At 34.5% G+C, this 126112-nt stretch overlaps 2 protein-coding genes and 1 long non-coding RNA gene across 7 annotated transcripts; all 3 read right to left on the bottom strand.

Moving 5' to 3' along the window:
• Positions 1-8762: 8762 nt before the first annotated feature.
• LOC111505501 (uncharacterized) lies at positions 8763-67241 on the bottom strand. Of its 2 annotated transcripts, none has more exons than XM_023160326.2 (3): positions 67058-67241; positions 19101-19173; positions 8763-9737 (listed from the first exon to the last, which is right to left on the bottom strand). In XM_023160326.2, the coding sequence occupies exons 1-3, from the start codon at positions 67149-67151 to the stop codon at positions 9575-9577; spliced, it is 330 nt and encodes a 109-aa protein (XP_023016094.2). In that variant the 5' UTR covers positions 67152-67241; the 3' UTR covers positions 8763-9574. The 2 variants fall into 2 exon arrangements, with proteins under 2 accessions (XP_023016094.2, XP_023016095.2); XM_023160327.2 differs by having other exon boundaries at positions 8763-9710; positions 67058-67240.
• Positions 38836-41067, bottom strand: LOC141480091 (uncharacterized). Its single transcript, XR_012464156.1, has 2 exons — positions 39733-41067; positions 38836-39505 (listed from the first exon to the last, which is right to left on the bottom strand). It is a non-coding gene; the product is annotated as an uncharacterized lncRNA (long non-coding RNA).
• Positions 67242-98765: 31524 nt separating the features above from the next.
• LOC111505502 (beta-1,4-glucuronyltransferase 1) lies at positions 98766-123325 on the bottom strand. Of its 4 annotated transcripts, none has more exons than XM_074169881.1 (6): positions 123119-123325; positions 113574-114042; positions 110076-110297; positions 103051-103408; positions 102668-102793; positions 98766-99147 (listed from the first exon to the last, which is right to left on the bottom strand). In XM_074169881.1, exons 2-6 carry the CDS (start codon positions 113990-113992, stop codon positions 98941-98943), a joined length of 1332 nt encoding a protein of 443 aa, XP_074025982.1. In that variant the 5' UTR covers positions 113993-114042; positions 123119-123325; the 3' UTR covers positions 98766-98940. The 4 variants fall into 4 exon arrangements, with proteins under 4 accessions (XP_074025982.1, XP_074025985.1, XP_074025986.1 ...); XM_074169884.1 differs by lacking the exon at positions 123119-123325 and adding an exon at positions 122284-122420; XM_074169885.1 differs by lacking the exon at positions 123119-123325 and adding an exon at positions 119879-119903.
• Positions 123326-126112: the final 2787 nt, after the last annotated feature.

The raw sequence follows: 126112 nt of genomic DNA on the forward strand, positions 1-126112 counted from the left end.
GCTCAACGAGTGAGAAAATTACATCAAATCATGATTTCAATGGGGTGATCCTATTTTTTCACTGAATTTTTTTAGAATTTGAAAAAAAATACTTCAAATTTATTTAAATTCGGTAAAAATCAATATTTGTGATGCAACGAAATGCCTTATTTCGATTTTCTACATGTAGCAAGGTCATGATGTAATGTCAAAAAATATTTTGGAGTTGCTCTAAGTCAAATATGCCACCTTCACTAATTTTGTTGGTCTTCCTGTTTGGTGTGGAAACTACAAGGATTGTGGTGTTTTGGTTCACAAATGATATTTGCAGTCATGACTTCTAACTATGTTACCAACTCAATATTCCATATCATATAACCGAGTGAAACAAATAGAATGAATAGGTGAAACAGGGCTGAAAATCTGGTTGTCCTTCAGTGAAAGATTAACTGGTGTGATCATATTTTAAACTTGTATCTACAGTTGAGTTTTCACTTACATTACAGTGTCAGAGCTCTCAATTCATTTGCAAAAGTTTTTCTATGCCCTGGGAAGAGAAGGTGTAAATCGAAATTTTATCACAAATTCTTGAAAATAATTGACAAAATAGTTAAGGCATTCGCGGTTTCGCTGACACGAATAGCTAGCTTCTTCAGAGGTTTATACATTTTGGATTACTATCCGAGACTAATCCAGAATATATAAACCTCTGGAGCAGTTTCGCGCCAGCGAAACGACAGAAAGAAATTCCAAACATCCACTGCCTTCGAACCCGAAATGACACAAATTTGTTACGTCAAGCAGAATTAGAGAAGGAAAACTTCAGTAGCAATTTTGATTGTTGTGACTATATTTCTCATTTCTATATAAAACTGTTTCCAATTTCTTCAGCTGATCAGTTCGGCTGAAGACCCATTTACGACCATTCAAAAAGTTTTTCGATAAATTTTCAACAACCGTTTCAACTCTTGTTGTAATGTAAAACGAATGGTTAGTTGAGTTTCACTTACCTCATACTACCGGGTGATTCTCTAAGGTGGCTCACCCCTATAACTTTTTCATTATTGGAGATAGAAAAACGAAATTTAGAAGTTGTGTATTATAGTTCAATTTACATTTTTTGACACATTTTTTTTCTTTACCGTACTTCCGGTTTGACCGAAAAAAAACCCAACTTTCGATTTTTAAATGGGACATCCTATATATTTCTACTCATTTCGATCGAGAATGACATTCTGAATGCAACAGTACTTCATTTGTCAATATTTGACAAACAAAATCATTTTTATTCCAATTTTTATTTTTTGATCTAGAATGCCATGGCTCGTGTAAATCGCTTCATTATTGATCAAGTAACATGGGAAAACTACGACTTTGAGGCTCATGACTTCACAGTCGTGTTAAGAATTATTTCACAGTCGCAAATATGCATTTTTCCAGTTAACTTGATTTACAAATGGAAAGTGGGTGGCTCGTTGGCTTTTTGTGAAAGATAATTTTCTTAGGAATAATTTGATGCCACACACTTTCACTTTATCTTCTCTATTTTTTTGAATAACTGCAAGAAACGATCCTATCTAATAACAAATAATACTTATTTGGTAGATATACTTATACAGTATATCTCTTGTAACAAGTTTCAATAAGATATTCGAGAAAGCACTGAATTCGAGGATAACTTCATACATTGATGAATATAGGCTTATTTCTTGCAAACAATATGGATTTAGAAAAGGTCTCTCAACTAATGATGCAATTGCTGCACTAACAGGGGAAAAAAACGGACACATAGATCAGAAACGGCTGGCATTATGTTTATTTTTAGACTTAGCAAAAGCTTTCGACACTGTTGACCACGATCAGTTGTTGGAGGTATTGAATAAATCAGGAATACGAGGCAAAACACAACTACTTTTCAGAAGTTATTTGAACAGCAGAAGGCAAATAGTGAAAGTAAACAATACTCTCAGTTCTGAAAGAGAAATTACTCATGGTATATCACAGGGTACTGTGATTGGACCTACATTATTTTCATTATATATCAACAGCCTACTTACCATGAAGATAGATGGTTCCATTTACAGTTTTGCAGATGATACGGCCATAATATATACTGATGATAATTGGGAAAAATTGAAAATGAAAGTTGAAACCCAAATTAATGTATTGAAAGACTGGTTTGATCATAAGTCATCCACAATCAATTTTGAAAAAACAAAATTTCTACCCTTTGCAAGTTGCGAAAATCAACTACCCAACTGTAATGAATTAATAATAAATAACCGCGGTCCTAAGAACATACCATATTAAATACCTGGGAGTCACAATTGATTCACATATCAGATGGAATGAACATATCAAAGAAATAACTAAATCATTGAGATGTTTATTGTATAAATTCAAGTACTTGAGATCCGTTCTCGATATCAATCACCTCAAAATGATATACTACGCATTGGTACAATCTAGGCTCCAATATGCCATACTCAGTTGGGGTGGCATATTAGATATCCACCTGAAAAAAGCTGAGGTATTAAAAAAAAAAATAATTAAAATTATGTACAATAGAAAGAATGACTACCCCTCTAATTATATTTTTAGAGATTCAAAGCTACTTGGTGTACGACACTTATATATGTATAATATAATATTGTATATCTTCAAGAATAAAACATCTCTTCAGCAAATCGGTCATAATTATAATACTCGCACTAAAACAAAAGGTAATGTACAGCTAAACGCAACAAAAAAGTCAATTGGGCAACACTCTTACAAATACTACAGTGCAAAATTCTTTAATTACTTTGTTACGTAATATTTTTTTCTTATTACTTATTTATTCAATCATTAGTTCATATGTGGGGTATTTTAGATATAAACAGGATAGGGTTATTTGCTCACAGCTAGCTTTTAGACAGCGAGAGGGGGGGTGAGTTATACAAATGATTTATGTTCCAAGGGCGCCAACAGATTTACTATTAACCCTATATAATGTAATAGCAAGCAGATCCAAATCTATAAATTATCCACGATACAGTAATGCCCCAATAAAACTCAAAATTTGGCAAATGGATATATTGACATATTTTCACACAGGGTTTGGCAATGTGCAAGGAAAACCGTAACTAGTAAATAATAGCCAACCATGGAGGGGGGTCGTGCACGACAGAGAAAACTGGACAGGGTGTTTGGGAAAAAGAAAACTACCCTTCCAATCTCCTGCACAACGAGGGGGAAAACTTATTTTCTAGTTAGAAATTTCTGAAGAGAAATTTGACCGGAAGACATGATATTGGTATTGTGAAATGTGAAGGTATTAATAGAAAAAATAATATATATATATTAAATTTTCACTCAAAAGGAAAGTCCTTAATGCCGCTATGCGGTACTTAGCCTCGATTCCAAAGGGCCAGCTGTAATACGGCACTATTACGCTGCTCCATCAAGGAAGAGAATGAAATCTCATGTGTCATTTCCTCATTTCCTTGTCCCCAAATGAGTGTTGTTATAATAATATCTGGTTTTTCTGGGTGGTACAAAAAGTTATTGAAAAAAAAACGCCTCCGATTATCGAACCCTAATAATTCAAAGATGTTTTCATATACAGTTGGAAAAAAACTGATATAAATATCCTCCGAAGAGATAAGAAAACGGAATTCTCAACCTTCCAAATCAGCACTATTACGAATCCGTTTCTGTGAACATGTGATTTACAACCGCTTATAGCGTTTACGAAAATCCCTAAGTTAAATTCACAGTTCAAGTATCATTGTCGATTTCCAACTGAAAATGATTAAAATACCTTGGTCAAGGACCAACAAAGTTTCTAATTTTTCCGTTAGTGGCAGCAGCTATCGGGTGGTTGTTTATGATCTTGATATGAGCTACTAGTACGTGGGCAAGCGACAATAAATAGGTACCTTTTACGGATAACGTAACAACTTACCTGATCTGTACAAAACATACATTCATAAAATAAATAATATTAACCTGATGAAAACCATCTTCAAAAAGTATGTATATAATACTAATAGAGATATTGTTCATGATATACTCATGAATAAATAAATAATCCTCGTTTGTACTGTAAAATAAAATACCTACGTTGTCATTGTTCGTTCATACTCGTTTACTGCTAAATGTATTTTCATTTATATATAACATACCTTTCTTTTTAAAAAATTAATCATTCATTTGTGTTCTTCACTCTTAGTTTAATATTAAATTTTTGGCATCGCCTTACTTAAATGTAAAATCAATTCTGCACATCAGCTATGCATTGCGCAACTAAAGAATTCCCACGCACAATTTCGGTTTTAATGGGTTTCTCTCTGTTTGTTTGTATTGCTTTGTGTACATGTGCTGTTATATATTTACAAATACACATTATCATTATTATTATTATTATACACTAAGTCCTGTTATTCTAGTTATCCGTGACAAACAATTGAAGTTGTTGCTAGGACTACCTAAACAAATAGGCTAATGAATATGCTGTCACTTTTAAAAATTTATTTGTTATGTAGTTTATAATTATATATGGCAAATTAAACTAGAAACGAAAAAATTGACATGTTGCTAATTTACGGAGAACCAAAAAAGAATGCAACTGATGCAGTTCGAATTTATGCTCAGAGGTTCCCTAATCGTCGCTATCCCACTCGGCATTATTTTCCAAAACTGGAAAGAAAAATGCGAATTGAACCAGAAGAAAATGCCAATAACTTCATCGTTAGTTAAGAAAAATAAGTGTACATGTTGGCCTATGAAGAAGTGAATTGTACGCCGTCAATTCGCAAAATTGTTTCTGAGTGTGATATAAGTTATTCGTCTCTTTGGAGAATTCTTCACAAATATAATTATCGATCATTCAAGTACCAACTACACCAACATCTTCACGATAACGATCACAACCGAAGATTTTTGACTAAATACAGAGAAAATGTACGTTTTTCATTTAAAATTATTTATTCAGATGAAACCCGAATCACCAACTTGAGTATGTTCAATAGGAATACTAAAAGGTACTGGTCTCAAACAAATTTACATCTGAAGAAGGAAATCTTCAAGAGCGATTTGGTTTCCATTGCTGGATGGGTATTATCGGAGGAAAACTTTTGGGGCCAATAATTTTCGACGGACAACTGACTGCGAAAAGATATCTACAGTTCCTTAGAAATCACAATAATGATTTCCTTGAAGATTTGCCATTGGCTAACCAAGTTGATATCTATTTTCAACAAGATGGATCGCCACCTCACAATTCTCAAGTCGTAAGAGAACATCTGAATGACACCTTCCCAGAAAAGTGGATTGGTACTTATGGACCTATTCAGTGGCCTGCGAGGTATATTCTTGAGTTGTCATATTTTTACATAAATGTATTTTTCATATTCTAGATCACCAGATCTTACTCCGCTAGATTTTTCCTCTGGGGAAAAATTAAAAATTAGGTTTATAATACAACATCAGCTACTCGTGAAGAACTAGAGCATGAAGTAAGGGTGACATTTCAGAACATCACTGAGGAACAGCTAATCAATGTAATGCGCACAACAGCTGTAAAAGTTGAACTTTGCCGTGATCAAGGAGGAGGCCATTTTGAAAACGTATAACCTTAATGGACTAATTTGCAACTTTCTTGCAATTATTCAGAATAGAATTATTCAGAAGAATAGAAAAAAATAAAGTGAAAGTGTGTGACATCAAATTGGTAAGAAAATGATCTTTTCCATTAGAGAAAATCAAGTTAACTGGAAAAATTCATATTTGGGACTTTGAAATAATTCTTTGAACGACTGTGAAGTCATAAGCCTCAAAGTCGTAGTTTTCCCATGTTACTTGATCAAGAATCAAGCGATTTACATGATCCATGGCATTCTAGATCAAAATATAAAAATTGGAATAAACATGATTTTATTTGTCAAATATTGACAAGTGAAGTATTGTTGGATTTGAAATGTCATTCTCGATCCAAATAAGTGAAAATATATAGGATGTCCCATTCAAAAATCGAAATTTGGGGTCATTTCTGGTCAAACCGGAAGTACGGCGAAGCAAGTAAATATGTCAAAAAATGTAAATTGAACTATGATATATAACCCCCAAATTTCGTTTTTCTATCTCCAATTATAGGGGTGAGCCACCGTAGACAATCACCCGGTATATACTTTAACTCAGAAGATGAAAGTATAGTCGAATAATTATCAGACTATAATACTATAAAAACTAGCGTCATATTTTTCAATGCTTCAATGACTTGGCAGCAAATCCCAATGCCACCTGTAGCAGAATATACATATCGAACAGTTTCGCAAAGTTCTACTATTGGGCTATTGTTATTTAGTATGTATACATTCTATCAATAACTGAGATCTGAGTCAGTGGAAAAATGTGTTGAAAAAGAGTTATCTACAGATTGAAATTTTTTAGGAAATAAAAATAAATCAAATTTATGATGTAATTCAATCTTAAAGATGATTTTTTTAATTATAATAATATATTTCCATTAACATGATTGTGTAATACAATAAATATATAAATAAATAAATGAATAAATATATGGTAAATATAACAGTTAACCCACAAAAGGATATATCCTTGTGCGTGGGCACATCGAAGGTAAGTTAAAAATTCCGGCTTGGATCTGGGTACGTACAATTCAAAAAGCACATTAGCCATTGCGTTCAAATAGTATTCTGTTTGTTCATTGACATTTCTCTATCCACGAAAGCATTTGTTAGCATCACGCGAAATGAAGATGAGCTATTTGAGATTATTTTCTGTGATGTCGTGTATGTTTGGATCACATTGATTTGAATCACATAGAAAAAATCAGAAGAATTTTTCATCAAATGGAAATTTCACTTTCATTCATCACCTAATAAAATCATTATTTTCAAGCAAGGTTTATCCTAGCTCATGAAATGAAATGTGGAGATCACTTTAATGATTTGAACCTTAATTTTTTTTTCCAAAAGATACACATGAGTTTTTTGGGAAAGAAAGTTTTTGGCTTTCTACTACTCCATCTGATACAAAAAAATGGATGAGAGAATCTTCCAAAGAAAGGAAGGATTAATCAATTTGAAAATAAGTAACTCTATACATGGATGTGTAGATCATGCAAAGAAGTAACTTTCAGACACAAACTGAAAGAAAGTCCTCCTGAAACAGCTACTTTCATATAAACATTGAATTACACGAAAGAAAAAATTCTTTCGAAACAAATACTTCTATATGAACACTGAATTATACAGAAGATACTTTTCTCTATTCAGTTTGTATATCAAACATTCGTGGAGGAATAAGAATCAGATATCATTCACATGAGTTCTACTTTGAATGAATGGTAATAAATTGTACTCACATGGAACACTGTCACCCTAACTGGTATACACGTGTTTCGCCTTAAGACACTTGCCCTAAGGCTCTTCAGTACCAAATTGGATATCATTATAGAAAATACACACACTTCATTCATGAATTACGATTTTGAATGTCACGGAATAAGCTTGATCTGCTTATGTCATCTATGACATCGTAATGACATTCATTCACCTATTTGATTTAATCCCAGCCATGAGGAATCTTATTTGATTTGAAAGGGTTATATTTTTAGGAGTGATTAATTTTTTGGGAAAGAAAGTTTTTGGCTTTCTACTACTTTCTTTCCCAAAAAATCAATCACTCCTAAAAATATAACCCTTTCAAATCAAATAAGATTCCTCATGGCTGGGATTAAATCAAATAGGTGAATGAATGTCATTACGATGTCATCGATGACATAAGCAGATCAAGCTTATTCCGTGACATTCAAAATCGTAATTCACGAATGAAGTGTGTGTATTTTCTATAATGTTATCCAATTTGGTACTGAAGAGCCTTAGGGCAAGTGTCTTAAGGCGAAACACGTGTATACCAGTTAGGGTGACAGTGTTCCATGTGAGTACAATTTATTACCATTCATTCAAAGTAGAACTCATGTGAATGATATCTGATTCTTATTCCTCCACGAATGTTTGATATACAAACTGAATAGAGAAAAGTATCTTCTGTATAATTCAGTGTTCATATAGAAGTATTTGTTTCGAAAGAATTTTTTCTTTCGTGTAATTCAATGTTTATATGAAAGTAGCTGTTTCAGGAGGACTTTCTTTCAGTTTGTGTCTGAAAGTTACTTCTTTGCATGATCTACACATCCATGTATAGAGTTACTTATTTTCAAATTGATTGATCCTTCCTTTCTTTGGAAGATTCTCTCATCCATTTTTTTGTATCAGATGGAGTAGTAGAAAGCCAAAAACTTTCTTTCCCAAAAAATTAATCACTCCTAAAAATATAACCCTTTCAAATCATACACATGAGTGTACTAACATTGTTTTTATTTTGTATGAGTGTAGGTACTTGGGGCAGAACAACATTATTTTGGACTGTTTTCAGCTTTTGTTCGTATTATTTTCAATTTGTAAACTACCCTTAACGAAGATCAATATATATCACTTTTCAATAATGTCAAAACAGATATTGACTATTAAACTATAAATGAGTAATTTTATCGCTATGATCCACCGCTATGAATCTTTATTAATCTCTCGAAATATATTCACGCTTGTTGTCACATTGCCGTTATACATTATTTCTAATGTCCCTATAATGTTCACTCATAAAACTACCATGGTGCATTATCATGAAATGTCTGCCTGTATTTCAGAATATTTCTGATCTATATTGAAATTTATCTGAGGGTGAATTCACAATGGTCTGGAAATGAAACACATTCAATAGGCCAATTAATATAATTAATATTGACAGAATTGTGAATGTTGTACCCTCTTCACATATACGTACATATAGAAACGTTAAATATACATATTTCAACTACTAGTATTCTATAGGTTATCCAGTACATATCCACTTTTATCCGAAACAGTACCTCCTTCATGGCGTTACATCTATACATAGATACATAATTACAATATGATATATAAGAATAATCTGGTTCGAGCCGGACATGCAAACACACTGAGGATGTGGCTGGATAAACCCTCAGTAAGTATGCAGCTGGCATTGGGCATACAAGAAATACCGAAAAATTTCGATTAGTCATCACGCAGATTTCTGTCTACTTTTTGTATGCCCCTCGTGATATAATTCAACCATTTCTCAATAATCCGGAATCGTTGTCTTGAATGCAAGTACTGAAAAGGGGTTTAGAACTGAAAAATCAATTACCGGGTTTTCTTCTTTTTTTAATTTTTATCTGTTGTTAGAATTGCAATGTGATAGAAAATAATTCAAAAATTTTGCCAATATCGTCAGCCAAGATCATGCAGTGGTCTGCTTCGTGAGCGTCAAGCCTACCCCCAAAAAGCACAGTACAAAAATCAGTCCTTTAGGGGAAACCTAGGAAGGAAATGGGCGGCAGGTTTGACACCCCTGACGCTTTTCTTATAATTCAGTGATAACAATGGGAGTGTTCAGTATCGATTTGTTTTTTGAGAAAACATAAGAAAATAATCAAATAACCTTTAAGTGGGTTGTGATACCGTACTCTCCAATCGTCACCCCAATCTGCCGAGGCATCGTTCAGATTTTAACCCCATTTCTGGAAAAGTCCCATCCTTTGACACCTGCAGTTGGATCCCCATAGGTTGCACCTACAGGAGCTGTTGTAGCAGCAGTCATTCGGTCTGTGGTCGCAGTTTCCTCCTCTCCTGACGCATGCTCTTCTGAAAAGGTAAATTAAGGAGGAACGTCTGTAATGAAAATTAGAAATCACTTTACAACCACTTCTCAAAGGCTCTACACTGATCTAGGTCGTTCAAGCATCTCAGATGAAAGCTTCGTGGTTACATTCAGAGCACGTGACAAATTTTTCATGGTGTCTCCTACTTTCTGACAAAGACATATATATGCCTCAAAATTCCATGAAATTATCTGCTGGCGGAATTATTTCCATGAGGTTGAAAGCAGTATCATTAGTATTTTCGCAGTATCATTGGTCTATTTTTGTCAATGTCATGGAATGTCTTTTTATTTCAATAAAGAGAAACAAATTAAGTCAGAAATGGGCAACTTTTTCCTAATTTAACGATTTTGTATTTCTCATAGATTCCGACTTTTCTATGCTGGCCCTTCTAACTCCTTCTGAGAAGTAGCCCTCCATTAATCCAAATATTACTCCCATTGAATATGTTTCAGTTCCTCACAGCAAACATTTCACTCCTGAACTATTCAAGCTATGAATCCAATTTTTCTGAAGTAATCTCAATAATGTGTCAATCTGAGATAGTATACTTATATTGGTCAAACATGCAAGATACTAATAAGCCGTAATACTCTTCATTAGAGTGAATGCAGGTTAGCTTACGGAGATGAGCCTTGAGTTAGCATATAAATGGGACAAGACACTGAAGGAATATCAATAATACTACAATTTCAACTGAGGAACATGATACTGCGAAACGGTTGTTTTTCGAAATGGTCTTTATCTCTCAGTCGGGACATTGTTTGAATGAAAAACTGATTCGAATCACTTGAGTGGAATCTAGTCATTTCTCTTGTCATAAAATGAAAATCCTCACATTGTGCATAACTTTTTAGCAGATTACATCCTATAATTTTGAGGTATTTTCCTTTCCAGTAACTTTAGTGTGATTTTTCAAGTAGGATATTTCTTCTTTGAAACAAATAATTTTCAAATATCACATCGTTTTCTCTAATCTCAATGATGAAGATTGCAATAGTGGTTGCAAAACGTAAATAACTCTCATGTATCAAGAATTTTGAATTTTTGTAATGCTTCACACAAAAACTCTTGTTGTCAGATCCTCAAAGACGCCACTGATGGTGCATCCAATTAACCCTAGCACTCTGAATATGCTTAAAGATTACTTCCGCATAGTGATTTTCTGTAATTGCTGAAATGCTTGAACGACTGGTAAGGAACAACAACTTTCAACTCTACTCTGGCATGTGTCTAATTGTGCCGGACGGAAATCTGCCTGTGATGGGATAGTGTACAAGTTTGCGTTCCGTGGGAAAATTACTGTTTACTCTAATTGTGAAAATTGTCTGGAATCGGGAAAACACAGTTGTTTCATCAGGATTAATTCAAACGTATTGTATTGACACCATAATTTGATCATTCATTCAGTAGGGTGGGTGACCTTTCATATATGAATGTTCCTAATAATATAATGTTGATTATAATAAAAGGTAAAAGTGGAACCTCTGGCGTAGAATAAATCCAAAACACTTTTTCCCCAATCATCATTCATACAATACTTTTCTCGATGCGCGTTTAACCAACCAAGTTGACGACTTCAGGAAAAAAAAATCATCTGAAGACGCCAACTTGGTTGGTGAAACGAACGTCGAGACGAGTACTAAATTTCTAGTGATTGAGAAAAGTGCTTGATAATAATAATGAATAATCTTGCCACTGCCATCTTTCAATGGTCCACCCCTGAAGGGTGGACCGTTCTTATCCCCAAGAACAGAGATTTGTTGGTTCAGTATAGACTGATAACATGTTTGAAGGCTGGCTATAAGGAGAACCTGTTCGACCTGGATCGATTACCGTAAGACATTTGATGCAACATCCCATGAACCTATTCTACATTTGCTTAGATGCCTTGCGGTACACGACAAAATGGTGAGATGCCTTGAACAACTGATACCACTCTGAAAGACTCGCTTCACCATAACGTCCGGTCAAGCTAGGGTCTGAACAAAGTGGGCCACTTTGGGTGGGCATTTTAGGGTTATTTTCTGTCTTCTGCTTTTCTGCATTATCCTTTGCACTCAGAAATACTCGAGGGTACAACTATGGCATCCCCGGAAACCGCAGGCATAAGGACATCCATTTGCTTCATACGAAAGATCTTGAAGTTCATGTGTCTGGAATAAAAGGATCTCCATCAATCCTCAAGGGTGGTGAACGGTTCATCTCAAAAGAGGATGATGCGGGGATTACAAAGAAGATGTACAGCTTGTAGACGGCAGCATCCTGCACCATCTGGATTAAGGATATACGATTACTCATCTTGGGAGGGGGCAAGTTTGGAACGACTTTTGATGGTTTGCTTAGTTTGACCTATATTTTTTATCACAGTTTCCACAACTCATTTCATATACCCCTGACTTTCCATCAATGTATCGGTCAGACTAAGCAAGCCATTGAAACTCGTTTGAAAGAACATATCGCACATATCCGTTTTCGGAGACAAAAACAATTTAGTGTAGCCCAATATGCCTTGTAGAATGGTTTGTCTCTGCCATCTGACCTGACCTCACCGTGTTAAGCAATCGGTTTCGTTTCAGATCGGGATTTATTTGGACGAATTTGAATAGTTCTGAGCTACAACGGAACCTTTCGGGTTGATTTCAATCGTATTCTGAGAGTAGTATGTTTTGATGATTAAGTTGTTATATACATTCTTTGTTTCGAAAACCAATTTTATATATGAAGCGAAAGCGAATTTTAATAGGTGTGATCTCTCATTTGACTAGTTGTGAAGTTACAATGATCTTCTGTATTCCAAGATTCAACAATTTGGTGCAGAATACCTAATTCAGATTAAAAGATGGTCAAAACTTTTCATTGAAAGAATTTTTGATAACTAAGGGCGATGATATCTCTCCTTACGAAGACACCTTCTATGAGATTGACAAGAATTCAACCCACGAATATCAACAATGAACGAGCCTCCACAAGGCGTTTAGTTACAGAGACGAGCAACGACACTGACCACCGACAAGACTCGTCTTCTGTTTTTACTGCAGCACTGCAAGGCAACTAGTTGATGACCAGACACCAAACACAACACATTCATGAGTAAACACCAGACAGTGTTGTTTTTTCGACCACGAATGCATTGCTGGATTCAACTGTCCTTAAAATGCAACACTACTGATGAAACCTACGACGGGTCGAAACAGCGATGTCGGGTGTTGAATCACAAATGCGTTGTGTTACGGCTCTGTTTTCAACCAATTTTTGTTTTCGTAGTTTTTCAGAAAAAAATTAGTCAATGATTCCTTGTAATAGTTATTGACAGTCGTTTGTTTAATGGAATCCGTTCTTCTTAAGAATCACTTTCAATCATCAGTTCATCAGTAACAAACAGCCCAACAGCAACTCCGGAACTGAAATACCATTCGGAGATATAAAACCACCTCTTACCGCTCAGGAAACAAGACAGTGTTGATTCAATACTAATCATGGTCACCGCCAATCCCCAGGAATTCTAATGTTCTACTGTCGGTTCCCGTCTCCACAATACTTGATTCGCATGAAAACGGCATTCTGCGCGACGAAACCTGAATAATTTTGTTAAGTGGGAATTCATGGAAGTTCGACCGACTGAGCAAAATAACATCATCATATAAATGAACGAACACTTATTTAATTTTATTGGGATATCAACATTGGTGTTTCTGACAAACAGAGTTTCCGTTGAATGTCACGATAAAATTTCATTTCAGCTTCAGGAACAAGAACTAAGCCGATTAATAATAAGATAGAGAGTTTTGAAGATCTCATTAACAAAGCAACTATTATCCTGGCTGAACAGTAGTAGACAATGCCTGATATTGTATTTTCACATTGTTGAATAAAACGATTGCTGAAGTAGTTAAACACAAACACGAAGATATCTTTTGATTCTGACACAAAGAAAACGGGATTTTTCTCTTTGTTGGAAGACTATTCTTGTTCAACCTATAACTAAAAAGGATTAGCAGGTGATTTACCAGATTTGTCGAAAAAAGCTGAAGGAAGGTATGAATCCACATATGTTTACCCAAGATTACTTCAAGTTTACTTCAGGGATTTCTGACTGTCCAAAAAAGTTTAACTCGAGGCATGTTGAAAAATATAGACGTGTTCAAAGTGAGGCGGGTTAGCCACAGAAAGGTGGCTATACTGAATATTTGACAGTCTCGGATTTTTGAAGTCGATATAACTTTGATAAATATCACTTTCACATTTTTTTTACCTACACATTTTATTTACTTACACAACTTCTTGAATTTTTTTCAGCTGTATTCATGCATCTTCATGAGAAATATATTTTCTCATGTGATGATTCAATGCAACTGCAATAATATCAAAGAGATGATTTGGACTCAAATGTCTTGAACATATACAGTAGCCCCATTTCATATTCAAAAATAATACCAACATTTAAGAGAAAATTTAATTTGAGAAGGAATGTATAAAGGAATAAATCTAACAATGTAATGAGTTGTTTAACTAATTCCTATTTAAGCCTTAGTAGTGGTGTAACTGAAGGGACTTTTTATTGAACTTCATTTACTTTCATGTTTTTTGTGAAGTTACTATTGATTCCTTCTGTATCTGGATTTTATTACCAATTTTATCGTGATTTGATAAATTCATTGCCTATTTCTGCTAGTGATACCACTTCAATTGGAGAAACCTGCATTGAAAATATTTTTCACTAGTTCTGGCGAGAGCAAACAATAATTGAAATAGATATAAACCTAGCGGTGAAAGTTTCATATAAAATGAATGGAAAATGCTTCTTCTCTTACACTTCAATTTGTACTTTTTCTTTGTTTATAACCGTCGAATGAGCTACACTATAACATTTTTTTTTGATTTGATGAAACAACTGTACTTTTTCATAAGCACACTTCTAATCACTTTCATTCAGATTTCCGTTTCATCTCGATGATTAGTGGAGTAACAATTAGGTTACTTTGACATAGTGGTTATAGAGCGATATCTAATGTTCCTAGGACGTATGCATGTTCTATTTTTCCACAAGCAACTAACTAAACACATAAAACAAAGAAGCGTATAACGGAAATGAAAATGCTCTTCGTTTCTCTAAAAGCACAGACCTCAAGAAAATGACATTCATTTATTTCCACTCCATTGGCAATAATTTTCCTTCTAAGAAGTGGACGACAAATTTTTATGCATGATGGACAGTAGTCTGTCTTTGAGAGGGTGAATGAAAAAAATATACTGTATCAGAGTTCGAAATGCCTAGAATGTGAATACATTTTCTTGAAGTCTGTCGAAAGTTACAAAATAGGCATGGCTTTTCGGTTGAATTTCAATTTCTGCAAGATTTTGTATGTCAGTTACTTACTTAACAAGTTCGAGAAAAATATATATTCAATAAATATCAAGAAATCTCACAACTTGAAAGTTTATTGCAAATGATTGTCAAAAAACAACTCTATTCTAATCTAATAACATAACAGATATTGCCTTACTTCCTGCGAAAACGGCAGTTATGATTCATCAAATTAAGTGACTATCACAATTTTCAAATCGGGTTGGGAGAATGAACAAAGACAGTGTTGAAACTTGGACAATCTGATGTTTCCTTTGACTTTTAGAATAATTACACAGAATTTCGATTTCAATATGATGCTTCTTTCTTTTTGTTATTTTTTCACTATTTGGGACACAAAAACGATAGTTTCCTGGTCGCTAATGAATAATTTACTCCACCATATGGTTGTGTTTTTTGTCTAATCTGCCTTGTCTTATGCCAAAACACTCTGGAACCAGTCATTAGGTGATCCAATAAAATGATTGTGACCGTGCTGCTCCACAACAAGAACCAATAGATATGTTATCTTGTAGGAAACCTTACAGATATGCCTATAGAATATAACAGCGAGTAGTGGATAACTGTTTTCTCCCAGATACTTGAAAGTGTATTCTTTTTCTTTTTGGAAAACCGATGCTTGCAGATATTTCTCTTTATTTCATTCATGAATACATATACCAGGAAAAACATTGTATGACATTTTTGGAATTGCTCAAAGTAGATAATTCAAAGAAATATGTTTTTCTAAAAAATTGACATTGATTTTTCAAATACGTTGATAATACATATTTTACATGACTAATTAATGGTATTCCAACTACATGACGTGACATATAAAATATAAGCCTCAAATATTACTTTCGATTCACGCTTTCTCACGAGAGTGATCGTGAACAAATTCTCGATAAAGATGGTGTACCCAACATAGTTTTTGATAATATCGTGGTATAAACCCACCAATAACTGCTCATTACTAGATAATTTGTATTCAAATGAATCATAGAGTCCAGCAATGCATTTGTAGTTCAGCCTAGCACCATAAATACCAGGGCTATCTGATATTGGATCATGAAGTCATTGTATTTCAGCTCTGGTTTTCTCAGCAAGTAGGCTTGCAGTGAAAGTTGCAGTGACAGACAAATCTCGTCTGCAGTCGATATCGAAGCTTGGCTCTGCAACTGACCTACTTGGGAAGCTTAGTTTGTCTTTTATATTCGCGACTTGAGTTCTCTGTCAATCCCATAGATGGCGTCTTCATAAGGGTAGATTTCATCGCTCTAGCTCTCTCAGGCTTGTCCTCAAAAGAGAATTGAGATCAGCAATGCATTTGTGGTTCAGTGTAGCACCACTGATGAGACCTATGGTTATACTGATTTTATGATTATTTCATGGATGCCAGATTTAATAATAATAATAATAATAATAATACGTCTTTATTCACCATAAAAATACAAATGGAATAGACAAAAACAAAATGAAACAGAATACAGGAACAATAACAAAAACAAAGAAAAAAAAACTTCCAGTATATGGTGAATAGGCGGAGTATCAGCCAAGGCTGTTTTTCAACTCAACCTGGGAGAAACTATAGATAAATAATATGAACACAAGTCGAGTTAACAATATCGAAAAATTTTATTAATTGCTTTACTTTAGAAAATTCATTTTAGAAATGCCAAGGTCGGGAACGGACAAGAGGCTAATGAGATAAATAAGTCATCAGTCTTTTTTTAAAGTTTACGATGGTGTATGATCGAAATTCGTAGGGTAGTTTATTATAATATTTGGGTGCATTATACGAGAAGCAGCGGATGAAGATGGAAGATTTGTGTTTGGGGATGACTAGAACTGAACTGTTCCTTGTAGTAAAGCTGTTAATCGTAGATAATGTTTTAAGCTTCTTCAGTAAGTAATCAGGTTGTCGAGTAATCAAAACTTTATGTGTGTTGGTAAGAAGGTGTAGAGTTCTAAGTTTCTCAACATTTAACCATCCTGATTTTTGCATTGCTGGAGATATATGGTCATATTTCCGAATACCAAACGAGAAACGTAGACAGCTATTCTGAATACGCTGTAGTCGGAGAGCATCCGATTGTTTCAAAGCAGGTCCATAAATACTGTCGCAATAGGAAATTTTTGACATAATCAGAGACTCGCATAGTCATAGTTTCAAGTTTGTGTTGAGCAAATCACGATTAGGAAAAAGCTGTCTGAGAACCTTATAAGAAGATTGGTTCAGATAGCTGACATGTTTAGTAAAGCGAAGATCCAGATCAAATCACAATCCTAAATTTTTTATCTCGTCCACTGCTATCCGAGAAAAACCGAAGCGGACAAGTTTGTCACACAATATCTCATGATCTAGAGTGTCAAATGCCTTGCTGTAATCTAGAAGTATTAAACAGGTCAAATTTTGTTCATCTGCGGCTTGAAAAATATCGTCAGTAATTGACAGAAGAGCCGTGGTGGTACTATGCTGAGGTCTGAATCCTGATTGTACAGATGTTATAATATGATTTTCATTGACGTACTCATTAATCTGATTTTTCAGAATCGATTCTACTACTTTAGAGAGATACGGTAGAATTGTAATTGGTCTTAGGTCAGAAAGGACAGTAGATGAGTTACACTTAGCCAGAGGGATAACCAATCCATCCTTCCAACATTTTGAAAATTGGCAACTGGTAATGATAAAGTTTATGAGAAAGGTAAAGTGATTTATCAAAGAAGAGTCTATGAGATTGATCATTTTGAGGGATATCCCGTCAGAACCCAAAGCGTTGCTCTCGATGCGTCTCAGGGAACTTCGCACAATCTCACAGGTGACTGAGGTGAAGTGAAAGGAGTTTTCAGTTTCTTTCAAATTAACATATCGATCTAATAAGGACAATTGGTGAGCAGATCTCTTAGGTTGAGGTATGGAATTGAAGTACTGGTTAATCAGATTGACGTATTTTAATTCATCAGGGATATCTGATTTTTTGTTGTTCCTCAGGATAACAAGCGTTCTTAAGGTATTCCAAATTGCTTTGGAATTTTTATTTCTTATAACAAAGTCCAGATATGCTTTTTTCTCACGTCGTATCGCACTACATGTATAATTTCTGAGGTCCTTATTGCTATTCCAATCGGCGATAGATGAAGATATCTTGTATTTACTCAGAGCTCGGTTTTTGAGTGCAATCATCATTTTTATATTGTAAGTTATCCAAGGTGCTGGGGGTTTAGTTACTCTCTTCGTTTGAGAATGGGGCGTGTTTTTCGAAAAGATTAATAATGTTGTCTTTCAGGAAGGAGACCATACAATCCACGTTATTGAATTGATAGATGAGATCCCACTGAATATTCAGGACGTCTAAACGGAATAGATCGAATTCGAAGTTACGCTAATCGCGAAAAGAAACCATTTTAACTCTTCTAGAAGAAACAGAAGCATTAATTTTACACATCACTGACATATGGTCTGCAATTCCCTGGATATCATATACATCCACATCTAATATTCTTTCCTTATCAGAGACAAGGACGATGTCAATAAGGGATTGAGAGTGAGCAGTTATTCGGGTAGGCTTCTCTATAAGCTGATAAAGATCGAACGAATTTATAAAATCTGTAAGGAGTTGAGAACGCCGGTCATGAGTTAACAGGTTGAAAATAATATGAACAATTTTTTTTATTGTTTATATATGCCAGAATATGCCATATTGATCGGAAGCAAGAATTTGTCTTTTTCCCCTATTATAGACATAGATAATGTGCAGTATGAAATTCAACAGAAAAAGCTCCTCTCATAAAAGGAGAACCAACAAAAATATGCTTACACCAAAACTCATATCACTCAATAGGGTCTAATGGTGCATCAATCTGCACTACTATCCAACATTCATAAAGTAATTATTTGTCGTTTCATCCTGCTTATTCAGTCGCAAATTGAATTCTAAATTACCCATCACAGCCCTTTCAAGGGAACAAAGAAGCGTTAACTCAGACCCCATTAAATGAAAATAAAACCAGTGCACTTACTTCTGAGCTGACTGAAGTAGACGGTCAATAGCATTTTCCTGGTAGTCGTCCTCCCCTGGTAAGTAATTTTCATCTGAAACAAAAATTCAACTCCTCAGACTCAACTATATGTAATGTGAATCAAGATTTTCATAGACTTGCTTTCGAGTGATATTTATAGTGATTGTGGGTGGGCATGAGGGAAGTTCAAAGAAATTTGAAAAGATTGAATATTCTCAACAAAACAAATACAAAACTATAGTAGTGAAGTGACGTAATATGTTTATATTGAATGGAATATTTTTTATAAAATGATCCCTATAATAGTTATGAATATATCTATTTGAATATCTTAAATGCATTCGCAAATTTTTGTAATATTCCACGTATGAGGGACTTCACTTGCAATGACACGGTCGCGACTTCCCATCTAGCTGAAAATTCGAACTCTGCAGGAACTACAGCATTGTCTGGCAAAAAATTAAAACGAAAAACATACCAATATCTCAACTTTTGGTGTTTAGGGCCCGGAGTCTCTGTTATTCGTTTAAGAACTCGGGAAAAGAATATGCCAAGCAACGAAAGATTACCGTTCTACTACTTTTTTTGATAGAAAGAATCAGTATTGCTATTCAACGAGGTAATGCTTCTTCGGCCTTTGGAACCATTCCTCCTTCACATGATTTTGATGAGATCATGCATTACCTTCAATTCAGTATGGAACTAAAATCTCTTCGAAACAAGCCGAAATATGTGTATATTCATCAGTCTCCTATCGAAGTTAACTCGCAAGTGAATGATCCACCTTCTTCTTTTTCAGTGCGGTCAATGGACCTAGGTCATTCCGGCTCCCCAAATATGAGCTGCAGTCCTCGTGGTTCTGGTTACCTTTCAGTGGGAGAGCAAGAAAGATCCCTCTACGAAACCCTTCTCATCACTTGGAAGGATCGATTGCATCTTGAGAAATGGTTCTCATACAGATTCTGTGAAACATGTTCTTCCTTACGAATCAGTAGACAGTTGTCCTAAATATCTTGAGAAGAAAATTGGATTAGATAATTTAGGAAACACTTGCTACATGGTTAACATTTCACAAGTGTTGTTCTTGACGAAAAATTTCAAGAACAAGGTGTTAACGATGAACGAGAACGAGAATGTTTCCTACTTATTCACCAAACTCAAACAATTGTTCATGCAGTTGCAGTTTCGTAAGAATGTATCATCTTTCCCACCAATTGATTTCCTGGAGTCTTTGAAGTCCACTAGATACTCGTTAGGACAACAAGAGGATTGCTTCGAATTCTTGGGGTTCTTCTTGAATACTTTTCGTGAGCAAAAAAATAGCAGAATCAATACTCCTGACCGCTCTGGATTGAATGATTTCGTACAGTCTATCTTGTCTTGTCTTTGTAGATCTTTTGCTGGAAAAATCTTCACTTGTTTACTTTCTGGTAAATGTTCAAGAGGTAGCAAAAACGTATGTGGTTTTCTGAAACTTCAACTAGCGTTTCCTAATATTACTGATAACCAGTCCGTGCAAATCTTGTTGAACCATCTGAAAATGTAACTTTTAACGGGTGATGATCAACTGTATTGCCAAACATGCGCCAAACTAACTGACTATTATAAAAAAAATAAGTATAGCTGAGGCTCCAGTCAACCTAATATTAACACTGATGATCTTTAAAAATGACTCAACCTCTGACGGAAGCACCAAACTCTTACGAAGGTTTGAAACAGATGAACACTTCAATCTAGCAGATCACTATTATAATCTTCATGTATCCATTGTTCCTGTGGTTCTGGCGTTGAATCTGGTCATTATTACGCATTGGTCAAAGACGAAACGGACTGGTTTAAGTTTGACGATAGTCGTGTCACTAAGTATTCTGGCGATGTCTTGAATTTATTGGAGCCTCTAGAGATACCCTACATTTTGTTTTATGAAAGAGTGGACATTGGCAGATCAAGATCTTCAGATGATGTGGTACTGCAGGTTTTTCCGAGTTTTCTTCCAGCTGAAAAAGCAAATGCGCCACTGGAATCAATGAAGTCGCCCCGGAGCGCCAATTAATTTTTGTTGTTTCATTTTTTATTGATTTGTATTACTTTCTTCTTTAATATACTATTTGTTGATTGAAAAAAAATAATTGTATAATATTCAGAAATAGAATTTTAAATTTTTTTCGAAAGTATTTGTTTCAGTATCGAAAGATCCACCAGCTTGTTGATAATGAAACTCCCTTTCTCTTAGAATTTTGGTACCAGCTCTTGAAGAAATATAAATGAAAATTCACGGAACTGGTAAAGTAATGTGACCAATTATCCAAAAGTCTGAAGTCAGGCTCACAATCCATTTTGACTGTAATTTATCTAAAGGAAATAGTCGATACTTGATGAAATACCATAAAGAACGTATTTTAGAACAATTTATAGAGAAACTTTCACAAAACGATTATTGACACCGCAAAAGATTTTTCAAAAATTTAAGAAAATAAATTGAACAAATAGTATGTTTAGTTATTGACCAGAATTTACATAGTCTTGGATCTATTGATCTCTTCTCATCATAATTGTGATTGAACTCATGTTCCTTTACTAAAAGATGATTTGTAAATGTTGAATTCGTTTTCTCATTCTCATAGAATAAATTAAAGTGTAAGCAAATTCATTACTTTTCATTGTAAAATTGTCATTTTAGCATTGTCAAAAATTGACTCAACTCTCAAAATTGCCAAATAATTCCAGTAAGTATCGGGCAGCCAATGAAAGCAAGATGACAGAAACTCAAAAATATGGAAATTATGAAGTGAGCTATGACGACTGCCACGTAAAATATATTGGTAAGACTAAGTGAGCCACTGAAACTCGTTTCAAAGTTCACATTTTTCATATTGAATTTCTGACAGCAGAAATTCGGTATGAAATGTTGAGGCCGCTTCAACACCAGACTTCTGGATGCTCTCGCAGCATAAAAAAAATGAATATGGCAAAACTTGAACAGTTTACAAATTTAGGTTTCAGTTAAGTTTGTAAGAGATGATATTAGGTGATATCTCTTTCTCTTTTTCCTTAAATTAGTTTCTTCATCGAAGAATTTGTTGGAGACAAAGAATATAAAAAATAATGAAGTTTTTTTGGTGATAACTCGAAAATGAAATGAGCTCCCAAGCCTCCCTCGACTCTTTGTACTTTGAATTCTATAAAGGGGAATCGAAAAAATCTGTTTTTCAATTGGAAAAAAATATATATGACCTTTTTGTCATGAAAATGGCAAGATATGGTCGCTCACCAGATCCTTTTATGGTGTTATCAACTAAGAAATAGATTATCATATCAGTGATAATTTTCTTGAAGGAAATTTTTACGGTGCGCGCGCACACCGTCACAAAAAACCGATACCCTGAAGTTAGCTTCTTCTTCTTTAATTCATACAGCTGTTGCTTCCCAGTCAAGCGCATTTGGCCAGGCTCTTCCTGTCCATAATGAACCAAAGCTTCGTCCGGGGGAGCCGCTGTCTTGGTCGAGGCAATGCTGCCACCCTGAGTTTTGTCATTCACGTTCTCTTTCATAAAATCTCTTCATTTTTTTACTAGGGACCGCCAGTCCACAAATAACACATCTTCAATCGCACTGAGACCTCGTCGAATCCGTCGACATCCAGCCCGGTTACTGGTGTAGGGGGCCGCAAGTCCTCTCAAAATGTCTTTCACGCCAACATTTTCTTGGAACTTTACTTTATTTTCTAGAAAACCCCTCACTTTTGGACTCCACTCCGATCACGACATCCACGTGCAATCTTTGAGGACGGTCGTTATCGGCACAAACGTCCTCGCGATCAGAGAGGAAGTTCTTGAAGTTAGCTAGTCAACATTTCAGTTTTTCAAAAAAGTCACCAACAGAGTAAAAGTAAAGACAACCTACGTATGTTTGCGTGAGAACTGGCAACTGTATTTACGATATTTTTTCAAGTGATTTTGAACCCACAAACATCTACATAAACATACATTTTTCAATAATATATTGTGGTGACTAATATTAATCAACAATTTATTGATTCAAGCTAATTTACTCTGATTTATAAGTGATAAAAGTGGTTTTAACCTATAACTTAAAGTATGTTTGTAGAATTTGATGTTAGTTAACGGTGTATATTATTTATTCACATCATAAACTAAAATGAATTTTCACATTATTATTCAATATGTAATAAGCGTACAAATGAATTAATAAAAATATCAATAAATGAAAATAATAATTACTAATGTCCGGAAAAATCAAATTAACGTCAATTGGGATGACTTTGTCCTCTGGGGTATCTTTGCCTAGTTTTGAAAAAACAGTTTCGCGCCTCCATAGTAAATAGCTGAAAGGTCGTTAGAGGCGCTGCAGGCAATGAAACATACCTACTCAATGACATCGAGATATTCTATAGTTTTTAGGTCGTTCCAGATAAGTGCTATCACCAATTAACTGTTTTATTTGTAATGTGTGTTATCTATGAACATTTGATCTCCTCAAAATAACATATACACAGCTGCTACGAAAACAAGGCGAGTTTCATCACATATTATTATTATTAGTAAATGTAATGAAGAATTTAATCCACTTGCAATTTCGTTCCTGCACCCAACCTCTTGATTGATATTCGAGTAGGCAATGTCACCCCACGTTTTGCACGAAAATGGGGGTCACTTTGCCCACCTTTCATTAAAAGGGTTACATTGTAATTTTAGTTTTTTTTACTTCATATAGAGAGAGCATTGAAATCACCAAAAAATACGACTTATTTTGTCCACAATTTTTTTTTAACTTTTATGTCGTTCATAAAATTTCTGTTGACAGTCATGGCAACTGTACTAGTTATTTTCGATTTTTTGAGCAATTTTTGTCTTTACTGTGGCTCTTGTAACACTCTGAGGAGGTGGCTTTGCCCATCTTTTATTTATAGCTTTTTTATGCAAAGAAAACATATGTTGGGCATAGTGACCCCACTTCACGAGGTGACTTTGCCCACTCATATTTGATTTTTTATTTAAGAAGGGAAATAATATTAAAAAAAATAACTACATAAATCACATCTATAAACCATTTTCCAAAGGTACAAATTTTATCTAGGATATCGAAAAATGGGTTATGTGAAAATTATTAACTTAAATTTTAAAATTGGGCAATGTCACCCCAATTGACCGGTATTCCGAATAATAAATTAAATTAAATAATTCTTCATAAAAGTAATCTTTAAATTTCAAATAGTGAAATTTGTCGTCAGGTTGTTCCACACACACTACAACATGACGGTAGTATCAAAATAAATTTCAGTAAATATTTGGAATACATCAATAAACCCAAACGAATTATCAAAAAATCACAGCGAGAAATAATTAAAAAAAAAGGAAGTATAACTCCTTAAGTGCGTACACACACTCCTTTTTTTTACCAAATGTACGTGTCCAATTTTTCTGCTTCCTCAAGAGATTCTTCAATAAAAAACCTGAAATGTTCGAATGCATTAACTTTATTTTGGGAATGTTAGTCATTAACCATTTTGTTCGTACATAAATTCTGATATTGGTGTGCTGCAACATATTCATACTGTAAATTTCCCTTTTCGTTTTCCTCTCGAATTTGCTGCTCCAACCTTATCTCGTTTAATGAGTCCAGACAAAATGCAAATGGCCTACTGTCGGGGTGAATACGGGTGTTTTCCTTATCTTTTGCTGACATATTTACACCGAGATTGAATATTTTTCAGAAACAATTTGATAAGGTTCACCTTGTAATTTGCAATTATTCTTCGACGTTTGTGGCTATCAGAAAAACTTGATCCAGTAAAGATAGAATAATAATAGTAATGATATGAACATTTAAACTTGGATTTATTTATGAAACATTGAATAAAGTATATTCCGCATTCAATACATTGGTACCATCCTTTTGTTCACTTCATTTCAGGTTGCAATATTATAGGGTGAGGGAGAGCTGCTGATGTTTTAAAGGGGGTTTATTTCGAAAAATGTATAATAGTTCAATTTTTCATTTGAAATACTAACAAACTTCTATAGAGACTTCCATGGGTAACAACATAAATATCACCACTAACTTGTGAGCATGTCCAAAATGTATTAATTTACTCCCAAATATTATTTATTATCAGTAAATTAATAAAAAATAAAAATGTTTATAAATACCCTAAAAGTTGTTGTGGTAATCTTTTAACGAAAAATACAGTCTATCCATCCGAAATTCTTGATGAAAATCCATAAGGTATTCAAAAAACACTTCATTGTGAGATTTTTGTGCAGCGAAGGACTAATAATGGGTAACTTGCTGAGTGCTTTGCTGGCTGAAATATCCATGGATAACAGAGAATGACATCCATAATAATCAGTTAACTATCATTTTCTTGCAATGGTACAGATACGTAGATGATATCCCAGTCGGTTTAACTGGTACAGCAAAGCAATTAGGTAACTTTGTCGAATATAGCAATTCCATTCGCCACTCAATAAAATTCACCAGTGAAAGAGACGTAAATGATTCAATAAATCACTTGATTATAGACTATTACAAAAATTTTGAATGAACATGATTTTGCAATTCTCCGCAAACCATCTTATATAGACATCGTTATACATAATTCCTCCACACAACCTCACCAGCATAAAATAGCTGCATTCCATGATATGCTTCACATACTAATAAATACTGTCGAAAAGTAATTTCCAGAGAGAACTGAGTTCCATCGAACAAAATATAACAACGTTTATGAGGTAGATATTATCAATTCCATCTATGCCAAAAGCTACAAGAACTAGCCACGGACCAGGTCCATCCAAATCAAAAAAACCATAACGTTCGCTGATTAACGAAAAAACAGATTTAAAACAGAGATGGGACGTGAACCCACCAATAATATCGCTCGTTTTTTGAAAAACGACTGCTTGGACTTGGCTTACAGAACGGATAATAGTTTAAGTAAATTCATTGAAAATAATGAAAATAAATAATACAGTTTATTGTACGATTTTCACTATAAAGGGTTTTACAAAAACCGCAACACGTGTTTCGCTTTCACAAACGTAAACTAAAAGTTACTTCTAAATTACAATTATTTTATGCTCTAACATATTACCTACTAGTTTGCCTACTTCCTAATGAATGAATCTACCTGAAAAGGGCAGGTATGAATTCATTAACCATATGAATAAATTAAATTTGTCGAAAGTACCGTACATATACTTAACTTCTTTTACCTGGAAATGAGTTGTCAATAATGGCGAATTATTCAGTTCAGTTTGATCGTTCATAAGATATTGAATTTGTTTTTCTTCAACAGGTTAAGTTTCAAACCTTCCTTCTGGAAGTGGAGGGGCTTGAAATCATGGTTGAACTTATGTCCCTCTGTGATTAAATGAGTGGCATACGTATAATTTATTTTTCCATTCTGTGTTCTTTAACGCGGGCTTTGAACGTTCTTCTAGTTTGACCCACATAAAACATTGGACTTTACCCACATCATAATTTATACATTTCCAATTTTTCTGGAACTGAACTTTCATCTTTGTTATTCTCAATGTGCATGCCTAAATTGTGGTTGGTTTCAATATTTACACCTGTGTCGTGCAGAAAATCTACAAACAAATATTTCAGTTTTTGTAAAACCCTTTATAGTGAAAATCATACAATGAACTGTATTAATTAGTTTTAATATCGATTTTCATCAAGTATCAGCCAATTCTATTCAATTGAAAATAATAAAGACAAAACTTCAGTGTCAGATAGATCAGGAGTATATGAGTTGACTTGTGGCCCTTGCCCAAAACTTTATATTGGCCAAAGAGGGAGAACTTTACACCAAATAATCAAAAACCATAGAAGTGTTGTCTTGAAAAGAAAGACCAGTTGCACAATCACAAACCATTTATCAGCAGATGGACATGAGTTCAATCATGTGTATGACGTGTTGCATTTAGAAGGGAAAGTTTGCTCTTCAAATTTGGTAGGCATCATTGTTTCAATATCTGAGATATGGGGGTGATTTCATGGAGATCGGAACACACTCATGGAAAAGCATCAAACCAAAAAAATTAATACCAAGTGCTCAAATAAATTTTTATAGGCATATCACGAACAAAAACCAATTTTTCCACATATAGCCAGTGGGCATACTTGAAGATTGACTATAAATTCGAGAAATGATACTCTGAAGGAATTCGATTTTCAGTTATTGAAAATCATTGACTTTATGTTGATGATAGACACTACCTTGCACGGACAAGTGGCCAAACAGCCCGAAACCGGTCTGCAAGTGTGTTCCAGTAATTGAAAATATATTGCGGCAATTGTATAGCCAACAGCATATGCAAGATCAACTTCAGTGAAGAATCCTGCACTGACACCGGTCGGATATAATCCAACACCCTTGGTGGTATTAGCCAGGAGAGTAGTTGTTTTCTGATATGCGTCTGTCCATTTACCTACAGTGTAGGGAGTTGAGACTGGTCTGAAAGAAATGTTTTTTCAGATGATTCGAGAAACCAATTTTCTTCAACCACTTATTTCAATGTCAATAAGGTAGGAAATCAATATTGCTAGTGAAAGCAAGGAATTACCCTAGCAGCATATTCATTTATTTTGTTTCCTGGTGATAAACAAGATAATTTCGTTCGAAATCAAACGAAAGAAAATCCTATTTTACACTTGCCCGCAACTCGTCGCTTTGCTTATGCAAATCCCATCTCAGCTGTTGTGGATGATAAGTCAACAGCTTTTTCTATACGCTCAAGCTTATTTGAAATCCGAGCAAATCGCTTTGAGACGAAGATTGCTTTCTCGTTTTTCATTTTTTAAGAACATCAAGGTGAGATTGAAGCATTTTTTTCATCATAAAGGTAAGTATGTTCCAATGGTCCGTTGAGTTTATTCGGAACAAGTGGCGGAAATATTTATCAATTGAAGGCTTCGCTGCAAACAGTTTTTCTTCTGAATACCTAATTTTCAGTGTTGTCTGAACGTAAAATGACCTTAGTCATAGTTGAATTTCCAAAAGAACGTTTGAGATATGATGGAAATTTTGAGTATGTTGAACAGCGTCATAATAATATATAAAAATTACATTGAAAGGGTATCATGTATTTCATCAAGCTTAGCTTTTTCGGGGTTATTTGATATTTATTGAAAATGTATGAGAAAAAAGCGAGTTTTAGTCCTGTACTGTGACTTGTACTTAGGGCAAATATGGGGAGGGGAATTCATTCTTGTTTGGCGTTCATAAATTCAGATACTCCAGTGACCATCAAACATTCAAGAAATGTTACAATGTCAAGGTTGTCTCGAGTTTTTGTACCATTCTCAAGTTGCTTTTCATGTTTCTATCAAACTACGCATCGAAACATATGCAACCATCAATGTCGTAAACGTTACCAATGTGAAGTAGTAGAATAGCCTAAATGGCAACGACGAGTGTTCAGTGACTTTTGTGTAGTTCTCAGGAAGTGAGTTTGATTCAATATTCAAAAGTGTTTAACGTCTTCAAATCTGGGCTTGTCACCTTTTAGAGCGAAGATAAATCCACCTAAATTGAATTATAAATAATCAATTAACTGAACATTACTGGAGTTTTTCCCCAACACAAAACTGATCCTCCTCTTGAAGATGATCACTTGGTGATCGAAACACGTGTCGAGGTGTTACAATAACGGTTTGGTGTTGGAAAAAACTCCAGTAATATTCATTACAACACCAAAGGTTCCAAACAATGCACTTAATTGATATGTGAATCAATTAAGTGGTTTACTGATCCAATAATTTTTTCAAAAAGGGTTGGTCGGGAAACAGGATCAATTAAAAAAAAACAGTTGTTTTCTTGTCAACATTTAGAATTTATTTGAATTCTTTTTCAGGACTCGAAAAGAAGTTTGTTCGTGATCAAAATATAACTATTTTGAAATACTCAGACATATAAGATACATGATAGAAATAAAAAACGTTAAAATATTATTATTTCCGAGGCAACAACACTACATGGAATGAACGAATAGCAAGAAAACAATTGCTTCCTGAAGAAAAATTGATCCTATTACCTAATGGACCCTTCTCGAATGAAATATTGGAGAAGCCGTAAGTACGAAAAATGGAGCGAAAACGTATCTTCAAAAGTGAAAGACAGATTTGAAGACTTATGAAACATCAGATTCATATTAACAAGTAATCTTCGAAAAAGTAACTACGGTTATAAGCGAAACTGACTTGATTGATTCCATCTCTGAAAATGCATTCAAATGTACTTCGCCATTGATACAAAGTAGGAAATTGAAGAACTATAATTACTGTTGATGAATTTCAAAATTATAATAACAGATGATAGAATTTATTGAATCTGGTTAAATATTTTTCCACCGTTTTATGTCTCAATTGTATCAAAACTCAATTGCTTATCAGTTCTGTGTCAATTTGAAACGATGTCCTCAGTAACAGAGGTTAATATATTGTGTATAAAGTACGTTAAGACCTAATTTTCGAGGCTTACCATAATTGTTATTCATCGATTTATAGTTTTTTCATATAACAATTTTTTGAGGAAAATGAGAACCTACATTATCATTATAGAGTTAGAAAACCTCAACAATCAAGCCTATAAATCGGTTTTCAAAATTTTCTGGAAACTTCTTCATCTACTCTAGGTTGCGTATGTCTCTTTGGCGCTATTCGTCTGAAAATCTAAAATAATTTTCCTGGAACATTTTCTAATACTTCGTGCACCAATATTTTTCAATTTCCAAGAATTACATGGAAATCCGGGAAGATAAATGCGAGTTTATTGCTGCAGCTCATGGAAACTAATGAAAAGAGACTAGCAAAACGTTGATGAAAATTTAATGAAAATTCGCAATAAGCTGTTTGAATATGTTCAGGAGAATTACAAGATTACCGAGGATTCAAGACAGTAATAACTAACGAATTGCGATTATACAAGCTTACTATATATCGTGAATTTGTTTTATTGACCCACTATAAGAAATCATCTCGACAGTATTTAAAAAAACATTTGTGAATATGTTAAATTGAAGTCCTAAATTAGTGTTCTCTACTTCCACAAATGTTTTTGCTAATTGATATTCGCCGCATTATCCTTTTTAGGGATGGTGTATGAGGTTTGATACGTTTGATTTATCAGCCTGAAAACGTCCTCTAAACAGAAGTTAACCTCAATAAAAGGCACGCATGCAAGATTAAATCGATTTCAGAAAGACGATGTCATTTGTATCCAATGAAAAACATTAATTCAGAAAGAACATATACATGCCTTTCAATTATGGTTTTTGTTGGATAAGTGGGCGATGATCTCATAACTCAAACTTTCGAACCAATAGTGGGACGGTAGCCAGTTGGGTTGACGTGGGTGGTTTGCTTCACTCACTCAATCGACCGCTGTGTGAACAGTGGTTCAAGCCGCGAGGCCGGACAATCGGTTTTCACTTTCTATCGTCCAACCCATGCTAGGAATAACACGTTAAAAGGTGAGACCTCGTTAGTACCAATTTCTAAAGCTTTGCTTCGAAAACCTATTGGAAAGCAACGTAAAGGTAAAACCACAATTATAACTGAAACTCCTGAAAAAGATAGATTGCTTTCAGGAAATATGATGGAAATCTTAAAAAAGAAAACATCTAAGACTGAGAAACAAAACTTAAAACATGTAAAACAAATATTCAAAAGCAATTTAACAGATCAAGAATCAAATGAAACCAAAAGTAACGAGAAGGTTAAAAATAAGAAAACCGATATTGAGGAAAATGCCAAAGTTAGTCAGAAAAAGAAGAAATTTGCACGAAAAATCGCAAGGAGTAGTAGCAGTAGCGATGGGTCTTCATATGATATTTTTGAAGATGAAGAAATCACCCCAAGATTAAGAAAGCGTACCCGAAAAGATAAAACAGGAGGTGATGACCAATGTAATATTTGTAAAAACAATATTCAGAAAGTAATGAAGATTAAAAGTGATATAAAATTGTTGATTTGTCCTCAATTTCATATAAGTGTTTAATATCTTATTATTTACAAGTGAAATGATTAAAAATAAGTGCATCAATAAAAGCTAACAATAATTATTGACTTCATTTTATCTCAGAAAAACATTTTGATATTGTTGATTTTCATTCATGTGACATAAAAGAGTTTATTACTAGTCTGAAAAATCAATACGGTAAATTTAATGATTATAGTTCTAGTGACTATTTAATTTGATCCACATCATATCTAAATAGTTGTTATTCACATATTTCCTCGAAATTTGGTACTATCCCTTTCATAAATTACTGTTTTCCTTTCAATACAGTCCATTTACGAAACGGACAAAATACAATTTTTTCGAAGATGCGAAAATAAATTACTGAAAATTCATTAATGACAATTATTTCATTTCATTTCAGTTATTTAATAATGAATGCTTCCTATATGTTCCCATCTGTTCTGAATATTGTCTCAATCACTTACTAGGACCTTAAATTCAAAAATGTCCCTTTCATGCCCCTTCTTCCCTAGGTTCATTTAAAGTTGTAGATGTGCGATAAGAAAGTATTTTTTTTTAAATTTCAACTGAGGCACCAGCCCTAGGGGAAAAATCGGGTAAATAATATAAAGTTACCTTTTCATGACTGTTCTCCATACCGGTATATGTTCGGAGGCTGAAATTATCTTATCTGTCCATAATGTGCTCAATATGGTCCAGCAGGACATGTAATTTGAATGAATATTTTCGAAGATGTTATATATTTAAAACGCAGGGACATAGCAGTTGCGGTGTTATCGGGTATATACCGCTCTTTCAAGAGTAATCTCTAAGGAAAATATGTTTGTATTGGCTACTGACAAAAAAAGCTGAGAATGTTGTATACAAAGACATTCTATAGTATATTTAGTATCAGCATTGCATCCGTGCGGAGCTGGGGCGACTCGATGGTTTCGTTATATTACTCTAATTCGGAATATTTTCCACCTATGGATCTTATTTTCGAATATTCCTAATATGAGTCACAAATATACTTGTGAGAAATTGTCAATCGATACCCGATACTCCTGATTTGCGATACTCGCCTTCTCACGAGTAATGAACTAAATGTCTCGCTCGTTGAATAACGTTTTATTTTCACATCAATATTTCTCTGATTACAATTCAATCATTATTATTCAATGTCGTAAAACTCACTGAGTGGTCATTATTCTGGACCATGATAAATTTATTTGAATGGCAGTGGCAAAGTGATGAAAATGGAACGTCATGGTTTTTGCCCCGAACAACTCAACCTCATGATGAAGATTTTTTTTAATTCACGATTTTAGATCAATTTCATATAAATTGTGCTTTGAAATTTTTTTTATATTCTATATTCAGAATTCTAACTCTGATCCCTGGTACTATTATTATTATTATTTGTAGTACAGGAGCCTTCAACCCTCAACATTGAAATGTCATGATATGTTCTCATAATTTAAGAACATGAAGAATTCTATCAATGACGCATGTGTATTTTTTTGTTGCCTGAACTGTAAAAAGGAACAAGAATGGATTGTCACAAAACATGTTCTAAAATGTATGTGTTGCAGTGTTGCCCCTCCAAACTTTCGAAAGTGGAAGACATCCGAATTAGGCAAAATGTTTTTAAAAAGAAATAATGTTCAGTTCTTTTTCATAAAAAATCCGATAGTGTAACGTCACTTGCTGCCGAAAGGACGGTATCAACTTCGTTTTTCCAAATAAAAAGGAGAGTCTTGTGACATTTTGTATGAAAGGTATTTCAATTCTCTATATAATAATACTCTTTATTTTATTTTGATAACCGGTTGCAGAGGTATCGATGATTTTTTTGAGTAAATATTTATCATGTGTGCAAATGTTTAAAATGGTCTCCTTGAATCACCTGTCTATTTTCGAACTCATTTCTAACATTTTGGAATGTTTCTGGAGTAACGCTAGCACAAATTTTGCTAATTATGTTTCTCGGTTCCCGGATTGTTCCAAGTTGCATGACACGAACTTTCAATTTGTTACAGCCCCAAATAAAAAATCAGAAGGAGTCAAATCCGGTGAACAAACATGCCCTTCAACGGACCGCGCCTGCCAACCCACATGCCAGGTTATCTTCGATCCAACCATCATCTTGTTCGAAAACAACTGGGTTTTTCAATCCATCTTGATTGTTGGCCCCACTTTCTCAGATCGGTGGATGAATGGGGTTTTGAAAAATTTCCAAATAAAAATCACCAGTCAGAATGCTTACCCAGGCATTCATTTTCTCAGGAGTTTGATATTAACCTTCTCAAAAATATGTGGGTTTATATCCGACCAATATCGCACATTTTGACGGTTGACATTCCTGTTTGAGAATAAAGTTCATTCGTCAATGAAGGAGGAAATTCACTACAGACGCAATGATTTTTATCTATTTCTCGTTCAAGATAGTTTTTCTGCCAGCTCCTCTTTCTCCAACTACCCTTTCAGTTCGAAATATTTTGACGAATTTCCTGAAATACTTCAAGCCGATCGGATTATTGAAAAATCTTGCCTTGAACATTTTTTCTGCCTCTTGAAAATTATGACCGGCTGCAGCTTCTATTTTTGTCTCCAAAGATCTGGCGCAAGCCCCTTCTGAAAATTTAATAGAAATGAAATGAATCAAATTCTCAGTATCAATAGAGACAGCTGTCAAGCTAACATAATACTCTCTTCTACTGGGGTAACATGGTGGGGGTTCTCATCTAAATTATCGATCATGAACTAAACGAAATCGGAGTGAAAACAGAAATGCCCTTTTTTGGCAAATACTTTCTTTCAATTTCATTTTGAATAAGATTCTTTTCCATAATCAATTTCATTCTTTTACAACCATAAATTTTGTGTAATCTGTGATAACTATGAAGCTATTTCAATCCTCTTTCGGTTGCAAAGTTACGAATTATCATTTTTCCTAGTCTTCAATTCTACGTCAATAAATTGGGTTATTCAAATTCAGAACAGTAAACGTTGTTGTATAAAAAAATTTAAATATCTTTCGAGTGGGGGTTCACAAGACCTGCCTTCTATTCAAAAATGAAAGTTGATACCGTCCAGTCTGCGGCAAATGATATCACATAATTGGCTTCTTTATATTCCTCATACATTTTGGTTCGACTTTAATATCTGGTCCCGTTCAAACGTTGAAAGGAGGAGACTATTTACGTTCGCACTTTATGAAATATTCAACATACCATCAGCAAGGAAAGTTCGAGTTAGCTGTTACACTTGACAGTGAATTCTACATACATCAGAAGTTTCGTTGTAGTTTCACGAAAGTTATGTTCGAAATATACTCGAACTTCACAATACAAACCGTAGAGTACTGTAATAATACTCTGGAAACAACAAACTTGATTCTAATGTTGACCGTATGAAAACCACTCATTTCGAATATTCCAAACCCTTGTTCAAACACATCTAGTGTACGTACATACTCAAACTACTCTAAATACAAACAACCCTCTTCAACTCCTGATAACTTTTCACTTCTGATTTTTGAGAACCGCTACCAAACACGAGTTGAATGCTTTCGAACCGGCTTCCTGACTTTTTGAATAATACCTCAATTCTCGAGTCTCATCCCCTCAAATTGAAGGGTAAATTGGACGATTTTTCCTTCATCCCGATTTATTTCCAACTTTTGCGAAGTTTATCTGTAGAAATCCTTCAAATCCGCAGATATTCTAAACGCGGTAATACAATCGACTAAAGTTCTGAACGTATACGAGTTAAAAAAAAGTATGAATAATCACAAGAGAATTTCATGAAAATATTCTGGAAACGTTAATCATCGGCATTTGTTAGCTCAAACTGTAGTTTACCCAAAAACGAAAAACGAAAAATGACAAAACATTCAACATGTTGATTAACGCTTGGTAACCTTCCAAAGGAAGTACTTTAATACTTTATATTTGTCCCTATCGCTACTTGAAACTACTTCACCAATGAGGTTTACGAGTCTGATATTCCAGGATTGTAACGTATGAAAAGATGTTCCTATTGAATTTATGAGTACTTTTCGACACGAAGAGGATGGTGGTTATGAATATGTATCTGAGGCTTGGAAAATAAGCAAGGAAATTTGCAACGAAAAAAGTTTCAGGTCTAGTAGGCTTTTTAGACAAAACTATGAAGAGCATGACGGAGTGTTCTTTTTTTTGATATGCTCATTTTACGGAATCGAGGCAAACAAAATTCAGGTATTCAATCATGGAATATTTGCTGCTAAAATAAATCAGTCATAAATGGACTTTGTAAGCAGAATATGCCTATTGAGAATACATTTGATAATGATCAATCATCTGGACTGACAAAAAAGGACTAATACATGTCATCTGAATCAACTATAGTGAGCATTTACCAAAGACGTTCAAGATGGTTGAAAACAATAAAAATGATAGACATTAATGATTCTATATCTCAAAGTGGTTGAACTTTGGATTAGTGGCCAAAATATTGAACCTTTGATAATCAAAATTAGAGATAATAAAAACTTAGATGAGTACTCATTTTTTAATGACTTCTCTGAACTTGAGTTAAGTGAAATATTTTATATACAAGATATCGACGAAAAGATCGAAATTCTTACAAGAAAATTACTCAATCTAATATGCATTTTCCAGAGAAAAGCGTTAGGATAACTAAAAAATATGCTCCGTGGTTGACTACTGAAATCAAAGAACTAATGAAAAAAGAGATAAAGCCAAAGTGAGACATAAAAGAAACCAACACTAGACAACTGGAATGAATTCAAACGTTTGAGAAACCTAACTAACCGCGAAGAAGAGAACCGAAAGCGTGAGTACTTTAATAATGCCTTCTTGAATAGCTCCAGAAAAGAATTATGGAAAAAACTTACATACCTAACCAGTGCTAATGACTCGCATACTGATATAACAAATGTGTTCAAAGACGCAAATGCAATAAATAATTTCTTTATAGATAACATACCTAAGAACTCAGCTACTACTTCCATAAATACTTTTTACGATAATATTGTCTTATGTGAAAAAGAATTCAGTTTCCAACTTATAGATGAAGCTACAGTGCTCAAATTCCTTATACGAATAAAAAACAGCTCTGCTGGCTCTGACAACTTAAGTATAGCTTTCATAAAAATTTGTTGTCCCTACATCTTACCTTTCTTGGTACATATCTTTAATAGTATAATACTGTCATCTAAATATCCCTCTACTTGGAAATTTGCTATTGTTACCTCTATTCCGAAAAACGAAAATCCCTCACAGTTTTCTGACCTTGGGCCTATAAACATCTTGACGGGCTTATCTAAATTGTTTGAGAAAATTTTAGCCAGTCAACTATCTGAACATCTCAATGAAAATAAAATCTTACCCTCTATTCAGTCGGGGTTCCGAAAGGGATATAGTTGCACGCCGGCTCTTCTACAAGTAACTGATGATATTATTGGATCACTTGATAAAAATAATTGTACGGTATTGGTAATGCTTGACTTTAGTAAAGCGTTCGATACGGTTAGGCATGATACCTTACTAAAGATCTTGAAAACAAGTGGAGTCTGTACGGAATCACTGCAGCTTTGTCAATCATATCTCAACAATCATAGACAAAGCGTCAAATTGGGAAATCAATTATCTGCAGCTAGGAATGTCATCTTGGGAGTACCTCAGGGCTCAGTTCTGGGTCCACTTTTTTTCACACTTTATACTAGCCAATTTCATAAACATGTTGAACATTGTAAAATACACATGCATGCTGATGACATACAACTATACCTCCCTCTTGAAGTTGATGACTTGAACAACGCTGCTAGAAAGTTGAACAATGACTTAGAAACCATATTAAATGTTGCCGAACTGCATTCCCTTGTGATCAATCCAAAAAAATCAGTAGCACTAGTATTTGGAAACAATGCTCATGTAGCATCAGTTAAAAATAACTTGAAACTGTATCTGAATAATGAAGTAATTAGATTTGAAAGTAATGCAAAAAATCTTGGTTTAATTTTAGATGAGTCTTTGAGATTTAGAGAACATATCAATCGAAATATTCAGAGAGCCTAGGGTGCACTACGATTACTATATCCTCACAAAATGTACCTCAATGTACCTATAAAGAAAATGTTATGCGAGTCTCTAGTTTTAGCACAATTCAATTATTGTTTTCCGATCTATGGACCTTGTCTTGACTACGATACCTGGTCCAGAGTACAACGTGTTCAAAACTCTTGTATTCGTTATACAGGGTGTCCCTGGACTTCCTCTTTTCCTCTCGGGAATGTATAGATGGGGTCAAAATATCACCAGTACTTCATATAACTTTTTTTCCTAAAAGTCTTCGTAACCAAGTTACGGGCCCTCGAAGTTACAAAATGAAAAATGTTTTTCTTTGATAACTTTTCAAGTGAATTGGCAACATTTTTGGCAACATGGTATGTTGTGAATAGTCGTGTGTTCGATTGCTCCTACAATATCATTACAAATTGTGTGTAAATCAAGATAAAAAAATCTGAAAAGTTGTGTACTTGTAGAAAAGAAGTAGTATCACACCCTGGTGAAAAGTGCAATCTAAGAAAATGGTTCTAACGCGAGATGTTGTTGATGAAATAAAATCGGCAGTAAATAATGCCATGTCGAAGTTCCTGAGAGACCAGACATTTATAAAAACAATTACTGATAGTGTAGCCCAGGCGGTCACGTTATCCATTGATAAAAAACTCTCAATGTTAGAAGAAAAAATCAGCGAACTAAAAACCGAAATGAAAGAGGTAAAACAACACTTTGAAAACCAAATAAAAAATCTTGAAGGTACTACAAGAAAAATAATTAATGAAAATTCAGTGATACATAAAAAACTTGACAATATGGAACAAAGCATGAAGAAAAACAGCCTACGAATCTTCAATTACCAGGAAACTGATGGAGAAAATTTGAGAGAAGGCATAATCAAACTTTTCAATACGAAAATGGCAATTGAGATAAGTAATTCGGATATAGAATTATGTTATAGAGTTGGAAAAAAATCAGAAACCCGAGGAAAAACAAGAGGAGTTTTTATGAGACTTGGAACCCATGGAATGAAGCAAATAATTTATAACAAGAAAAAGTTTTTGAAAGGAACCGGAATCGTTGTGAGGGAAGATTTAACAAATATTAGGTTGAACATTTTTAATAAAGCTATTGAAAAAACGTCATTGCAAAACGTGTGGACCTACGAAGGGCAAATTTTTGTCAATTATAATAATAAAATATGTATTTTAAAGTCTTATGAGGATTTTGATAAATTATTTGGTGCAGAAGAAAATGAAACTAAATAATACACTTCCTGTGATTTCTTTAGAATAACCAAAATGTTATTCAATAATCAGTAGCCTAAATTTCTTTATAGAAAGTAATAAGATAAGTAATCACACTTCATCAACAGGAACTTAGGAGATTTCGAACAATGTTATTTTCATTAGCCTACCAAGAAACTATATTTTGTTTTATGTACATTATTGTTAGGTTATTTTTATCTTCATTTCGAATAATATTAGATTATTCAATTATTACTATATACACACACGTCTCTACTTGAATACTATATTTCAGTTTCATTTTGAGTATTCAATACAGAATGATAGAATTTTTAGATATTTTAGATAATCAGAAGGAAATTGAAACACAAGAATATCATGATTTTCGGGTGTTTTTTGATGGAAAAGGGAATATGAAGAGTGCGTTGGCCGTTATTCATTTTAATATCAGAAGCATTAACAAAAATTTTGATGAACTCCTTATTTATCTAGAAGAGGTGAATAAGCATATGGACATAATAATTATATCGGAAACATGGAATGTCGAGTCGGTAAGTGATTATTCAATACCAGGTTATTCAGCATATTACAACAATTCAAAGGTAAATCAGAATGATGGTCTATTGGTATACATCAAGGATTATATTATTGCTGATGTCGAAATAATGTCACTAACTGAAACCAAATTAATACAAATTTCATCGACTATTGATGGTATTGAGATTGGAATAACAGCATCTTATAAATTACCCTCCATTGATACACAAATTTATCTGAACGACATAAAAAACTACATCTATGATTTGAAAAAAAATAATATTGACATATTTATAGGTGACATAAACATTAATTTGATGGATGAAAATTCCGGTTCTGTTAATGAATACCTCAACATCCTTGCTGAAAATGGTTACTTCTCCTATATCAATAAGCCAACCAGGGTTACGTCTCATACACAAAGCATAATAGATCATATTTTCGTTCGTAAAAATAATGCGAACCATAACATACTATTGAGCCCGGCATTATTCAAAATCGATATCACCGACCACTACCCAGTATACTTGGAAATATCAGGAACAATAAAGTCACCTTCTGAAAATGAAAATGAATCAAATACATTTACAAAAAATATAAATTTCAATAAATTACACAAATCATTAAAAGGGGAAAAATGGGAAGAAGTGATGAGGATTAATGAAATACAGGTTTGTTATGACAAATTTATTGAAAAACTTGAATTTCATTTGAGAGCAGCATCATATTCATACAATACTCAAAATAAAAAATATAAAAAAATTAAACCATGGATCACTACTGACCTGATTAGCGCAATACGGCAACGGGATCACCTGAAAAAGAAATTATTAGTTAAATATACCTCAGAAAGGGAAAATGAATATAAATCATACAGAAATCGATTGAATAATATTATAAAGTTAACAAAAAATCAATATTATAAAAATAGATTAAGTACAATAAATGGAAATTGTAAAAAAACGTGGGAACTTGTTAATGAAATTACTGGAAAAAACTCATCAATAAAAACAAAAGTCGGTAATATAACGTTCAAAAATCAAAACGGAAAACCAATCTCTGATAAAAAAGATAATCCTACTAATTTTAACAATTACTTCACTAACATAGGAACTGAAATGGCAAAAAACATTAAAAAAACAGGAAACTTACCTGATCATTTCCTCAAAAACACCATGCAACAAGAATCCATGTTTCTGAAACCAGTAACACAAAATGAGCTGATTGAAATTATATTCAAACTAAAAACCAACTGTTCATCTGGTCCTGATGGCATTTCCTCGAAACTCATAAAGAATATTCATTTATTCGTTATATCTCCATTAACTCACATAATGAATTTGATCTATAAAAATGGTAAACTACCACACCAATTCAAAGAGTCAATCGTTACCCCCATATATAAATCAGGTAAGCGTGATGACATTGGAAACTATAGACCAATATCGGTTATCAATAATTTTGCTAAAATATTTGAACAATCCTTGAAAAGTAGACTTATAAATTACCTCAATGCAAAAAAAATACTAACAGACAGACAGTTCGGTTTCATTAGCAACTCCAATACCGAAAAAGCAGTACTAGATTTCGTACAAAAAATAATTGGAGCATTGGATAGATCAGAAAAATGTTTAGCTATATTTCTAGACCTAGCTAAGGCATTTGACACTGTTGATCACGACATGTTATTAAAAAAATTACATGGGTATGGTATACGTGGCCCAACATATAATATTTTGGAAGACTATCTATCACATAGGACACAAAAGGTCAAAGTTGATAATAGTCTGAGTGAAGCAATGAAAGTGAAAACAGGAGTACCACAGGGAACAGTTTTAGGTCCCATACTCTTTCTTGTTTACATTAATAGTATCTGTTTCATCAACAATTTTGGGGGTCATCTCATATCATATGCGGACGATACAGCACTCATATTCACAGGTAGTAATTGGAAGGAGGCATTTGAAAAATCAGAAAAAGGACTGAAAGATATCCAGATATGGCTTAATCACAACCTTCTGAGTCTGAATGTGAAAAAAACTAAATTTATTACATTCACCCTATTACAGAATGATCAACCTGGAAATAACATAATCCATATACATGACAGAGAGTGTACTAATACAATAAATTGCAGTTGTGCTGTTATAGAAAGAACGAAAATGATTAAGTATCTGGGAGTTATAGTGGATCGGCATATGAGGTGGGATGACCACATAAACTATGTTGTTAAACGGCTCAGACTTTTAACAAAAAATTTCTATGATTTGAGAAATATTCTGGAATACAAAAATTTGATCACCATATACCAGTCTTTAGCAGAATCTGTAATAAGATACTGTATTGCTGCCTGGGGTGGTACATTTAACAATTCCATCAATACCCTCCAAATATCTCAAAATACAATCTTGAAAATACTATTCAAGAAACCTAAAATATACTCTACCAAATGTTTATATAAGGAAACGCAGTTACTGAAAACAAGAGAACTTTATATCCACCAATGTTTAGTTTGGGTGTACACAAACAAACTCACACTTCAATCAACAAACAAAGAAAAACAAACAAGATTCGTTACTAGCTCTTCCATAAACATACCAACATTTAATAAAAGTCACACACAGAGATGTATTTTCTATCACGGCCCAAAATTATTCAATCTTCTGCCAGCTAACATAAGAAACAATTCCAATCTCAATACATTCAAAAAATCCATCAAAACGTTCATTATGTCCAATACCGAACTTCTCGATTTATTCGGCTAAATATAAACAATGTTCAGCAAGCTCTTCATCATTCCTAATGTTCATCAATTCTGTAAATCAATTAACTATATTGAAGCGTGTGTATATAGATATAGGTATAAGACAGTCAATTGTATATAATTGAATACCCTGAGTGGTAGATGGAAAGCACAACACAAGTACTTTAGTTACTTAGGTGCATCCATCCTCACACTGAGGGAAATATTAACTGTGAATATAACTGCAAAAACTGTAAAAATGATGACCTACAAATAAATCTTGAAAAATCTTGAAATCTTGAAATCTTGAAATCTTGGTCTTGAATATTCAAAATCATCCAAATTTTGGTAATTGACTAAACAAATGAATTCCGTCGATGAGCTTTCATGCAGGAGTCAGTTGTTTTGCTACAAAGTCAGGAACGGACTACCCCCGATGGTCCACACCCCAAAACTTTGAAATGACAGATATTTTTCAATATTTTTCAACAAAATAAGGTTACTTGGACAATTTTATGAATAAAAGTACTCGTGTGGAAAGTCGATCGGAGCAACGAGTCTTGATAAAAATGTAGTTCTACTCGACGACATCAAACCCGCTCGTCCACCATTATTTGAAATGAATAATTATCAAAGCAGAAATAATAATGATAACGTTAATTCAACAACATTTATAACAGGAATAATACAAAGTATGCTAAAATGAAGTCGTAAACAAAAAGTACAGTACCTATATGGAAGTTTCAGTCACAATTGTGATAGCAGATATTTTTTCAAAAGAAATATCAAGTTCTGTAGATTCGTGGTGTTTTTAAACTAACAAGCTACTCTACTATGAAATATCGAATTCATTCCATATTTTGTATGTACATAATACGTGTGGAATAATCACGTTTCGTGTTGATCAGTTATCTGAATCTCATGAAAGTCAACATTCGAATGTTTCAAATTCTTCTTCACAGCTAAACTGTTGAGGAGTTTCACTGATAATTATAATTTTATGGGAGAAATTCTTTAACACGAATCTAAATTTAGCTGAAAAAACGCACATCGGAAAAAATATTTACTATACTAATAAAAAGCAAACGAATGAACTACAAAAACGGCTGCACATGATCAGGTGAAAAATATCCAGGGAATAATTATGTTCCATTTCTATCACAGATGTTGACAAAAAAACCTTTTAGAAAGTTTTGATAAAAAATGAGAAACTGGAATGCGATTTTGTTTTGTTGAGTGGTGCGTTGTCATATGACTATCATTGTATTGTCAATATTCTATAGGATATTTTGAATTTTTTTGATATGGCCGAACAGTTTACATTCAATGAATATGCAGATATGCATGTATTTTATGGACGAGCATTTTGTAATGCTGCAGAAGCTCGTCGTCTGTATTCCGAGCATTTTCCCAATCGAACGGTACCGTCAAGAGAAACATTCGAGCGTGTCGATCGCAGCTTGAGGGAGACAGGTATGTAATAATTGATAATTAATTTGAGCACGTTGTTTTATTTTGATATTATTGTAGGTACAGTTTTGCCAAAACGAGGTGGTGAGGGCGCTCCTAGGACTGTACGTACCGTTGTATTGGAGGAAAATATTTTGGAAGCCGTCGCTGATGATCCTTCAATGAGCATCAGAAATCTATCAGAACAGTTCCATACATCCAAGTCCACTATTCATAGAATAATTAGGGAACAACTGCTCCACCCATTTCACATCCAGAAGGTACATGCCATGACACCTCAAGATTTTCCAGCACGACTGGAATATGCCAATTGGTTCATGGATAGGCAAAGAGAGGATATGACTTTTATTAATCGAGTTTTATTCACTGATGAAGCAGGTTTCAGTAGAGATGGAGTTATCAACTCTCATAATCTCCATATATGGGCCGAAGAAAATCCCCATGGGATATTGCAAACCAAACACCAACGGAAATTCAACGTGAATGTTTGGGCTGGTATCATAGGAAACCATCTTATAGGACCATTCGTTCTACAGGACCGATTGAATGGAGAACGTTATTTGGAGTTCATTCAGAACGATTTGAATGGACTTTTGGAACATGTTCCATTGCAAACCCGAAGAGATATGTGGTTTATGCATGATGGCGCACCTCCTCATTTTAGTTTGATTGTGCGTGACCATCTAAACCATATTTTCCACAATAGATGGATTGGTAGAGGTGGGCCATATTCATGGCCATCGCGGTCTCCGGATTTAAATCCATTGGATTTTTTTCTGTGGGGGCATCTAAAAAGCCTTGTTTACGCTACACCTTTTCACACAAGAGATGCATTGTTGAATAGAATAACATTACATTGTGAAGCCATACGAAACGACCCTGGAATGCTATTTCAAGTACAGAGAGGGTGTCTTCGCAGACTAAGAAAATGTATAGAGAGAGAAGGTGGTCATATCGAGCAGTTTCTGTAGCGGATTTTTCATTTCTGTTTGCTCTTGAGGCTCTTGAGTTTCGTTAGTTAAACGTGTTTGCATTATAAAAATTCGTTATGAACATTTTACCTATCATTTCCATTTTCCTTAAAAACTAATATTTTCGAATAATGGTAGACATCTCAGGATAAATGTTGTTGAATTAACGTTATCATTATTATTTCTGCTTTGATAATTATTCATTTCAAATAATGGTGGACGAGCGGGTTTGATGTCGTCGAGTGAAACTACATTTTTATCAAGACTCGTTGCTCCGATCGACTTTCCACACGAGTACTTTTATTCATAAAATTGTCCAAGTAACCTTAATTTGTTGAAAAATGTTGAAAAATATCTGTCATTTCAAAGTTTTGGGGTGTGGACCATCGGGGGTAGTCCGTTCCTGACTTTGTAGCAAAACAACTGACTCCTGCATGAAAGCTCATCGAAGGAATTCATTTGTTTAGTCAATTACCAAAATTTGGATGATTTTGAATATTCACTTGAAAAGTTATCAAAGAAAAACGTTTTTCATTTTGTGACTTCGAGGGCCCGTTACTTGGTAACGAAGGATTTTAGGAAAAAAAGTTATATGAAGTACTGGTGATATTTTGACCCCATCTATACATTCCCGAGAGGAAAAGAGGAAGTCCAGGGACACCCTGTATATATGGAATTAGGAAGTATGAACATGTGTCCCACAAGCTTGCGGAACTGAACTGGTTTAACATGAAAGATAGGTTCAAATTTCATTCATTATGTTTATTTCATAAAATTATTTTATACAGAAATCCGCCTTATTTATATCGTAAAATAACATTCAGGACAGACGTACACAACATAAATTTGAGAAACAAAAATGTAATCACATGTCCACAACACAAGACCGCAATTTTCCAGAGAAGTTTTTCGTATTCGATTTTTCATCTTTATAATTCTATTCCCGATTCGCTAAAACACCATAGTAATTTATATAAATTCAAAAAAAAGCCTAAAAGTTTCATGCAAGTTAACACTTTCTGATGCAGTTCCGTTTCGTATACCCCTTTTTTTTCTATAATCTGTGTTTCACAAGTAGTCATTTTTCGTTATCTCTCATACAACTTTCTTTTTTTCCACTTGGTTATTGGTGGTGAATATTCAGGTGACCCAACAAATAACAAATGACAAATGTCAAATGTCAAATGCCAAAAAATTGTGAAATAAAAATTTAGGTTTTAGGATTAGTTAGGTTAGTTTTCAAGTTATAATATGCTTATTTAAAATAGCAAGGGTTGAGTGGTAGAGCACCCTCGGGTGAACTCCCCCTTGGGATTTTTGTGTAACAAGATGAATATCATGCATTTTATTTTTCATTGGAAATAAAGACATTATTATTATTATTATGCTTCAGTTAGGTTAGGTCCAAAGTAAGTGGGTCTATTCGACTCTCCATCGAAACCCGCAAGGGTTTCTTGTATAATTTATTTAACAAATATCAATTGTTCGAATCAGTTTTTAGTGAACATTTTTCAAATCTACGAATAATTTATGTTGTGCCTTTTCTGGATGGTTGCTTTGAGATATTTTTCAATCAAATGAGTATTCCAAACGGAGTTTAGTAGATTCATTTGAATGAACCGTAAGGATTGCTAATATATTTAATTATATTCAATTTACTGTGATATTTCAAAATACCAGAAACAGTAAATACTTTCTAAAAAAATCTTTTTCAAAACACAAAAAAAAATTATTCATATTTGTTACAATAATTAAAAACATATGTAGAACATTTCTGGGAAAGAAACTTTTCAAGCTTTCAACTATTTCATCTTGATACAAAAAAAGGGGGAATCTTCTAAAGAAAGGTACTGAAGAGCCCTAAGGCAAGTGTCTTACGGCGAAACATCGATGTCTACCAGTGATGATGACTGTGTTCCATGTAACTGAAATTTTTACCTTTCATTTGGTATATTGTGTAGAAATCCTATGAATGATATCTAATTGATTTCCATAACGAATGTTAGGAATACAAACTGAGTAGAGGAAAGTGCTTTCTGTATAATTCATTGTTCATTTGTATTTGTATTTGTTTCAAAAGAATTTTTCTTTCGTGTAATTCAATGTATATATGGAAGTAGCTGTTTCAGAAAGGTTTTTTCTTCCATAGTGTGTCTGAAAGTTACTTCTTCGCTCGATCCACACATATTTGTATAAGTTACTCCTTTTAAAATTGATTGCTTCCTTCCATTCTTTGGAAGATTCCCACATTTTTTTGTATGGAGTAGAAGAAAACAAAAAATTTGTCACTCCTAAAAATGTAACCCTTTCAAATATCTAGAATACATTCAGTAAGCAGCTAGAGTCACGGTAACCAGCACAAAGTTGATTAGCCAATTTCCACCAGAATAACAATAATGCTTCCAGAAAACTGAATTTCTCTAGGAATATTACTTGATATAGAGAATACATATTCTTCAGAAATTAGTTCAAAAAAGTACAGAGGTATTACTTTTTATGCTTCTTCAGGTTACCATTTTTCAAGGCACTATTCATTAGAAATGAATCTGACAGAAGGTACAACTTTCCCTGATATCTTTGTAAAAAGTATGAATCATAAAGGGCCCAAAGAGAATTTTACCCAAGACGTTCGTCTCCATTACTTCACGTATGTAAATTAAAATCTTATAATGGGTTCGTTAGGTAAATTATTTTCATTAGGAGTAGCAGATGCAGATTTTTTTTGCTGTTACTATAACCTTTCGTATACTACACCCGTTTTACAGATTTTCCTGAAAAGTGTGCATTATATGGTCAGACCGAAAAAATAGATCCCGGTGTTCTAAATGTCATCATCTCATCTCTTCATACATTTTACCACCATTCACAAATATATTCTTGCAATTCATCGTATTCTCAGGCACTCCCTTGTCGGAAAATGGAAAACCACGGTTATCTCGCAATGCGACGGGATGTATCCTTAACGCCTGGAAACGAGGACTGACTGTTTCCCGGAAAAGCCTGTTGAATGTACGTCGCATTCCAGATTACGCCATCAGCGAGATAAATCGTCGAAACTCTTTCAGGCAGCTGGGAAATTTGTGTTCGGGGTTGGAATAAACCCCAATATTGTCTGGATTAGCGTGATTCCAATTTTTCAAGGCGTTAGTGGAGCAGAATGTATTGAAGGAATTTGTCTAACATAATATGTAATATGACCCTAGATTCTAGAAATCGAATAATAATTCCTGCAGATATGCAGGATTGGAGTTAGTGAATATATTCAACAATCCACTGCAACCCGTGAAGGTTTATTTGAATCACAATTTTCCAAACTCGACCAATCAACCCAGTGCCTGGATGAAGAAGCCGATTAATTTGTTTGGTGACAGTTATTTCAGGATAGCTGGCAAGAGTTGAACTCTGTCAGAGAAAACTTTATCCAGTCCACGGTGCAGCAGGCATAGAGTACGTGCCCTGATTCTAGTGCCTGAATTTTCTTGTGGGAAACGGAGAGGGAGCTTAGAAGTTCCCAATTTAGTTCCGAAATGGATCTTGTTGCTAGAAAAAAGAAGGGCTTGTTTAGATTCAGTGAAGACGGGAAGTGGGTGGAATACTTTGACCAACAGTTTGATAGTAGTGGTCTCTATATTGAAATTAGTTGTTCAAGATAATTGCTCAAGTAGAGTTCAAGTTGAGTCGTGCACTAGAGATTGTGTACGAACGTACTCGTTCACAATTGTTGGGAAACTTTCCTCAAAATAACAGATCAGGTATGTGGTTGAAATTAACAAGGCAAATATGAGTACATGTATAATCAATCCATTACAAATCCTTCAGTATATACTGTAGGTGCATATTCTTCAAATCAGTCGAGTTATTATGTAACGTTTTTATTTGAAACATGAATCTAACGTAACTATTTACAGATTCCAATGATGATCAATCAGAATTAAACACAATTGTCCAATCCACAACTAAGACTCGGGATGAGATTTCTCGAGTATTCAGGAAATATTAAGGTTACAGAAGTAGGAAAACTAGTAAACGATCATGATGAGCAAAGATGCTATTAGGACAAGGCAATGAGCAAACACTGAAAGTCGATAATGAGGAATGCTCTCACTTGTCCAGCAGTCGGCCAGACAAACTTAAGGTCTCTTCTATCCAGAAGTACCGGATCTTCCAAAGTAATGTTCTTCCTACCGTAATGCTAACATACAAATTTTAGGAGGTGATCTGTGCTAATTTCATTTACTCCCAGCAGCTTTACTGTACTGCAATATCTGAAGCAGGCAAGGTTGCGTTGCGTAAAATTCTGCACTATGCAAGGAAGGGTTGCAAACTCAATTATTTAGAATCCTTGGAAATTCACAAGCATAAACATTGCGGGTGCAACCTGTTAAGTGACCAAATCGATTTAATTTACTCTCCGGTTTTTAAATTGGCACATGCGCATTGTGAACTGTAAATTCAGGTACTCAATCAAGTACCTGACTGGTATATATTAGCGAATGTAATGAATCATTGTTAGTTTATTGTTCAAGTTTGAGAATGTCCATATAGGACAAACTGCAGTAACGTTAGTTACAAATAAAAGTGGTAAAAAACATAGAAATTTTCATTTCTCTTTTCATCATGATCATGGTGTTTTGCTCAATAAATTGTCATGTAGAAAACAATTCATGTCCTATAACGGTTATGAATCTAGAACATATCTAGCTTCTTCCGATGTGCCTCAGGACTCCAACCCAGGTACTGTTTTGTTTTTATTCGTTACAATTCATGTGAAAGTTTAGCTTATTAGCTATTTTGTTTTGCTGATGACTTGAAGTTATTTTCTGAAATTGAGGACGTAGGTGATTGATCTTGATCAGAATTTTTTGATGCAGCAGTAATACATTGAAAGTTGATGCAGAGAAATATGAAGTATAGTCGAAAAAAGAAGGTTTATAGGTTTATCCCTTGTGGCATACAATTCAGGATTCAGACCTGATGAGATGCAATATCAAAGACCTAGGGGTAATATTTGACCGAAAATTAACATTTTGGAAAACATATTTCTCGAAAAGTTTTTGAGTCCTTGAGGGCTTATGGGGTCATTGTTAGAAATTGCAGAAACTACCATAATATTAAAGCTATTAAGCTGTTGTATTACACCTACGTACGTTCGAAGATCGAATATGCAAATCCCGTCTAGAGTCCATTCTGTGATATTCATAAACTATGCATTGAAAGAGTTGAAAGAAAGTTTGCTGAATTTTTAATTTTTTGAATATATAGTTCTTACCCGGAGACAGATATCACTAATGATGAAATATATGAACGTTCAATACTTTTCAGTTTAGAACATATCAGAAACTGTGCATCTCTCATAGTTTCACTCAAATTAGTGAATGAGAGAGTTTACTATCCTAAATTTTTGGAACAAATCAACTTCAACGTACCACGACCTGTTTCACGATCTCAGTACATTTTCATAACTCTCAGAGCAAGAACTGATATAATGTTAGGTGTATGAATTGCAATAGTAGTTTGTACATGTTTGCACAATAGTGTTTATACACGTACATGTTTGCACAATAGTGCAATAGTTATAGCATCGTAATAATTTTGTATTAGCCTACAAATGGGTGACTGTTGGACAATAAAGCCTTTTTCATTGTCATCATTATTATCATCTCAAATCAATTGCACATTGTGGCAAAAAAATTCAGTTTGGGTGAAGAAATGTTGAGTTTGGGTGAAGAAATGAGAAATAAGGAGTTTTCGTTATATTTACTAGAATATAATCACTGGTGACACTAACCCTGAAATATTTTAACGAGTAGTTAGCAAGGTACTAATCACGAAAGCGTACTACCATAATTGTATATAAGTGTTCCATTAATGATTAACATATTGCCAACCCGGTCAGATAGATCGCCCGCTATAACACAAGGAATATTTCTACAGAGAGTGATAACTCAATTAGCAAAAAATATCGGAACATCAGCAGACTTCCAATACACTGATATTGATAAATGAAGACAGGACAATTAGACTCAAATTATCCTGAAAACCATCATTTGAGGGATTCAAAATCTCATCTGAATCATAAAATTTCGAATGATTTCGATTTTTTCTCCTGGTTGATCAAAACTGTATTCAGAACTTTATTATTCCTATTATTATACAGAGCTATTCAAATTCGTTTCTGTACATGGGGATCTCGTAAACGATAAGAGATAGAGTGTCGGTTAAATTATGGCAAAGTTGCGTATTTCAGAGACCTATTCAATAATGTAAAGGAATCGAATATGATTCTGGAGATATACAGGAAAAACCAAAAAATACCAAAATATTTTTTTGCCTATATCTTCTTTATTCGCATATTTTGCTATTTGCACTTGATGTGAGCTCTCAGAATATATCCATGAATCTTTTACACAGGGTGTCATCTGACTTGGGCCACCCCCATCTTTGAATTTTTAAATACGGACCTGTATTTTTTTTGTAGTTTTTGGATCGTAGACGTTCACTTCATACTGAAAAATTAAATTAAATTTTATATTTCGTGATTTTTCGGTAATATTCGATTATAATTGTGTCATTTATTTCAAATTACGGCCCTGGAAATTGGTTGAATGAGTTAAATAAAAACACAATAGCAACTTTCACGTCTCCCTATGTACCGTAGAGTTTTTCGAGAGTTTTTTCTCATTTTAAAGTACCTATTCATATTTTTTCCATCGCTCTGAGCGTTTTCTACAATGAACTTCGAATAAGAAAACCTTTTATGATTATCTGAAACATATCTACAACAGAAATATATTATATGTGTTTTGATGAGCAGAAAAAAAATGGTAGAAATAATAACATCCGTAACGAACCCTATAATTATAATACACAAAAATTAATTGTGCAATGAATGTTCGACAATTAGATGTTCTGCAAGATCACCAGATCTTACTATTTTGGACTATTTTCTATGGAGGACATTGAAAAATAGGATTTACGCTGGCAGAGAGAGAGAAAATGTAGAAGACTCGAGTTTGAGGATTTTGAATGATTTCGCAACAATGCAGCAAATAAGTGTATTAGGGGCAATAAATAATATGAAAAACCGAGTTTAAAAATGTCTCGAAATAAAAGGACTTCAATTCGAACTTTTATTGCGCCAATAGTTTTTTTGGGTACCTATATAAATTACTCCATTTCAATTTTCATTACAATTATAGTGTTCGTTTCGGATGTTATTATTACTATCATTTTCTTCTGCTTATCAAAACACAAATAATATATTTTTGATGTAAATATGTTTCAGATAATCATAAACGGTTTTCTTATTCGAAGTTCATTGTAGAAAACGCTCAGAGCAATGGAAAAAATATGAATAGATACCTAAAAATGAAAAAAACTCTCGAAAAACTCTACGGTACATAGAGAGACGTGGAAGTTGCTATTGTGTTTTCATTCAACTCAGTCAACCAATTTCAGGGCCGTAATTTGAAAGGGAATAATTCACACAATTATAATCGAATATTACCGAAAAATCCCGAAATATAAAATTTAATTTAATTTCTCAGTATGAAGTGAACGTTTACGATCCAAAAACTACAACAAAAATACAGGTCCGTATTTAAAAATTCAAAGATGGAGGTGGCCCAAGTCAGATGACACCCTGTATAAAAGATCCATGGATAAATTCTGAGAGCCCACATCAAGTGCCAATAGCAAAATGTGGAAAGATTTCCAATATGTCTGCGAATAAAGAAGATGTAGGCAAAATAATAATTTGGGATATTTTGGTTTTTCCTGTATATCTCCAGAACCAAAAGAGCTATATTCGATTCCTCTACATCATTGAATATCTAAAATACACAACTTTGTCACAATTTAACCGATACTCTATCTCTTATCGTTTACGAGATCCACATGTACAGAAACGAATTTGAATAGCCCTGTATATTAGTGAACCACTTCTTCCAGAAATACGCCCTGTATAGTCCAAAACTTTCTGGTAAATGGGTCCATCAGTAATATACTCATTTCATTTCACTATGTTTGAGGTGTAAAGACTTTTTCAATAAAGAACCTCTAATATTAAGTTCAGAACTAAGCTATTCGTAATTGCACTGTGGCGCCTGATTTGTATGCTATAAAATCCTGATATCCTGGAATAACGCTCGAACAACTTGAGTAATAAACAGCTCAATCTCAACGTATAAATTAAATTTGAAGTTAGAACTTAGTTAATTTAATACAATTGGGCTTGCTTAACTTCATTAGGATAGCGTTTTTCTTCTAATTTACGTTCGTTCAAATCAATTGAATTTGTATATGCTGAGGAATACGACTCTAGGAATTCGCATGGAAAGTTTTGATTAAATAATTATTTTATGAAGTATTCCGCTTTATGAAAAATACATCAAAGTTATGGTTAGAATATCTGGATGGCAGAACCATTCGATTTCAACTCTTGATAATTTTTCAACAATACAACAACACCTCTTGAATTTTCCAATGGTGTCAGTGGGAGACCAGGAAAAAAAGATAGGGAAAAGAAACTATGAAATCAATAGAATGTAAATAAGGGAAGCAATAGATTATTATGAATTACCAGCCGCTCAATCTCCATTGCCTCATCAATTTTTTCAAATCAGAACCATAGTGTCATTTGTAACGGCTCCGTACGTGAAAATTCCAGAAATGTTCATGACATTATAGAGAACAAAATCCAGGATGTGATCGAATGGAATGTATAGTACCAAACGTTTCATCTGACACTGCAAGTTGGACGGTCGTTACTGAGACTTCGAGATCCTACCTTCATCCTCTCAGTCGATGCATATACTACTGAAGATGTCTGCTAACATTATGATTATGAACAAGCGAGTTCATACTCAGGAACACGCCAATAAAACGAAACACGTTTTGCGGTTTCGTAAACTGTTCAGTAAAAACCTGACAATTGAGTGTTGCTTGAATTGATTCGAAATTTCAGTTACATAGAACACTAGCCTTGATGGCTAGTGGCTGGTAGCCATAAGCCAGATGTGATGTGGCTAAGAGCGCGCGAGTGCACGATGATTCCCCGCCAATTGAGAAGCAGCGAGAATAATGCTACCGACTTCGAAGAAATTTCGACGACGTTCGATTACGATATTCAAATGCTAGCCACGAGAATATCGAGACAGTCAAGTGGACGTTACAGTGCGGTACGCGAAGTGATCTAGTAAGGCGATAGACATTCAAATAATGGCTGAAGTTTCAGTTGAAGTATCCGTTTATTTGAAGGGAAATAAAGTTGAGTTTGATTATTCAGTGTAGTCAATTATTGGTGAACTCACGGGAAAAAACGTAACACTCCAATACATTTACGGTTACAATAATTTACGGTTAGTAAATTTGAGCGCAGCCATAGAAATTTTATTTAAATTGAAACGGAAATATTGCAAAGAAAATATGACACAAGAAATATTTCAAAATAGCAAAAAAATATCGAAATATCAATAGAATTGCATTCCAGTATACTGACTTTGATGAATGAAGACAGGACAATTAGATTCAGATTATTTCAAAAACCATTCATCTGAAGGATTAAAAATCTCATCTGAATCATAAAATTTCGAATAATTTTGATTTTTTCTCATAGTTGCCTTTTCCCGTTTCCTAAAAATGTTCCTTTTTCAATTCAAGGATCATTCCATGAAAGTGATCAGAAACCTATTTCACAATCCGCTTTGCGCAGACTAATGCTGAAATACATGGATATGATATTCGAGGAATGCATTGAAGTGAGGTAGACCTACCGTTCTTAAATATATTCAGCAAGTTTCAATTTTATCGGTAATTGAAAATCTAAACACTACAGGGCGGGAACTATCGATGGATTTGAATAATAGAAAGTCTTTATAATTTTCAAAAAGGTTGAATATCTTTTTTATAAAATACTTAGCATCAATGAAATAGCTGAAAAATATTTCGTACGAAGAACTGAACTCTGCTGGTACATCATGGGCTAAAATAATAGGAAAAAAGTAAATTCATGGATGTAGCCGTTACTACGTGGTAGGAGATCATCATAAAAAATGAGAAATAAATCTTCCTATGATTTCTACTACTTGTATTTGTAATTAACGTTACTGCAGTTTCGTCCCATAAAACATTTTCAAACGAATACAACTCCCGATGCAACTCCCAATTGGTCTAATGATCACTTTATACAATAATACCAACTACCATGATAGGTCAATATATGAGTTGGTATTCTACGAATTTCAAATATTGGTCTATATTTTTGTGATGAAAACATGACTGGAATTCTTACAAAATACAATAATTCTTGATTTATCATCATTTTAATAATATTCAAATAACCGATAGGTTAATACACAGAAGCTAGTTTGTAGAGGATGGTATACTCCCATATTTAGTTGTATCTGCATTTGAGTTCGCAAACATAACCTTGCAAAAAATCTGCAAAGGAAGAAAGGGGACAGAGGACTGGTTCGCTAAATCACCTGATTGTAGTTCTTAAGATTTCCATTTAGGTGGTTACTGAATATCTGAAGTGTATACTAACAGACCTAGCAGTATAAAATGTCTGAAACATGCCCAAGTATGTCACTGTATACAGGTAAATGGAGAATCCTCAAGAAATTTTCGGCAAGTTTTTCTTTTGTTTGTTTTTGGCAGTGTGTCCATTAATTAGCTTCATAACGAAGTAATTACAATAATTAATAATTGTTATTGCATACATTAGAAGCCACTATATAGTTTGTTTGAAGGTATACGAAACTGCTATTTCCAACTGAAGGACGAATTCTTTACACAAGATGAGGGGATCGCCACTTTCACCGGTTATAGCCGATATATAAGAAGTGGTTTAAAACTCTGGCCTTTGAAGAAGCCCACAAGAAGCCCCGAGTCTGGTTGAGATACCTTCATAATATGGAATCATGGGAATGCAGAATTAGATACTTTCCTGAAGCTCATCAACAACGTAAGTCCTTCCATCACTTTCACAATGAAGAAGGAAGTCCACAGAATTACCATTCTTAGACGTATTGGTGAAGAGGACCGACACTAAATCGGAAACATCTGTATATCGAAAACCCACTCACACGGGACAGTATGTGAACCAGAAATCCAACCACCATCAATCGATTAAGAGAGGAATCATCAAGAATCTACTACGTTCGGACTTTGTAATACAAAGGAAGGTTTCGAGAAGGAACTAGGCATCATCAAAAATTACCTTCATCGGAATGGTTACTCCAAAGCTCCAAAGTGATGGTTGAACAGGCTTTAGCTAGAAGACAGCAAGAGCTCCGCCACAACCAGTGGCGGCTTCTCTTGTCGGAAAGGATAAGAAGGATTGGATAAAGGATTGCTTTAGATCTGGGAACATTATCCGTAGTAGCCTCACGAAAACCAGGCCACCAAACGAGAACTGCCATTCCAAGAATTGCATTTACCGGATACGCTGTGAGTGCGGTGACACAAAGATGCCATTGAAAGTTCGCATTGCCGAGCACAAGAAACACACACATCGAGGAGAAACCAGCAAATCCGGATTAGCAGAGCATGTTTGGACTTATCAACATAACATCAAGTGGGCTCAAGCTGAAAGCATGCACAAGGAGAAACACGGGTTTAATAGAAAATTCAAAGAAGCCGTATATATGTTATCCAACAACGCGTTTAGTCAAGCTAGCGTAGAGATACGTAACATATGGAAACCTCTGATCAAGCGGAACACGACCAACTCCCGCCAAACGGTCAGCTCCCGCTGAAACCAATGAAGCGGACTGAGGGAAGAGGGGGGATAGGTGAAAGCACTGGCAAGGCCTATCAGATCTCGAGTCAGATCTCGGAGGAATTAGTCTAGTTATCACCCGAAGACGATTGTGGATACTAACAATTGAAACGTTGTGAAGTACCTTGGTTTGGAATCTTTTAGTTTTTTATTTTGATTTCTTGATATTATTTTTCAATTTTCAGCTCGTGTTAATAGTTGATTTTTTTAATTTCTCTATTATTTTTTGTTGTTGCTTGTATGTTATATCATTGTAGTTTCAGTTTTTTCCTTGAGAAAATTGTTATTTTTCAGCTAATCTTTTTAATTTTTTACAGATTTCTTCACGGATTTCAAATCAATTTATATCATATTAGACAATGGAAGTCCGAACTAATGAAATCCATTATATAGTGAAACACGTGTTGCGGTTTTTCACAATAAAGTGTTACAGGTATACGCTATCATGGAATTTTATATTATTTTCAATCGCCCATACAATTAAACGATGAACCTATCAATTCACTCAGCAACATGTATTTTTGATTCCGTCTTTTCCATTCATTCTATTTCTGGCCACTGTAACTGAATAAGTAATGCTTATGATGGGTGCAATTATCAGAAATTTCCATTAGTAGCAATAGATTCAACTGTCACAAAACTATTTGAATTAAGGTTCATGAATATGAATCATTAATGTACCTTCATGGCATATCCATTAAAGACAATTCCACATACACAGACGAAATACATTATATCTGTTATTTGATTCTTATTTCGAATTCACATCAATAATTTCAATGAGGGACCTGGCTAGGATGTCGCTCGGTACTTTTTTGAGAAATAGAAATAATTAGTACCTACACATCTATAAAAGAAGAAGTGAAATGTTGAAAATTATATATTTTGTTTTCTGAAAACAAAGTTTTGATTGTGTATTCGAGATTTTACGCTGCGATTGCCTTTTGTGTTAGATATTCTTCTTTTGTCTTATCTCTTTTGTGTTAGATAAGACTTCTTATTTTTTGTCATATATGAAACTGAAAGTTCGTTTTGGAAAATTTGAGAATACTCAAGTATATTTTTGAGTATGATTTCTATTTATTCATCAAGAAAGTTGTATGTAACTTTCAAGAATAACCAGTTCTGTGAAAATATTTCGTTTGTGAATTCTGGAATAGTACCTATACAGGGTGTCCCTGGACTTCCTCTTTTCCTCTCGGGAGAATGTATAGATGGGGTCAAAATATCACCAGTACTTCATATAACTTTTTTTCCTAAAAGTCTTCGTAACCAAGTTACGGGCCCTCGAAGTTACAAAATGAAAAATGTTTTTCTTTGATAACTTTTCAAGTGAATATTCAAAATCATCCAAATGTTGGTAATTGACTAAACAAATGAATTCCGTCGATGAGCTTTCATGCAGGAGTCAGTTGTTTTGCTACAAAGTCAGGAACGGACTACCCCCGATGGTCCACACCCCAAAACTTTGAAATGACAGATATTTTTCAATATTTTTCAACAAAATAAGGTTACTTGGACAATTTTATGAATAAAAGTACTCGTGTGGAAAGTCGATCGGAGCAACGAGTCTTGATAAAAATGTAGTTCTACTCGACGACATCAAACCCGCTCGTCCACCATTATTTGAAATGAATAATTATCAAAGCAGAAATAATAATGATAACGTTAATTCAACAACATTTATAACAGGAATAATACAAAGTATGCTAAAATGAAGTCGTAAACAAAAAGTACAGTACCTGTATGGAAGTTTAAGTCACAATTGTGATAGCAGATATTTTTTCAAAAGAAATATCAAGTTCTGTAGATTCGTGGTGTTTTTAAACTAACAAGCTACTCTACTATGAAATATCGAATTCATTCCATATTTTGTATGTACATAATACGTGTGGAATAATCACGTTTCGTGTTGATCAGTTATCTGAATCTCATGAAACTCAACATTCGAATGTTTCAAATTCTTCTTCACAGCTAAACTGTTGAGGAGTTTCACTGATAATTATAATTTTATGGGAGAAATTCTTTAACACGAATCTAAATTTAGCTGAAAAAACGCACATCGGAAAAAATATTTACTATACTAATAAAAAGCAAACGAATGAACTACAAAAACGGCTGCACATCATCAGGTGAAAAATATCCAGGGAATAATTATGTTCCATTTCTTTCACAGATGTTGACAAAAAAACCTTTTAGAAAGTTTTGATAAAAAATGAGAAACTGGAATGCGATTTTGTTTTGTTGAGTGGTGCGTTGTCATATGACTATCATTGTATTGTCAATATTCTATAGGATATTTTGAATTTTTTTGATATGGCCGAACAGTTTACATTCAATGAATATGCAGATATGCATGTATTTTATGGACGAGCATTTTGTAATGCTGCAGAAGCTCGTCGTCTGTATTCCGAGCATTTTCCCAATCGAACGGTACCGTCAAGAGAAACATTCGAGCATGTCGATCGCAGCTTGAGGGAGACAGGTATGTAATAATTGATAATTAATTTGAGCACGTTGTTTTATTTCGATATTATTGTAGGTACAGTTTTGCCAAAACGAGGTGGTGAGGGCGCTCCTAGGACTGTACGTACCGTTGTATTGGAGGAAAATATTTTGGAAGCCGTCGCTGATGATCCTTCAATGAGCATCAGAAATCTATCAGAACAGTTCCATACATCCAAGTCCACTATTCATAGAATAATTAGGGAACAACTGCTCCACCCATTTCACATCCAGAAGGTACATGCCATGACACCTCAAGATTTTCCAGCACGACTGGAATATGCCAATTGGTTCATGGATAGGCAAAGAGAGGATATGACTTTTATTAATCGAGTTTTATTCACTGATGAAGCAGGTTTCAGTAGAGATGGAGTTATCAACTCTCATAATCTCCATATATGGGCCGAAGAAAATCCCCATGGGATATTGCAAACCAAACACCAACGGAAATTCAACGTGAATGTTTGGGCTGGTATCATAGGAAACCATCTTATAGGACCATTCGTTCTACAGGACCGATTGAATGGAGAACGTTATTTGGAGTTCATTCAGAACGATTTGAATGGACTTTTGGAACATGTTCCGTTGCAAACCCGAAGAGATATGTGGTTTATGCATGATGGCGTTCCTCCTCATTTTAGTTTGATTGTGCGTGACCATCTGAACCATATTTTCCACAATAGATGAATTGGTAGAGGTGGGCCATATTCATGGCCATCGCGGTCTCCGGATTTAAATCCATTGGATTTCTTTCTGTGGGGGCATCTAAAAAGCCTTGTTTACGCTACACCTATTCACACAAGAGATGCATTGTTGAATAGAATAACATTACATTGTGAAGCCATACGAAACGACCCTGGAATGCTATTTCAAGTACAGAGAGGGTGTCTTCGCAGACTAAGAAAATGTATAGAGAGAGAAGGTGGTCATATCGAGTAGTTTCTGTAGCGGATTTTTCATTTCTGTTTGCTCTTGAGGCTCTTGAGTTTCGTTAGTTAAACGTGTTTGCATTATAAAAATTCGTTATGAACATTTTACCTATCATTTCCATTTTCCTTAAAAACTAATATTTTCGAATAATGGTAGACATCTCAGGATAAATGTTGTTGAATTAACGTTATCATTATTATTTCTGCTTTGATAATTATTCATTTCAAATAATGGTGGACGAGCGGGTTTGATGTCGTCGAGTGAAACTACATTTTTATCAAGACTCGTTGCTCCGATCGACTTTCCACACGAGTACTTTTATTCATAAAATTGTCCAAGTAACCTTAATTTGTTGAAAAATATTGAAAAATATCTGTCATTTCAAAGTTTTGGGGTGTGAACCATCGGGGGTAGTCCGTTCCTGACTTTGTAGCAAAACAACTGACTCCTGCATGAAAGCTCATCGAAGGAATTTATTTGTTTAGTCAATTACCAAAATTTGGATGATTTTGAATATTCACTTGAAAAGTTATCAAAGAAAAACATTTTTCATTTTGTAACTTCGAGGGCCCGTTACTTGGTAACGAAGGATTTTAGGAAAAAAAGTTATATGAAGTACTGGTGATATTTTGACCCTATCTATACATTCCCGAGAGGAAAAGAGGAAGTCCAGGGACACCCTGTATACATGAAACATGGTAAAGTACAAACTATAAAGAGAAATTACAAAAAAATAATGGGATTTCGTAAATTTGCGGTAAAACAAGTTCAAATGATGAATCGTAATTTCATGTGATATATTCAACAAGATGTCTTATAGTTTTCAATAGAACAACTAGTAATGATGACCTCACTAGGTAGAGATTACCAATAAAGTCATATACCATATACAGCCAAAAAGCTTAGAAGATTTGATTGTGGATAACTTCAAAATTTTTAATTTACATATTCACACTGTTTACATATCCAACAGTGAACTGTCCAAATGAATATGTCGCAATGTTGAGAGTTTTTTTTTCAATAGAAGAAACTAACAAGCAGATATTATCATATTATTCAATCTGTATCAGTAACTAATTGGAAACTATCTATATGGTAGAAGGACTCTAGCAAATATATATGCGGTCTATACTCATTACAATCTGAGTGAGACGGTAGCCTAGTAGATTGACGTTTGTGGTTTGCTCTACTCATTCAATCGACATCTGTGCGGACCGATGATTCGAATCGCAAGGCCGGACGATCGATTTTCACTTCGTATCGTTCAACCCGTGTTAGGAATCACACGTTTAAAGATAAGACCTTGTTAGTCCTTAGCTCGCACTAGTTTCAAGTTTTGAGAGTTGTCACTCGTAGGGTATAGCTGGTTGATGGAAAAACAGATATTTTTTTGGCATTTATCAAAATCCCTGATAAATCATTTTACAAAAAAATGGGATGTCAGAACTTCGATATATCTCCGGATAATTAACAGATATACAAATAAATAGGGCAAATGAATGGCAGCCAATTTAGATTAAATCTAAATCTTTTCTATCCATTATAATAATTATCCAAATTTCACGCTATACATTTCATTTGAGATACGTTTCGATACACAGCAGCTTCATCAGTTAGACTTTTGATAAATGAATAATTCTTGTAAAACAGATAGATTTAAAAAAACAATACCTAGAAAAACAGGTATGAATAAGTTGATTATGATATTTTATGCATAAACTTGAATCGGTAAATAATTTTGGCAAAAACGGAACATTTTTAAAACACAATCACAGTATAACATTACTTCAAGGAGAGCAGGTATGTAATTTATATAACATCATTGACTACGCAGCCATGGCCAACCAATTGCTTTATACGGGAGTTTCATACATGGCTCAAACGGCAATCTGAATCGGGCAAATTTTCAATTATGTGTCTGATTGTTTTGGATTGGGGATTATACACCGACAAATATTGAATCAATCAGTCCACATTAGACGCAAACTCACTAACTCTATAAGGCAAAGGATTCACTAACAATAGATCAGTGTTCAATCCGATAGAGCGTTGAAAGAGAAATTAATGTTGTTCACCGAAGTTACGGTCGTTTCTCAATCTATATACAGGATGATAGTGTTCCAAGTAAAATTATATATTCTAACTCTTTCATGTATCATTTTGTGTAGCGTTCTGATATCTGTTTCAATTTCATAAAGAATGTTTGGAGTACAAACTGAATTGTGAAAAGTTATATGAAAGTTTTTATTCCGAAAGTATTTTTTATATTTTGACTTATTTGCGTTTTGCCTTCCATTGGAAGTTTTCCATAATTTTTCTATGCATAAATAGAATGCCAAATAGTTTTTGTTCGAAACGAATCTCTCTATTAAAAATTCTACCCCTTTCAATATAAAAGCTAGTTTTATTTATTTTTAATTCAATTACACCATTTATTTTCATCACTCAGACCAAATTTCATAATACAAATTATCTTATAGATCTTATTTTTCAAGTTTCATTTCATCTATCTCCAATGTATCTTTTGTTGCCTCTCATATCAAAAAACACGATCTTTATAATATACTAGCGATTTTGCACAGGTAGCATCATCATAATTCAACCAATTTACATTTAACATAATAATGCTCCAACTTCGCACAGGTATGATAATAATAATAATAGCGTTCATTCACATTTTTTTTTCTCGCATGGTCTTTAACTTTAGTCCAATATAATAAGTAAATAAACAAAGAGAAATCCCATTTAATACCTTACGGTTGCGTATAATTTATCTATTTTGAGGTTTTTTATTGAAAAGTGTTACGATATTATATACAGTGTCAGCATTAAAGTGCACACCACATGAGAAACTTTTTTTTCGAAAAGTTTCCATGAAGTTCAACTTCGACACTTGTTTGTGCTTTAAATTTAACTTGAAATGGTGCAGCCAACTGCGATCCACTGACGTTCAGTGTTTGTCAAATTCAACTCTTTTTTTTGAAAAAAATCGAATTTAACAAAAAGTTACTTGAAAAAGTTGTGTCTACGGCAATTTTATATCCATATGCCAAATTTTATGCAACTAGGATAAAGTTAACGTTTTGCTTATTTTTGACAGATATCCCCTTCATTTTAAAAAACAAGTTCGGTTAATTGTCATCAATTCATGTATACATAATAAACTCATCATGGAGTTTAACTTTTCTGATACATTTTTACTCATACGGACATTTTAAGAGAGAAATTAAAAATTTGCTATAAAAATTTTAACATGACTGGTGCAAAGTTTCAATCACTTTGCTATTTTCTTAAACAAACCTTTGATTTCGAAAAATCAGAGGCAACTAAAAGGAAATGCAAATAATTTCGATAGAACTATTATTATTATTATAAATTTTGAACAACGATAATATTATAGAAAATACAAATGGGTACAAAAAATTAATTATTGATCTAAATGAGGTTGTCAAACACTTATAGCCTACATTTCAGTATGTCGTCCTCCACGTTCAATACAAAGTATGGTCCTTCTACTGACATCTGTAACTGCATTTCTAATAAATCGGAGATTTATATTTGCACAGCACTCGCGAATGGTATTTTCCAGATGTTGTATATCAGTAAATGGTCTACTTCGGTACATTTTTTGTTTCAGGTAACCCCACAAGAAAAAGTCTAAAGGCGTCAAGTCGGGTGATATAGGTGGCCAATAATGTTCCCTGTTACGTCCAATAACTTTGCCTCTGAACATTTGTTGGAGGGACTATTTTACAGCAATCGTGTGATGTATTGGTGCGCCATCAAGCTGATACCATAGGTCGTATTAAATATTCAAAGGCATATTATCTAAAACTTCACTAACCTCATTATTCAAAAGGTTGAGATAACCGACGGATGATGAATTTTCCCTAAAGAAAAATGGCCCAATTATTTGGTCGTTAAGTATCCCACATCATACATTAGTTTTAAAGGAATACTGATCACCACATTCAACTGTGAAATTGGGATTTTCTTCGGCCCACAATCGACAATTTTGAGAACTTACCGTTCCATTTGAAGAGAACGTTGCCTCATCTGTCCATAAAATTTTATACGGAAACTTTACATTTTCTTCTCTCTCTCCTTGAAACCAGAATGAAAACCCCAAACGGACATAAAAATCTCGTTCTTTTAATGTGTTAATAAATTTTGGCTTGTGAGGCCAAAATTTATTCTTTAATAAAATTTTTCTAACACTTTCTCTCTTGTAATCGGTATTTTTTATAATATCGATTATGCTCGTTTGCCAGTGTTCAATAACTTTTAAACAAATGTTAAGTTGGGCCTCCTCATCATATTTACTTGAAGTGTGCTTTTTCTTAAATTGTTTTGCTACTGATCCTGTTTCTCTGAATTTCGACATTATCCTTGACACAGTAGTATGTTGAACATTTTTTCCTGGATGCCGTTCATTAAAAATGTTAGCTACTTGCCGGTATGGTGTATTCTCACCACATATTAAAACTATTTCTATTCTTTCCTGAAGAGACAGCAATATTGCAACAGTAACTGTTGAAAATTTGACAAGTAAATCAACAATTTGACACTACCATAGCATGCATTTTGTTTGTCAAGACCTACTTAAAAATTTTATTCAACGTGATTAAGCATCCTTACCGCCCTAGTTAGTGTTTATAAATAATCTGTGAATACTGAATATTGAAGTTTTAATGTAATTTCAACTCCAGTAATTTTATTAATACTTATTGCAGATTTTGAGTTATGTCTGCTTTTTCAAAATTGAAGGTACTGACGTTTGTTTAAGAAAATAGCCAAGTGATTGAAACTTTGCACCAGTCATGTTAAAATTTTTATAGCACATTTTTAATTTCCTTCTAAAATGTCCGTATAAGTGAAAATTCATTAGAAAATCTAATCTCCATGAAGAATTTGTTATGTATACATGAATTGATGACAATTAACCGAACTTGTTTTTTAAAATAAAGGGGATATCTGTCAAAAATAAGCAAAACGTTAACCTTATCCTAGTTGCATAAAATTTGGCATATGGATATAAAATTGCCGTAGACACAACTTTTTCAAGTAACTTTTTGTTAAATTCGATCTAGAAATCCACTTTTTCAATTTTTTTCAAAAAAAAAAGTTGAATTTGACAAACACTGAACATCAGTGGGTCGCAGTTGGCCGCATCATTTTAAGTTAAATCTGAAGCACAAACAAGCGCCGAAGTTAAACTTCATTGAAACTTTTCGAAAAAAAAGTTTCCCATATGGTGCGCACTTTAATGGTGACACTGTATATATATATATATATATATATATATATATATATATATATATATATATATATATATATATATATATATATATATATATATGACTTGGGTCGTTCCATTTATGTCTTGCTTGCGTTTACGCAGTTATTTTTATTAGGTACTTTTCTTGGTTGTTCACATTTTGTCTTCAATCGAGAACCGCCTGCCCGGTACTGACGATGCCCAATAGGCTGAAACAGCTGTCTACCGGTGGCTCTAAAATTGGAATCAGTATGGGAATGATCAGAATAGTACTTATCTATTATTATTTTTTTTATTTTCATGGAATTATTTTCCTGTCCCAAACTGTGATAGTTCTAATTGTAAAAGGTTGTAAATCCAATAGAACAGTATGAAATATTAAGTCCTCCACAAAAAATGTCTTTTGAGGAATATTTCTTCATTCATTACAAAAATCACTCAAATGATTTTATTTAGGTAAACTTTCATTAATATCGAACTGTTTGACTTTAACGAGCTATAAAGATGATTGATTGAATGTTTCACTGACTGATCAACTAACACTTTAGTCAGTTTCGTCAGTTTCGAAATTTCATATGACTGAAAGTGTCATTCTAGATTTTTCCGTTTCGACACATCTTTTTTATTTCTCATATTTCTGTCAATCATAGAAGAACGAAATGCTATTCTTTTTGTAATTAGGAATTTCTAGATATTCAAAATGATCCTATCTATTTTTGAAACGGAATGATAATAAATATATTTTATTTGTTCAGTACCGCGCATAAAATTTGAATATTTGCCAAGAATGCTACTGCAAGTCTACGTATTTGCTTATATTATCGCGATAGAAACTTTTCGCAACAATAAATAATTCGATGAATTTAAGTTATGAAACACAGCTCAACAGAAATGAATTTGGAATCACTGAGTAACTTTCAAGAGACTCTACTACTATACAGGGTGTTTCCTGACTACCGTACGAAACCTCACAGAGGGTGAGTCGTTAGGTCGTTTTAAAAAAAGTTCTCATGAAGATATGTCTGGAGTTGCTTCGTTTCTGAGATACAGAGCGTTGAACTTGATGGTTCGTACTAGAATCTATGGCGTAAAATGAATTTATCGAAAACACTTTCCCAACACCAGAACAAAAATTACGGTCTCTCGACGCGTGTTTCGCTAACCGAATTAGCGTCCTCAGGAGATCATTATGACTGAATTTTACTACTATGTTAGTGTTCTTATATTCTAGTGGCCTAACTACTACCTGTTAGTATCACCTAACTACACCGGTTAGTATCACATAATACCAAATTGTTTTTCTTCTTTTATTTTTCACAAATCCTATATCAAATATATATCACTTCAGCATTATTGTGAATCTTTTTTGAACTCACCTAAAACGCCAAATTTATTATCGCCACTACACTCAGTAACCGTACATTTTCTTTTGAGGGGTTTTTCAAAGGATCCATAATTTCGAATAAACTATTTTCGATACGTTGAAAATACCTATGACCAAGTTGTCGTCGTTCAGGATACAATCATCAGAGATATGGTAGCATTTCTCAAACATCTCGAATAAACAAAAAGCATATCCACTTTTTCGTCATTAGAAAAATGCATGTTTTTCCCTTGAAATCGCTCACCAAATTGAGTAACCGTTTCAATTCGTATTTGACAATTAACTTGACATTCACATTCGTGTGAATGTCACGATAAAAGGATTTATCGATTATCATGTTTCTTCTGAATATCATCTATGTCTTTTTTGATACAGTATTTTTATTAGTTAATTCATGTTGATATACTCATTTTCTGAATTTCAAGGGACTTGGAAATTATGAATGGCTTGGTATTGATACAAAGATTATGGTCTCTCTTTTTCGAAACAACCCTGACAGAAATTTATTTGGATTTCAGTGAATATAAATATTTAGGATCTCAATGAACGAGTTCACCGACGGAAGAACTCTGACAGAATATTTACGATGTGTTTTCGGAAAAAAACGTCAAGAAATAAATATGTTGTAATATATCAATAAATTTGTAATTACAATGACTACCAAAATATATAAAGAAATATACAGGTCCGTATTTCACAAAAAACTTAATGATGGATTTCAATGAACGAAACGTCGCATTGGAGAATGTGTTGAACCAGATTATGAAAAACTTGAAATGAATCAAAAAGTTTCTTTGGTTTTATATATTATTGAAAATGGAGGCGGTAGAGCAAAAAAATTAAATCTGTCATTTTCAGTTTTTTGCAAATATATCAGAAACGGTTGGTGATTTCATCTATCTGAGAATATCATTATCTTGCATTCCTGAAAAAGCAACTTTTGTTTCATTCAATCGTCCTTGTAGGACCTACCGTTTCTGAGATAGCAATATTGGTATCAGCTATAAAACCGCCTGTATATATTTTCAAACAAAATTTCACACTCACCTTCATCAGTATACGGTCCGGCTGAAGCCGTTGGCACCAACTCTGCCAGAACGAGCACCAAACTACTGGCGAGCAGCAACCAAGTGTACTTCATGTCGTAAAGAACGAAAGATCGAAATAAAACACCTCCGGGTCACAGGTGGCTGGTTTACCGTGGCGGAATGAGCAAGAGTAGCGTCGCGGCGCGGATATATCGCGGAGACGCCTCCCTTTTCGAAAGAGCATGCGTTCACGGGAGGCGCCCACGAAGTTAACACTTCTTGCGGACGCCTGAAAATAATTGTGCAGCAATTCATGTGAGGCTTTAGTGATTCCTATGATTATGCCGATCCGAAGATGTTGTAGGCGACTAAGTCGACAGATTTGAGAATTCAAGTGGTTTATATTTTATAGATACCAATACGTAAATGCTACAAGTGTTGGATACATCAGCCTAGGATATACACACATATAATAGGACTCATACAATGCACCCTTGATGATAACTACTCTTCATTTCATATGATTTTTTCCATCATGACAACGACCCATAACATCTGTCTCAATAAACGTTCTCAAAAAGTTATACTAAATTCCAGATCATCAGACTAGGTGCACCTCAAGGCTCAAAATTGGGTCCGTTTCTTTCAACCATTAATATGTCTCGATTCTTTGAGCATTTGAAATATGAAACATCATATTTCTATGCGGATTATACCTACTTGGGCCTTGCTTTCGATGAAAGAAATACCGTCGCTGTTTGCAAGGAAAGTAATGAGGAACTTGCAAAACTTGCTGATGTTTTAGACAAATTTCGCTGTCAACCCCTCTGAATCTAAAGCTTTGGGATCCGAAATGAAGAAGTTTGTGTATGAAATTTATCACTAACAAAACTTTGTTGACAACGTCAACGTATTGTGCTGATAAATCGCAAGAAATACTTTCTGCTAATAATCAACAATGCATCCCCCATTCTCAAATTTAAAACCGAAAAAATATCGAGCTCGGACAAAATTCATATGAAAATGCTTTATTTTTAGTACTTTTCGACAATGAAGATGAATAGTGTTCCATCACTCTTCGTCGAAAGTGAGCAATTTCCTTCAAATGGAAAGACAGATCTCGCATACCATTTCTGAACTCATGGATGAAATAAACCTTAACGAAATGATCCCAGAAATATAATATGAGGAACTAATGAGTAAACAAACTTCATCATTGTCGTAAAGTGAATAGAGAATATTTAGAATATTTATTGGGTTTGAATCATGATATTTGTTTTTTTTTACAAAATATTAGAATGAATATAAAACTGATAATTGCTTAGAATCCGATTTTGAAAAGTCGTATAAGTAAACAAAAGCGAGGTATCGAAAGACACACTTTCCCCTTTAAAAAAAGAATGTTTATTAGTTTAGAATTCGCAAAATGTTTTTTAAGGACAAAACACAAGCACTACAGAAAAATCCTTGCGGTGCCCTTCAAAAGTAGCGATTCACGTTGGATTTGAATAGCCGCAGATTGAATTCATTTGGAGAAACGTTATCAAGAAGTTTATTTCACATAAAAGCAGTTCTCCAAATGAAAGAGTTCTCGAACAGTGACGTTCGAAGTGTACTTACTGAGTTGAAACTCAAAACGATAAGCAGCCACAGTCCGTCGCGTATCTCTGATATGTACCGCTCTTCGTGGAATCAAATGTGCCAACTCACTTAAACACTTTCCGTGAAAGAATCTGTAGGGTGTTTCAAATTCGAGATCTCGGAAACTATGAGAGATACGAAGATGGTTAAATTGGGGCAAAGTGGCACATTTACCTGACTAACAATATGCCGTTGAGAAAGTTCTGAAATCTCGAGTATATCCGGAGATATCCGAAAAAAAACAGAATGCTTTTCATTTTGAAGAAAAGAGAAATGAAACTTTCTATGTTTTTCACCACTTTTATTTGTAACTGACGTTACTGTAGTTTCGTCCTATACGGACATTTTCAAACTTATACAAGAGTTTATTGTTTGAGAAAATGTCCGTATAGGACGAAACTGCAGTAACGTCAGTTACAAATTAAAGTGGTAAAACACATAGAAAGTTTCATTTCTCTTTTCTTCATTATGATTTCCTACCACGTAGTACCGGCTACATCCATCAATTTATTGCTTTTCATTTTTTTCTGGCTTTATTTTTCGAATAATTCGATAACGAATTGCACTTCCACATTACCACTTTTTCCCTGCTACATACTGATGTTTTCAGATTTGCTATCCGACGTTTCGTCTTTCGGCCACCATCATCAACTCTATTTTTTCTTATGGGCGTTACATTGGATTCTTTATGTTTTGAATAGAACCAGATTTAACCTTTTCAATGATGTATCAAAAGTTATCATTCTTTTTCGAAACATTGGAGATATTGAAAAAAATTCTTATCATAATAGGCTTTGAATTTGATGTTTCTAAATTTAACTTTCAATTTGTTACACTCAATGACATATTGTTATTATACAAGTCATTGGATTTTTGGCGAAAAATGACTATCACGAATGAAGAAAAAAGAGATATGATACAAATTTATTGCAAATACGATAGAAACAGTGTTAGGACATCGAAAATGTATTTAAACTTATATCCCGAAAGACGATAACCACATCGAACTATGTTCAAGTTATTGGATCAAAATCTCACCAAGTTTGGTTCGTTTGAAAAGCCAATGAAAAAATATGTAGACAGAATCAACAACAAAAATTTGATAAATGAGGTGTGTATGAGGTAAATTAGACATTGTATCCTCAATGAAAATAGAACTTTGAATAAATAACACTAATCAAGTAAAACGTAAAGACAAAAGTGAATCACAGCAAATGCTCAAAATGCTGGCCTTGTTCGTGAGAACACAACTGTGAATTCTTTCGAATATTATTCACTGCACGATTAATTTCCCTCCTCCTCAATCTTCCGAACTCAATTTTTTAGTGTACCCCATAAGAATGTATACATAACACGTAAGTCTGGAGACCTTGCTGGCCACTTCACCGGCCCATTATTTCCTATTCATTTATCACCAAACCTTTCAGTCAGGTGATTAGATACTCGTTTGGTAGTGTGTGGTGGAGCACCATCATGTTGAAACCAGATGTTGTTATAGTTAGCCAAAGGTAGATCATCCAAATAGTTTTCGAAAATCTACATTGAAAACTGGCATTCAGAATTCCGTCGGATAAATTAGGACCCAAAGTTCTATATTTGTAAATTCCTGCCCACACGTTAATACTAAATTGCACTTGAGGTCGAATTTCTCGGAACTACCTGGAGTTGTTTATGCTCCAAATGTGTTCGTTATTTTGGTTGAATATCTCACAATTCATAAAAGTGCTTTCATCTGTCCAAATTACATTTTCCAGGAAAACAAGAAAATCAGGTCTTCTTATTAGCCAATTACAAAATTCGAATCGCCTTTCGGGTTCACCTGTAAACCGATTTTTTCAAGATGTCTCCAAGCACTTGTATGACAAATATTCATTTCGGAGGAAATTTGACGTGTAGATTTCCCCGATTCATGTTTATCTGCAAATTAATAATTTTTATAGAAAAAGACACAGTGTCTAACTTACCTCATACATAACACATTTATCAAATTTTCTTTAGTTTCCTGGTCCATTCTGTCTCCCTATTTTTCTCGGCTTTTCAAATGAACCAAACTTGAACATAGTTCGATATGGTTATCGTCTTTCGGGACACAAGTTTAAATACATTTCCGATGTCCTAACACTGTCTCTATCGTAAATTTGTATCATATCTTTTTTTTCTTCATTCATGCGAGCCATTTATCGCAAAAAATTCAATAACTTGTACAATAACAAAATGTCATTGAGTGTAAAACTTAGAAAAATCAAAGTCAAAGCCTATTAAAATGAGAATTAATTTTTTTCAATATCTCCAACTTTTCGAAAAAGAATGATAACTTTTGATACATTTGAAAATGTATAATCTGGATTTATTCAAAACAGTAAGAATTCAATGTAGCGCCTATAAGAAAGAATAAAGTTGATGATGGTGGCCGGAACACGAAACGTCGGATAGCAAATCTGAAAACACCATTATACAGCAGGGAAAAAGTGGCAATGTGTCAGTGCAATTTATATTGGAATCCTTCGAAAAATAAAGTCGTAAAAAAAAACTATTTCAGAACTATTGCCCCAATTCACCCATCTTCGTATCTCTCATAGTTTCCGAGATCCCAATGATGAAGATCGAATTTGAAACACCCTGTATAGAAGAGAGGCAAATCTCCAACCATTCTTCGATGTTCAAGACTATCAAGGTTGCAAGTGATATGCAGGGTAAGATTAGGGACGGAAATCCGTACATGTGAACAATACTCCAAAGACTCCAAGACATATTGGTGTTCATTTTAACCTTCAACAAACTTATCGAAGCAGAAAGCGAAATTGTCTGTCCTAACGAAGACATTTATTTTTTTGGGTTTTCATGGCCTGGGTTTTCATGGCTTCGAATTGAACCTAGTTACTTTCACCCCAATTCGAAATCACTTCTAGATCCTCCTCCTGCTGGCGGTGAAGATGTGCATCCGCAGCCGATATTCTGGAATCCAAATGGAATGACGAGACACGTGTACTGTCGTCTGCAAAGCAATATAGCGGATTCTTGGTTCGAGATTAATGAATAGCCATAAAGGTTTCATTCCTAACAGCCAAATGTTCATCTTACAACAGAAATGAAAACTAGGTAAATATTAGAAACATAACAGTAAGTCACTTATATCGTCTCTTAATGATGCTGACTTGGTTAGCGAAACTGGAATCTAGAGACAGTGTTTTCGTGCTGGTGTGAGAAACATGTTTGCTTTTGTTCATGTCACGCCACTTATAACAATTCTAGTTGTCGAATATTTTCAATATATTCTTATACTTTGCTATGGCGCTTTGTTAGGATTTTTTGAATTGTTTATGGAATATTTCCGTTTTCACGAAGTTCCTTCTATTCTGTCTTTTGCTCACTTGAATATTTTTTCAAATAACCTTCACACAATTGAATAACAACGTAATGAATATTTATCCTCCACAAAAAAGAAAATTTCCACCAATATTCATAATGAATGTTGATGAATAAATATCCTGAACCCTATTTTCATGCGAACCCAAATTAGCTTCATATTGGTAACTTTAGCGTTCCCGTCTAATTTTCTTCTCTGTGGGAGGCGAACCGAAAGAAATGAAGTAATAATAAAGAGCAAATAATCTAACGACCGCTTACATCAGGATTGTATAAAAGGAAAAAAATGAGAACATGAAAGAGGGGTTTTCAATAAGCTGATTGATTCCATTGCCTGACTTCCCAGCAAGTGGTTTATTGGGAGCCCAACTTCTCTTGTAATAATTCACCTAATTGGAAACGAATGAAATTTTTGTAATACTTCATTTTTCCACTGTTCATTCAATACTGTTTGCGTGACAATCTGAACACATTGATTTTTTTTTTGCAAATTTCAAGTAGTAGATTATAACATAACAGTTATTTGAATTTCTATTTTATATTTTCACAGATCTGGAATTCTTCTGAGCAGTCTGCAGCAGTACCCCAAATAAATCAGACTGCGGATACCTATTCAAAGTTCACATTGTTAATTTTATTCATATTACATACAAATTGACATCAACAAGTGCTCTTCTTCTGTTGTTCAGTCATAGAATTGTTTTCCATAGCGATTAACATAGAGTGAGAAGTGAAGTACAGACAGAGATAGGGAAATGTCATACTTCGGTGGGCGCCCTCTGCGTATATGCAACAGGTGTAGCATTGCCTAAACCTGTTACTGGCTTCGCTTGAGAACACACAGTGGTGATTTTATTAAAAATGTTTGAGAATTATCCATCAGGATAAATTTCAACTTTTGACGTCCTTATGGATATTAATTTTAAAGCGGATTAAGTAAAATCGTATTTTGAATTTATTGATTTCAACTAATCATAGAGTTATTAGGATTCTCTACTACAGTTTTTTTATTGTAGTACTGCCAGGTGGAAGCAAGTGTAGAATATTTTGATGTGAAACAATCTATAGCCGCACGTAAAACCGATAGCTGGCGTGGCAATGCATGCCGTGGCGACGTTTCGCTATGCGCAAGCGACTGTGCGATCCTATATTCACTGGTTCGGCGTTACGCTATCTCTCTCGCCACACTGAGCTCGGATATCCATAGTGTATACAACTTTGTGTTTACTACAGTATATGTAATCAGTGTTTACCTGAATATGTTATTTAAAAAAATAAATAAAGGTAAAATATGTTTGACATTGATAATTTAGAAAGTGAAAGTGGGCAGCCTCCTGCAAAGAAAGCAAAATCACACTATGACACACTATCGAGTCATCAGTAAGTTAATTATATTTTCATATTTTATAAAGTGTGCGTTTATCTATGAATTGAGCCCGCGTATAATTGGACTGTATCAAGGGTCAGTGAATGTAAAATTACTCTCTTGGTAGATTAAAATTTCACAATTTCCTAGCACATAAAATTATTTATTAATTAATTTAAATTTCATTCATATGAAAAATAATGCACTAAAACACTTTCTTGAAGAATAAATTTCTTAAAGACTAACAAAATTGTATTTCAAAATCAGCTGATAGCGAGTAGCACACGAATATTTTTTTTATTTGTTATCAACAGGAACATCAAAAAATGTATTAATTAATTAACTGTCTACTAACGGTGGAATTTATATCGAAACATTTATTATTGATATTTATAATTTGAGATCTTCAGTCATATATTGAAATAACTAGCTAAGATTCTTGAGTTTACTAGTACAATGAGGCCCCATTAAAAAAGTCTCATGTATATTTTGATTACATATTTTTTATGAATATTTCAGTACTCATAGGATGCCTGGCAGAGGTGATGTTTCACGTCTGCCAGGCATCCTATGATGGCTCACATTTTTTTTTATTTATTGTTTATTACTTTGTGGTACGGTTTTCGCCTAAAAAATAAAATCCAATAGTTAGTGCATTGTTATGAAATTGGATATCATTAGACATTGAAGACGTATCTAGTGAGTGAGAATTTTTTTTATCAAAATCATGGAAATTGTTTTGAAAAATACTGTCAATACGTATGGCTAGAAAGTGCTGGAGAAAAGTATTTGAAATCCAAAAACGAATAATTTTCATTTACATTTGTACTTGTACTTCTCTCAGACAAAGGTTTCGTAAAAGTACTTGAACTCAAGAAGGAATTGTACTTCATAACTTATTACTTTCGAACAAGTTTTCATGGCTAAGGTACTTTCTCAAGTACAAATACTGTTCATTTCCATTTTTCGATTTTGAACAACTTTTCCAAAGCAATTATGGGTCTATTCCTGCAAATAAAAAGTTTAAGTTCGCTCCACAGAAAATAAGTTTATTTTTCAATGTGGTAATTTTTCTGTTTTCGTTCATGATTCTCATCATTAACATTTATGTTTTTTTAAGATTTCCATTCAATAGATTGTTTCTTTATATTATAATTAATATGTCCAACTTTCATCATAAGTATTTTTGTTTCCGATAGTCAATTCTATTTTGGGTTTTCGAATTATTGAAAAATTTCATTCATTTTAATTACATTGAAAAATAGCAATTCCGAAATGAAAATTCAAAACGTTGACCTGTACCAACGTTTCTACTCAGCAGGATCTGGTAAATGGCCAATTTGTCCAAAACATGGAATGTGAGCTGGAAAATTAACATGGAAAGTTAAAATCATACAATAAACTGTATTGATTAGTTTTTTATTATGGATTTTCATCAAGTATCGGCCAGTTCTATTCAATTATTGAAGAAATACAATATTTCCTGCGAACCAAACTGTAAAAATATCGTGAAACACGTCAACATTAGTTCAGAGGTGCCCATTTCTAGGAGAAAATTATTCTCTTGTCTGCCACACCTTCCCAAAACAACCAACATTGATGAACCTGAGAGTGCCATCGAAACTAGTTTAGGAAAACTGTGAAAAACTGAAATAAATTCAGGACTGGAATAGATTGACCTAATCCGACCACCATCCATCGACTAAAAGGGAAATCATCAAGACTCTAGTAGACGGCAGTTTCTGGCTCTGTAATACGAAGAAAGCTTTCGAAAAGGAAGTAGGCATCAATGGAATGGTTACTCCAAAGTGATAGTGGAACAGACTTTGGCTAAAAGACAGCAAGAGGCTCTCGAAGAAGAGAAGCCCTTATCACTAGTTCTTGCACTTCCCTACATCAGAGGATTGTCGAAAAGGGTGAGAGAAATTGGGTCCAAGAACATCATCAGAATCTGCTTCAGATCCAAAAACACTATCCGTAGCAGCCTCACGAAAACCAGGCCACCAAATGCAGACTGCGATACCAAGAATTACATTTACCGTTTACCCTGTGTGTGCAGCAAATCCTATATCGGTGAAACTACGAGGCTATTAAAAGCCGCATCGCTGAGCACAAGGAACACACACGAGAAGGAATACCAGACCATTTTTGAACTCATCAACATAACATCAAATAGTCCCAAGCTGAGACATCCACAGAGAGGAACACTGGTTCAGTAGGATATTCAAGGAAGCCGCATATACGTTGTCCAACAACGTATTCAGCCAGAGTAAAGATACGCAACATATGGAAACCCATTATCAAACTGAAAACGGCCAACTCCTGCCAAACGGTCATCTCCCGCTAAACCGGTGGACCGGAAAGAGGGATGAGGGGATAAATGAAAGCACTCGAATGACCTCAGAGAAATAGTCTAGTTATTACCCGAAGACGACTGTGGATACTAACAATCAGAACTTGGTGAGGTAACTTGGCTTGAAATCTTTGAATTTTCATTTCATTTTTTTGCTTAATTGTTCTATTTTCAATTTTTGCTTGTGTTTTATTTTATTGTAATTTAATTTCAGGGTTTTTTGACTAATAAACATGTTATTTTCAGCTATTCATTTCAATTTTCAATTGTATTGGTTCTTTCAGGGATTTCAAATCAATTTATATCATATTAGACAATGGAATTCCGATCTAATGAAATTCACCATGAAACATTGTCAACAACTGGGTGGCATAGGCATAGTGTATGCTAGACATAGATCGTCAACTCCATATATTGGCCCTGAGCCAACTCTGGTGTTACCAAAAACTCTGGTAATAGAATAAATCAAGAAATCACTTAATAAGAATGATAATAAGTATGTAAAAATATATCTGGGAACGTATACGATAATACATTCAGGAAGGGATCGTGTGGGAAAGGTAGAGCAGAAATCAGCACGGAATTAATAAAGGCTCATTGACAATATATAGAAGACACCTGAACAATGTAGGAAATGTTTAAGAGAGACTTCAGCAGGTAATGCAGAAATGGAATGAGAGTCATGAAAACAACTAGGAAAAATTCCTTCATTCTTACATTTTAAAATCTTCAACATACCGTAAGTATTTGAAAAATTGGGAAGTACCACTCTGCCACATAATTCAGTGTGTAATATGAAAAAGAAAAAGTCCAATATGTCAATCACTTCTCTTATTTAACAATTTCAGCTATTGAAAAAGTCATGACAATTTTTTTTCTGGTTATTTACCTTCCACAATCTGTTCTTGTGATAAAAGTGAAACCTCAAGACTCATGAAATTGCATGAGTATGAACATCGAAATTATATCAAAAATAGAATCAGAATTGTCTGGAAATATTCTGAAATTACACGGTGAACATCGTGTTGAAAGGAACGAGATGAGAATTATTGCCAATGAACGAGTCACTAGCTCGAAGAAATAGCTTCTTAAAAATAGAAGAAATATATGGATAATGGCGAAGTTGCAACATTGCAACAGGCTACTATCAGAAAACACCTCGTACTAATCCGTGGTTTCCAGCAGTAACTTATCGGAGTGAACTATAAACCTTTATAGAGTCCCTATTACAGTTACCATATTTTTTCAGATTGTGACAGATGAAATAACTCAATGATATATTGTATGTACTTAGTTTTTTGTCAAAAACATTGACTTTTGGAATATTTTTCATCTATACTGTTGCTTTCTTCGCCTAATACTTTTACAGGTGTCTGTTATTCTAGTAAAGAGCAGATCATCTCATCAAATCATATTTTGAATTCAAGAACAGCCAAGTTCCCTCATAAAAATGTTCACTGCTGGTAGCGTAAATTGATCAAATTAAAAGAATCGTTTTACTCACTATCAATTTATAAGTAGCTCTGAGGGTAAATTCATACGTACAACACCTATGCGACACTATAAAAACTCCTATGTAAAGTGACATATACCAGTCGTTTCATATATTCATATGCCAATAATTCAGCGCGTTCTCACCTCACGCCTTTGGAGGAATATAAATATTGACATTGAGCTCGTTGTCTCTCTATTTCTTCGAAATGAAATGGTAAACATATTGTCAGCTGATATGAATTCTGAATAAATATACGCCGTTGAAGGGAAGCTTCTGACCTAGATAGAAAGCGTAAAAAGGAGAATGGATTTCCTCTTTTCCATTCCTGCTGTGTACAATTTCCCAGTAAGTACGGAACTGTTTCGTCTGGATGACTAAGTTCGTTTGCTCATTCCAGAAAATAAAAATATGTTGTATCAAATAGAAAATAGTAAAAAAATCCATACCGAGTTTTTATCCAACCATTTCAGTCATGTTAGGACTCTTACACGGGGAGCTTCGCCTCTCCTGCTCCTATACGGGAGCGTTTATTACTCCTACTTACACCGCGAGCCTTTTTAGTGCCTGGCTCCTTGAGGTCAGTCGTAGAATGGATCGCACACGACCTATTGCCATATATCTTCTCTACCGTCGACACAAACCTCGACGACAAAAACGTCATCGATCAATAATGAGATGAATAAAGTTGCGAAATCTACGTTGATCACCTTGCTTACTTCCACCCAACTTTTTACGACTTCAATTCAGTTCTTATAAATGTCGAGACTTTTATCCTAAAGGGCGGGTCGGTTGCAGACAGCACTAATTAACAAATCCACATCGTAATCTGCCATGATAAATTGAAGCGTCCACCAGGGAGAGCCGTTTTCACTCCTCGTGTGGAAGTCTCCACTGATCCGTTTGCATTTTGAGGAGGAGAAGTGGCTACCTGGCTCAAGGTTTAGGAGACGTGAGAGCCCTCGTCTCCCGACACGTAGTTGCTCCCGCTCTTCATCTGAAAGCTCCATTGGACTCGTATATATACTATAGTATACTATATAGCTTGTTAAAATAATATTTTAATCATCAGATTTATCTGACTATTACATAAGGACACATTGTAAACTTAATTTAAGACTAGTAAATAAGGCAATATCGTGAAATTAATCTAAGACACTTAAGACACTGGTATCTAGAAGAGGTATCTATAGTATAGATAAGGATAAAATTTTCCTCTTGAAGATGATCACTTGGTGATCGAAATACGTGTCGAGGTATTAAAACAACGGTTTGGTGTTGGGAAAAAATCCAATAATATTCATTACTATACCAAAGGTAGCAAACAGTGCATTACAAAATCATTTTAATCAATAAATGGAAACACTTTTGTTTAATTTCCACTAGTTATTTTATTTTCACGAACGATTTGAAATTTAATCCCATAATAAAAACTAACTAATACATTCAAAATATAAATAGGGAGTTTGTAAGTAAGCTGAATGGGGAGGTACTTAAATGCGCAGTGGTGCCAACTATAAAAATGCAACACTGGAGATTATAGAAATTATCAGGTGTGTCAAACTTATAAATTCAAGAGTGGAGACCTACTTTAATCGAGTTGCTCCTTTAGAGTTATATATTTCGGGCTTTCAATTGATTTCCATGACTTCCAACAAATTCATTTTCTTCCCTTTATCACACGTATCCAATGGATCATTTATCGATTCGGGTATCCCTAAGGTAGCCTTTCAGTCCCTCTGGTTCTTCATTATATATCAATGACCTTCCTGGGTTATTTATGTTCGAGGACGATACGTCAATTATAGTGTCCAGTGCTATGCAAAATCAATAATGTTAGAGAGTTTTTACCTCAAGAAGAAATAATTCACCTCATTTTTCGTTTGGATTATCAAAAATCCGGCCAAAATTATCTAACAAAAAAGGTCATGTAAGAGCATTCATTCATATTAGGTTTTTTCAAATATTTCGTCCATTTCAATGTAGTGTGTTTCTGTAGCTCCATATCTCAATAACTTTTTATTCTACGCTGTCAAAGTATGAACTGATAGATACAGAATTTTGTACTCTATGCTTTGATTCTGTTCATTTTTTCCAAAATTTTCTGCCTCCTATCAGCTCATTACTGCGAGCGATTTTCAGCCAATTTTTCTCTTTCAATTCAAATTGATTACAAATCGTTGACGAAACAATCCGAAAAATCAATCAGGAGTTTGGCAATTATTCCATTTTGGAAATTTTAACGAAGGTGAGCTCCGAAATGGACGACCTACAATAATCATGAACAAAAATTTGAGGACCCTGGTGGAGACTGACTCATCACAAACAGTTCATGGGATGGCTCCTATGCGGTTTTTATTGGTTTAAAATGTATTGAACAACAGCAAAAGTTCAGGACAGTCGTTGGACGACAGCGATTGGCCACCCAGGCACTTCCCAAAAGCATATTCCCATGAAAAAAGAACATAGTTATTGTATGGTGTGATTGACCATAACTTTCTGCAACTGGACGAAACCATCACAGCAGAGTCCTATTGTGTGGAAATATACGAAATGTACCAAAAATTGCGTCATCGGCAGCCGGTACTGGTCAACAAAAGAGTTCCGATCCTGCTCCATGACAACACCCGTCCGCACGTTTCACAAATCACCGTCCGAAAGTTGATCGAATTGTACGTCATAGTTCCGCCTCAGCCACCATACTCCTCAAACCTGTAGCTAACCGACTCCCATCTTTTCAAGCACTCGAATAACTTTCTCACCGATAGAACCTTTGACAATCAGGACCAGGCAAAAATTTCCTTCGTTGACTTTATCAAATCCCGATTAGATCATTTTTATGCTGACGGAATCAATCGACTTGTGTTACGTTGACAAAACTGAACTGCTTCAAATGGCGCTTATTCCGGTCAAATTGAATGAGTATTCACTAAGATATTACAGTTCGAAATAGACTCATCAAAACGGACAAAACTTTCGAAATAACAACAAGCTTTCAATAACAAAAACTTCTTCTTGCAAAGTTCAAATTTTTATAATTATCCGACCCTCCGTTAAAATTAATTCAGTCTGAAACTTGCTAAACATAATAACTATGAGAAATCTCTAGGGTGTTTTTTTATTTATTTGATTTAAATAATTGATGATTGAGGTTAAATAACATATGAACTGACTATAAGGATACGATACATAACAAAACGGACATATTCAACAGTATTTTTTCGTACTTGTGATGCACTCTTTGGAATCATTGGTGTAGTAATGAATATTACTGGAGTTGGGAAAGAAACTCCAGTAATATTCAGTATTTTCTCGTGTTCATCTCTTCATATATACGATAGGTAGCACAGTGGTCTCCTTGTAGATCTTCAAATTTATCTAACTGATAATAATCATTCACCTAGGATAACTCATATAGATATTAGGTTTTGCCCAAAAACGTTCAGTGTGCTTGATCTGAGTTGGACAACACAGAAGAACTTTGAAGTTTTTGATTCACACACCATCTGAAATATTATCTTACAATATTAATTTAATTTTGTGATGCTGAACACATAAAGATTATTGCAAAAGTCCTTCATAACTTGATCAAGAAGAATAACTGCCCAACATTGACGTTTTTGTACCTCAACTCATTTCTAGATATGAATATTTTTTTCATTCGTACCAATTTGCTTCTGAATTTGTCAATTGTACTGATGTGTTGAAACTCAGATATAATTTTAGAAATTTTCCGTGTGCAAGTAATATCAAGTGGGCTATACGGAGGCTATGTAAACACATACTTCATTCAGCTTTAATATCTATTTTTCACTCCATTGTTCCACCATCGGTTTATTCTACAATAAAGAGACAAAATCAAGATTATCTTTGAAAGATTTACATGAAAATAAAAATGAAATGGCGCTTTTATGATAGTCCTTAGTCTTTTGAAAGAATGATTCTCATCCCTTTGAGACAGTCCAACAAGGTTGTTTTATTTCTGTCACGTGGAAAAACCTCAAAGTGATAATTTTTATATTTTAAAGAGCACTTTCACTTACGGAAATGCCAACTATGTCACGTGAAATTTAAAGTGTCGGGAAAGGTAAACTTTATGCAACGTCACGTCGTGTTCAATTGTGGTTAAATATAGCATACTTGAGAGAACTGCCTATTTATGTTAAAATGAATATTCAACAGGAAAAGCACTCGGAAGAATTGTATTCGAATGCTTCTCATTTCGAAAAAGCACATTCTATCAGAAAATCTAAACATTATAAGAGTATTCACCTATTAATGATGCGAATTGAACGTATTCCTTTTTTTGTGAACTTTTGAAAAAATATTTCTTATTGTTTTTGATCTCATAGCTTTGAAATTGCTGCTCACTCGCTCACTTGATTATATTCATTTATGAACTTTCAATATCTGGAAGTTCAATCCAAAGGCATATCTTTATTCAAATAGAACTCTTCTCAAAAAGTACAGTTCGAAATGTATTGAATTTTGAACCTCAATATGATGAGCAACTTAAGTTTGCCTTGCTTTTGATATATACAAATCCGTCACGGGATACAAGCAAGCAAAGTTGATCAAATCAAAAATTAGGAAAACTAAGATGTTTCTTATGATGTTTCTTTGAAATCATATAATCAGAGATGCTTCTGATGTTTGAGTCTGGATGAATCAGTATGATGTTTAGAGATGTCACTCAGGGATCTACATGAGTGTTGGATGCAATATTAGAAAAAAGATCTAGTTCGAGTCTCAGAGAAACAATAAATATTAGAGAATCTCCATTCATTATCTATGTAGCCAACAAGTTTCTTTTTTCAAGAACCTCTATCACTGTATAAGAATAGATGATATAAGATCAGGTTTTGTCTTACATGTCTAACTCTATCATCTCATTATTTTCGACATCTGTCACAGACCATTTTGTTGACTTTCATATTCATTGAGGTGTTGATTCTTTCCGTGGTTTTAAAGCTATTTGACTACTATATCGACTTGATTTCATTTTTAGTTGATTATAAGGTGATTATTTTCCTCACACTGATGAAATCAGGATAAAAATTCAGGCTACACCAAAATACAGTTTCACAGCGATAAAATGCTCCTACCTAACAACAATAAAATTGACAGCCATCAATTAACATCTAGCCCTTATAAATCGAAAAATCAATTGGGACCGGCTTGCTTTGCTTTCAAATGAAAATACTGTATTATTGTTAGATGAAAAAGTATCCGGTAATACAGAAAACTATTGTAATGGACTCATTATAATATTATAGACATTTTATTCAGGTTGAAAACTATATAAAACAGAAAAATGTGGGAATCTTCCAAAGAAAGGAAGGAAGTAATCAATTCTGAAAGAAGTAACTGTATACAGAGATGTGTAGATCATGCAAAGAATTGACTTTCAGATACAAATCTGGAAGAAAAAAGCCTTCCTGAAACAGCTTCTTTCATATAAACATTGAATTACAGGAAAAAAAATTCTTTGGAAACAAATACTTTTATATGAATAATGAATTATACAGAAAATACTTTTTTCTACTCATTTGTATTTCAAACATTCGTTATGAAATTGAATCAAATATCATTCACAGGGTTTTTTCACTATATACTAAATGAAAATAAAAATGTCTCTTACATGGAACACTGTCATTCACACTAGTAGACATTGATGTTTCCCCATAAGAAACTTGCCTTAGGGCTCTTCAGTACCAATCTGGATAACATTATAACAAAAAATACACATTTCATTCACAAATTACGATTTTTTATGTCACGGAATAAGTTTGATTTACGTATGTCATCGATAACATCGTAATGACATTCATTCATCTATTTGAATTAATCCCAGCCAAACGGAATCCTGTTTAATTTGAAAGGGTTATATTTTTAGGAGTGACTAATTTTTGGAACAGCATTCTACTACTCCATCTTAATACAGAAAAATGTGGGAATCTTTCAAAGAAAGGAAGGAAGAAAGCAATTCTAAAAGAAATAACTGTATACATAGATGTGTAGATCATGCAGAGAAGTGTCTGAAAGTTACTTCTTTGCATGATCATATTTCATAGTAGTGAAGAAATTGTAGACCCTTGTGCCCCTGATTGATGATTTTAGTCATTGACCAGAAGGATCATTTGAAGTTTGGACTAAAAACCAGTCCACTCCTGATTGTTTGGTTGTTCATTTCTTCAATTTTGGCTTAACAGCATTTTTGTTGAACCAGTCTTGGCCATTAGGAGAGATCGTTTTCTTCAAAAATGCGATGACCTCAGTAAATGTTGGTGAAATACCAGAGTGAAGTAACGCCTATAGACAAGATGAAATTTGGAATTGATATCGAAGGTTTTTCCAATTACCAAATTTATAGTAACGTACTTTCACAGATTCAGATAATTTTTCAATAGTTGTTGCTGACCTATTCGAAACTAAAATAATTTTGTGATCATTGAATGTGAGTCACTAGTTGGAATGTAAATTCAGAATACTAGTGAGTACTTTTTCAATATGAGAAATTTAGAATCTATATTTATAATCTAAGTATGGTTTCAAAGTCATATACTTCATGATGGTCGGTCGGTGGCCAGGCGGTTCGACGCAGGTGCTTTGTTCACTCACTCGAATTGACGGCCGTGTTGGTCGGTGGTCCAAGCCCTAGTTTGAACGATTAATTTTCACTTGCTATTGTCCAACCCGTTTCAGGAATCACATGTCAAAAGGTTAGACCTCGTTAATCCTTAGGTCGCACAAGTTTCGACATCTGAGGGTTGTCGTTCGTAGGGGTGCGACAGCTGGTTAACGGAAAAACAGGTTTGAAACAGATGATTTTGACCTATTGTACTTGTGATGCATTTTTCAGAACTTTTGATGCAATAACGAAGATTACTGGAGTTCTATCCAAACATCAAACCATTATTTGGCAGTCTGTTCGTGCTTCGGCTTATATACCTTTTTTTTCGTTCATATCCATGCAACATTCTTGTTATTGAAGTGTCCCATTGCTCATCTGCAAATCTCCCAATACACCAAAGGTGAGCACGTAATTTCAGTTAGTTATTGGCCAAATTAGTTATTTCCGAGATAACTTAACATAATCCAAAACCATACTAAAATAGACCAAAAATCGAATTCCTATAGTCCTGAACAAAAAGGTAGGTAGCCTGGCGATAAGAACGCTGCCCAAAATCATCAATACTAGCATAAGAGCTTGCAGTAAACATAATGACTAACGTTTCCCCTGATAAATCTAAGGACCCCTCTTTGGCTGATATCTCAAATTTCCCTAAAGATATTGTCAGGAAATTTGACAAAACCCAGGAAACACTAGCTGAATTGAAAAAGGAGGTAGCATGCGTTAACCAGAAAATATTGTTTCTAGAGGAGGGAAACGCTCATCAGAAAAAAGAGATACAATAACTGGATCGCAGAATTCGTCGAAATAACCTAGTGATGTTTGACATCCAACTCGAGGATAAACTAGAAGCACTTGCCCTACTGAGTTGCCTGCTAGAAATACAAATTGAACTGCGTGACTTGAACAACTTATTTATATTCACAAACAAATATGATAGGAAGATATTGAAAATTGAATTGCTGTCCTATTGGAAAAAAGTGGAGATACTTCAAAATACCCATAAACTAAAGAACAAAAACATTTGTAGCTAATGACTTGAGCCCTGAAGACCAGCTTGTCCATAGGTCACTGAGGAAACATCTCAATACCGCCAAAGAATGCGGAGTAAAAGCGACTATACGGAATAATCTACTGGTCATCAATAAAAACGCCTATTCTTCAACAAACTTGGAAACGAAACCTGACGTTTTGCGTAGCGAAAAGCACTCAGAAGATAAGGACGAAGGAGCAAATATAAGAAAAGAGCTTTCTTCCCCCGAGGAGACATCTGCCAAACGAAATCTCAGACATAGAGTTCATTCCACCCGGACTAATTCCACTAAAAAAGATAAATAAGCGGTTGATAGTGCTTTTTCGCCTTTTTTGTAACACTTGTATCGATTCATTTATTGTATCTCATTTTCCCACTTGTGAATTAGATTGATTTCATTGCATTATTATTATTATTCTGTTCACTACTAAATCAAAGTTCAATGTCTAAATCTTTCAGTTTTGCTCACTTGAATGTGAGATCTTTGTTCACTGGGTTCGATCAACTGAATGATTATATTTATAGAGAAAACATGGATATTTTTGGAGTTACAGAGACGTGACTGAATCTATCTTCAAGCTCGGACGCAGTTAAAATCAACTCCTATCAGTTAGTACGTGCTGACATATTGTGGACACTGGTCGGACAGTGTCATCGATGTCAGCGGTTTGGACATAGCCAGAGGAACTGCTTGGCCATCCCCATCTGTGTCAAGTGCGCCGGCAGACACCTTTCAGGTGAATGCAAAAAACCTAGGGCAGAACCTCCTAAGTGCAACAACTGCAAGGGGGTGCATACTGCGAACTACCGCGGCTAAGAGCGGCAACACCTCCGCTAAGCCGACTACAGCATCAAATGGTACTAGTTCGTCGAAGGTTAATGACATCTGCTCCGCTCTGGACCATATGAAGAAACTTTTCATCCAGTTCCCCGTACTCGAGAAAATGTTTACGGTGAACACCAGCGTGTTAACTGAAACCTGTTAATGGCTAGATAACCAACATTGCCTAGCTCTCTTAAGGTCGTATTTTGGAATGCCAATAACATCTCAAACAAAAAACTCGATTTTGAAAATTTCCTAATAGAGCAGAACATCGATGTTGCACCTGTGCAGGAAACGCACCTGCGCAACGAGCCTTTTGGTATCCCAAACTACCGTTTCTACCATAGAGAACGAGTTGGACGTGCTGGAGAAGGGTTGGCATTTTTGTCAAACGTAATCTTCCTCACGTACAATTCGGCATTGACTCGGATCAGTTACACGGCACGGAAGCCGTGGGCGTTGAACTCCAACTGAGAAGAGGTCGTCATAGACTAATCTCAGTTTAAAACCCTCCGCGGAATCGTATACTCCCAGAATCACTGGATGAACTGCTGTTGTCGACAGATACCCCCACAATTGCTGCTGGTGACTTCAATGCCAAGCACAATCTGTGGAGCAGAATCACCAATGCGAACGGCCGAGCGCTCCATGCGCAAGCTGACAGGCATGAGTATCGAGTGATGGGTCCAGGTGAGCCTACGTTCTACCGTGGGGATAACAGACCTGACGTGCTTGATATCGCACTACTCAGGAACGTCTCCATGTCCTGCGAAGTGTACACTTTGTCGGAATTAGACTCAGATCATAATCCAGTCATCCTGATGCTGGGTGATGATCCCCCTCCTCAGGAATATCGCATGAGATCATCCACGGATTGGGAAGCCTTCAAGGCTCATCTAGTGGAGACACCTACAGACCACGAGGCGCTTCAAACTCGCAACGGTCTCGACGCGGCAGTGGTAGATTTTGAACTGTCTGTGAACAACGCTTTCCGCGCAGCCACAACTAGGACAGAGTGTCCTCTGCGAAACTATAATGAGTTTCCTCCTAGGATAAAAAAGCTTATCCGGGAGAGGAACCGACTCAGACGAGTTTATCAGCGGACCCTCTATCCTGGGGACAAGACTGCTGCTAACAGGATGGCCAACCAAGTTAAACGGGCCATCATTGATTATAGAAACGATAGGTGGAGTGAGTGTTTGGAATCTCTTGAACCTGGGGATGATGAGCTATGGCGAGTCACCCACAGGCTCGAGAAGAGGAAAACTGCTCCCTCCTCTCTTCATGGACAGCGCGGTATCTGCTACTCCCCCGCCGAGAAGGCGTTGGCCTTTGCAGATACAATGGAAAATCAGTTCCAACTTAACGTTGATCCGGATGATGATATTGACCGTGATATCCGGCTGGAACAGCGAGTTCAGCGTATCCTCAGGGAGAATGATGACGATGTGATCCGGCCAGCTTCGGAGGAAGAACTGAGGGGGTACATTAGAGCCTCCAAACCCAAGAAGGCTCCGGGAATTGATTCAATACACAATAGGAGAACTTTATCAAATATTTGTTGGAAATCATAAACAGCTCAATCGCCCTCAGATACTTCCCCCGAAGATGGAACCATGCCGTAGTCGTCATGATTCCGAAACAGGGCCAGAACCCGCTGTTTCCCCAGAATCATCGTCCAATTAGTCTGCTTTGCTCAACGGCTAAGCTGGCTGAACGTGTTGTGCTGCAAAGGCTAACTGAAGAAGTTGAAGACCGAAATGTTCTGCCTGATGAACAATTCGGTTTCAGGAGGGCACACTCCACCGAGCTGCAGGCCTTGAGACTGGTCGAAAACTCCATCTCAGAGCTAAATAACAGGAAGACAGTCCATCTTGTACTTCTTGACATTTCAAAAGCCTTCGACCGAGTATGGCACGAAGGCTTATTACACAAAATGCTCGATTTCGACCTGCCTCGGAGCCTGATCCGGTGGATTAGGTCCTTTCAGAAGGGCAGATCATTTCAGGTCCGAGTTGAAGGAACCCTGTCTCCCGTCAGGGAAATCCAAGCTGGAGTGCCTCAAGGAGCTGTGCTGTCTCCACTATTGTACAGCCTTTACGTCAGCGACCTTCCGAGGTTCGATCACGTGAAGACTTCCCTATACGCCGATGATACGGCTCTCCTTGCTTCTTCCATGGGACGGGGGTTGGCGGTCATCTACATGCAACGTGCATTGGACGACCTCGAACGCTGGTACCTGGAATGGAAGATTCGGGTGAATCCAGAAAAAACTCAGGCGATAGATTTGGGGAGGCGCAACGTTTCTCCAGATACAAGAGTCACGATTTCAGGCAGGGAGATCGAATGGCAAACGCGAATCAAATACCTAGGTCTTTGGGTAGATCGCCGACTCACCTGGGTAAATCACGTTGATTACATCAAGGACAGAGTACAAATGAGGATAGCCAAACTCTATCCTCTGATAAATCGAAAGTCCAAGCTCAATCTTAAGAATAAGATTTTACTATATAACACGATGTTCGAACCTGCCATAATGTATGCTTCAGGCGCTTGGGGACAAACCGCTCCGACAAACCTCTCCATTCTGGAGAGGTTGCAAAACAAACTTCTCAGGATGCTGGTGAATGCTCCATTGTTCGTGCGGAATGAAGCCATTCGCAGAGATTTTAAGCTGTTAACCATACAGCAGTCCATTCAGTTGAGGAATCAGAGAGTTTTCGAGTCAGCGGAAACTCATGATAACCCATTAGTTAGGGAAGCTGTAGATTACACTACAGACGACCCCACTCGATTCAGAAGGCCCCGTCGCTCGGTTGAGTGAAGGCCCCACGACGTCTGTTAAAATGAACAGTTTGTTCATCAATACCCCAGTTAGGAAGGGGTACACAAGGCCAGAGCGGCATAGATGTCATTGACCTTTATGCCGTTACCAAAAAACACTTTAAGTTATGAACCACTCGTCCTCCTGGCGAGAGACAGTCGAAAGGGTACGGGAAGAGATTTTCAACCTGAACAAAATCAAGATGGATCAAAGTACGTGCTGACAGAGATGGTCGAGGTGGAGAAGTTGCCTATGCTATGGATCTCTACTTCTTTTCGTTGTAAGACTTTTTGGAGTAGTTTATCGTCCTCCTTCCGGTGATGTAAATCAATGTTTAAGCGAACTTGAAGATAGTGTGGCCAATTTGTTACCTTCCTCTGATTTTTTTCTCGCAGCCGGTGATCTTAATATATACATACTCACAAATGACCGACGATGCCACCTCCTACTAGATTCATTCAATTATTTCAGTCTTTATCAAATTATTGATGTGCCTACTCGCATAACTTCTAATTCCCAAACACTGATAGGTATCATCCCTGTTTCGGACAAAGATAAAGTGTCGTGCATCGAAGTCTCTGATGTAGGTGGAATATCCGACCATTTGGCTGTTTCTTGCAAGATCACCACCATCCATATACCTTTGAAAGTCAAATTTATTTCCTATCGTGATTTTCGCAGTTTCAATCACGAACTATTTCGTAATGATATCCAGAATATTAATTGGGGTGACTTTTATCAGCTTGATGATGTTAACGAAATGACTATGCTTCTGAACAAAAATATTATCCAACTATTTGACAGACACACCCCCATCCTCACCAAAAAAATCAGTAAACCACCAGCTCTTTGGCTGACTTACACCATCAAGGAAATGATTTCTCTTAGAGACCGTGCCTTCAAAAAATTTAAGCGAACTCCTTCTCCTACTGCTTGGAATAGTTATAAAGATCTCAGGAATCACACAACCGAAGCAATTCGTCGTGAGAAAAAAACATACCTCGATTTTATTCTTGCGAAAAAATATTCTTAAGCCACTTGCAACACATTGAGATCACTAGAAATTCTGAGAAAAAGTAACAATGCAGAAATCCCGAATGACTTGAAAAAGGCGAACCTCATTAACATAAACTTCATTATAGTATTTCCAATACCAATTGGAACAGCACAGAGAAGGAATTCCCGCCTCGACATAGGCGTCGGCTTATTATTTTTCAGTGGTAGTTTTTCAGTTACTTATTCTTACAATCATAGCAATTGATCACCACATGAAAAAGTTATCTCAACTGAATTTGTCCACCATGGGTGATTAACAAAAACTTCGAAATTTAAGGTAGTGGATTTCCGAGTCGAAAACTCTAAAATACAATGAAAACACAAATAATCACACCGAATTGTCGTCAAACATATATTTACAAAATAATAGAGGCCAACAAAATTGCTAGAAAAATCAAAATTCTTCTTCGCTATATTCGGATGGGGTGGAATCATCATCGGGTTGAATAACGATCGGATTTATGGAACTTTGCACATAATATTTGTTCTCTTCTTTTATAACGTGGGCCACACAGTTCTTCCACATATCACTATTACCTACTTCATTCACCACTCGCCTTATATTGTCAAGCACTACAGCATTCAAAGTCGATGACTGATTACATTTCCGCAAGCTTTCTTTCATTGTGGCCCAAACCATTTCAATTGGATTGAACACACAATAGTATGGAGGCAAACGTATGAGAATATGACCACGTGTTTCACATATCGAATCAATAATATACTCTTTTTTGAAATTACGTTGTTTTATGGTCGCCAGTAATGACTGTTTCGTTGGAATCTTTTCGGGTATTTCCATATCATGATTTCGCATGAAAACAAAAATATCTGTTTTTTTTTGTGTTATTGTTTCGTATTGTAGTCAATAACCGAGAATGATACGAAGCGTTATCCATAACAATAACCGAGCATGGAGGAATATTCGGGAGAAGCTGCTCACTGAACCAGGTTTCGAATAAAGCCGCAGTCATATCTTCGTGGTAATTAGCAGACGAATATTTTATATTTTTAGCCAACAGAAGCAAAGCGTTAGGTACGAAACCACTTTCATTTCCGGCATGCAAAATCATAACACGTTTTTCCCTTGGAGAAGGTGTGTTCAAAGCACAATACTTGGTTTCGTCTACCCAGCCATATTTGACAACATCATGGGTGTCTAATCAAGTTTCGTCGAGGTAGATTATATGTCTGCTGGATTCTCGGTAGCTTTTCATTCACCTCAAATATTCTTGTCGGAGTTGAACAATGCGTGTCGATTCCATTATGACCATCCGATTGTTCAATTTTTTATATTTGAAACCACAAGACAATAAGACACCTCGTAGAGTTTCTAAATATTTGTAATTGTGATCGGGATAGTCGAGTAGTTATACCAAATCATTTCCAATGTTGGTACTTCATTTTTTTGGTATATACCATAAATTGTTCGCCGAATCACAACTTTTGAATCACCATCAACGTTTGCAAATTTTTTATTCCTTTGTTTTCGTTTCATTGCATGGTCAATGACATCCCCTATTTTAACGACTCGAGGAACTGTCGGACGAGATAGTTTCGTTAACTCGCATATTCTATTCAAAATAACATTCTGTGAAGTGTGACAGTTTTCCTTCTTCAAGCATTCATGAATATTTAAAATTACTCGCTGAACTTGAACATGTGAGTTCTTATTTTCAAATTCCGGATCCCTGTCGATTGACACTGATTCCTCACACGTATCATTTGTTTCAAAAGGTCTCCAGAAACCCTTATTGATGAAAGTACCCAAAAACACTAAGATTTTCACAAAAATCGGTTTTAAACGATAATATTGGAACCTTTGGTGTGAAAGTTGAAAACTTTTTCTAGAGATCAATTACCCTAACACCAAACTGATATTTTTGCACTCGACGTGCGTTTCGATAACAAGGTTAGCATCTTCAGGAGAAGCAAATTGATACTGAATCTAAAGACAAGGATTAGTTGTTTATATACCTAAAGTTTTGTTTGTTAAATGATGATTATCCTAATTGATTTTTCGGTAATTAACTAGTGGAACCACTACCTACAAATTAATTTGTCAATAATAGATTATTAAGCGGACAAATTAATTTGCGGGTAGTAGTTCCACTAGTTAATTACCGAAAAATCAATTAGGATAATCATCATTTAACAAACAAAGTCCACATGGGACCAAAAAACTTTAGGTATATAAACTCTTATTTTTATTGCTGTTCCAATTGGGAATGGATAGACTATACAATTTCCCAACCTGAGCGTTCAAACTACCAAATTTCATTATCAGAACGATACCGTTCTCCTTCAGTTATTAATAAACCTTTTCATTTCAGTGCGGTCTCGTCTGCAGTTATACAGAAATACTTGAATCGTCTCAAAAGTAACGCAGTTGGCTCAGACAGTATCTCACTCCTAATGATCCATCTCTTAGATAGTCATCTATTGGATCCGTTAACCTTTCTCGCTAATGCCATTTTAACTAAGGGTGTTTTCCCAAGTTGTTGGAAGAACGGTGTGATTATTCCTTCAGCTAAGTGCAACTCCCCTTCGGATTTCTCTGACCTGAGACCTATCACCATCCTACCTTGTCTTTCGAAAGTTGTTGAGATGATCATGAAGAACCAAATTTGCAGCTTCATAAATGATCGCCAAATTATCACACCCCTGCAATCCGGTTTCAGACCTCAACACAGCACAATCACAGCTTTAATTTCCATCACCGACGACCTCTTCAAACCTTTTTTTCAAATTGTTTGTATGTACTGTAATTTTCATTTATTTATTTCAATTTTTTTTTCTCGAAGGTTGAGTTCAAAAACAGCTTTGCTGACACTCCGCCCATTCGCCTCAAATTTTTTTTTGTATATTCTGTATGTTCTTACTTCAGGTGAATAAAGACGTTTTATTATTATTAATATTTTTTTTACCACCTCGACACGTGTTTCAATCACCAAGTGATCATCTTCAAGAGTAAGATTAAACTATATATGCTTGAATTAGCCTAATTTTTGTTGAATACTCACTATACAGATTCAGTTCCGTTGGCCTAGACGTCATTAAGTACTTGTGATGCACTGTTTGGAACCTTTGGTGTAGTAATAAATATTACTGGAGTTCTATCCCAACACCAAACCGTTATTTTTAACACCTCGATAAGTATTTCAATCACCAAGTGTCAATCACTTGGTATAGAATTAGTATAAAGCGTTGAAACTGTTCCAGAACTCTTCCGAACCGGATATAATAATGTTAGGATAGACAATTTCGCTTTCTGCTGCGATGAGTTTGTTGGGGAGTTAGAATAGACACCAATATGTCTTGGCACAATAATGTTGCTAGAATTGCAAAGGCTGCTTCTCAAAAGCTTGGAACACTGTTCCGAACCAGAAAACTGTACACACCCCAGCAACATTAGATGCTTTGTAAAACGCAGATCAGACCTCTTTGGAATATCATTCTCATATGTGGAGCTTCGCTCGTAAGCATACCCTGAAGCTGTCGGATTCCACCCAGAAAGGAGCCGTCCGCCAGACCGGAGACACGAACATCACTTGCAACCTTGATAGTCTTGAATATCGAAGACAGGTTTCCAAATAAATTTAATCTCCAGCCACTCCAATCCAACTTGAATCGCTACTTTCGCAAAGGCACCGCTCTTAGAACGGTGAAAAAAAAGATGAAAACATTGAAAAGTCTTCAATTATGACACGTGGAAAGCAGACGATATTCCAGTCGGAAGAACCTCTAAAAAATAAATGGATTTTCTAAACTAAAACAGATGCCCCAGAAAATATTGTACCATCCAAGACTTGCTTTGTCGTCAAAAAATGTGCTCAGAATAAAATAAGTATACTTCTGTACTAGTAGCATTTTGAACTGTCTGTAGAGAAATTACAACTGTATACTTGAACTAACAGACATTCATGAAAAATATCTGATATCTGAAGATATCTGAGAATGCCGAAACAAATGTATGTATTTCCTTTTCTGTTTTAAGCCCATCATTTAATGTGGGAAAATGACGCAACATTGTCGTCTCTCGACGATCTCCATTAACCCAATTCTCTTCGAGGATCACAATTTTTCTCAAACTGGCCAGCTCGTTCTGAATGTCTTTTACAGTATACTTCCTCATCATAATCAGCTTACGTCCACAATAGGGTCAAGCCGCCTCGCAAAAGGTCTTTATATTACTTCTATAAGTACACTCACTGTTTATTTTGTTCCGCAAAGATGATCCATTTTGACCCTATTATGTTAACAAAGACGATCAAAAACAGTGTTACAACAAACTCCTGTCAGAAATTATTTTCAAGAAAAAGTTAATTCATCACCTCGGTTTAAGTACTGTATTATTTTTCATTAATCTGACATACAAATTAATTGCCATTTTATGTATGATATCATACACCCTCAGTGCACTTAAATTCCCAATATTTGGTCCTTATTCTTAATTGGGTAGTTAAGTGTATCATTTCCTGAAATTTATTAGGAAATGCGATTCAAGTGTGGCTACGTAGCACAACTGCTGTTTACATCATTCATAATATAAAATTTCATATGAAAACATACCTCGAAGGAAAATCGCCAAGGAAAGAACTTTTTGCTGAATCACGCCAATTTTTTTGTGAGGGTGATAAGTTCCGACTCAAAAACCATAGCAAAACCTCTAACCTCTGAAAGGGGATGCCAACCACAAATTTAAAGGAAATTAGAAGGTAAGGAGCTTTGAACTTTCAACAATACATTTAAAAAATTGCAAAAACACGCATTCTAATATAAATGTATCTACATTCCACCAGTAACTGAAGGCCAATTTCATTTCTCAGCAACTTTGCGAAGCTCTTGGAGGTGATTATGTACAACCGTATTCACCTGTCAACCAAACATAGGTACTATTTCCGATCATCAACATGATTTCATGAATTATAGATCCACAATCACTAATCTGGTGTTATCCGTATTTGGTACTGAAGAGCCAATCAGACAAGTGTCTTACGGCTAAATATCGGATGTCTACCAGTGAGGATGACATTGTTCCATGTAAGTGAAATTTAAAGCTTTCATTAATTATATTGTGTAGGAATCTTGTGAGTGATATTTGATCCGATTCCATTAGGAATATTTGGAATACAAACGGAATAGAAAAAAGTGTTTTTCGTATAATTCAGCGTTCATATAGAAGTATTTGTCTCGAAAATATTTTTTTCATTCGTGTAATTCAATGTTTATATAAAAATAAATGTTTCGAGAAACCTTTTTCCTCCAGTTTTTGTCTGAATGTTACTTCTTTGCATGATCTACACATCTTTGTATGAAGTTAATTCTTCAAATTGATTGCTTCCTTTCATTATTTGTAAGATTCCCACGTTATTTGTATCGAGATGGAGAAGTAGAAAGCCAAAACCTTTCTTTCTCAAAAAATTAGTCTCATATAAAAATGTACTCTTTCGATATCTGGAATGAGTTTTAATGAAATATATATATTCATCTTTTGAAATCATATCTTGATCAAAGAAAGCAGTATGTCTACTGTCTCTTCACTAGTTGAGTTCCTCAAGGATCTAATATTGGGCCATTACTTCCATAAATGATTCATGAAACACATCAATTCCACTGCATTAGATCAATTTATGCGGATAGTTTGAAGTTATTCATCCCTGTTACCGATATAGATGACTGTACTAGATTGCAACAGCAGTTGAACACTTCAAATGACTGGTGCCGCAAAAGCCGTCTCAATTTAAATATTTCCAAATGCAAAATTGTATAATTTATCAAAAAATTTTATACAATACAATATGCATGCAGTATCGATGTTACTATCTTAGGTAGAACTAACACTATCAGGGATATAGTTATCCATTTTGACTACTTATCAACTCACTTTTGATAAACAAATTAATTTTATTGTCAACTTTGCCTATCGCTCTCAAAGAGTTATTGTCAGAAATTGTTAGACTTTCAATAATATGTTATTCATAAGTACTTCCCTATATTTTAGCTAAGTAAGGTCAAAGTTAGAATATGGGTCCTTCGTATGGAATCTCATTTATAATCAGTAGGTATATATCAAATATTGAGAAGTCCAAAAAAAGTTTTTAAAATACTCAACTTTTGAAACTGATGGCGTATATCCTCAAAAACTTGCAATTGTATCGAACTATTTCTTTTCTTTTTCACATAAGTTGTTGAATGGTAGAATTGATTCTTCGAAATTACTTTCTGCATTAGATTTTCCTGTATTGAGTTTAAAATCTAAAAATGATACCATTTTTTGTGCAAATATTATCCAATTTGTGTTTTTCGAAAGAGAACGGTATAGATAATATCCACAATTGTCTTTACTCAGTCGACAATAATCCCAGGGTCATTCAATTTATATAACTCATAAACGCAGCTATATGATTTGACTCGACTCTCAACAATAATTCTTAAAAACGAATTACACACCATTCAGTGTCCAAACAATGGAGCTTTCCTATTTTCCAAAAATTGAAATTCTAGGTAATGGAGGTAATGTCAGATTGCGCTGGCAAATAATGTTAAGTATTGAGGGATCATAATTAATGAATTTTCAAAATGGGACACACACATTGGGACATATGGGACATATACATTGAACAAAAAATAGAGGTATATTACCTACCATTATTAAAAAAATAACAAGTATGAACCATTTGCGCTGGTAAAATCTCAATCAAAATACGGAAAGTGCATTTAACAATCATGGATACACAAAAATGGATACTTGAATAAGTATATTCCATCTATCTATAAAATTTATAAAATTAGCTCATAGTGCTATTGTAAGTCAAATTTCTAGCTTGTTGCTGAGAAACTAGATAGTATATTGTGCAACTAGTGCGGAAAATAGGATATTTCATACGTAAATTGATAAATGTAGCCGTTACTATGTGGTAGGAGATCATGATGAAAAGATTAATGAAAATATCTATGCTTTTTACCACTTTTATTTGTAACTAACGTTACCGCAGTTTCGTCCTATATGGACATTTTTAAACTTAAAAAATTGTGTTTAAGTTTGAAAATGTCCATATAGGACGAAACTGCAGTAACGTTAGTTACAAATAAAAGTGTTAAAAAACATAGAAATTTTCATTTCTCTTTTCATCATGTTTGATACGTGTTTGGCAAGATTATCTTGTCAAACGAGTATGAAATATCCAGTTTCCACCCGAGTTGTACACTATACTTTTCCGACATAGGTATGTCGGATTTGAATTTCGCAAGACTGTGTTATACCTACTTACAAATCATTTTACAGGAAACCAATTTGATTGCCCGAAAAAGTATATAAGAAAGGTGTATCACACAAAGAAAACACATTGGCCAATTCAGCCCGTCTCAGGGCTCCCTCCGTTTTTAGCGAATTCTAAAGAACTACTAGAGAAATACACATTTGTTATTTCTCTAGTAGTGAGCACTGTTTCTTTAAAAAAATGATAATTTGGCCAATTTGTATAATGAAATGAGTTTATAAGTGGCATGATTATTACTCTTCAACTATAAAACATACAAATAGAAAAAAAGTAACTTCTTCAGGCTTCGAATCTACATCATACATTCTAAGCTACTCAATGACAATAATATTATTTGTCAAAATACATACAAATGTATATGAGTGTATATGAGTAGTGATTTAGTAAAATTCTATAGAAAAATTCTCATTCTAAATAAATCAACTGTAAATGGAAATCAAAACATACCTTGATTAACAAATATTTTTCATCCGGAGCAGTCTCCATAATTTGTTAGATTTGCAAAGGGATTTGAAATATTTGATTTTTTTGGTTTATATCCATATGAGCGTATTTTGAGTACCGCTTTCAATTTCAGATAATTTCCAATGTTTATATTATGTTCAGCTATCCAGAATGTTCGTAACATATAATATATTGATCAGACAGTACCTAGTTGGCTTGTACTTGTCTCCTAATTCTCATATGTAAGCCAATAAAATTACCTCGGAGAAGCTTTTTGCGCACTGATCTGATCAGTTTACCAACCACATGGTAACAGAGAAAACTGGAGGAAAGACTCAAAGTGGAAACTGAAATGAAGTTAAAATTCACCTAACGAGAAATACGTAATATTAGTGATATAGTTCATACTTCTGACTAGTTTCCATGTGCCAACAAAAATGGTATGTATAAAATAATCCAACTGACCCTTTGAAATATCACCAGTCAATCTCGGTGACATCTGTCGATAAGAGACGTAACCTGACAGTCGTCAATCCGCTCCAAAACAGATACCAAAACAGAAAGCAAAACTTTCCGTTTCCATCGTCTACATGCCGTTACCAAGACCCTCTGATTCAGTTAATTCATTTTAATAATAAACAGATCTCTTGTCAGTGAAAGCTGAAAAGAAAGACAGAACGAATCCCTTTCGGCGGTCGATGGAGAAGATTGGCTTCACAACAGGCCGACTTGGGGAGTCTTATATACACAATAGATGGCGTCTTTGTAGAGAAAGATTTCGTTTCTACTTACTCGGGATTGTTCTTTAAGAAAAATTGAGTTTAGCAATAACTCACCAATTAGCAAATCGACATTTACCTAGTAACCCAGAATAAGAGAAATATTGTAAAGTCAAACTTGAGAAACCTATGCACTACTTACTCGTCCCCGAAGAGGCCTAAGCCATTGTCTAAGGATTTACCTAAGCCTATAAAATATTTCACTACAACAGTAGTTTTCTCAGTTGGACTGGAACACTAATTATAATGCAATATGTAAAAACTTACGACCATCTTAGAAGCCTTATTTATCTTTGACATTCATGGATTAATCTTCTGTCGATCCGATAGATGGCGCCGTCGTTAGGGAAGATGTCATTGCATCTACATAAACAGGTCCCTATTTATTCCAGAAAATATATTTTTCTCTGAAGTCCGTCGTGATCTAATTTCTGAAATATTCAACTCATAGATCAAAGTTAAAATTAAAATTATTCGGGAAACTTTCTAAAGTGATTTTGACTAGCAATTGTCTTTTTGGTTGAATCTCTATCAGTCTGAAAATAAGTTTTCGCGTTTAATTTTCGCTCAAGTTTATGGGTTAGGTCGATACCCATATCCAAACAAAATAAAAATAATAAAAAAATAAAATAATAATTCAGAGTCAAAATCTGTATATTTGAAAATCAGTTTCATAAAACTGTCTTGAAATCAAGTACAAATGTAAAATATTTTTATATTTATTGACGTATTCTGAAACACTATTGAAAAATTTGATAAAAAACCTAAATTAACAAAAAACTCATGGATCAATCACTGTTTCATTCTCAATCTAGTGTGCTTTGCACTGCGGTTTCGGATTATATTTTTTCGTGAGGTTTTTGAGAATCTTTTGATACTCTTTAGAATTTTCCTTGATGAAATTATCCCTCCATGCTTCGCCGTCTTTTGTTTTAGTTTTCTTCATGCCGGGCCAATGGATCAAAAAAGCCCCGTCGAGGATAACAAATTTATATCCGATAAGGCACATCTCCAACATCTGCAAAAAAATAATTTACACATTTTCTGTTTCAGAACTGGCCCCAAAGTAAATTCCCAGAAGCTGCAAAATGTATATTCATCAATGATGGAAAATCATATAAATAATAATAATCATTACATAAAAATACCGTATCACAAATATTCATTTTTATAGTCAACAATCTGATAGATGTTTATTAAAATGTATTTTAACAAAGTTAGAAATTGTAAATATAAAAAATATCGTATAGGTACTCACAAAGGCACTGACTGTATGTGATATGTGATATATCATCAAACTGATGAATTTGTTACAGGGTTGCACAACAACCTCTACTGGAGGTGATGTAATCGAGTTAAAATGAACAAAAAATGAAATGAAATAATTGAATAAATAGAAAAATAATGAGGGTAATATTCATAAATAAAAATGAATGAGATAGAAAAAAAACACCTAATATAAATACAGTCACTCGGATGAACATTCAGGTAAGTTATAGGTATGGATTGTTTTCCAAATCAATTACGTAATTAATTTCTATTCTAGGAGTAAGACTTGTAGACTTGAAAAAAGGAATAGAGTTAAGAAGTTTGAAATGGCAGAGAATGACACCATACAGCTTCAATGCAAGGTAAGTATAACTTACTTTGCATTACAAAGTGAGTGCGAACATTCGTGTTATGTCCATTATTTTACCCTTCCGATATAGTTATGGCTTGGAAAGGTATACTGATTGCTTGGCATGCTCTTAAAATCTATACAGGGCGTTCCAACGAAAACTTGAACCCCCCCATCCTGTAAATCAGAAACGGACGGGTAATCGAAAATTTCAAAGAACACGTCAATTTTTATTCCTAGGAGACTGATTCTGAATGGAAATAATACCCGAAACTCCCCCCCTTTCGGTCAGCAACTACACCCCTATTTTTTTCAATAGCATGGGGGGTCGAGTGATACATCATTTGAAAGATCTTTTGTCCCTCTATTACTTCTGTGATTTTTTTCGATATTGGTTCATTTGTTATTGAGAACTTAAATGTTGAACGTTTTATTTAGGAAAAAAACATAAAATTCGCTGTCGTTCATTTTAATAGGGAAATCAACAACAAATAATATCAGTGGAAACAAAATCAACGATGAAATATTCAAAATTACCTCCATTTAGTTCCATACAATAATACAGTCTACTCTCGAAAGCGCTCCGTATATTATTCAAGATGTCCGGTGTCAGCAATCGGCATTCCAAAACAATTCTCTGACGCAGGTCTTCTAGATTTGTAAGCTTAGTAGAGTAACCTTTCGACTTCAGGTGTCCCCATAGAAAGAAGTCAATCGGTGTGAGATCAGGTGATCTAGCTGGCCACAACACTGGACCCCTTCTGCCGATCGGACGCATTGGAAAATGTTCGTACAAAAACTGCTGAAATGTTATTTAATTTTATACTAAATTGTCATTGTTTTCTAAAATTTGTGTAATCACAGGATCTACACAGTCTTGTAACAGATTGAAGTATGTGTCTCCATTAAGATTACCTTCAATGAAGAATGATCCAACAATATAATTACCAAGAATACTAACCCAGACATTCAGTTCTTGTGGACTTTGTGAATGTGTTTCCATCACCAAATGAGGATTCACATCGCTTCAGTAACGACAATTTTGTCTATTCATTTCACCATTCAACATGAAAGAACTTTCGTCTGAAAAACATATATTACATACTAGGTTTGGGTTATTGATCAATTTCTGCTGAACACCTCACAAAACTGTAGTCGGCGATCAGGATCATCTTCGTTCAATTCCTAAACTAGCCTTATTTTGAAAAGATCGGTCGGTCGGTAGCCAAGCGGTTTGGCGTGGGTGCTTTGTTCACTCACTCGAATTGATTGCCGTGTTGGTCGGTGGTTCGAACCCTAGTCTGAACGATCGATCTTCACTTGCTATCGTCCAACCCGTGTTAGGAATCACACGTTAAAAGGTAAGACCTCGTTAATCCTTAGCTCGCACAAGTTTCGACTTCTGAGGGTTGTCGTTCGTAGGGATGCGACAGCTGGTTAACGGAAAAACAGATTTTAAAACAGATGGAATTTGCTAATACACCAGACGCTTTAGTTACTTATCTGATAAATGGTCGATTATCCATTTGTACATGTCCTGAAACTGCAACTTCAACTCCGTCATTTCTGACAGGACGGGATACTTCATGTTTTCTGTTGTGAACAGAACCTGAAGTTCGAAACTTATCCATTTACTTTTTAACGTATTGATAGCTCACGTTGTGGTCTGGATAATTTGTATTATGAATTCTTGCAGCAGTATTAGCACATTAATTATTTCGATAATAGATTGCAACAATTTCTATTCTTTCTTCAGTAGAATAAACCATGTTGGAACACAGTGAACAAGGATGACTGAATAATAATTCGTGAAGAAGTGGCAGTGGCCAACTATCTACTTTTTGTTCTGTGACAACTAGATTCAACAAAAACTACCAGTGTCGACCATTACAAAACGTTTACTACTGATTAAATAAATTCTACAAATCTAGAAGACCTGCGACAGATTTCTGACTCCGGACATCTTCAATAATGTAAGGAATGCTTTCGAAAGTAGACTGTTATTGTATGGAACTAGATGGAGGTCATTTTGAACACTTTATCTGTTGATTGTGTTGCCATACTTTTGTTGATTTCCTCAATGAAATGATAGACAGCGAATTTTCTGTTTTTTCTTAAATAAAACGTTCAACATTTAATTTCTCAATAACGAATGAACCAATTTCGAAGAAATAGAGGGACAAAAGACCTTTCAAATGATGTATCACTCGACCCCCAAGCCATTAAACCGCCTAGAAATAAAAATTGACATGTTTTTTGAAATTGTCGATAACACGTCCGTTTCTGACTTACAGGGGCGTCAAGTTTTCGTTGGAACGGCCTGTATATGTAGACCCTCTGCATTTGTTACGCCAATCACTTATACCATACATCAAGTGAGTTTGTACCAAAGCATAATGACAATAACTATTACTGAAGTTTAATCCCAACACCAAACCGTTATTTTCAACACCTCGACACATGTTTCAATTACCAAGTGATGGTCTTCAAGAGGAAGAATAAACTGGTTCAAAGTTTAATAGGAAGACTAAAGTCTTACACCAGTTTAATTTTCCTCTTAAAGATGATCACTTGGTGATTGAAGCACGTGTCGAGGTGTTAAAAATAACGGTTTGGTGTTGGGATTGAACTCCAGTAATAGTCATTACTACACCAAAAGTTTCAAACATTGCATCACAAGTGCATAATGAACAATTTCTTGAAGCTCCAGCCTGAGAATACTCGTATTGTTACTAAAAATAGTATTTTGAAAATTTCTTCAATTGAAAGATGTTCATTGAAGAATACAATCCTTCGTTTGGATGACTTTATCTTCGACCAACTTGATAAGCTGATGGATTCAAACATGCCCCGTTGATTGAAGAATGGAAAGTTGATTCGAGGCAATGGTGAGTGGACTTTAAAGATAATTCAGCCTCACCTGTAACATTTTATCCTGCAATCCTTCCCAGGACAACATTTCATTGTAGAAAGGCTCACTTTTTGTGCCGATATAAATAGGTTCCCACCTGTGATAAGGCACTTCTCTTCTAGCTGTTGTCAAAGGCTGTAACAAAAAAATAAATCAACGGTGCAAAGCTCAGTGCAAGACATCATCATTTAGAGTAAAACTTAGATATCTCAGGTCAAGTTAAAAATCAGTACAGATCAAGCTATAGGATACGTTATTCAATTTTTTCGGAAACAATTTGTTATGTTTCACCTTATTTGTACTCAGCATGGAAGAAAATAATGTTCAAAATGAATCACTTGGAGATGGTTGCTTACTAATAGTCATGAAAACATATGCCCCCTTGAACTCACCTTGACGAAATCCCCAGGATCCGAAACCAACCAAGACTCGATTCCAGGAAACTTTTGACAATGGGAGCAAATTAATTTGTGAAAGTATACGGCCTTTTCCTCCCGGACGAGCTGTAATAGTTTTTTCTTCGTCCGAGGAATCTCTTCGGTCGACTCCACTTCGAAGATTGGAAGCACGAAAACTCTATGAGGACACTCTGTCAACTTGTATATGTCGATCATGTCGATGTACTTCTTCGCCAAACCTGCACTGGGCATCAGCTGGATATCTGACACCAGAACGTTTTCCGTCAAAGCGGCTGTGCGAGCAGCGTTTCTACATACATTGATGGGGTACATGATGCTATCGTCTGCGTGTCTGAAATGGATATATAAGGTGAGATGGAATATATTGTTTCGATCCGAAAGTGATGTCTATTATTTTAGAGTTTGCTAACAGGGGGTTGAATACCGTTTGACTGTTTGATTTTTTCCAAGTCTTCAAAGAACACCGCATCTCCCTCTCATGACATACATGATGGATGTTTGTCATATTCTTGTTGGTATAATTTTCAATGCCTTTGCTTGACACATGCAGTATTTTACAGGTACTTGAACATATGAATAAATGCAAGGCTCCAAAATAACAAAAAATCAAACGAGTAGCTGCAATTTGAATTTTCACCCACATGTATTTCTGTCACCGTCTCATTACAGTATTCGACCCATCTTCATTTGCGCCAATAATCCTCACTTCACGGTTTGTGACGATAATCATGAATTTTGTATAAAAAGTATTCCGTTCTCTCGTGCTCCGTGAACATGTTTGATGTTCGTTCCTCAACATGTCAATCAATTTATACTTTCACTGATCCCTTGTAACACGATTATTTGGCCTTCTCATACTTCTCTCATTATTATAAGATGTAGAGTGAGTTGATTGAAAAGTATTTCCAATGCTGTTGTTGGCTATTTTCTTTTTGACCTCCAAATCAAAGAGGCCTGCCAATACATTATGTCTTTCCGTCGGTGCCCCTAGCCAGTAAAATTTATCTTCTCTCCTATCTGGTCCATATATTAGTTTCAAGTCCATTTGCCATCTAGTATCCTTATCCCGCCAATTGCATTTCTTCACTTCGAGGTTTCAGTCTAAGTTTCACTATCTTGGTAGTTGATATAATCATGGATGCTTATCTTACTTTATATCCGTTGTGGGTAAAACAGTTCAGAGAGGTAACTAATCATAAAAGTTAAATACTGGTACATATTACTGTAGTCTGGAATATCACTGAAAATGTGGGTTCTGTTGAATAGCTACGATGAATCTGATTCAAGGATTCATTCGGATAAAAAGTTTCAACATCTTTCCAGAGATACGGACCTTTGAATTTTCTATATCGTTTAGAACCAAAAGTTTCGTCTGCTACTGCGGCAGACAACTTTAGTGGTGTAATATCAATGAATTAAAGTCTATGGAATGGTTTTCTTACAAAATATGATGGGCGACTACTGATTTTTTTGGTCTTCCATATTTAAGGTGTGCTAAGTGTTCCTTATGTCTTATTTTGATAGATCTTTTTGTCTGTCCATGATATTTTGCATCGTTGGGATCCTTATAGATTTCGATGGCTTCTCTATCTATACACATCCCAACAATTCGAACAAGAAGGAAAAGTCATACGATTCAACAAAACGTGGTAATGAGTACTCAAGAAGGCCAGAAATTGACTATAATATATTTCCGATCAACATTCAATCCGCAACACACCTATCAACAACGTGAACCAATCAAAATAACTCAACACACATAATAATTATAATGATAAATGATCTTTATTTTACGTGGCGGAGTTTAGCAAAGCGCTATTCTTCCACTCAACCACGTTTGAAAAAAAAAGAAACATTACAAAAAATAAATGGCAACTTCAGGACAATAGTAAGATTAAATTCAAATGTTTATGTTTGGATCACTATTGGCTGAGCAATTCAGTTTTAAGTTTACTTTTGAATAGCGGTAGTGAAGAATTTTTCAAAGATTCACTGAATGAATTGTACATTGTTACAGCATGATACGTGAAGGATCGTTCATAGATAGTGCTGTTATTTATTAATTTATTTATTTATTTCACCCTAACAGGCCTGACGGCCTCATTACAAGGATGACTTATAAGAAATATACATGAATATACAAGCACTTGAAATAATATTTCATATAAAACAATATAATATAATATGGTGATATATTAATATCTAATAACGAGCAGTACATCTCACATAAGATATGCATCAAATAATTATAAAATGTTTCCTTTTTCGAAGTTCATTGTAGAAAACGCTCAGAGCAATGGGAAAAATATGAATAGGTACCTCAAAATTTGAAAAAACTCTGAAAAAACTCTACGGTACATAGGGAGACGTGAAAGTTGCTATTGTGTTTTTATTCAACTCAGGCAATCAATTTCCAAGGCCTTAATAATTCAAACAATTATAATCGAATATTACCGAAAAATCACGAAATATAAAATTTAATTCAATTTCTCAGTATGGAGTGAACGTCTACGATCCAAAAACTACAACAAAAAATACAGGTCCGTATTTAAAAATTCAAAGATGGGGGTGGCCCAAGTCAGATGACACCGTGTATAAAAGATTCATGGATATATTCTGAGAGCCCACATCAAGTGCCAATAGCAAAATGTGGACGATATATATTATATATTACTTATATATTATATATTATATACAACTATAATAATGTCAAAAATCATTTTGTAAATATTCTTCCACACTGATTAAAATTGAGACTTCTTAAATTTGACGGAATTTTATTATATACATTCCAGTTTAAAGAATTCATTTTGGATGTTGTCAAACGAAATTTGGGTATTTTCAATAAGTCGCCAGATCTGGTGCTATATTCATGGTTGTGAGAGAGTGTTTCCTAATTTTGGTTATTTTTATGTATCTCCAATATACAGTAATATATATGTGGAACAATTACGTGGAACTGTCTCGATGGAAGTGCTTAAATTAATATACTATGGACTTGTGCAGTCTATTTTATCTTACGGATTGCCCTTCTCGGGAAACTCAGCTCATGCCATGAAAGCATTTAAACCCCAAAAAAAAAGTGATAAGATGCCTAGCTGGACTTCAGTATAAAGAATCATGTGAGCACACATTCATTCAGCTGTCTCTTCCCTGCCTGTACACATATGTAGCAGCTGTAAATATAAAAAAAAATTAATATCACTACACAAAAAAGAATATGTGCCATAACTACAACATACGTAAGGGTAACGAATTGAGACTACCTTACTCACGTTTGGCGGTGGGACACGACTCTGCGAGTTATCAAGGCATCATTTTCTATAACCATGCAGTCAAACTATTTGAAAATAAATGCAGTCTGCAAACATTCAAATCGAGACTATACAGTCACCTAGCAATGAATGCATTTTATTCTATGCAAGAATTTTTAATCTCCTAATATAAGTCAATAAGATTATTTTCTTTTATTTTTGTAATGTACATATATATCTATTTATATTTTATATATAGCCTAGTGCTCACGTTTGACTAGTCTGATAACATTTTATAGGTGTTATGTAATGCAATGCAATTGTAAAATTTTTAATGATGAATAAATTCTATTCTATTCCATATATATATATATATATATATATATATATATATATATATATATATATATATATATATATGTATATATATATATATATATATATATATATGTATATATATATATATATATATATATATATATATATATATATATATATATATGTATATATAAAGATGGCAAAGGCATGATATTATATTTGATATTATATTTCAACGGTTGGCAGTGGTCGAATGCTGGAGCATTTGCAATGATTCTCAATGCTTTTTTTTATAAACGAAAAACATGTAAAAAACATGTATTCCTGAACTGGAATTACCCCATAAAATAATGCCGTGAGAAATTCTACTATGAATCAGAGAATAGTAGATGTTAAGTAGAACATCTTCATTACAAATCCGTTTCATCTGCCTCAGAAGGAATATATGGGACGATATCTTTTTACATATATTCTCGTTATGAGTGGACCAATTTAACGAGTCGTCTATAGTCCGTTCATAATTTGTCGATAGCACAAAATGAGGGCCCAAGTCATAAAACGGTCGTAAAACTCGTAAAATCATAGGCGGAGGTTCCTGAGGTGTTTATTCATTAAATATAAAGCTTCAGTTTATATTCGAAACTTGCCTTGAAAGGGTGAAGTTGTTACGAACGAAAATAATTTTTGTTTTAGTACATTTTTTAATCGCATTTAATTTACGGCTCGTTGGTGTTTCGGCGTCTACGGCAGTAATTAACGTCTCTAATATTTATTTTGCGAATTTTGTGCAGTGCGTGAGTAACTTTTTTTCATATTCCTACAAACATATACGTACCTTTCGTTCCTGCTTGTTTTGTTTGATTGCTTGCGATGGCTTCGTCATCATCATCAACATCATCAAGTTTTACACCGGTACTGTTGCGTACAGTCAGTAAGTCTGTCTATTCACCAAGAGAGAAGACTATTGTTTTGAACGTTCACGATGCTCTGGTTTCTCAGAATCCCACAAACACTGTTCAGAACATAATCAAGAGTTGTGCCAACATGACGGGCGTAGGAGAGTCAACAATATATAGGTTCCTATCAGAAAGAAAAAAAAAAGGTATAGCTAACCCAAATACAAACGAATACTTAAAGAGGGGGAGAAAACCTATTGAAATTGATGAATTTGCCAAAAATGGTATTCGAAGGAAAATTCACGAATTTTTTTACAAAAAAGAAATACCCAACTTAAACAAAATTTTACAAGAAGTTAGAGACGACCCGGATTTGCCTCATGTCGGACGAACCAAATTGTGGCAAGTTTTAAAAGAATTAAATTTCCGGTGGGAGAAATCAGACCGAAAATCACTTTTGATTGACCGGGAAGAGATAATATGTTGGAGAAGAAAGTATCTAAGATCTATACGAAAATTTCGGGCTGAAGGAAGGCCAATTTACTATCAGGACGAAACGTGGGTAAACGCAGGTCATACTCTCACAAAAATTTGGACAGATAAAAATATATCAAGCTCCAGGCAAGCCTTTATGGAAGGTTGGTCTACTGGTATTTCCCCACCCTCTGGTAAAGGCAGTAGATTAATAGTTTCTCACATTGGCAGTGAAAAAGGATTTGCTAAGCATGGTTTGTTGGAATTTGAATCCAAAAGCACAAAAGACTATCACGAGGAGATGACAGCTGATGTTTTCGAAGAGTATTTTGAGCAGATGATTGAACATATACCACCAAACTCAATTATAGTATTAGATAATGCACCTTATCATTCACGACTAGTTGAAAGACTTCCAACGACTGCGTGGAAGAAACAGGATATCATTGACTGGCTGCGGAATAAGTCCCTGCCTTACGAAGATGGAATGGTTAAAGCAGAACTTTTAAAAATTGCCCGGCAACACAAATCTAAGTTCAAGAAATACGTAGTTGACAAAATGGCGGAAAGACAAAACATCACAGTCCTTAGACTTCCACCCTACCACTGCGAATTAAATCCAATTGAACTCATTTAGGCACAAATGAAAAGCTATGTGGCTAGAAAAAATACGTCATATAAAATACAAGCTGTACGTGAATTGTTATATGAGTCTTTACAACATATTACAGAACGAAATTGGCGAGATGCAGTAAGACATGCAATAGAAGAAGAACAAAAAATGTGGGATCTTGACAATATAATTGATGCGACTGTAGAGACACAACCGCTAATTATTAACTTGCAAGACGACTCGGATTCCAAAGATGATCCTGTTTATTTTGAATTTGAATAGTTTTGTAAGTAATCGTAGTTTATACCATTTAAAAATAGGTATTCATTAAATTAATGTATCTTTTACAAATTGCAAGTAACTTATTATTTTTGAATAAAATAAAGAAATTTTTTAAAAATAAAAATACAGTTTACAGTACCTACAGTTTAAGAATATTAATCTGTTTATTTATTTAAAGTAACTAATGTTTTAATCATATACTCTATGACACTGGTCACTCATTTCCACTCAAAATACCTACATAATCGGATTAAAACTTTTATAGCTGTATTGTATTTCTTCAGATACAAGGTGGGTTAGTCGAAAACATCTTAAACTGCCAGTTTTAGTTTGGTTTTTGTTATTATATCATATTAGCTGTCCTCTCTGTATTTCAGTTCTCTAATGAGGGTCAAACTTGCAGTGAGCTATCAACAAATTATGAACGGACTATAGTTGGATTCCCAAAAGATTTACAGAATTTCCAGTTCGTATATTATTTTGACGGGAGACGATAATGGTTTGAGTTTTCATTCTATTTAGTTTAAGCTTATTATAGGGGCTCCCCAGTCATACACCGCTGAGTACTTCTGCCGCAACCACGGGTTTTTTCCTGTCTAGTCTTGACTCCGGTCATGAAAACATGCGTATTTTTATTTCGGAATCATCTTTAAAACACATCACTAATCTGAAATTAATTTGATCGTCTCGTGTAGTGAACAATCAGATGAATTTTGGTTCACAGAGCAGAACGTAAGATCATATCTTATGGGCTCAAACCTAGCCGAGTCGGATAAAATATAAATGATAATTTTCGTTCATTCTTTCGAATATTACAGAAAGCCCATGAAAGATTTTAGCTGATTACTCAACACAAACACTACTGAACTTTTCAAAATGTATAAAAATTCAGTCACTAAGAGCGCTTTTCCAGTAGGTGTCCTTATTTCAAAGAACGGTGTACATTGACCACGATGCTTTCGATATTTCAATTGGTTCTATCACAAATCACCAAAGAAATAAAGGAATAGAAATTGAGATTTTCACACATACCACACCACTTCTACTGTCTTGCAAGTTCAAATATCCTGCTTTAAAATAATACTTTTGAGATCTCAAACATCTATGGTTTCAAGACTTGAATGAAAAGAATGATAAAAGACACTAATCATGTTCAATTACCTGTACGTTTGAAGCTTTGAAGAATCCTGGGGTTCGCATGTGCTTGGCTTAATAAAATACACATCTTTCCTAGACGGAGGTAGTTTCTTATGAAAAACTAGATGCACTGAAACACGTGTCATCTCTGGAAGACAAAAGCAGTACTGGTTGAGTTGTTCCAGTACCATCGCTATATCTAGATCGGGAACAAATGCTGCTACACTTATATAGCCATCCCAATGTCTGAAAAGTTAGAGTATGTGTAGTACCAAAATTTGTATTCTAAATTCCTTTAGAGAAATGTATTCAATCAAAACACATTTCCCAGATAGCAAAACTAGACTACGAATCAGAATATGTGAAAATGGTTCTTGAAAAGAGTTGATATTGTTTGCTTAGCACAGCTTATTTCGTGCATCCTAGATTGTCGTTCCCAACACCATATCTCTCCGATTGTCCAACATGTGCCGATATGTTCCTCTAATTTTTAACGTTATTTTCATATTTAATTTTCAAAAAATCTAGTTCAACTCACTGATGTATGTGGAAGATCCATGAACAATGCATGCAATGCAAGATTTACGAATATACCATCCTAATGCTAGCGTCTTAATTGATTTATCGACTATAACTAACAAATACTGTTGAATTTGCCACTGAGTTTGAGATTCGTCGATATAAACCCAAATACAAAAATAAATTGGTTTGGAATTTTGAAAATATTTCGAATTCAATTCTGCTTGTTCGCTTCAGCAAGTATTGGAAAGTTAGAAAGTAGGGTGGAATTCACAAAAAAGCTGTTAGGATTGTGGCAAACAATATGTCAGTGAAACTGAGCAGACTGAAGTAACTGCTATCAAGATAAACGTTTAACAAAAAAGTCTAGCGTCTCTCAATATGTCTTGCAGAATGAGCTCAGAATAGAATATTCGAGTCAGCAATAAGCGCGTCAAAAAAGAGCGCAATACTATTGATGTGTGGGAACAGTATTTTCATTAGAATATTCTAGACCAGGCGTCTCCAAACTTGATTTTTCCCAAGGGCCAATTTCTGCCCTTAACTATATTTCTAGACTAGGATAGTCGCAAAGTGCGTGACGCTTTTTTTGCATTTCAATTATTATTGTGTATTGTGACACTTAACGACATCTAGTGGCGAGTAGTGGTACTATGTACTATCTTTTTCAGCTACCCGCTAGGTGGCATTAGGCGTAATTGAATATTTGGAATTACCGCGTTGTTTCGAGAAAGTTCTGGCGTTGTTTCGAGAAAGTTCTGGTTCTAGCTGGTGTATTCCGATCACCTCGAAACGGCAGTGATAATTGCATATAAAAAGGCTAGCGGCGTAACTGCGAGCGAAGTTGTCTATTGTGAAATAAAGTAACACCCGTCAATAAAAGTATTTTGATTTGACTTATTGTTTTTATGTGTGATTTGATAGTATGGAAAAGAAGCGAAAAATCGACAGTGAATGCAGAACGTTCCAAGAAAAATGGAACTTTCAGTATTTTGTGATTGAGTCCAGTAATAGGGCGGCTATGATTAATTTGTAATGAAACCATAGCTGTTCTCAAAGACTATAACATTAAACGAGACTATGATTCGAAACATCTTCAAAGTTACTCCAAGTATACAAGAAGTTTGCGGATGGAAAAATTCGAAGCTTTGAAACGCGGACTCAAATCGCAGCAATCTTTGTTTACCAAAGCGAATACTGAACAAGAGTCTGCAACTCGCGCCAGCTTTCGTGTGGCTCTTGAAATCGGAAAACGTGGCAAACCATTCACCGATGGAGAAATGATAAAAGAATGCTTGGTTGCAGTAGCCGAAGAAATATGCCCCGAAAAGGTAAATTTATTTAAAAGTGTTAGTTTGTCAGCAAACACCATGGCTCGGAGGGTGCAAGACATCGCAGAAAATATATCATCTCAACTGTCTGACAAAAATGGACATCATGAGTGGTTTTCTCTAGCATTGGATGAGTCAACGGATGTGTCAGATACTGCTCAGGTGTTGATTTTTATTCGCGGAGTAGATAAAAGCTATGAAGTGTATGAAGAACTTTTTGATATTGATAGTATTCACGGCACGACAACTGGGGCAGATATTTTTAAGGGAGTTGAAAATGCCATTAATAAAAAGAACCTTCGATGGAGAAATTTGAAATCTATAACAACTGATGGAGGCAAAAATATGTATGGTCAAAATAAAGGAGTGGTTGCACTTGTGTCAAAGGCTGTAGAAAATGATGGTGGTTCAAAACCATTAGTCTTACATTGTATCATTCATCAACAGTCCTTGTGCGGAAAATGTTTGGATATGTCTGAAGTTCTAAAACGAGTCATATCAGTTGTTAACTTCATCAGATCCACTGAGCTGAATCACCGACAATTCCGCGAGTTTATTCAACAGATTGCCAGCGGCATACTGCCGTACGCTGGCTTAGTTGCGGAAAAGTCCTTGAGATTGCAAGGAAAAAATCAGCTTCTTCCTGATTTAAACACCAATATCAAATCCTTCAGGCAGAAAATAATACTATTTCAATCGCAATTACGTAAAAAATATTTCACACATTTTGAAACATGTGAAAATTCAGCCACACTACAGAGACTGAATTTCCCGTCAATTTTGCAATCGAAACTTTGAGTGCTTTGAAGATAAATTTTGATACTCGTTTTTCAGATTTGATGTCATTGCGAATGAAATTAAGTTTTTTCAAAATCCTTTTGATTCTGACATTGAAACCCTGACTCCGGAAGTCCAAATGGAAATTATTGATTTACGGTGCAGTGATATGCTTAAGAACAAATATCAAAATTCATCTTTGTTGGAATTTTATAAGAGTCTTCCACTGGAACAATTTGATAATTTGCATAAATTTGCTCGTGGGTTTTCTGTTTTTGGTACTACTTACTTGTGTGAGAAAACGTTTTCCAAGATGAAGTACACAAAGAATGTTTACAGATCTCAATTAACCGATGAGCATCTTAAATCTCTTTTGATATTTGGTACAAGTAAAATTGATCCACAACTATAAGGTATTGTCGGTGGAAAATCACAATTTCGTAAATCTCATTAGTGTTTTTGTTTTACTGTCATTCATTTGTTAGTTATTAATATGCTTAAACTTAGATACTGAAGTTAAGTTTCCTTTGTCATCATTTCTGTCGTTAAGTTTTACCTTGCAAGTAAATAAAACCGAGTAATTATCATTCTGTGTTTTCTTCTTCAACGTATCACAGTAATAGTAACAACAATTAGGTAATCATTGGCTGTCGCGGGCCAGATTGATGACAGTAAATCATTGGCTGTCGCAGGCCGGATTGATGACACTGGCGGGCCGGATTTGGCCCGCGGGCCGTAGTTTGGAGACCCCTGCTCTAGACACTAGTTATGAACTGGAGTATTACTTGTAACTATAAATAGCATGATTCGTAATCGAATAAAACTACTAGATGGAAGAGAATACCAAAGGCTGAAATTAAAGATGAAACTATAACTAAACAACAATCATACTCACCTTGCGAGTTCAGGAAGATAATTCATAAAATCAGCTGTTACGTGAGTGGCATATGTAACAGCAGGAGTATCCGGGGCCATCTTGGCGCCGATCACATTGTAGAGTATCCTGTAAGAACTGTCTTTCCCGAGCTCAGGTCCGAAGTCCAAGTCACTAGTGACGAAATCCAAATCCTTCGGAAACTTGTAGTGGAAGTTGCAGTAGCTGGAGTTAGAAGGATCTGGTCGGGCATTTCGAAGAAAAGCTCCAGGAATAGACGGGACCCTTGTTGTGGGCTCTTCTGAAGATTGTAGCTCGACAGTGATAAGTTGAGTCTTTGAGTTGAAGGAAGAACCGGATAGGAAGAGAACAGATAAGATAATGCACGTGAAAATGAAAGTCAGAAGAAAAGACGTGCGGTTGATCTTGGAATTATTCATGGCATCACCTGCAGCTTGATGGGCTTCGTCAACAGTTGCATTGGTTCAACCTGGAAGAAATGGTATTTTGAATACAAGATGACTATTGAACTCATGTAGAGAAAGATCTCAGATACTAATAAGAGATCATGTAAGACATAACACAGTATTGAAAATTTTATTCAAATGAGCGTATTATATACTTCATCGCTTCAATGAGTTACTTTTTCATTCCAATAAAAATTTTGAATATACCAAAACTTGGTGAACTTGCTTCTACTAGATTTAGTGTTTTGTTCAAGAATTGGAACTGTTGTTGAAACAGATTCTGTCTCAGGCGAAGATGTCATAAATGCGGTTAGTTGCGTTGAAATTAATTGATACCTGGACGTTCTGCTATCTTGGTTGGATCTGCCCTGCACCGATGAAGAGTAACCATTCCGTGGGTGATCACTCAATTGATTTCAGTGAAGTCCTGCTATTAGATGAAAGAGAAGCATCTTCGGGAGTCTTCTTAGTGAGTAAACTAGCACAAATGTCAGTAGCACTATTAGCCAAGGAAGCAATTATTTTCCGGCAGGAGTTTTACTCATCCTATCATATAGGAATGTTAGGGATACGAATGTTTTAATTCGAAATGTTCATTTGATAGAATGTTCCTAACAAGTTTTGGCAAAAACTATCAGGGTTTCAGCCTGTTTATATTTGAACCATTTTCCATAAAAGTTTCGGATCTACTTCATTTTGTTTGGATATAAAACGCTGTTCTCTGAGCCAAAGTTTTTGTTCCTTTTCAGATTTTATTTATGATGATAGGCGTATTGTTTAGACAATTACTTCTCAAATCCTTCTGAAAGTGTGCGTCATTATTACGTCACAACTTTATCACTCTATACAAATATTTTTTGTTTCATTGTCGTTGAATTTTTTTTCGATTGAAATGAAATCAGTGACAATTCTATATTTAAAGTTTACAAAACTCAAGATTATTTAGCGTACTTTTCGAAAATGAATTCATAATGCACGGTTTCAATTGTCATCGAAGATTTTTTGTGAAATATTGTTATAATACTATATTCAAGTATCACTTGATTGTGAGATTTTCACTGAACACTTCACAAAACCTCAACATGTGTTTCATTATACTATAGCTATAGCAGCTATAGAATGAACACGCATGAGGAAGCTATTGTATAGTGAAACACTTGTTATAGTTTTGTGTAACTGTTCAGAGAAAATCTCAAAGTAAAGTGTAATTCGAATACGTTATGGATTTTTATCAAGTATCAGCCAATTCCATCATATTTCCTAAATTTATATTGTCAACTCATTAAACTATAGGTACTCATAAATATATGATATGGTGAATGAAGATTGTTTATGTATTTATACAATAAACAACGTTCCAAGTTGCGCATTTACCTGATTAACAAATTCAAATTAGAGTGCCGAGAGTCTTGCAAAAAAACTTTTTTTGAAAATGGAATTATGTGTGTACCATGTATATATATTTACAAGTGCATACTAGTATTCAAGAAATATTCACAGGATCACCATCGAAACTCTGAAATTCATTCGTACCCAACGAGACATGGTAATTTGATAAGACTTCAAAAACACTCTACATCGTTTTTTGAAAAGTGTCCATCTTTCGCAGGTGCAAAATTGTTCAATAATCTTCCTGTAAATATAAGAAATGAAAAAAAAAATTGAATTTCCAAAGTCAAACTGAAAGAGTTCTTGATTAACGGTTGCTTTTACATGTACAGTAGAATATTTGAGTCAATATGAGGACTGATAATATAAGAGTTGATAATGAAATATGCTTTGTGAAATATTCTATCTGTATGTTTGTATGTCAAATATATGTAAATGTGTGTTTATGCATATATGTATGTATTTCATTTTCCATGTGACGTATCCTATATCATTTTGTGATCTTGAAGAATTTAATAAACATTATTATTATTATAACAATATGCCGTTAATAAAGTGATGAAATTCCGAGTATACCCGGGAAAAACAGAAATTTCGGAAAATGGTTTTTATTTTTTGTGGCTAGTTTTCGAAGGATTTGAAAATACATTGCCCTTTCACATTGCCACTTTTTTCCTGCTACATAATGGTGTTTTCATATTTGCTATCCGACGTTTCGTCTTCCGGCTACCATCATCAACTTGATTTTTTCTTAATCGTAATAGGCTTTGACTATGATGTTTCTAAATTTTTTATTGTCCAAGTCATTGAATTTTTTCGAAAAATGGCTTTCACGAATGAAAAAAAAGAGATATGTAACAAATTTATTACAAATAGGATAGAAACAGTGTTAGTACATCGAAAATGTATTTGAACTTCAAAAAATGGTTTTTATTTTTCTCTGGTCTTATTTTTCGTGTTTTCATATTAGCTATCCGACGATTCGTCTTCCGGCCACCATCAGCTTTATTTTTCCTTATGGGCACATTGGATTCTTTCTGTTTTGAATAGAATCAGATTTTACCTTTTCAATGATGTATCATAAGTTATCATTCTTTTTCGAAAAATTGGAGACTTTAAAAAATCAATTCTTATCATAATAGGGTTTGACTTTGATGTTTCTGAATTTGTTATTGGATTGTTGGTTATTGGTTATTGAATTTTTGTCGAAAAATGGCTTTCACGAATGAAAAAAGAAGATATGATTCAAATTTATTACAAATACGATTGAAACAGTGTCAAGACATCGGAAATGTATTTAAACTTGTATCTCGAAAGTCGTCAACCACATCGAACTATGTTCAAGTTATTGGATCACAATCTCACCGAGTTTAGTTCGTTTGAAAAGCCAATAAAAAAATACGAAGACAGAATCAACAATCGAAATTTTATAAAGGAGGTGTGTATGAGGTAAATTAGACATTATGTCCATTTCAATGAAAATAGAACTTTGAACAAATAACAAAAACTAACTAAAATGTAAAGACAAAAGTGAAGCATAGCAAATGCTCAAAATACTGGCTTTGTTCACGATAACACAACTGTGCACTTCTACGAATATTATTCACTGCACGATTAATTACCCTCCTCCTCAATCTTCCCAACTCTCTAACAATGCTGTGTTAAATTGAATTTCGATATTTCCTCTGACCATAATATATATTTTTCAGTGTACCCTATGAGAATGTATCCATAACACTCAAGTCTGGAGACCTTGCTGGCCTCCTCACCAGCCCATTATTCCCTATCCAAACCTTTCAGTCAGGTAATTAGATACTCGTCAGGTAGTGTGCGATGAAGCACCATCATGTTGAAACCAGATGTTGTTATAGTTAACCAAAGGTAGATCATATAAATAGTTTTCGAAAATCGACATTGAAAACTGGTGATAACTTACCTAATACATACCTCATTAATTGAATTTTCTTTAGTTTCGTGGTCCATTCTATCACTATAAATTTTTGTTGGCTTTTCAAATGAACCAAACTCGGTGAGATTTTGATCCAATAACTTGAACATAGTTCGATGTGGTTGTCGTCTTTCGGGATACAAGTTTAAATACATTTCCGATGTCCTAACACTGTTTCTATCGTATTTGAAATAAATTTGTATCATATTTTTTTTCATTCGTGAAAGCCATTTTTCTAGGAATACACAACTTTTCAAAATAATAGATATAACTTCACAAACTTTCATTTCAATTAGATATCAGATTTTTCAACTCACGGTTCAAAAAAAAGTGTGCCATTTCCTCAACTTGATGATGGTTTTCCATTCAGTGTATAACAAAAACCCATAATTATAACAAAACACAGATTCATTTTACTCGAACGGAGCAAGAAACACATGACTGCCAGCGTCCACAGGGCGGCCTCTGCCGGTGGAAATTCTACGGAAAATCTCCTCTATGCGGGTATGTTTTCTCAGGAAATCAATACGCCGTACTGGCTGTGGCTAATGGGTAGGTTCCAGTATGCAATAACAAGATATTTCGTGTCACGCACATGTTGGATATCAGCAATACGAGAATAATATCACAATCTGCTAATGTTTTCTTCCACAACGTGTGGAATATAATGATAATGATGTTTACTCATATTAAATTGTCCAAAACATCACATTAACGTTTTAAGCAATCTCATCAAAGTAAACGAGAAATGAACTTATTGGGACCATTGCAGTTACACATGAATCTCTTGAAATATTTAACAAAACTTCATACATTAGAATAAAATTATTTCAACATTGTTTTATTATGTAACTCGTGAGACCAAAAGTTGAATTTCCGAAATATTCCTATAGAAAAACCAATCATTTACCAGGTATATCACACTTCCAGAAATTATAATAAGCGTGATTAGACATTGACATACTTTAGTGAACCGCCAATAACATCGTTTGTCTTCAAAAAAATAAATACCTGGGGGTAGCTCACAGAACAAATAATAATTCGAGAAAATTCATTAAAAATGTTGTAGATGAAGCTTAGGTGTCTGTAAGAATAAGGGTATATAAATTGACTCGTGATTTTTGTCCGAAACATCATTGGCCAAACTTGGATAATTCTTTTCCAAAGAATAAAATAACATAAGAACATAGGAGTTCAATCACGAATTCAACATATTACATTCGGAAGGGAAGAGTTTGAAATCGATTTTTTTAAATACTTGGAAACCATTGAATTTTGAAAATTCTGAGAATTCACTTAATGACAATGAGAATTGTATCATTCCCTTCCTTTAAAATGTGAAAATCGGTAATCAGTTTATAACATTTTAATAAATTGTAAAAAAAAATTCCATGATGTTTAAATATTTTGAATTAGTTCATATACATACTTAGGTGAAATTATTACTCTTTAAGTAAGTGGAAGGTCATTTGATACAAATCATTATATATAAAGCAATAATTGAGTAAAATTTAGTCAGTACGAACCAGCTTGAGGAAGCTTTTGTATTGTTGAACACGTGTTGTTGTTTTATAAACTGAGCAGTGAAAATCTCACAATGAACTGTTTTTTCGATACGTTATGGATTTTCATCAAGAATTGGCCAATTCTTTCACAGATACCCTTCCTAAATTCAGAACAGGCTCATATTTAAAAATGTTCTGTATCAATTGAAGTGAATTCAGTTCCTCTAGCTTCTATAACCATGAAAAACGTTTTATTTTTACAGTGGTTGCTGTTTTAAATTCTTTTTGATGTCTACGTATTGGTAAAGGTAATCAACTTACTATGAGAATGTTCTTCTTCTGTAGGTACAAGTACAAAATTACGAAAGTTCAGCACTTGCACTGTCAAATATACTTGATCTGAAGGATGCGTGTTTTATTTCTTAAATTGTTTTTCCATTGTGTCCAATTGTTTTGGGTGAATATTTGTAACCACAGTTTGGCATACTGCAGAAGAGGTTCCACTAAGGAATATTATACAGGGAGTCAATTTGAAAACTTTCCACCCTTAATATGTTCCTTCCAGTAAATCATATGAGGAATCGAAAAAACAGGTCAATTTTATAGTCAAGGGGAGCACTTTCAAGAAATATTTGTAGCCTTCGTGGTTCAACCCCCAAGGAAGGGTAGATGTTAACCTTAGATTCTTAAATGGGAAGGGGTGTCAAAAGGACATCGTTTTTATTAGCGTTCAATTATGCTTCCAATGATACCCCGACGTTTTATATTTTGATGAAGAGTTTCCAAAAAACAGCGTTCTAAACTTACACATGTAATCAGAATTTGCATGTTCTGAGATATATCATTGTATTGACTCCTTTTTATAAAAATGGTTAGAATAGTAGGTGGCACCGTTCCAACCCTTGAATGACAGGAATAAATGTATTACGCTTGGGATATTTTATTTTTGGTTATTGTTCTTTCACAAACTAAAATTCAATTTGCGAGAAAGATAATTCAAATATAAAATCTACTTACGCTTATCTTAAAAACTGTTCGAAATGTCGTCCATTTTGCCCTAAACAGTAATAAAGTCTGTTTTCGAACGGAACACTCCACTAGGAATAGACTGGCATGCTGCTGTAATTCATTTTTTAAGTTTTTCAAAACCAGAAGGTTGTATTTCATAAACAACGTATTTAAGATGCCTCCAAAGGAAGAAATCCAAGGGTGTTGAATCCGGTGATTTCGGAGGCCATTCAACTGCCCCTCTTCTGCCAATCCATCTATCCGTAAATCTCTCGTTTACCCACTGTTAGACGGGAAGAAAATAATGAGGTGGAGCACTGTCTTGCTGGAAATGTAAGACACATAATTCCGCTACTGTAGCGGAATTTACTCAACGGAAGCGGCGTAGCGAATTTGAACATAAAGTAGCGGAATTTTCTACAAATAATATTGAAAAAAAATATGGAAGAAGAGGCTGACACTTGAATAAGTGAATGCACGTTATGGTCTTAGTAGCTGAGGCCATTACATAATGAAAGAGAAGAAGAATATTTTTGGATATAAACCATATAACCTCCAATATCTTGAAACTAGAAGTCTTGACTGTCTTGAGTATTATGAATTATATGGAAATGAAAGATAGTTCATCTGATTGTAGCTCGTGCGAAAGAGCTACCGCAGTTGACAAGACATGTTCAAAAAATACAAAAAGTCTCGAAAACAAAACTTTTTCTTAACATTGGTTGTCTGATTCCAACTTGAAAGTATGAATTAGACTTGTCGCGAATGATCGTTCAAGAGCTCAATGTGACTAGACAAATTGATATTCATTTTTACTTTTCAAAATCATCATTTCAAACTGAGAAATATTTGATCGAGACGACAGCTTTCGACTGCTGCAAATTTAGAAAATTCGGTACTATCTACTGAGTTGCGCGGTTGCATGATCCTGATTCCTGACATTAGTGACAGTTCAGTTTTGTAGTATCTGAACGGTACACAAACTACAAACTAAGTTCTGTGGTATTCAATTTTGTATAGGGCGCATGCGCGAACTGATTGCGTTAGATATACTAGCGTAGCGGAATATGGAGCAATTAGCGGAATTTTGGTTCATGTGTAGCGACTTCATAGTTAATCCAGTTGGCAACACTGATAAGACATCATTATGCAAAACTTGATTACCTTCTGCATTCATTTGAGTTTCTAGCTCGTGAGTTATAAGAGGATCGATAGACTATTCAAGTATTTCAAGGTACAGATTGACAGCCAAGTTCTCTCCCAGGAATAATGGACCCAATAATGGTATTTTCAATAATACCAGCCCAAACATTAACATTTTGTGGATGTTGTGTATGCTCTTTCCGAAAAATATGTGGGTTTTTGTCACTCCAATAGCGACAATTTTGTTTATTAACATTGCCATTCAGAAAAAATTAACACTCATCGCTGAAACACATGTTTACCAGAAGATTAGGGATGGTATTGACTCAATGAGACATGATTTCACAAATGTCTATTCTTCTATTATGATCATCCTCGTCGAACTCTTGAAGAATTTGTATTTCATAAGGATGAATACTACAATACTACCACATCGTTCAAATTTGCGAACCAATTTTTTGTCTGAAAACAAAAACTTTTACAGCAGAAGTAGCCAAAAAGGACAGCTATATGTACACTCTCTGCGGTGAGAATTAAAAATTCAGCAGTTACTAAACACAACTATACTACCGTCTACGGTTTACTATTAGACTATTTTTTGATGAAAATTGGAAATTTTCATCAACGGTTGGAACGGCACTACCTTATATTCTTACCAGTTCTGGTCAAACCATGCATCTGAATAGGCTACTAATGATTACTTCTGTTACTTCGGAAAGCTATTTTTCGGAAAATGCTCATCAAAAAATAATAAATCAGGGTATCATTGGAAACAGGATTGAACGCCAATCAAAATGATGTGCTACTTGACCCCCTCTTCCCATTTAAAATTCTAAAGGTAACATCTACCCCTCCTAGGGGGTTGAACCACGAGGGCTATAAATATTCAAAGTGTCCCCCTTGACAATAAAATTTTTCTGTTTTTTCGATTCCTCATATTATTTACTAGAAGGAAGATATCATGGGTGGGAAGTTTTCAAATTGACACCTTTTATTATCTAGCTATGTAAGAAACATATTTCCAAATATTTATACTTTGATTATAAACACCGTATATTTGGAATATGTATATTCTTTCTCAACTGGAAATCAATAGAAATACGAGTAGCAATATGGCATAATAAAAAATATTTTTCGAGATTGAAACATAGAAAACTCATGAAGAAATTAAACAAAATAAAAAACTAACAATGACAACTTTCATATTATTTGTTTATATCCATATCCATTCATGAAGTATATTTTGGGGAAAACATATTTGATTAACTCACCAGAATTTTCCCACTGAGAATCACAAAATATCATGTATACTTCTAATTATAAACTTGTCAGAGTAGTCACACAAAATTTTACATTACGTACTCTTATCAGAAAGTCTATAAATTATAATCTTTATTTGTAGGGATTAAATTGTTAAATGACTGAAAGTTGGTAGAACCTGTGAAATTTTAGTTCAAAAATGTTGATTTCATAAATATATATCATTTTGTGCACGTTCAATTATTATAATAATATATTTTTCACACAGAGAAATGCTGAAAATTGATGATGACATATAGGTAAAATTATGAATAATAGATGAAAAATCCTTGAATAACCACATTCATCTATCATATAAAATATTATTGAATAATATTCAATGAAAAGGAAATTAAATCACAATACCTAAGAAGTGAAGGATTGATAACTCTACACTAGAAAGTGTTACAATATTTGATGAAGAAGATTGATTGTCTCAATATTTGAAAAATAACACATATTTTCTACATAAACGTATTGGTCGACATTCAATCAAAGGAGGCTTACTATCCATTTTTCACACTTTGGTTGAACATTTTCAGAGAATGGATATTTTGTAATCCAATTCAGCGCCAAGGTGAAAATAACTTTTTAAATAAGAATCATTGTCAACCACATTCAAAGAAACGTCCAAGAGACTCTTGTGGGTTTTACAACAAACATTCACCCGTTATTTTAATGAATTTATGAATATTTGCTGTTGTAATTAAAAAAAGATGAAAAAAATCGAAAGGAGCAATCTATGACGTCATTAATATAATTGAATTTTCTGACAGTTTATTTATGACATATCAATCTTCTGCTTACCCTGTGATCTGATCAATTCCGCCTCTAGAGAAATTGTTCGCCACTAAAGACAGCAAACATCAATCACCACTATTTCCAACTTGAATAAATCGATCAATTTGCAGTATGATCGTTAATATTCATGATTCTTCATTTCAGTTTCCAGTTTTGATATTGTACTGAGTATATACAGCCTACCTTTACTGAATTAGCACTGACTCGTTATCTATTTGTTGAAAATGAATAATGCTCAAGCGAATTAAGTAGAACATCTGATATGAAATATCTTTAGTAATACATGCAAATATTAGGTATTGTATAAGTAGTAAGTATTAATGATTTTGAATATTCATCACGGTTTTGAAACATTAACTACCAAATGAAATGAATGTTCCTTGTGAAGAAAAGTTCCTCCGAAATATTTTGTAACTTATTCAAATTTTAGCTTCATGGGTATACTCAAAATTTAAAAAAAATTAATAAAAATTTCTTTTTGAGATAAATTAATTGCACTAGCTGCTTCTTTGAATTGGTGTTGATGTGAGACCGATGACGATTGTATATCGAATATTGTAGGTTCGAAGGCTTTCATTTGTATTAGGAGCTTTATTTATTATTATTTTTTATTCAACGCGTTGTCCCAATAATGATTGAAATATAGAAAGTGAAAAGAAACACAAATATCAAAACTAATATGAATACTATACGGTACAAATATATTCGTATAGTGTCACTATATACATAAAAAATACAAATTTAATTCAATATCATTAGTTCGGACTTCCATTGTCTAATAATATATAAAATGATTTGAAATCCCTAAAAAAATCAATACAAATGAAAAATTAAAAACAATAGCTGAAAATGACAATTACATTAAGCAAAAAAACCTGAAATGAAGTAATAGTGAAATAAAATACAAGTAAAAAATAGAACAATTAAACAAAAAATAAAAATAAAAAATTATGAGATTTCAAGCCAAGTTACTTCACGACGTTTCGATTGTTAGTATCCACAATCGTCTTCGGGTGATGACTGAACTAATTTCTCCGAGAGATGACTATATATGGGTCATTCGAGTACTTTCACTTATCCTCTTATCGCTTAACCGGTTTAGCGGTAGATGACCGATTGGCAGGAGTTTAGGGGTTTCAAATCATTTTATATAATATTAGACAATGGAAGTCCGAACTAATGAAATTCATATTGAAACATTGTCAATCACCTTCAAATAAACAAATTTAATTGCTGTCAAACATGTTACTTATTTTGGTCTATAAAGCTTTTGGAAAATAACTGAAAATATATACTTGTAGAGAAAAAAACCTTAATTAGTTGAATGAAAAGGTATTTTGAAAATGTCATTGCTGAATCTAGTATGTCTGTTAACATTAGAATCAACTAAGGATTCGATTTTCTCACACAGGTTCTGCTGATGAATCCTTACATTTTTGATGCTTTGACTATAATTTACATACTCAGTTTGTGATTTAAAGTCGAGTTTTTCATGAAATATAATTTCTAGGCCTTTTATATCTGATGTTCGTTTCAAGTAAACATCATCAATGCAATAGTCAGTATAAACTGTATGCATTGTTCTGAAAGACGATAGACAGTAACATTTAGCTGTATTAAGGTCCATTCAACTGATCATACACTTCATATGATTCAATGGAATCTTCCTGAAGAATCAAAATGTCATTCATTCAGGCAATTGATTTAAATATCTCCAAATCATCTCCATATACCAGCTCTTAAGTAAATGCTGATTATCCCCATGTGACATGTACCTGATAGGGAATTATCCAACAATTTTGCATTAATTCATGAAAATATAATGAGCAATGAGCAAATCATGGCTCATTATATTTTCATGGCTCATCATGGCTCATCATTGGAAAGCGAACGTATCGTTCGCTTTCCAATGATGAAATTTTCATTGACAATCAGATTTGAGACGGTTGAACTATTTGAAACAAATCCATGTGGTATAAACCCTTTGCACTCCCATACCATGTGTTTAGTGCCCAATTATTTGTTTATGTTTAGGTTTTTATGTTTATATTTAGGTTTTTGTTTCAGAAATCCTTTTTAAAAGCTAATTCTTTTTCCAATATAATTTTCCCCCATCGCATATGAATTCTACGATTCTGGATTCGTTAAGGTGGTAGAAATACGGTTTGGTAAAACTTCCTTTATTCAAAATATAACATAACTTGACAAATTGACAAAATAAAACTGAAACTATGCACAATTCAAGAACAGTCAGGACTCGCATAATGAATGATAAGAGCTCATCGATTCTTTCATATGTCTCCTGAAAGAACTCCTGGGGGTTACTATTGATGATACCTAGTTAATTGATAGAAAAAGCTATTTCAACTCAAATTTTCAACTGACCCTATTGCCTGATGAAAATTTTCAGAATTACTATAAAAGTGAGAAACAGTAACAGGTGAAAAGTCCCTAACTTGATGAAATGAGGCCCTATGTTGAAATAAGAGACTCATGGAAAAGGCAATGGAAGGATGTTGATAAAACCTATGAAGCAAAGATGAATAATACCCGGAATACTTTCATACAAGAGTGAACAAGAGAGCTTTCTCGAGTGCCTTCCCCCAGTCAGAAATCAAAAATGTAACACCAGAATACCCTATACAGTGGGGTACACAAAACCAAAGATCATTCCAAAAGTTACCATCCAGCGGATCCGATAAGTAAAACTTAACCACGAAACACAAACACACCCACAAAATCTGGTACCTCAACATAAATATAGTTCGCGACACAAACACACACATACCTCTTCACATTTAGGCACAGGAAACCACCATGCAAACACTACATATAGTGAAGGAAGGTATAACAAACAGAACAGATAAAAAGTATGGGTACTAGAGTACTATAGGCTGAATTCCGACTATAGGAAGTGCCAAGTAATAGTTTCAGAACCGCTCGGAAGTGAGCAGAAGTGGACGAATCAGATACTAGATCCTCCACACATCGATCGTGTAA

This window comes from Leptinotarsa decemlineata, unplaced genomic scaffold (assembly GCF_025532065.1).
Source record: "Leptinotarsa decemlineata unplaced genomic scaffold, Ldec_3_MD MMD2_P_RNA_scaffold_6, whole genome shotgun sequence".
NCBI classification, from domain to species: Eukaryota; Metazoa; Arthropoda; class Insecta; order Coleoptera; family Chrysomelidae; genus Leptinotarsa; species Leptinotarsa decemlineata.

Excerpts from the sequence above, each read along its gene's own strand:
- LOC111505502 (XM_074169881.1), bottom strand. The coding sequence starts at position 113,992 with ATGAATAATTCCAAGATCAACCGCACGTCTTTTCTTCTGACTTTCATT. Across the intron at positions 102,794-103,050 it reads ATCCTGGGGATTTCGTCAAG|CCTTTGACAACAGCTAGAAG; the intron begins GTGAGTTCAAGG and ends TTTTTGTTACAG. Across the intron at positions 99,148-102,667 it reads TGCAGGATAAAATGTTACAG|ATGTTGGAGATGTGCCTTAT; the intron begins GTGAGGCTGAAT and ends ATTTTTTTGCAG.
- LOC111505501 (XM_023160326.2), bottom strand. The coding sequence starts at position 67,151 with ATGAAGTACACTTGGTTGCTGCTCGCCAGTAGTTTGGTGCTCGTTCTG. Across the intron at positions 19,174-67,057 it reads CGGACCGTATACTGATGAAG|ATGAAAATTACTTACCAGGG; the intron begins GTGAGTGTGAAA and ends TTTTTGTTTCAG. Across the intron at positions 9,738-19,100 it reads CTACTTCAGTCAGCTCAGAA|ACGTTCCTCCTTAATTTACC; the intron begins GTAAGTGCACTG and ends TTTTCATTACAG.